Raw genomic sequence first — 144,179 nt, 5'->3', positions numbered from 1 at the left:
CGCTATTGTTCTCCATGTGAATCTTCGATGACTCGTGAGATGAACATGACGTAAGCCAGCATTACGTGGCGATGGATCTATCGCTTATTGTCTAAATAGTGACACACTTTTGTATGTAGCGCTGATACGCCCAAGGTTGTCAAATTTGGTCACAGTGACACGCGCAGGAGTAAAAAGTTGAAACATCATTAAGACAAAACCTCACTAATATCTCTGAGTGCAAAGATAAATCACAAGTTTAGTTTTTATATTTGAAGAAATGATTGTTTATTAATCAACTTTGCGAGCATATATGATGGTAATGCTCTGAAATTTTAATTCAGGCTCATATTCAAATTAATTCACGATATCAACTCAAAGTAATATTGTAGAATCGTTGATACTTTATATACCTTATATTCTAGCGCGAATTAATTCCTGTAATTAATAAAGTAATTTTGAGCAGAAAGAATGCATGAATAGGCGTCGCGCAGGTCTGGCGCAGAAACACCGGCGTTTTAGCATTTTAAGCTTAAAAGTTCTTGATACTGAACTTAAATAGTAGACTTGAGAAGCAGGCAAAGTTTAGGCCAAGGCATTCGCATGCAAATAGCCTCGCTAGCCTCCTCAGGAAATAGGAGCATTGGCCAAGACTCAGGCTGGTGCTGGTAGGCTCCGTGTCACGCTAACGATCCCAAGGCTGACTTGTGTTCAGCCTGCTGAACAAGCGGACGGATATTAGAATAAAATATTAGTTTTCAGAGCATGACTGGATGTTAGGCTGGAAATATGGAGACAAGTTGTTTTGAGTTGAGAGAGTCTGTTGAAGAAGCGGACTGATATTAGAATAAAATATAATTTTTCCGAGCATGACTGGATGTTAGGCTGGAAATATTGGAAAAATGAAGCATGACTGGAAAATCAAAACAAGTTGTTTTGAGTTGAGAGAGTTAAGGATAAAGCTATCGATAATTTATTACTTGAATAAGATTTCAATGAATAAATAATGGTGTTGCCATTTAACTTAGGAAATATATAGATAAATAGGGAATCGAAAAAAGTTACACGCGTATGCAGGATCAACAAGACCTCATTTTTTTATGACATGTCACTACGATTACTCACTAATATCGGGAGTGCTTTAATAACAATGCGGCACAGAAACAATTTTAGACATTTTTGAAAAGATTTTAACGCGCTGTGGCTTCCTTCCCTTATGGTCCTGTTGTTATAAATACTGTGTCTGCGCGTAGCGAATATTGTTGAGTAGCATTTATTTCTGCATTACAGATATTCATGTGTTTCTGTTTAATGATATTCCTGCATAGCCAATATTTCTGTCAAGTGAATATTTCTGTACAGCGGGTATTCATGTTTTTAGCGCATTTTCTCATTTATGGAAAAAGTGCGCTATCGTGCTCGCCATATGTCCGTCTGTCCGTCTGTCTGTCCGTCCGTGACCTCAAGTTTTCGTCGACGAGAAAATGCGATCTCTGTCACTCACTGCAGTGAGTACTGAGTTATAATTTTTGTGTAATGAATATTCCTGCGTAGGAAATATTTCTGCGTCATGGATATTTCTGTTCAGCAGATATTCATGCTTCTTTGTAGAGGATACTCCTGCGTAGCAAATATTTCTGCGCAGCAGACATCCAGATTTGTCTGTGTAGTGGATATTCCTGCCTAGCGCAAATTCCTGCGTAGCAGATATTCCTATGTTCGCGTACTGGATATTCCTGCGTAAGAAATATTTCTGTGTTATGAATATTTATGAAATTATTGAGAATATTTGCCGGCAGCGAAGTTTTCAGTGCAGCGAACAATAATTCTATTAAACTAGTTTCTGCGTGGCGGCATTTTTTATGACGAGATTCCTGTGTAGCGGATTTAATTCAGCAGCGTATATTTCTATATAAAGAGTATTTCTATATGTTGCCAATATATCTGGCCTGCATGGACGAGGGATAAAAATCATTAGACTTGGGCCACTTGCTCGGCCACTCGAAACGATCGCTGCCACTCGCACGTCACTCGTGGACTTATCGCAAGTTCACGCAATCAACGGCAAATCCCGAGGCAAACTCGCTCACGATTTACCGCAGCAGAGACGATCATGAGACGAAGATTGTCGAGAGTGTATCGTTCATACCCAACCCAACGCATAGGTGGTCTTTGTACGGTTATTGGTCGGCCAACGATGATACGCCGATGATTCTTCGCTATGAAAGGAGCGTATGTTACAAAGCTGCACAGTGCTGCTGCAGGCACTTCACTCAGGCTGGTATGTGGCGGCGAGGGGAGAGTGAACGACCCTTGAATTCAAGTGAGGGAACGCCGAGTTCGATAAAAAATTTAACGTTGGTATGAAATAAATATAACTGAGCCATCTTTAATAACCATGCTGTTTTAAGATAATCATCTTGATAATGTAATTCACTAGAGACATTTTCTGGTTCAGGTCAATTTGGAATCGAAAAATGCGAAAATCACATAGTGTCTTAATCAAAAAACAGGAAATTTCATACGCAAAAAAAACTTGAAGCAGATCGCCCTCGAGGGCGTCACTCACAACTGCCCTCGAGCTTCCCTCGCGCGTGGCGTCGAGTAAAATTGTGGGAAAATCTACCGTCCGTGACGGGCGCGCGCCGCCATTGTCGTGGTGGCAGGACGGTGGAGTATTTAAGAAAAATTACATCCAAGCATCTCTGTATCTGTCAGTATCTCTGAACATTTTCCACATTGAAGGTATCCACAACATATATTGTGCTTCTGAACATATTTTTCCAGCTTAATTTATAGTTCGTATCTTTTTGGACGCACCTGAACATCAGATGAATCCCAAATGTTACGATATTGTTAGTCTAGCGTGCATGGATGCTTGACGTTGTAAACAAACAACGATTTTATTAAATAAATAATTAAATATACGAATCTCTGTGATGCATTACTCAGCAATGCGTATCACAGTAATGTCGCGTGCAGAAAATTGAGTGAGGTTTCGTCCTAATAGCGATGCACCTATTGCTTTCACTTGGGTTATCCTGACTGCGCCATTGGTTCGTTGCAACATTAACTAGAAATGATGCAATTGTGAGGTTTATTTAACGTCCATATACTATATTAGCCGGCACATATATGTCATTTTGTTATGATTGCTTGCTGAATGGTACGTTAGGATTTTTATATATGCTGCTATAACTTGAGGACCTACAGACCAGTTCTGAATGAGAGGCTGCAAGCTTTTGTGTCCGACATTCAAGCTTCGAGTTCACCATGATTTTCAACGCAATTGCCAACGCGCTGGATCGATAAAACCTGTTCATTTATATAAACCCGAGTTGTTTTCTTTGTAATATCTGTATTCAATGAATTTATCTCAAGCTGTTGTTTGATGACTGGTGTTTTGGCATTTTAGGCATTTGCGCTTCAGTTGATTGACAATTTATTTACTTGATTATTTATCTGTATTGCTTACAGTTTCCTCCGATAATTAATTATTATCAGCAAATAATACATCGAAGAGTTGTACTTCGAGAGTTGCCACTCATACTCCGCGGTAAAATAACTCAATTGAGGAGAACACATTCATGGTCACATCAACCTCGCCTAAATTACGAACATAATAATACAAGTGGTCTTAAAATCTCCGTTATTGTGACCATCAAAAAAGCAATATCGCGGGTGCGGCAGCCAGCGATCCCAACTCTAATGGACTTCCGAAACCAAACGCTAATCGGAACTGCGCTTTGAGCCGCTAACTTGTGAACGCCGGTCCATTTCTGCGCGCATAATGGACCGTTTAAAATTATTGCCTTCATAAAAGCCTTTCCATCGATCGCTGGAATTGCAGAAGTGTACGAATTTTCGGATTACGGCTTGAAGTTTACAGACTTTTTTAGCGCCGGATTGTACGGCCATCTTATTCATGAACTTATAGTTATTATATTCCTGGATATTTATTATATTCACGAAAGGTTATAATATTCTTGCATAAAAAGATTGATAAACATTAAATTTAAAGTAAATTATCTTTCAGATAATACCTTATCTAAACTTGCTCGGTAGTTGTTAGATTTTATATCATATAATTCATTCAATCACTCATTCCTCTAACGAAAAATCAAGTTGCCTTGAGATTCATCCAAAGAGCTCCGGGGAAATCTGCTCAATGTGGGCATTGCAACGCGTGGGAATTCAGCCGGCTGTGTGAACAAGATGGTCCCGAATGGATCTGAAAACGATGTCGTTGTGAAGATATCTAAGCCTTGCCTAGACACGAGCTTACACTTTCTCTGAGCAGCTTGTGTGGTAGAGACACGCTTGTCGAGTGCAGTTTCTGCAACTTACGGTGAAATTACCCAAATAAAACTCACAATGTTAGCATTGAAAGTTGGAACTTGAACGTGGTGAGGTGCATAAACGTTTAAATTTGTTCAAAATCACTTCCAATATGCGAAGCTGTGGAGACAGGCTTTGTGTCTGAGAATCTAAATTTCGATCCACCATGATTGGGATTTTAATTTAGAATAATTTAAAGCATTCTTTCATTAGTATTTTAAATGATGATGTACTTCTTAATACTTCTTTCGCATTTACTTAAATTTTAATACTTTGGCGATTGCAGGCACTCTAGCAAAACAAAGTTTCTACGATTTCTTCAGGGTACAGAAGTTCTAGGTAATAAACAGTAGATTCAATATTTAATAAACTTTAATTTCGCAAACAGATATGATATATATTATTAATCCAAACTTTCGGTCGTAACCAAATTTCTTTCGACAATTAAAAATGTACTGGAAATTTTTCTTTTAAAATAAAAATATAAAAATTGTTTGAAAAAAAATCCTGACAATTTTCCATTCAATTCTGAAAATAAAGCGGTGAAAATATAAGTGAAACCCTTTAGGCAGTGAGAATATTCTTCAAACACGGCGATGTAAACTCACCACTCATGACCGTTTCTGCTCCTTTGAAGAGGTCGACACGTCGTTTCTCGCAGTCAAACAACAAACACCAGCGACGGTGTTTGTCACTCGTTAGTGCAAATGATGTCAATTGAGACGATCTGCATGGCGCTGTTCTAAGAACCGAGAGTTAGACCGGCCCTGGCTTCTGAATTCTAGGTTCCAAATATTTGCTGCTGAATAATTTCACTGCCTTTAATATTAGTATATTTTTGTTAAACACAAAGATCGACACGTGGCATGAAGCTTAAGACCAAAGTTCAAAACTGTTGGCATTTTTGATTATAACAATAATACAATAATGATCGATATTGATATAATATGCTCTGGTATTATAAAAATAATATATTGATATATATGTATATATAATCTTATCAATATTATTAATCATGATATTTTCATAGCATAACTACTCTTTTTATATCTGAATTGCGGATACTTTAATTGAAACGAAGAAGCGTTCAATGGAACTGGACTTGAAAGCCACGGCCTACAAAGTGTAGGAAACCAGGAGCTGAATTATTCAGCCCTGGACTGGACAAATGTCAAGCACTCTATTTCCATCGCTAAAGCGCCCTCGGGGGTTAGGTCCAGCTGAGGGCGAGGGTAAAGATATACGAGGGAAAAAGAAGATAGAATACAAATTTCGATGACAGAAATGAGGGAAGAGGCTGTGAAAACTTTGGATAGAAAAATGAAAGAGATCAGCGAAAACGTCCGATTAAAGAGGAGATGGAAGGCAATTGGTGATAGAAGCCTTGTACATAGGAATTTGATAACGCCACGTGGAAGAAGTGGTGATTTACGAACTTGATGATCTTGATGGAAGATGAGTAGGTAGATTCTTGATGGAAGGCGACGAAAATTACATCGACTGAGTGGGAGGTTGAAGGCTACTCGAGGAACATACCGTGCGAAAGATGAGGTGGAATGCTCCTTGAGCAGATGCTTGAACAGATTCCGGGTGGAATAAGATGGGAAGATGGTGCCATGTGGAAGAGTTTGAAGGATCTGGTTGGAAGTGGAGTTAAAAGATTCCGGGTAGACGAGGTTTTGGAAGGCTCCGGATACAAGAGGTGTTGGAAGAGGAGGTGGAAGGCTCCGGGTAGAAATGTTCAGGAAGCCGCCGGGTGGAAGAGGGATGTGGAAGGTTCCGGTGTAAGTTGAGGTCATGTAGACCAAGATGTGCCGGGAATTGCAGTCAGGAAGGAAACGCGTCCTCGGGGAGCCCTTGCGCGCGCGCATCGCCTGCTCAAATGGGCTTCCCTTTACGTAAAAAACTCACGTCCTTCACCGAAACGGAAAAGAAATTTCCCTCTAGCCTGGACCTGGGACTCGGAACTGTGACTCCTAAAGCTTTGCATACTTGAGGAAGAGAGGCAAGTTTAGTGCAGCGGTTGACGAGCGAGGCGTCTTCTGACATGTGGTCGAGTACGACATTCATGAGAGCTAAACGCTGCCTTAAACACGAAATAAAAAGAAACACTAAAAACGCAGGAAACTCGAAAAAACTGGTACATGTTATGAAACATATTAGTAACACAATTGAAATGTGAATTAATTAAATTCAACTGAGAAACTGCTACAGTAATTGTAGGGGCCAATAACACGCAAACGCAGCAAAGAACGAAACAGAGTAAATACGATATACTGTGCACAGAAAGAGGGAAATACAGCAAGAAACGCAAAAAAAGATTCGGGTCAGTATCATAACACTGACAGATTTATGAGTAGCATATATGAAACTACAAGCAAAAAAATCAAACAACAGGAGCAGAGTCCATGCACTTTCTCACAATAAGAAGCCAGTATGTCGAACTCTTTTTAAAATTTTGCAAATTTGTATATCGCCGAACACTCAGAGTGTCTTGGCCGACACTCGCGATGCTGGTGGAGCCCGATTATTCAGTAGTGGCAAGCTACGGACTTGCCGGTGAACATCGCGTTTGTCGGGACTGTGGGTGTTTGAAGAAGAAGCTTCCAATACAACCGGCAAACAAGCGGAATATTGGCAAAATGCTTCCGCAAACACAGGGATGCTACCGAACGTGCAATGTTTGCTGCGGATTAGAAGAGATGACTGGTTTTGAGTGTTTTGTTCCTCGCAGTCTTGAATTGTGGCACATATTGTTGCAATAATTCTTTATAGTATGGAATATTGGTTAAAAATTGAGTCACAGTCTCTGTATTTTGATGGTTCTGAGAAAAAGTACACAAAATGTAAGGGAACACAAATTTTTGCACAAGCTATACCTGACATTTGTTCATTTCATTAATTAATGTTTGGTATTTTACTCTTTCAAGAATTGTTTGTACGTTCGTTCATGATTAATAATTGCCATTCTTTCATTTGAACCCAGATTTTTATTGAAATTAAACATCACTGAAATTTGCATTCATCTTGCGCTAGTATAATATTAAATTCCTCCCTGATTTATGGGAAATTAAAAGGTCAGATTCTAAGTTTGTTGGCGTTCCCCCAAACCTCTGCTTGTTTATTTATGGAAAAATTCTCGTCTTGGATAGGAAACGGAGACGTTTGCTAACATAGACATATGGGCTGCGACAGTCCAAGGAAATTTGGGCAAAAAATAAAGGTGTTTATGTATTTTTGTGTCCTGAAAGGAATAGGGAATGAAGAGTTGTTTGCATAAACTGTTTACAGAAGCGAGTAGGTTTCCATATGCAGCTTGGAGGAAAGACTAACGCAGCTGAAATAGTGAATTTGCGGATTGAAATTACGGTAAATGATGTTGAAAAGAAATTCGCTGCAGGATATATCTCTTGTAGAAGTTGAAAGAAATTATGACTCTATAGTTATCGCTGGAATGTGACAAAATTTATTAAAGAAGACGTTGCTGCGGTCGGAACATGCCTGTAAAAAATCCCGGTCTTATCACTGGTCAATGATAGGCTGGTGCTTAGACATGGCTACAATAAACGGTTGAATTGTAATACGGTTTAAGTTATAAATAAGGGAACATAAATGTATAAAAAAATTTCTTTGTTCCGGTGAATTAAATTCTAACAGAACGACAGACTCATCGTTCATTGAATAATCCTCAAACCCTTTCAAGGACTTCTCGCTGGATTACATAGGCTTTGCTATAGAATATCTCGGAGGGTTCATCACCCACCCTCCTTTGATATCCAATTTCAATGAGAGTTCGGCGGTAATCTGGGTGAAGATTAGCTTCCTTATCCACCCTTTCCATCGGTGAATACGACCCTGTCTCTCGCACCTGAGTTCCCACGTGACCCATCTCCGCCCCATCCTTCATATACAAACTTTATTATACCCTTCAGCGCGCTCGCCGATTCGGCAACTGCCGCGACCGTTTAGCAAAGGAACTGTTAAGACAACGTTTTCATGGCGCTCCGTACACACGGGCTTGTTTACGTAACTTATATTAATTCAAACGGAATAGCTTTGTTTGAATACATTCTGCAAGAAACGTACGTTGAACGTTTTCATGAACTTTATTACCACGAAACAATTGCGAATGTGTTTATTTTTATCTGGTATGCGTATGAACCATGAATGTTCGATACATACATGAGTAAATTAAAAAAAAATTTACGCAAATACAAATATTCGAGGTTTTATATAAAATAAAATATCATTATGAATGAAGAATTAACATTTTAATGCACCTGCATTTCGCAAATGATACCAATTTGTTCAGTAGGCATATGTATACGAATATAATAAGCATTCAATTAATCGGCAACATCAATCAAACTTATTATAGCTTTCACTTAAGGCATTGGAGCCAGAAATACATTTCTATAAATGAAATTCTGCTCACAGGCCAACAAATAAACTTGAGTAAAAAGCTTCTGATGGCGCGACAAGCTTCTTTTATCGTCGTCAATTTGTCCTTTGCTGACGTTTTAGCTTTTCTTTTGTTCGAGTTTCGAGGAGTAGCGCTTTATTCCAGCCACGTTTGAATTTCCCTCTCTCCCCTCGCAGGAACTTCTCGAGTTACCCTCAGAAAGATTTTAGTCGGTCATGTGTGGAGCGCGAGGGCACTTATCTTCCTTCATAGTCGTCAAACCTGCCTGGAAGAAGGTCTGGAATTGTGCGTTAGAACAGGACTGGGGATATTTTAGTCTTGGAAAGGTAGAATTGCGAAGCGGGGGATACAATAACTGGAATGAAGTATTAAATTTGCAGAAATACCTAATTTACACATTGGCGATTGAGTACGATAACTTGCTGGAAAATTTTTGCTGGAAAACACCAAAACTTTGGTGCTGAAGAGCAACACCAAAGCATAGCTACTACCGTGTATTTTCTTCAACTTGATCCACATGGAAATACAATGCTTCCTCGAATTGAAGGAAAATTTAAGGTTTTATAAAAAAGCAATACAAAAAAGCAATACAAAAAAGCAATACTTGAGGTTTTATAAAAAAGCAATACAAATGAAAATGAAATATTATGAAAGACACCTGCCAATAATTTTCCAAATATGTTCAACTCGTTTTTCAGGGCAGCAAATGTATTATTTTATATTCATTCAATGCATGCAGTTTATGTATGCAGCAAAAATTGCAACTTCACAACAATGAATAACTAAGTAACAAAAAAAACTCCGGAAAGGCATTCAACAATAAATCCTCTATAAGTCTGGCTTAACTTCAGTCATAACTAGCAGGGAATTCATCCTGGTCTCCAATAATTGAAGGCAGATTAATTTAGAATTTCCTTTATCCATTAAATGGCCACCCATAATTCATTTGTTTTTCCTATATGATACTCATCTCCATATATAAATTCTTTCTGATATTCATCTATATTAAAATTCTATTTCTACCTCGTTTAATAATTCTACCTCATAATTCTAAAATTCTACCTCATTTATCTTTAACTTATCTCTGATACTCATCTTTACAAATATTCTATATTATTATTGTCACTGAATAAATCCTATATGATACAAATTAACCTTCATCATACTGATTGGCCCGAACAAACAGGCCAATAACGGCCGCCATGACGACGCCCATTCACTGACGGTTGGATGATGGATCTGCTCAGATGTGCAGGTTTATTATTGGAGAGCCACGCGGTTGTGTCCTGCGATCCTCAATGATGGATCGCGCCGTCCAGAAAAGACACCAACGTGTCTCCAAAACAAACACTAGTGGATTTATTAGCCGCTCTGCTGGTGCGTCTCGTTGCTGGTGCTTGCACTAATGTTTGTCGGCTGGTAGGTACACCAAGTATGGGAATTTTTCGGACCCAGTGTGTGAATTTTTCGGAAAAAGTAGGTGAATTTTTCGGACCTAGTGTGGGAATTTTTCGGGCTGAGTTTCTGAATTTTTTCGGACCCAGTGTGTGAATTTTTCGGACCAAGTTTGTGAATTTCTCGGACCGTATGTGAGAATTTTTCGGACCCTGTGTGTGAATTTTTGGGACCAAGTGTTTGAATTTTCCGAACCTAGTGTGTGAATTTTTCGGACCCAGCCTGTGGATTTTTTAATTTCTCACCGATAATTCACGTTAACAAGGCCTACTCAAAACATACTGGTGTTAGGTACGCAATGGAAATTTCAGGTATCAGTTGGTGTATGGAAACTCAATTAGGAGGTCAGGCGTGTGGAGCCTAGTTGAAAAGTGGTAGTTTGTTTTCTGGGAGATTGTCGATTGACCACCACTGTCAAAACGATTGAAAAGTTGACGAGGGACCGATGGCGAAATTATAATCCTGAGTTAACTTTACTCTATGAAATTTTTTGAAGTTGACTAATTGTCGGATCACTCATTTGTGTGGGTAAAATTTATTGAACGATTTAATCAAAAAAAATAAAATCTAAAATCACCGACGGATAGTGAAAAATTGTGACGGATTGTGAAAATTCCTTACACAAGTCTTAGGAAGCTGTTCACTACCTTCTATTTTGTTTCAGGTGAAAAGCTTCTTAGGCTCAAATCCTGTCATTTTTCACATTGTTGTAATAATTAAAATGCCGTTGAATACTAATAATTAATATTTAGCGAATTTTCTAAAGACTGGATTTTTTATAAAAAACTTGAAAACCTGATGATACTGAAGCGTATACGTATACCGAATTTTACACCCATTTAAGGCTTTTTCGTTCAGTGCACTCAATTCTAAACCTTTTCTTCTTGGACATATTCTTTTAGAGGAATATTTTCCTCATAATTTCTATCCCCAATTTCCAGAAAATTTTGTGTGAGAATTTTTCCTCGTGCAGAGAGCAATTGAAGCTCCTTCACCCAGCGCCAACTTTGCATTAAAGTGCAGGTAATATCAGGCCTTATCTCGGTCCATCGATCCCTGCTAACTTCATGATAACGGATGGGAGATGAGCTTTTAATGCGGCTTAGCCTATCTTTATAAGCATTGTAATATGAAGAAAACAATCCAGAAAATTAAGTTCAGCTGATATGGACGTTTTAAATATCATTCACGCTAATTGAACTTGATAAATGCCGATCAAGTTTAGGTGAAGAATCAAAATCCTTCTAATCATTTAATTTTAAACCAAAAATAAATTTCAAGTGCAAATCACTTAAACTACTTTAGCACTATAAATTTTTCTAGATATGAATTGTGATTTGCTAATATAACTGTTGGTATCACTTTCATTTTTAATGTGACCAATTACTGTTATCGTATTTTGCGCCAGCCAAAGGTGGTCGTTTGCCTCGCTAAATTTCAACGTAAGAAAAAGTTAGCTCTTGTTTGCCATTATGCAAATTCTTTTGGGTGCTGAAGGCGATGCTGGACGGCCACTTAAAACTTTCAGCGCTAAGGAATTAACGTTCAGCCGATGACGCTGGAACTGCGCATCTGTTTTGCGCCTAACATGACGCAACGAGCGCAACCATGCAGCCCAGTTTTGTGCGCAGCCCTGCAGCCCAGTTTTGTGTGCAGCCCTGCAGCCCAGTTTTGTGTGCAGCCCTGCAGCCCAGTTTTGTGTGCAGCCCTACAGCCCAGTTTTGTGTGCAGACCTACAGCCTAGCCACTTAATATGTTGCATGGAACCCCCTGCTGTGAGAATTTAATTAAAAGCGATGTTCTCCATAAATGCAACAATAATCAACTATGATTATTCTTAATTGATGTTGAGGTTCACGATGTTGCCAGCAAGCGAGGATATTGTCACTGTTCCCATTGTTTTTTTTTACTGAACCATTTTGCTATTATCTTAATAATATAGTTAGCTGTCACTAATGATGTTGCACTCAGTGACTCGCAAACATACGTGAAGCTGTCAACGTTTAGGTGAACACAAAGAAACATTGTAGTTTAATTAATCATTATTTATCGGTACCATTTATACCATTATTCTCAATTACCATGGAATTTCAACGTAACAAAGTTGAAACTTAGTTTGCACAATCAATTCTGACAAGGGTTCTCGTTACTGAACTAAGAGAAGCTGCCAGGCTCTCGAGACGATTGCTGCTGCATGGAAGAGCAACTGACGCAATCAATCTGCGGCTTTGATTGGATTGCTGGATAAATTTGTGGATTGTTGCCGGTCTGGCTAATTGTGGACCCGCCAATCAGACCAGAAGCGAGACCTCGTGGAGAATTCCAGACTTTAGCTGGAGTGGAAATCCCAGCTACAAAGACGAATTTCGAAATACCGAACATTACGTAGACAGTAAATCACAAGAACTTGGGTAGCGTTGTGATGATTATCATTTATAATCATTATTATTACCAAAACGTTAGAAATAAAGTGAATATGAACTTATTCATCGTCATCGTAAAATGATTGCATTAGCAATCACAAGAGTATTTAGTACATTAGAGAATTTAGAAACTATAAATTCTCCAAATTACATTGGAGAATTTAATGTAATTTTGTGCATTAGTACATTAGAGTATGTACATCAGAATACTCTAATGTACATTTAGTACATTAGAGTATTTTGGGAACTTCGAAAAGCAAACTCCAAATACATTGTGAATCAGATGGAAAAAGTTCTTTTTATCATCAAAGACAACGGTGTGAAAACATCAGAAATAATTAAAATATTTTCCAGCTTCATTGAATTTTTTAATAGACATGTCTGCTCGCTTTATTTTAAACTGGCAAAATGAACCCACAACTTTGAGCCCATACATGTTTGTTTACAATCAAAAACATGTTTATTAATCTTTATTAGCAGGTTTGTTCACTCAAATTGAGTTGATACATGTATATATACGCGTCTACTCGCAGAAAGGACTACTTACCTCCACTTAGATTTTAGAGTCTCTTGCCGACCCCCCCTTTTAAATTCTATAGCCTCTTGCTCCATGCNCTAGAGCCTCTCGCCCCCAACTTCCTATCAGCTTCTAGAGCCTCTCGCCCCCAACTTCCTCTCATCTTCTAGAGCCTCTCGCCCCCAACTTGCTCTCATCTTTTAGAGCCTCTCGCCCCCAACTTGCTCTCAGCTTCTAGAGCCTCTCGCCCCCAACTTGCTCTCAGCTTCTAGAGCCTCTCGTCCCCAACTTGCTCTCATCTTCTAGAGCCTCTCGGCCCCAACTTGCTCTCATCTTCCAGAACCTCTCGCCCCCAACTTCCTCTCAGCTTCTAGAGCCTCTCGCCCCAACTTCCTCTCATCTTCTAGAACCTCTCGCCCCAATCTCCTCTCATCTTCTAGAACCTTTCGCCCCAACCTCCTCTCAGCTCCTAGAGCCTCTCGCCCCCACCTTCCTTTCATCTTCTAGAGCCTCTCGCTCCCAACTTCCTTTCATCTTCTAGAACCTCTCGCCCCAACTTCCTCTCAGCTTCTAGAGCGCTTCCCCCCCACTCTTTCCCAGGGGTTCGCTGGGAACGCGACACCGCCGGGGCCTTAATTGGTTATCGAGAAGGCCTGTCGGGACATTTCATCAGAAAATGATCGGAGACTGAACTATTTTAGTGGAAAATTGAGACCAAGATACCCCAACACACTGATTGGGCGGCGGCATTCCTGCTCTCAAGTTTGAGATTTCAAAGGAAATTTTGGTTCACGGAAAGAAAATTTGATTGTAAATCAATGAGATAACAAGTTTTGTTGTTATTTTAGTCGTCGGCAAATGGTATATAAGTTAATGTTAAGCGTTACCTCTAGTGTTATTTATAACGTTATGTTTGTCAAAGTTTAGTTGTAAAATTTACAAGAATTTAATGTGCCTGAAAAAATTCTGACAGGACAACGTAATTAATCAAAAACATAACCTTATGATAAATTCATATGCATTCAATTTGATTCTCACATCAACAAAAACAAATTATAAATCCAGAAGATCAACATGACTCATCAATTCTGGAATGCGCATGTGTAACAAAGACGCGCAATAACGCCTGCGCATCCAGGAGTTTACAACCCTTCTGAAGAGCACTTAGAGCTTTAACTTTTATGTAGGAACTTAAAGGGTCCTGTAGATCACTTCATATATAGCGTGTAGCTGTGCACCTGCTGCCAGACCACCCATCATACCCTTATATGGGTACAGGTAACCTGCACGTACCTGTGCTACACTCATTTAAATGAGTGAGAATTTGTTCAAATAGCAACGCACTTTGTGCTCTGGTGTGGGTCATTCTGGCTGAGTTTGAACTAAAAAAAATATAACTCAGTACTCGCTGCAGTGAGTGACAGAGAGCGCATTTTCTCGTGGACGAAAACGTGAAGTCACGAACGGACAGACGGACGGACGGACGGACGGACAGACGGACGGACGGACGGACGGACATGGCGAGCACAATAGTGCATTTATTCCATAAATGAGAAAATGCGCTAAAAAGGGCGTATCAGTGCTGCATGAAGAAAGTGTTTCACTATTTAGACAATATGGCTAAAAATACTATATTTTTAGCGCATTTTCTCATTTATGGAAAAAATGCTCTATTGTTTTATTACTTGATTGCGATTTTAGATTAACAATGTGTGTTTACTGAACGAGAAGATCCTGTTTTTTTTATTTATAAGTTTACAAATAAATCATTTCAGGATAAAAAAAATATCGAGTCATAATTTGTCATATTATTTTGCGTGTCATCTACAGATTGCGGAATAGTTTTGTTAATACCTTACCTAAAGATTAAAATAATTTAATAAGGCATCTTATGAATAATTTAAATAAGTATATGGAACAATAGAAAGTAAATACGTAGAGGTTAACTCCAATCATGTATGTTAGGCTACTCTGAAATGTAGACCCACGATTTTCTTTTATTAGAACAGCATTTAGTTTTATTGTTTCAGCAAGAATAAGTCTATCACCTGGAGGTGCTAAAATTTAGAAAAATAATTAATTAAATAAAATCAAGTTTCACTGTTTTGATTTGCAAGATTGTCTGTTGTTAGCGAATATGATCATAGAATTATGTACGTCAACGCCATGCTTATTCTTGGATATTTCACTAAAATCTTTGTGAAAAATAATTTTTTACAGATTTTAAAATGGTAACGAAAAAGCTATTGTTGGGATCAGAGCGCAATCATGAACACGAACATCAATGAATTTTTTCATCATTTTTCAACAACTGAAAAATGTACATGTACATGTCTCTTTAATGGTTGGCCGACCACTTGAAAATGTTATGGCGATTCACAAATATATCATGATTTTTATTAGCGATTCATGATGTTAACAGCGTGACCTAAACGGCAAGTTTTTTAGGTCAATTAAGCAGGTGAGCTCTTAAGGAGGTCTTAATGAGAACTTTAACGTTCCCGGCTAATGAGGGGGAGCTTTAAAGAGACATTTGTTGAATTTACGATGGCTCTAAAGTCATTTAGTGACGATCATTCATGCAGCAAGATTAGCGTTCATAAATTACTGTTCTATCACACAGACACTTACGAGTGATTGGATGCCGAATAAAATTTAATAAAATGGGAAAGTTGATCAGAAATTGGTATTCATGAATGGCGTGTTGGTCCCATCAAGTAGGTTTTTAGTTTATAATTAATCTTATTTAACAATTTTAGTTCCCCCGAGAAGCATTGAAGATTAATTTATTATTTATAATAGAATATGATTATTGTTGGGATTTTTAAGTATCGTATTTCTGTGTATTTTTTAGGCATCCATCAGAATTGTCATTTGTTCAATAATTGTACGAAATTTTATTATAATAAACGTCGTGCCCAAATTGTGTCATATTGTACAAAGAATTAATAATAATAATTATTGTCATGTTGCAACATAAACAAGAGAAGGTTGAACCAGAGCTTCTGTATGGAACATAGCTGTGTTTCTACACAAATCAACAATGGATAAGCAATATTCAACTTACATGCTCATCACGCATCAACACGTCATCCCAACTCAGCTCATGACTCACCACCTCGTCCACCGTCACTCAGCGTCACAGGTTAAGTTTTGTCCTCGAGGTGACAGCGTCCATTAAGGATTGTGTTTGTGCGTGAGGCCTGGAAATTATCACTCGATTTATGTCGCGTTAATGGCACTTAATTGCAGCATAGACACGCATGCGATAATGGCGCTTTCATTTGTGAACACATTTTTTTCTCGCGCTGGTGACTAGATTGAATTGAAAAAAAAAATTCACTCCGTGTGACCTGGTGATGGTGGGACCAGGGCTCTTCCAATCTACCTGGTGAATATCTTAGGAGAAACATCGGCGGCCAATGAATGGCCGATAGCAGGAACATCGGTGGCCAATGAATGGCTAATAGCAGGACCATCGGTGGCCAATGAATAGCCGATGGCAAGAACATCGGTGGCCAGTGAATGGCCGATGGCAGGAAAATCGGTGGCCAGTGAATGGCCGATAGGAGCAACATCGGTGACCAATGAATGGCCGATGGCAGGAACATCGGTGGCCAATGAATTGCCGATGGCAGGACCATCGGTGGCCAATGAATGGCCGATAGCAGGAGCATCGGCGGCCAATGAATGGCCGATGGCAGGACCATCGGTGGCCAATGAACGGCTGATAGTACGAACATCGGTGGCCAATGATCATGAATGGCCGATGGCAGGAACATCGGTGGCCAGTGAATGGCCGATAGCAGGAACATCGGTGGCCAATGAATGCCGATGGCAAGAACATCGGTGGCCAATGAATGGCTATTGCAAAATTTATTTTAATAATTCATTTGATTGAAATAGAAAGATTTCTCAAATAGTCCTGCCTTGACAATAAATTGTCATGAATTGCAACAAATTTTTTTTCGCATATTATTCTACTATATTTAAACACACAATATAATTTAAATGAAAACAGATATAAACTAGCATCGACGAAATTATGAGAAACTTCATCACGGTCAAAAACTGCAATCACGACTTCATAATACGCGAGGTCCTAAACTTCCTCTCGTTCATGTTGCTCAGTCAATTAAGTCATTGGAAGAATCTACATTTGCATAATGGTTCGTTATTAAGACGTTAATTAGAGGTCAGCAACACTGCTGGTCAACAACGTAACCCACGACCAGCGCTGCGTCAACTTGCGTATCTTGTCTCTACGCAATCATGTTTCGTGTCCGTAACATTAAGACCAATTAGCAGCTAAAATTTGTAGTTGAGAAGTTGTCGAATAATATGAATAAAGGGTCTCATTTTTTCTCAATATAAGCTTTTGCTATCAATCTTATTTCTTTGATATGATTTAAATAAATGCATTCGTTGATTACGTTCAGTTATAAAGATAATGTAAGCATATACTAAAAACAGATCCATGATAAAAGGCGTAAATGTTAATATTCAGGCTGTCGGTTGCATTAATCAATGGTTAGGAAAATATTTATATCTCTGCCGCTACTTTTCCAGTTCACTTATTACATCGTTAGTAAATAATATTAAATCTGATAAGATTTCAGTAAAATTTTGTGTTTATAATTTAATCTGTATATCTTGCATGTGTTAAAAACCGAAATATTGTATGAACATTTGCCGCCTGTGTTTTTTATTAGACTAAAGATCCATCGCTGTGCAAGGATATTGAGGTTTCACTTAATGCGAAAAGTTTCTTGCATCTCTGTACGCAACCGATAAATAAAAATAAAAAGCTAACTTTTTACAAACAAATCGTTGAAAATCTCAAAGACAATCTACATCCAAACGCTTAATATTCCATTTAAAGAAATTCTCAATTAATTTTTTGGTGACCGAGGGCAACATACATTCTAATTAAAGGTTTATCATAACGACTAGAGCCGAATCTCGAATCCGGCGTCATAGAAACCTGAGCGAAGTTCTTCCAAAACGTCTATCAAGCGAATGTTTCATTTGTTTCTTTTAATCCAAAGTCTCTTCGCCAGCTCACGCCTCGGATTGTCGTGACGAGCTCCGGCAAAACAAGCGTCCAAGAGGCAGCTTATGATTAGGAATGTACGAATTAAAGCTCAGTTTATGATTAGGAATGAAGGAATTAAAGCTCACTCTATTATAAGGTATGCGGGAATTAAAGCTCGAGTGTGGGCGGTGCTACGAACGCTCCCTGACGTGAGCATCAAACGCACGACTCGATTTTCGATTTACGCATTTAAGCTTCACTGTCGTGCCAAGCAAATAAAATTTGTTAATTTTCAAAAAGTGTTGAATAGTCACCGAAATATGGTGAAGTTTTAAATCATAATTTTTCTTTATATGTTTATTAATCGAATCTTATTGAATCAACATGAATGTATTCTTGCAATAACTGTGCAGAATTCGAAAGATTGGTAAGGAGATATGTTTTATATTGTGCTATATATTGAAGTGTATATAGGAGAAGAATTAGGATTCCAAAACTTGTTCCTACAGAATAAAATGCAAAGTATCTTAGGAGATAAATTATGAAAAAAATTTGCGAATTATCCGAAAAATAAATGTGAATGAATCAGAATTGACCATAAATAAAAAATAAAGAGTGTTGAAAATCCAGAATTGGCCATAAATGCTGCAAATGAAAATAATTCCATAACTTCTTGCCTTTTTATATTAATTTTATGTCAATTCCCGACTTGAACTTCAAGTCTCCATAATTGCGAATGAGATTAAAGTTAGTCATTAAGTTTTCTTCACATAAAATTTTCAATTTTATGCGATTAAATTAGATTTCAGCTTTTTACAATTACATAACTCTAAAAAATCTTCCGGCTGGAATCACTTGTACCGTTTTAAAAATTGGAAAATCTCCCACTGGCATCAAATTTTTTTATGGAATCTCTAGAGTACATTCGAAAACTTGAAATCTTCAGAGTTTACATGCTAATAAATTAGTGATCTTCCTTAGCGTTAATATCACGAAAATCTCAGCTATATATCACAGTTGTAATTTACTGCAAATATAAGCTCTAATCCTCAGAGTTAACATACTGCAGATCTCAGCTACATCAGTTAGCGTCTGTATGCCGATTATTTCAGCCCAATTCCTTATTGCGCTAACATAAACCAGAAATCATCTCTATTCTTCACCGATATTTCACCACCGCAAATCTCAGCTCTTTTGCTCAGCGCCATCATGACCAAGATTTTTGCTCCATCCCTTTTAAAATATCACAAATGTCAGCTCCATTCCTCAACGTTAGAGTGCTGCAGATCTCAGCGCAATTCCTCAGCATTACTAAGTTGCTGATTTCAGCTCCAACTCTCAGCAATATTATCGCCGTTTTTTCGGCGGCCGTCACAGCGGCTCGGGTTTCCTGAAGGCGCGGTATAAGAGCGGCAATTACGAGGGTGGGTGGCACGTTCAACAAGAATTTATGTCTTTGTTTCTGGGGAGCGGGGCGGAGTTTTTCACTGCGATGCTCAATGTGATTGCGAAAGCTTGGTACGTTTTTATTCGCTATGGAGAACTGGAACCCTTGTCGTTGTGGCTGCGAACTTATGAAGGATCAAATACCACAGAGAGAGAGTTGAGTAAGATATGTAGGAGATGGGGTTCAATGGATGGTTTTGTCGGTGAATAGTGGGATAGTGAAGTCAGATGTTTTTGAAATGCCGTGTGATGAGGAAATGCAGTGTCTATTGAATTTAAAAATTGCGCAATGAACGTACGTGCTAAGCAGGACAAAGCCCGCCCCATATTAGGGTTTTCAAAATTTTATCCTTTGCAGTCAAGTTTCTGGAATGCTCCCATTAAACTCTTACTTGCCCTTCTCTCATAATAAACGCACAACATATTACAATTTTCCTATTCTGTTTTTTTTTTCGCTAAATTCCGGTAATTTCCCGTTAAACTCTCATTCGTTTTTTCATAATAAGCAGACCTTAAATTAGGGTTTTCAAAACTGTATTATTTTATAACAGTTTACAGAAGTATTTCAATAAACTCTCAATCGCCTTCCCCTCCTAACAAATCAACCACACTCTACGGCTTACAAGTCATTATTATTATATTTTTCACCAGTCTACGGAAATTTGCCAGTAAACTCTCACTGACTTTCCCCTCATAATAAATCGAACAAAATCTGTTCATCTGCGCGTTTCGTACGGCGTTTGTTCAGATATTCGGCAATGGCATCACAGATTCGCACGCGATGGTCGCGCGCTCGGTCGCTCGGCGTGAGACGAAGGCTCTGTTTGCTCGGCGTATCTCGCGGCGATCGCGGCGCGGGAAGTAAGTTACGTAACAATCGAGTGTCAATGAGTCATGTTACCTCAATACTCTGTGAATACCAACGGATGTAGTGTGAATACCCATTTATACAGTGTGAATACCCAGGGATGTAGTGTGAATACCCATAATATAGTGTGAATACCAACAGATGTAGTATGAATACTAATAATACAGTGTGAATACCAACGGATGTAGTGTGAATACTAATAATATAGTGTGAATACCAACAGATGCAGTGTGAATACTCATTCATACAGTGTGAATACCCATTTATACAGTATGAATACCACTTTATACAGTGTGAATACCCATTCAAACAGTGTGAATACCCATTTATACAATGTGAATACCACTTTATGCAGTGTGAATACCCATTTATACAGTGCGAATACCATTTATACAGTGTAAATACCCATTCATACAGTGTGAATATCCATTTATACGGTGTGAATACCACTTTATACAGTGTAAATACCCATTCATACAGTGTGAATACTCCTATATAAAATGTGAATATCTATTAACACAGGGTGAACATACACGTTTAATGACTGAATGCCCATGCAAAAAAGCATGAATTTATGAAATGCGTATACCGACAAATAAAGTGAGAATACATTGGCGTGNACAAGAGCCCATTTATACGTACATTCGTTTCTGGATTTGACCTGCAAAGTTTGAAAAGTTGTATTTCTTTGAAGACGGAATTCTTATCATTACCTCTTTATTCATAGGAAGACATAATCTTCATTGCAAGGAGAAGAAAATCTTAATTTTTTAAGGAGAATAATATATATACCTAGACAGGAACAATATTTTTCCTAGGGTGGAAAAATGTCAGCCGCTATACAGCCGCCTCAGTTTCTAATTAAAGGATCGCGGAAAAATAATTAGATCGCGGAAATAATATTCATTGCAAGGAGAAGAAAATATTAATTTTTAAGGAGAATAATATTTATACATAGGCAGGAACAATATTTTTCCTAGGGTGGAAAAAGGTCGGCCGCTATACAACCGCCTGAGTTTCTATAATTAAAGGATCTCGGAAATAAAGAAACGCTCGCAGGGTGCCAGCAAATTTACTACAACGAAGCTGTCGTTGGGAAGGCGCTTACTGGAATACAGAACAAACATGAAAGACATTTACTCCGTCGCCATGCCTGCTAAAACATCACAAACTTAGCAAATATTCAATAAGTGATAAAATAAAACAATATTGCGGTAAAAAAATACTAGAAATGCGGTAATATTTTGCGTTACGGTTAACAAAGCACACATAAATGTACAAATTAATATGACTTGAATTGATTAATACTAACTATTGAAATAAGTTTTATATGACAGATTTATCATCGCTGATGCTCAATTTAATAATTTGCCCTAAAAATTCAGAACATTGAGCAACTTAGTAATTTTTTGATAATTACAAAATTTAGAAGTTTTTAGTAATAAATTAAATTCGTCAGCATAAATTCACCCAATAATTCAGGCTTCACGTCAATAATCAAGTCAGCCATTAAAATGCCATAACTTCATTAAATTAGCCATAAATAATTTCATTTGTTGAGCCAGCCATAGAGTGAAGTAAGCCATTCGGCCCGCCATAAGATCAGCCATTGACCCAGCCACAAATTCAGCCATGAAGCCAGCCAATAAGCCAGCCATGAAGCCAGCCAATAAGCCAGCCATGAAGCCAGCCAATAAGCCAGCCATCAAGCCAGCCATCAAGCCAGCCATCAAGCAAGGCAATAAGCCTACCAAAAATTCAACTCTCGGAAAAATAAGTGAGACGTTGTCCAAATAAATGCGAGTCTTTCTGACTCAATTAGACCCCATAAAAGAGCCTATTAGAGAAACGTCCGTTCTCTGCTTCTGTTCTAAGTAAGATAGTGGGTCACTACTTGGGCAATACGAGACACTTATTTTCCTGAGTAAACACTATTAATTCCGTCATCAAGCCAGCCAAAAGACAGTCATTAATTGTATTACATTATGATTACTTATTTTGATTTTGTAAATTGAATAACATTTTGCCGAGGACCGGCAGAGGCAAAAGACGATGTAAATGACGATGAGAATAATGATCTATCATACACGACTGAGTGAAAGACTTAAAAATGATACATGATTTACCAAATACAAATCATATCTACAATTGAAAATCATCTTCTACATCATCATTATTGTATACGGAACATAGTATCAAAATTCATTATCACCACACAATTAACGAAACGAGTACAAACTAATTTTTACACAATTGAAATAACTTTTTCATGACAACCGCAGACAATTTTTCTTCAATTTTACATAACAGGAGAACAACTGCTAACAAGAGAACAGAGGCAGAAAACATATACAGTTCTTCTTTTTAGATACGATGCGATTTGCTACTAATTTTGTCCGTCTTATTTATGACTCAAATTATTTCCATTGTTGTAATTCAGGAATATATATTTACGCAAAATTTAATTTTAAAAATTAAATTTTCCGAAATTAGGCTGAATCTGATAGAATGCCGTCTGAGATGGATATAATAGAGTATATACATGAAAAAATAATAATACAAAATCCTTCACAAATATACGCGTGACTAAGTAATTTGTATACCACTATGACTTTTATTTAATTATTTCATTCAACTTAAGTTTAATTCAAGAATAACCCCGGATTTGCCTTAATCTACTCATGATATGGGTTATTTTAAAGTACCGATTGATATGTCTTGGATTGATTTTCCTTTTCCATTTTGGAGGAAAATGTTTATGAAATCTTTGAACGTATGAATTTGATTTAATACATTTTATATGAACATGGAAATTAATTATTGATCAGAAAATTTGCGCTTTAGAATCACTGCAGGTTCATTAGAGCGTCCAAATTTATCGATCATGATGGCACGCTGTGGAAAATTATAAATAGAATTATATTAAAAAAAGGCCATCTTATATTACATTAAAATGAAGACATTCAATGGAAAGACCTGATTTGGAAAGACTTTTCGGAATCAACAAATATTTTTCGTAAATGAAAATTCATTTTTAACAGAATAATTTAATGATAACCTCATCATTGATTCGCTGAAAAAAATGCGGCCAATGGACATGCATTGGGTCATCGGTAATATAATAAAAAAAATTTACAAGACAACCAGGTTCGTAAATCTTTGACTCCAATTAGCTAACGTCGATTCTTTGGAATGAAGAATCGCAGGAAAATGGCTGCTAAAATTTCTCATGATGTGAACTTCATTTAAACTGCATATTATTAATTAGTTTATGAACACATAAATAACTTTTCTTCTGCCCAAGAGGGACATTCGGTTGTTTCCGTCAACAATATTCCTGTTGAAACTGAAAATTCCTTGAAATTTTCTGGGCATTAAAATCGCCTAACTCATCTCGTTATTAAAGACGACAAATAAATACTCGAAATATGGACTTTCAGAACCTCAAGATTCAGAACATGTGTGAGAACGACCCAAAATATGTAAAGTTATTAGTACATAAGGTAATTTATTCATTAATTGATTCATGTCTTTGTTCAAAGCTGTCGCCAGCAAACGACCTAGCATTGTGTATTGCACTAGCTCCTTCTTGAACATAATTTTAACTTTCTAATACATTTGTTATTGAGAAAAAACTATTTGGGATTACAAATAAACGCAATGTTTCCGATGCCTACGGTTATAGTAAAACTGCACAATTTGGACAACTATTTTAAGCTTATTTTACAACCATGAGCCTGTTTAGGTCAAGTGGAACGTGGATAAGATTACTCACTGAGCGCCAGATTCATTCACTGTATTTAAATCAAGTATATCGGTCATTTAATTGACGCCTACATGACAGGATAAGATATGAATTCGTCGTTACCGGATGTCAGTTACATATCCTAACTGTAGAACGAATGTCTTATCTGGCAGATAGAATGTAATTTTTTGCAAGGTCTCTTTTTAAATACAATCTCCTCAATACATTAGTCAAGGTTACAATGCATCTGAAAAAAACTCACGTACGCGTACAGATCACAATGGGGATTGCTGAATATATATTTGATATACCACAATAAATGACATAAGTGATGCAAAATTGATACACGAATAATAATGAGTGGCGTGCTTGCTCACCATGCATGCTATTTCTATGTCAATTAGGGAGCGTTACTATATGTTTTAGTCCTATTATTGAGCATATCAGAGTATTTCGCTAGAAGCAGGGATGCGCTATTTTTTTGCTCGGTATTATAGGCCTTGGTCAAGTTTCTAACTGAAGCACCAAAGGGTCCGTAAAAAACGACGTGCAAGGCAATATATTTTTTACATTGAACAAGATAAGGTACGACTTTTATTGTAGGAAGAATATTGTATTAATTTTAATGTAGGAAAAATGACTCTCGCAAAATGTAAGCTATCGCTGACATGGGATTATTGGAAGTTAATTATCTGCACTTACCGGAGGCAATGTGACCTCAGGGTGGCTGCTACTGCAAACAAAATAAACCCCTGATGCCAAATTTGGGATGCTAAACACCCGTCGCCAAATTTGGGATGCTAAACAGCCGTCGCCAAATTTGGGATGCTAAACACCCGTCGCCAAACTTGGGATGCTAAATACCTGATGCCAAACTTGGGATGTTAAACAGCTGCCGCCAAACTTGGGATGCTATATAAACACCCGTCGCCAAACTTGGGATGCTAAACACCCGATGCCAAACTTGGGATGCTAAACACCCGATGCCAAACTTGGGATGCTAAACACCCGATGCCAAACTTGGGATGCTAAATACCTGATGCCAAACTTGGGATGTTAAACAGCTGCCGCCAAACTTGGGATGTTAAACAGCTGCCGCCAAACTTGGGATGCTGAATTCCCGCCGCCAAACATGGCATGCTAAACAGCCGCCGGCAAACTTGGGATGCTGAACCCCAACGCCAAACATGTGACGTCAAACACCCGATGCCAAACATGGGATGCTAAACAGCCGCCGCCAAATCTGGGATGCTAAATACCTGATGACATACTTGGGATGTTAAACAGCTGCCGCCAAACATGTGTAGTCAAACACCGGACGCCAAACATGGGATGTCAAACATAGTATACCAATCGCACTTGCCAGTTCACAGCGTCAATATCATACCAAATCAAATAAGAAGACACGACCATCAAGGCGCATCTAGGTAATTATCTTTATTAATGCGACCAATGATAGTTCAATTTCTTGAATATAAATTTGGTGTTGTGGCAACTTTATGACATTACACTAATAATTGATATCCGGTAAATCAGGAGAGAGATGATGAGATTGGGATAATTGTCTTCAAGTTTCATGAAATTTAATCTTCTAAAAATTCTCAAGTTATGATTGCGTGAAAATTTTAATCTTGTCATGATATGAGCACCGCAGGGACTAATTTAGATTCAAGAACTCCGTGAAACGTCCTGCCTTTATGCGTGATTTACTGAATGTTGATATCACGACCTTGCGCATCGCTGAGTCTAAAATTTACAAATGTATTCAAGACCCTGCATGACTGAATACATTCACAACACAAAACATTATACACATGTAAGGGTATCCACAGTGTAATATAAATTATTAGCTATGCTACAGTTTCCTAGCCAAAAGCTCATGCAAGTTCAGCAATATACGAGCAATTCTCGCCCAAAGTTCGATCTAAACTTCGGGTCACAGTGAGGCATAGATTTGGATTATCAAGATTAACTTTTCCTCGATTATCCAGCTCCTCGATTAGCCAGCGAAGATCAGGACCAAAATTTACCAGCAAAAATTATATAATTAAATCAGAGATGCCACTAATACCGTATATATTTGATCCAAGTATATTTACTCGAGGTACGAAAAACTTGATTGTCTTCCCAACATTATTGAGATCAGAAGTTAAAAAGTTACTTATTTACATGTTCACAGAGCACACATCGAATTACCTTGCACTTGCCGTATTGTTCAAGGGCATCCATAAAATTACACGCTCACAGAAACATTCTAAATAAAAATCCTAATGAAAGGACAGAACAGAAAATATTAAATAAATTTCAACGTACGTTGGAAAGCAAGCACAAATTATTTAACAAAAAATGCATTCTAATGCATGCATAAAGCTTAATCGAATACTTAAATTTTGTAAAATTGCTTGTCAAAACAGGCGCAGAAAATAATATTTTTACTTTCACGATAATGAAGCCAAGCAAGCCTCACTTGGCTTTCAAATGAACCTCGTAAAACGAGCAGCTCGCGGCCAGCGCCTAATATATTCACAAGCGGTTTAATTTAGTCGAAATAGTCGACAGAATAGCCCATATTTTTACGCTTCAGGAACATATGTATCTCCCAGAAAGGCGGTCTGAGCCTGTCAACAGCGCCCCAACATGAGGTCAACATTTGGTACATCTCTCTGCCATAGACGCTAGGCTGCGGCAACAGTGTCGGCTGACCGTCCACGTGACACGTCTGGCAGATGCGCTCCACGGCCGCTCTGTCGTTGAGCTCTTCCAGGGGCCGTTGACGACACATTGTGAATATTTCCCAAAGGGTTACACCGAACGACCAGACGTCCGTTTTAACTGTGTACAAAGAATGAATGAGCGATTCGGGAGCCATCCATCGCACGGGTAGCAGCGACCGTCCCTCTATACTGCAATAATCGTCAGCGTATATCGATCTGCAAAGCGCCACGTCGGATATTTTGATTGCAAGACCGGGGTCAACAAGGCAATTTCTCGCTGCCAGGTCGCGATGAACGATACTTTTTGATTCTAAATATTTCATGCCAGCTGCCACTTGAGCGGCCATGTGCAATAAAGCCCCACGGGATAAGTGCTTGACTTCATCTAAGTCCACATCTGGTGGCAGGATATCGATATCGCTGGTCACGTGACGCCGCAGAAATTGATAAAGGTCACCGTACTCTGAGAACTGAATCACCATCACAGGGCCTTCACTCTCAGCTATAACTCCCGCTAAGCGAGCAATATTATCATCGTGCAACTGACTCAAAATTTGTATCTCTTTCATGAACTTATCTTTTGTGATGTCGCATGATTTGGGCTTGAGTTTCTTCATTACGTGAATGCCGTTGGTGTAATTCAACTGTTGTCGACTTGCAGACTTACTAGGTTCGAGTTCGCAAAGCTGCGCGTATCCGAAATTACTTTCACCGATAACATGCAGCAGTTTTATCTGACGAGAGAAGAGCTCAACCACAGCAGGATCTTCTTTGTGCACATTTGATTCTGGCAGAGCGCAGTACGCGGAGCCGATAACGCCTTGGACGTCCGTTGGAGGGGGAGCATGTGATGGTTCTTCGGGGGGTGGAGGAATAGGTGGTGGAGGGATGTTCATGATGGCGTTCATGAAAGGATATTGTGGTACTGGTGAGAATCTGCACAAATCCCGACCTCTGGATGACGTAAGGGTTACGTCTGGCACCGCGTAATCCAGAGAGTCTTCGGTGTCAGGGCCCATGTCGAGAGGCTCTTCGTACGCGATCGTGCCACGCCCAATGCTGTAGAAACCTTGACCGTTCATTGGTCCTTTGTACGGTTCTTGGTACATTGCTGCGGTCTCATCAGAGATTTCCAAGTCACCATAATACCTGCTCTTGTTGTGTGCAAAGTCACTCACGATGGACCCATTACTGAGGGTGATCGGCCCTTCGCTCACCTCAAGCACGATCTTCCTCTCAGCAGCAGAGTCACCACATTGTTGTGCCTTAGCCCCTTTCTTCAGATCTTTGTTCCTGTAATACATAATCACGAGGAACACCGGCACCGTCCCAAAGATGACTCCCAAGGTGGCAATGCAACCGATCAGAAGCTTCGAGTTTTGGTAGTTTGGCTTCTTGGGGGACTCGGTGGGAGGCTCAGGCTGTTCGATGATGGAGGCTTTCTCTTGGAAGTTGGGGTGGTCGGACGGTGCCATGTCTTGAGGAGCGATGGTTTCAAAAGCTGGAGCAGGCGTGAGCTCGCAACGGCATGGCACTGAAACCGGAGTAATGAATCTTCATGTTAATAATAAGTTTCACTAAATTTTTTTGAACGACCCTTTCCTAACCCATAAATATTTTCATCACACATTCTATATTATAAAACTATAGGCAAACACATTAGATATGATTTCCTTGGGAAATGGGCGTTACAATTTGATAATTTAAAATTTACAAATAAAATCCGGGTTGTTTCACTTCGATAACGAGAATGTTAATGCCATTCTTTTGTTTTGTTAGTACTTATTAGCATATTTACTTTGCTGGAAGTAAAATAGCTTTGAGCTCACCAGAATCAAAAGTGACCTCAGAGATCAAGATCCACTTGTGCGCGAAGTAGAGCTCGAGTTTGATGCGTTGAGCGACGACGCGGTTCAGTTTGACGGTCACAGGCCGCGCGTTCTCGAAGATCCTGTCCGCTTCTGGTACAAACTCTTCCACGCGCTCGTACGTCTCGTTGTCCGTACTCACGTACACGTCCGCGCGTGAGAAAATCTAAACGGATAAATCACAAGAAAAACATGAATAAAATTCAACCCGAAAATAAATTTCATTGCACATGTAAAAAAATTAGAAGTCATCCAGAGAGAAAATCGAAACAGACAAGGCACAAAGAAAAACATTAATAAAATTCGGCCCCCAAAAAAATCTAATTGCATATGTCAAAAAAAAAAAGAATTAGAAGTCAGCCTAAGAGGAAATCTAAACGGACATGTCACAAGAGAAGAGAATTAAACATCGATCTTCGATAAAACGTAAAATGATAAGTCACAAGAAACGGAAAATAAAGGATAAATATCTTCAGAGTAGCCGTAAGAAATTTATGTAAAATATAGTGTCGAGTATAAAGCGAGAATTTAATTCTGAAATTAACATTGCAAATTGTAGGTGAAGGAAAAACGATGAATCACCGCGAAATTTAGAGTAGTTAGGAAAAAGTTACTATACAAATTAAGTATTACATACGATAACCTAATTGAGAAAGCCATTTAATATTCTTTTCACTTGTTTAAATGAAACCGTATACAAACTAAAAATCTCATTTGCCCGTCAAGTCTACAAGTGAAACTAAATAACACGATCTGCCTCATAATAGTGCCGAAAAAAATCTTCAGACCGAGACAACTTGGAATTTTTATCGTTCAATTGAATCAACTGTCAAGTAAAACAGGAAACATCCGATGCAATGGAATAATAATGTACAACGTTTACTTTTAAATTTCAAACAATAATTTTCCTTTGCGGGAAAAACTTGATTAAAGCAACTTCTACTTGAGCAAATGCCGCACCCACCTGAACTTGTTTCGAGAGGAGGTTGCTCGTGTAGATGTGGATTGCTGAGAAGTTTCTTAGCTGATCGAACTCGAAATTAATTTCGATGAATTCGACGTCAGGCCTGGAGTCATTCTTCCAGCCAACCCACTCGTAACCTGAGCATTCAAGAGAAAAAACTTATGTCCCTCATTCCGAACTCAGATTTACGAATGAGGGCACTTAAAATCCTCATTCCGAACTCAGAATTAGGAATGAGGGCACTTAGAACCTTTATTCCGAACTCAGATTTACGAATGAGGACACTTAAAACCCTCGTTCAGAACTCAGATTTAGGAATGAGGGCACTTAGAACCTTTATTCGGAACTCATATTTAATAATGAGGGCACTTGAAACATTCGTTCGGAAGTCAGATTTACGAATGAGGGCACTGAAAACCCTCATCCGTAACTCTCATTCTCAAACGAGGGAACTCATAACCATCGTTTGGAGCTCACATTTCAGAAAGAGGGAACTCATTACCCCCATTCACAAACATTTCAGAACTAGAGAACTCTTAACCCTCATTCGGAAATTATTCTCCAGTTCTAGGAAACTCAAAACTTTCATTCGGAACTCACATACTAAGACGAGGGAAGTCAAACCCGTCATTCAGAAGTCTTATTCCAGATTGGGACAACTCATAATTCTCAGTCGGAAATCTCATTTCCGAATCAGTGAACTCAGAGTTCCCACTTTCGGAACTCAGAGTTCCGAATGAGGGAAGTCATATCCATCATTCAGAACACATATTCCAGAAGAGGGAAATCATACACCAAATGCAATTATGTAAATATAAACGCGTTCATTTATTACTCACATTTTGAAACAAAATATGTGGTCCAGTCATGAAAAATAATCTGAAGTAACTTATTCATTTTCCCGTTTGTATTCATGGTATTCTATATTTGTAAGAGATTGATATTACACTACATAGTAGGCAATCATTCTTTTCATTCTGAACAGTGTTAAAAATACGAGCAGTGGATACGCTGAAAAGTATTTAAAAAATTAATGCGGTCATTAGAGTTACAGAAACTTTTTTATTCTTTATTTTTTATTTCTTGAGTTCAGACAAAAATTAAGAGGGAGATTGCCGAAAAAAATGAATCGATCATATGAGGTTATTTATGGATGGATATTCAGATTACAGTAGTCAAAAGAAGGTTAAAATATCATACACACCATTCCCAGGAAATCACTGGTACGCATCTCAAACATATTAAAACAACCATCAATATTAATCTTTCGTATCAACCATCATCATCTGTTTTCATCGTCAACCTACCAAAATCGAGTAATTATTTCGTTGTATGTATACAAGAATAACCGATGTAACTCGCTATTAACTCGCCTGGATAACTCTATTCTCATAGAAAACAATTAAATAAAATATATTTATTTTTAGATTATAAAAACCTTGCTAACGGATCTTATTAAAAATTATAAGCTTGTGCTACCCATCTGCTATTCAAGGATATTATGTATGATAATATTCCAGTGCAATTTTACACACAAAAATACATCTCGGAAAATACAGTGTGCAGAATGAATCATATGTATATAATTAAAACATTAGCTTAGTATGTGTGCTGTGAGTGCAATACAACAACTTACCCATTAGCGATCTGACGGCACAAAATAATGAACAAAGTCCATTAACTCATTCCACTTCTACTTAATGATGATGGATCCTGAACTAATTAGCAGCACCTCATGCAAGCGTTCGTTGCAAGCGTTTGAGTGGGAGTGGTGAGTGTTTAGTATAGTATAGTATAGTATAGTATAGTATAGTATAGTATAGTATAGTATAGTATAGTATAGTATAGTATAGTAAAACATAAAATAGTATAATATAGTATTCATAAGTTATTAAATGTTTCCAGAGAGCGGAAAATTGATATTTGTTAACATTTTCCAAAACGACTTCTGGAGCGCAAAAGTTCCTAATATTTTACAAGGTCTTGTCCTGAAAAATTTTATAGTTCCGTATTTCGTAGTCCGATTATGTGGCAGGTGATTAAATTGAGGTTATTGTTGGAATTAGTATGATTACTTTAAAACTTCGCCATATGAAATTAAAAAAAATATCGAAATATTCATTGACGAAAATTTTCAGAACTATTGAATATTATAAAAATATTCGTGCTTACAAAGCCGTCCTGAAACCCACTCACTCTACTCACGGCAAAGAAAGTCCACTTTAAGACCACTCACTTTTCTCACGGCACAGCAAGTCCACTTTAAGACCACTCACTCTTCTCACGGCACAGCACGTCCACTTTAAGACCACTCACTCTTCTCACGGCACAGCACGTCCACTTTAAGACCACTCACTCTTCTCACGGCNATACCGGTACATGTTCCCTGATACCGGTACATGTTCCCTGATACCGGTACATGTTCCCTGATACCGGTACATGTTCCCTGATACCGGTACATGTTCCCTGATACCGGTACATGTTCCCTGATACCGGTACATGTTCCCTGATACCGGTACATGTTCCCTGATACCGGTACATGTTCCCTGATACCGGTACATGTTCCCTGATACCGGTACATGTTCCCTGATACCGGTACATGTTCCCTGATACCGGTACATGTTCCCTGATACCGGTACATGTTCCCTGATACCGGTACATGTTCCCTGATACCGGTACATGTTCCCTGATACCGGTACATGTTCCCTGATACCGGTACATGTTCCCTGATACCGGTACATGTTCCCTGATACCGGTACATGTTCCCTGATACCGGTACATGTTCCCTGATACCGGTACATGTTCCCTGATACCGGTACATGTTCCCTGATACCGGTACATGTTCCCTGATACCGGTACATGTTCCCTGATACCGGTACATGTTCCCTGATACCGGTACATGTTCCCTGATACCGGTACATGTTCCCTGATACCGGTACATGTTCCCTGATACCGGTACATGTTCCCTGATACCGGTACATCTGTCTCTTATACACATCTAGATGTGTATAAGAGACAGCCCTTGTCACGTCCCCCCAAGTCCACCCTGAAGTTGGTGTGGCCAGTCTCCCCGTCGGTGAGCTGTCCAAGTCCCCCGGTGAGACGGTCGCCGCGCCGGGCGCCGTCGTACGTCAGGTCGCGCAGGCTGTCGTCGCTGCCGCGCATCTCGCCGTCCTCCATACTGTACGACAACAGCCCGTCTGCCGGGGCGAAAAAAAGTCGACGTGTTGATATAAATAATCATAAAATATTTGCATTAAATGAAGTTCGACGTAATTTTACACTGATCTCATTAATAAAAAAATGCTAAATGCCAAGTCAGCATTAGAGAGAGGAAACAAAAAAAAGTATTAGTAGTTCACTTATCTCACTCGTTGCGCGAATTACGTATAACAACCAATGAGTTATCTAATTTTCCACACGAGTTGAAATAAATTTTTTACTCATTTCCTTCAAATTTTGTATATACATAATTATATCTATACACTGGCAGATTATATTGATATAATTATTCACCTTATATTTTTATATCATGTACTTATATTTGATTATATTAAATAATTATCCACTATAATTATATCTATACAATGGTCGAGATATCGCTATATACATCCATATGGCAGAAATTTCTCTGTATTACCCCAGTAACAGAATCAATATAATTACAGGTATTGCATTCTATTTAACAATATTCTAATTTCACTCGAGCATCTACTGTTTTGAATCCAGCAGCACCAAATTAGGTAAACAATTCAGCGCTCAGAACTTGTTATGCTTAATTAAATTCCCCCTCCTAACTACTCATGAATTTTCATAAGATTCATGAATCATTCATGAGCTGAACACAATATTTGAGGGCAATCAGAACTCATTAAATACGCCCGTCAAGTGAGGGGAGCTAAATACGCGAGTCAGGCGAGGGGAAACCTTCCCTCGCTGCGAAATGTCAAACTTTCTCGACATTCCACTTAAGACTTTAATGCACAGTGAATTATTACGCACTTAATGAACGATATCAAGATTATTCCACCCTATTTCACTCATGCTTTGTTAGTGATTTTTTTTATTATATATAAAAAATCGACAAAAATTCTACCCTATTTAACACAAAATTTATTAATGTAATTTATTGCATTATACCTAGAGCGACATTAAAATTTTTCCACGATATTTCAATTTTTTCAATAAACATTTTGTTTTGTTTCGAGGTGTGTGCTTGAAATTTCTTGCTACGCTGGCCATAACGTTACAGTTGAAATATTTACTGCCTCNGTTGCTTCATATGATAATAAAATAGTAACAATGAAATAATGTAATAATAACAAATATAATAAAATATTATAGTTGCTTCATATGATAATGAAATAATAATATGAATATAATATAGTAATAATGAAAATAATAAAATATTATAGTTGTTTTAAATATAGTTGTCGTTTAAAAAATGATAACTTTTTATACAAATATAATAATAATTGTTCTAGAAATATATAGATATTTTTAATTAAAATTAATTTAATTAAAAATAGATATGAATATAATTAAATATTATAGTTATTTCAACTATAATTGTCGTTTTAAAAATTAATAACATTTAATATGAATATTATAATAGTTGTTTTAGAATATATAGATATTTTTATTTAGAATTAATTTAATTAAAAATAGATATGAAAATAATTAAATATTTGAGTTGTCTCATATATAACTGTCGTTTAAAAAGTTAATCACATTAATACAAATATTTAATAGTTTTTTAGAAATATATGAATATTTTATTATTACTAACGCGTCTCTACCATCTCACCTGGTTACCACGTCCATCCTTGTATGTAACCCAGTGGTCCATACCAGGCCTGTAGTACTGTAACTTGTACTTCTCAGCGTACTCTCGCCCCTGGCCGTTACCAAACCGACCCTGCACCTCCACCTTGGTCACCACGTGTACCTTCACCAGGTTCACCTCCAGGTACTCAAGCCCTTCGTCGTATATCATGGCCCGGGGGCACCATGCCCCGCCCCCCACCTCGATGTGGGCCCTGTAGGGGCACAAGAAACAAATTATCCGTCTTGTGATTGGTATTTTTAATTATATTTTCGAAAAATATGAAGGTATGAGATATAATATAATTAAAACACTATAATACCTAATATTTTCAAGGTATGAGGTAGCAACACGCTGGCATAGAAGTGATAACCAAAGTAGTAATACTACCTGGCGTAGTAATACTACCTGGCGTAGTAATACTACATGGCGTAGCAATACTATCAGGCGTAGTAATACTACCTGGCGCAGTAATACTACCTGGCGTAGTAATACTACCTGGCGTAGTAATACTACCTGGCGTAGTAATACTACCCGGCGTAGTAATACTACCTGGCGTAGTAATACTACCTGGCGTAGTAATACTACCTGGCGTAGTAATACTACCCGGCGTAGTAATACTACCTGGCGTAGAAGTAGTACCTGGCGTAGAAGGCGTTGACGGCAGCGTCGTAGAAGGAGGACGCGGTGATGTGGTGGTCGGGGATGGACTTGTCCGCCATGCCCAGGGCGCTGTCGCATCGCTCTGTCGGGGAATTGTTTATGGGGAATTAATTCGAATACTAAACTAGATTATTTCCCTGTAAGTTAAATTAGATTCATGAGTTCATATCTTAAATTTGATTATTTCCCCACAAATTAGTAAATATTAATGTGTTAGATTAAGCTAGATTTTTTTCCCTGTAAATTAAAATAGATTAATGAGTTCTAGTCCTAAATTAGATTATTTCCCTGCAAATTAGATTAGATTCATGAGTTTAAGTCCTAAATTGGATTATTTCCCTGTAAATTATATTAGATTCATGAGTTCATATCACAAATAGATTATTTCTCTGCAAATTAGATTAAATTCATGAGTTTAAGTCCCAAATTGGATTATTTCACTGTAAATTAGATTAGATTATTGAGTTCATATCATAAATTACATTATTTCCCTGCAAATTAGATTAGATTAATGGTTCCAATCCTAAATTAGATTATTTCCCAGCAAATTAGATCAGATTAAAGAGTTCTGGTCGGGGATGGACTTGTCCGCCATGCCCAGGGCGCTGTCGCAGCGCTCTGTCGGGGAATTGTTTACGGGGAATTAATTCAGATACTAAACTAGATTATTTCCCTGCAAATTATATTAAATTCATGAGTTCATATCGTAAATTACATTATTTTCCTACAAATTAGATCAAATTAATGAGTTCAAGTCCTAAATTAGATGATTCCCTGCAAATTAGATTAGATTCATGAGTTTAAGTCCTATATTGGATTATTTCAATGCAAATTAGATTGCATTCATGAGTTCATATCATAAATTACATTATTTTCCTACAAATTAGATTAGATTAATGAGTTCAAGTCCTAAATTGGATTATTTCCCACAAATTAGTAAATATTAATGTGTTAAATTAAGCTAGATTTTTTTCCCTGCAAATTAAATTAGAATAATGAGTTCTAGTCCTAAACTAGATTATTTCCCTGCAAATTAGATTAGATTAATGGTTCCAATCCTAAATTAGATTATTTCCCAGCAAATTAGATCAGATTAAAGAGTTCAAATTCTGTTCAGAGTTCAAGCCCTGATTTCGATTAATTACGGGTCGTAAGTCTGTTTAATTACATAACCACGACCTGCCTGATGATGTTATGGAGATATAACAGGAGCGTGACACAGCAATATCGGCGACAACAATAACAGAGCTTCATGAAGAACAAACATAAGAGCCCAGCATTAACAACAATAATAACGTAACAGCATCAAAAACAACAATAATACACCAGTATATACAGAATAGAAATAGCATACCAGTATCATCATAAAAAATCGCCAGCATAACTAAACAACAAAAAATATAACTCAGTACTCACTGCAGTGAGTGACAGAGAGCGCGTTTTTTCGTCGACGAAAACATGAAGTCACGGACGGACAGTCAGACGGACGGAAATGGCGAGCACAATAGTGCATTTTTTCCATAAATGAGAAAATGCGCTAAAAACTGGCTAGTATTAACAACAACAACAACAATAATTAGGAGGCCAACATCAGCAAAACTATCACAACAACGACGGCAACAATATCAACAGCAACAACAACAGCACCAACAACAGCAACAACAACAGCAACAACAATAACAGCAACAACAACAACAGCACCAACAACAGCAACAACAATAACAGCAACAACAATAACAGCAACAACAACAACAGTAACAACAACAGCACCAACAAGAGCAACAACAATAACAGCAACAACAACAGCAACAACAATAACAGCAACAACAACAACAGCACCAACAACAGCAACAACAATAACAGCAACAACAATAACAGCAACAACAACAACAGCACCAACAACAGCACCAACAACAGCAACAACAACAACAGCAACAACAACAACAGCAGGAGCGTCAGAACAAAAGCAGCGTGTCGAGATTCCCTCAGGAAGAGCTTCGTTGTGGCACTTAAACCTTAATGTATATAGAGTAAAACAAGGTGGTGGTGATGCTGGTGATGGTGGTGCTGGTGATGGTGGTGCTGGTGATGGTGGTGCTAGTGATGGTGCTTCTGTTAGTGCTAGTGACTGGGCTGCTGCACTTGCTTTGCTAGTAATGCTTTGCTAGTAACCCACTGTACAAGCAGCCGCTGCTAGTAACGACTACGGATATGCCACAGCTTTCCAAATTTGGACTCGCATAAGGAAGCAATCTCGAATTAGATAAGATAAATGTCCATTTAATGTTGGATTTAAGTTCATGTTTTTATACATTATTGTGAGTAATATTTTTGTGGTATGTGATGCAGCAGTTGTCGGAGTCGTGCAATGTACAGATTTATTTTTATATAACTTTCTTTGTGCTTGAACGTATTTTTTCTAGTAAAAAAAACTACCTCATTAACAATTCACATTATTTTTTTCTCTCATTAAAGTGCTGCACCCATAGGAAGTTAATTTGAATAGCGTGTTCATTGAAAATAGTTTTTAGTGTCACTTGCAAACGATTGCCCGTCACACTTAATTGCCAATCAGAGGACAATCAATTTTAGAAATGACCGATCACCGGACGTTGCTATGCCATGTATATATACCATACATCCATACATCAGACCATACATCATATTTCTTATCTCTTAACGTTTCCGTAATTATTATTAATTACGGATTAATATAATTATTATTATTAATTATATTTCCGTAATTATTTCCGTATTGGAGAATCCGGAAATAAGTCTACACATAAATATTTCTAAATGCGTTTAAAGTGAATTTGAGTGAAATTTCGGCCAGATGAATCTGATGAATTAATGAATATGATGAATAATTCCATGAATTATTTAATTTCCTCGATTATGAGCTAATAGCGTTTTGGAAAATGAAACTTTTTTACAGATGTAAAGTGAGCTTGAAACCTGCTTCGATTTTGTCACACTTATCTGATTTAATAAAATGTTAAAGCGTTTAGTAGTTTATCAGGAACGCTGTTTCAGAAATACTGTATTGTTATGGAAGAGTATAGATTTATATGAATTGATTATTATAATATTATGCTGCAACGATTTTAATATTTTACGTTTAGAGTTTTACGTTCGTCTGTTCAGATTTTCATTATTTCAGGGGGTTATTCATTTCACCTTCATTCATTATTTCAGGGGGTTATTCAGTTCACCTTCATTCATTATTTCAGGGGGTTATTCATTTCACCTTCATTCATTATTTCAGGGGGTTAATCATTTCACCTTCATTCATTATTTCACGGGGTTATTCATTTCACCTTCATTCATTATTTCAGGTGGTTATTCATTTCATCTTATAGAGACGATCTGGTGCGGGCCACAATACTGCACAACGGAATCGTATATACCCGTTCTGTGGAATATATGTGTAGTGCCGAACTCGCGGAATTGCCGATTCTATGGTATTGGCAGCCACTTCGCCCTATCTGTAGAATCAGCATTTCTATACTATATAAATCTACGGTTAGGTCTGTCAGCCAAGTTTTTTTTCAATATTAAATATAAATGAGCTTGAATGAACTTGACCTGTCCTTTTCTAACTCTGTCTGTCAACTTATGTTCCAACTCTAACTCTAACGTCCGATTTTCTGAATCAGTAACGAAATGCTGGTTCTACAGATTCGTCAAACTGGCTGCCGATTCCATAGAATCGGCTATTTCGCGATTTCGGCACGACATATGCATGAAAAGCCATCGTGCTTTTCCAATCGAACTGAGCTAGTATGACAGTGCGTGTCACAAAGAGAAGTAGTTCCCCAGCATTATCAGAAGCGCTGTGTCAAAGGTGCAGGATCAGGGAATCTATACCTGAAGAACCGTATGAATAGTTCTGTATCAGGAGTACCGCATCAGAATTACTATATCAGGAGTAGTGTTTCAAAAGTTCTGTATTATACTCACCGTATTAGCGGTACGTTATTGAATGCACAGTATTAAAGTTACTATGTTCAAAGTATTAGATTTTGATGCAATTTGACTGGATCACTGTAACGGGAGTACTGTATCAAATAGACTGTATTATATGTACTGTATCAAATATACTGTATTATATGCACTGTATCAAATATACTGTATTATATGTACTGTGTCAAATATACTGTATTATATGTACTGTATCAAATATACTGTATTATATGTACTGTATCAAAGTTACTGCATCAGATGCACTGCATCAGAGATACAGAATGAGCTGCTGGCGTCACAAAGAAGCTTTGTGGCGGCGCAAGCAAGACTCGAACCTTTGTATTTATAAGAGGGCGCGTCGGGAGAGAAACATAAACGCCATCTAGAATATGCAGCGGTAGCTTAGGAATATGTTGAGTGTAGCTTAGGAATATGTTGAGTGTAGCTTAGGAATATGTTGAGTGTTGCTTAGGAATATGTTGAGTGTTGCTTAGGAATATGTTGAGCGTTGCTGGTGAATATGTTGAGTGTTGCTTAGAAGTATGTTGAGTGTAGCTTAGGAATATGTTGAGTGTAGCTTAGGAATATGTTGAGTGTAGCTTAGGAATATGTTTAGTGTAGCTTAGGAATATGTTGAGTGTTGCTTTGGAATATGTTGAGTGTTGCTTAGGAATACGTTGAGAGTTGCTTAGGAATATGTTGAGTGTAGCTTAGGAATATGCAGCGCATTGCTAAAGAATATGAAGCTTGTGAAATGTGAATACGTATCGCATTGTTTTGGAACAAATTGCGCGTTACTTAGGAACATGTTACTTAGGAATATATAGCGTGTAGCGCTACCCTTGAGCTAATAAATATGTAGCGCGTTGCTCAAGNGGAATGTGCAGCGTGTGTCTTAGGAATGTGAAGCGTGTGGCTTAGGAATGTGCAGCGTGTGGCTTAGGAATGTGCAGCGTGTAGCTTAGGAATGTGCAGCGTATAACTTAGGAATTTGCAGCGTATAACTTAGGAATGTGCAGCGTGTCTCTCAGGAATGTGCGGCGTGTAACTTAGGAATGCGCAGCATGTGGCTTAGGAATGTGCAGCGTTTGGCTTAGGAATGTGCAGCGTTTGGTTTAGGAATGTGCAGCGTATGGCTTAGGAATGTGCGGCGTGTAACTTAAGAATGCGCAGCGTGTGGCTTAGGAATGTGCAGCGTTTGGCTTAAGAATTTGCAGCGTATAACTTAGGAATGTGCAGCGTGTAACTTAGGAATGTGCAACGTAAGGCTAGCAATGTACAGCGTATGTCTTAGGAATGTGCAGCGTTTGGCTTAGGAATGTGCAGCGTTTGGCTTAGGAATGTGAGACGCGTTGCCTAAGGGGACAATATCTGTAATTTAGATTGTGACAGGTTTAGTTTACACGCGAGTAATGCCGAAATAAGTAGACCTACTCGCGGCTGCGCCGCAATTTCATAAAAAAAAATTCAACGAAAAATGGATTATTCCAAAGCCAACAAAGATCAGAGTGCACGAGCAATCACTTCTATGAAGACTTTTTCAGAAAATTCATCATTATTAATATTATTATAGGTTATCAGAAAAAATATATTATATTGAGTAAGCAAATATATAATAAAATTGTACTCACTTAAATTGATGGCTGTCACAGACTGGCACATGACAAACAGAAGCAAACAGATGAGCATCACATGTAGCGGCGGTTGCCAACGATCCTTTTTGGAGAAATTTGTCCACGAATGCAAATTTTGAATTCCCATGATCTCCCTGGAATTTCCTGGAATCGGACGTCTTGGTTCCGGTAGACAGGAATGTGACAGAACTTCTAGACAGGAATCACCGTCCTGAATTGACGGGTGTCTAGAGGGAATTTCGTGCATCGGAGAAATCGCGAATTTCTCGTTGGATGAAAAGTCGTGGCGGCATATGGAGCAAGAAATCTAGTTATGTTGCACCATTTTATTTTATTTTATTCCATTATTATTCAATAACGAGGCAAGGCCGACGTTTAGTCCATTTTCTGGAAAATTCTCATTCACACAAAATTGTTTCCCACAATAAATGTGGAAAGAAATTTAATGTTCCTCAAGCTTTTCTATTGCAATAAATCACGTTAAAATTCATCTCAATTATAATCCAAAAGAAATAAATTATATTATTATACCAGAACACATTTTAATTTTGTTCTCACTTCACTGATGTTTACATTAGGGCGATGTATCATATCACTTTCGTATTTTCATTTGATTTTCAAATCACTAAGTTCCACGAAAAAAAAATAAAAATTTCAGTACAACTGCAAATATGTTCAATCTGTTCAAAATCTATTAAATTTCTCAAAATTTCACGTGAACACGTTTATTAATGAAAAATTTTTTTTCCTGAAATCGAAAAAACATTATTAATTGATAATAAATATTGAAACAACTCGAAATAAGGCACAATTCTAACGAAGTAATAAAACCTGGAAGTCGAACACTATACACCCAAAACATAAACCTTTTTCAAAAGACCATAAACACACTTTGAAATTATTAATTGGCTGAAATATATTTATAAATATAAAATGCGATAGCAGGTAAAATGCAAATCACTTACGCAGTGCATATAAAAAACCTGACCCGAGCCAGAAGTACTCTTTTAAAAAGACCCAAGTTTGTCTTGAAAAGCCCACTTGAAAGTCCATTTGCAAGCGCCATCGCCCAGAAACCGAAGCAATTTCCCGTAACTTGCGAGTCGCAGCCTTTATTCAAATGGACTTCGTACTCGGTGACCCCACATTAGCCTCTGACTCAGGCCTCTCTTAGTCTTCGTATGTACGGGAAAACTAATCTAACTTGAATTGAATAAACAAATAACTAAGATTAGAAAAACCACTACCAGAAATGGAATAAATCACAACTAAAAATATTTCAAGTCTTGAATGGAAGAGTTCCCCTAAATTTACTGTTTTGAAAGAAAAATCCATTTGATAGGCCAAAAAAATTGAATATAAGTAGAAATTTAGTTTCAACTTATACTGTGAAATTAATCAGTCTCAAAATTTCCATTGAAAAAATAATGAACTGAAATATTGCCACTGAACACCACAGCCTCACTGAAAAAAACTGCAGTATGAAATTTCAGAGCATATTGCAAGAAATTTACGATATGAAACGACAGTATGAAATTTAAGAGCATATTGCAAGAGATTTACGATATGAAACGACAATATGAAATTTGAGAGCATATTGCAAGAGATTTACGATATGAAACGAAATATGAAATTTAAGAGCATATTGCAAGAAATTTACGATATGAAACGACAATATGAAATTTGAGAGCAAATGTTACCCACGACCACACCCTCGGTTACGGGCGCAGGTATGACGAGGGCACCGCAATTACGGACGTAACTGCCGTGTAAAAACTGAGGGCATTTGGCCCTCAGGTTCTCTGGACCCGAGCTAACTGAGGGGCAGTAAAAGTTAATAGTTAGGCAAAAATTGTATTAAATAGTCTTAATTAACAGTCTAGGGATCAGACCTATTCATTAAGATGTTTATCTAAGTTGAAAGAAATATATGAAGCGGAGTATTAAAAAATAGTTAACCATTGGATAAAGGGTTCTTTTTGTATGCTAGCTCGAAGTGCAAGATGAAGGACGGTATTTCTGATTTGAAAGTATATCAGCGAAAGATATCCTCTGATGAGGGCATTGAGGAAAGGTACATGAAAATTAATGCATACTTAAAATTCTCATTTAAAAAACGTCATTAACACATGAATGCAGACCCGGTAGCCTTTGATTGGCCGCCAATAAGACGCACATAATATTTTAACTCGGAAATTGAAGCAATGAATGATTGGCCCTACGGCTTTGCCAATCACTTAATCGAAAGGCGCAAATTAGCGGCAAACTTAAAACTTATTACGGTGATCGCTTTTGTGTCCGTTATGACAACTGCAGTTTGATTTACTGATGTTTGGACTTACAATTTCGAATTTTTTGCTGAATATTCGGACGCACGCATCTATGTATTGATGCATCTTCTTTATGGGCTGAAATGTGATGAAGTCCCGGTGTAGTTGAAAGGACTGTCTATATTGTCCAGAATTTTACATTAAATAGAAGCATGTTAAGTAACCAGCTTCCCTTCTTAAATCTCACAGCCGCGTTATCGGCGGCCGATCCTCAGAAATACACGGGCCGGCTATCCACCGACTAATGTTTTTAAAATATTAATATATTTTTATTTGGGACAGACGTCACTCGGAAAACCTTGGCAAAAAAAGAAGGCGAAGGAGATTTTCACCGAATAAAATTTATTAAATATCATAGAAAGGAATAATTTTCGTTTAATGTCACATGGTGTTAAGCTATACTGCTTATTGCCATGAAACTGCGAAATGATTTTTGTCTTGCATGTGCCCAGACACGATCAAAATATCCTCGTGCAATAAAAATCAATATCAACATGGAATTTAAAATCACAGTATATTCCAATTGCATGAAAATATCCCACTTGTAAATCCATCTGAAATACGTTTAAGTATTGTTCAACAAATATATTCAAATATTCTTTAATTCAACACAAGATGTAAAGAAAGTTTCAGAATGCGAGAGCCTCTGCCTTCATCGAAAGCCAATCTGCCTAATGATCTTGAAATGGCCGGCACATCCACCATTCCAACGAGAAGTCCATGAATAATTGAAGAGATCCCAATTATCATAACTAGAGAGACTGAAACTCTGAAATAGAACCTGCACTGAAACTCTGAAATAGAACCTGCACTGAAACTCTGAAATAGAACCTACACTGAAACTCTGAAATAGAACCTGCACTGAAACTCTGAAATAGAACCTGCACTGAAACTCTGAAATAGAACCTGCACTGAAACTCTGAAATAGAACCTACGATGTGAGGCATCGCAGGTTCTATTTCAGAGTAAGTCGCCATGTACACAAAGAAAGCTGACATGAAAAGCAACACGATACAAATACAGTAACTTAATCATAACAAAAGTTAACTTCTTCATAATGAGAAAAAAAAGTAGATGAAACGAACAAGATCATTAGATTGAAATAACGTACAGAGACAAAATAATTGTGACCTAATGAGAATAAGTGTTTGAAAAACAAAATGTCCGTGGAAATTGAAGAAAAAAAAAATTAAAATTTACCCGGTACATTTCTCCTATAATTAACATACTGTCTTATAAAATTTTAATGTCTTTTATGATTTAAATGTCTTTCAAAATAAAATCTGTTTATTTGTTATCAGGGAACGATATATTTGAGTGTAGTTGTTTTGCAGCCGTTACCGCCGTGCCCATGCAAAATAATAATAAAAGCCGCATTAAAAATATGAACAAGTTTTTAGGGGTTAAATAGCTGGCTAGGAATTTTGCAACGAATCAAAAGTTTGAATTATTTATTCAAAATATATGGAATGGTCTTGATGGTTCTAGTTCAGGAGAAATAAATGTGATAGTTACCGCGAACAATTGCCTATTATAATTCTATTAAATCAAATCACAAACCGAGCGTGTTTGATTGTTCCTAGTTCACTGGAAGGATTTTGTAGAATAATCTGGAAAAAAAGTTTGGTGTTAGAAAATTGTGAATTAGAGGATAGTTAAACAGTAGTTAACTGTAGATATAAGATGCTTGTTTGATGTTATTTAATTTTAGATATGAGGATAGTTGGATTGTAGTGAACTGTAGATAAAAGGATATTTGAATGGCGGTAGTCAAAGGTTTTTCTTCCACCAAAAAGATGTTTAAACCGAGCTCATCGGATCCAAAGATTCAGCGCGAGGCCAGGGAAGTGAAAATTTTCAAGCTGCCGGTTCACTTCCGATACACGGGATAGAGGCAAGGGTCATCGGGAACGAGCTATGCAATGGGAAGCAGTATACGAGATTTGTCTTTATCATATTTTATGTGTATCGTTAAGACAAAATTTATTTCGTTATCTTCAAATTATTATGGTTAGCTCCGAGTTTCTATCGTTAGCTCCAAATTTATATCGTTATCTACAAATTAATATCGTTAACTTCAAATTTATATTGTTAACTCCAAATTAATATCGTTAACTCCAAATTAATATCGTTAGCTCCAAATTAATATCGTTAGCTCCAAGTTTACGTCGCTAGCTCTAAGTTTCAACAATGTGAGCAACAATTCCGTTGCTCATGCCATAAAACAACTTCATCAGGGGTGTGCATGAAGGGAAATTCTCAATAACAATAAATTAATTTAATGAAAAATCTATACTATTTATAAATCTACTGCAACAATGGACGGTGTTGACGAATTCGTCGAACTTGTAAAAAATATAACTCAGTTTTCACTGCAGCGAGTGACAGAGAGCGCATTTCTCGTCGACGAAAACATGAAGTGACGGACGGACGGACGGACGGACAGACAGATGGACATGGCGAGCACAATAGTGAATTTTTTTCCATAAATGAGAAAATGCGCTAAAAACAGCATACACGTCAAAAACTAAAAATTTATTCTTAAGATCGTATCTGAAATAGTAAAAATGATGTCATTCTTGAAAAAATACAACAAAATTGAGCCAATGAATCCTAAGAAAGCAGAGTTTGATAAAAAGCGCAAAAAATTCAATAAACACCCGCTCATGAAACAGGATATTGACACTCAAAATAGCCAAACATCGAACACTCTTTTGAAAAATTAATAAACATTGGCCAACGCCACATCACTCAAGCCAAGAAGAAGATGGAGAGGAGAAAGCTCCTGCAGAAGAACAGTAAAATAGAGGAAAGTAGAAAGAAAGTAGCGTGGAAAGTAGATTGAGTTGAAAAAGAGTATATATATACCGTATAAAGTAAGTACCGTGTAAATAAAGTAGCGTAGAAGAAAGTACCGTAGAAAGTAAGTAACGTTTAAAGAAAGTAGAGTGGAAGCAAAATAGGATTCGTCAAGCCATGCAACGGGGAAATATTTTTCAGAGTCGAGGAAGACATTCTTCGGCCGATGCCGAAGAATGATGGTTGAAGAGAGGGTTCATTTTGCACGACATGCAATCCGCGGGTTAGACTTTACCCATCAAAATTTTTTGGCCTATCACACCCAATTTCCCGTCAATTCTTTTATTAACCTGGGAAATCTGATCGGAAACGTCGCTTCATTTGATTTTCCTATCGGCAAATGGTGTTTTTATTAATGCAGTAATTTTAAATTTCTGATGAGTTAGATTTCAGATATTGCGTATTGCAATCATTTACTGGAGAAGGTAATCGCTACGTTCCTAATACTGAGCTTAATTATTTACTTATTCTCCCTCAAGGAAATTTCAGATACTCAAGCAGTCTACTTCACCGTTAAATAGTGATATTTTTTGGTAATTTTAGGTATTAATAAAGATAACAAGACAACATGGTGAGTAAGCGTTTTGACGGATCACTTGACCTAGCCTCCAAAAAGGGGTTATTTATAAGCTAGCTCATTAAAATTAACGCAATTTGGCATTTATCATAATTATCAATCCATTTCATTTGCCATTTTTTTGACAAGTTCTTCTGGCATCTATTCGAAGCGACTCAAAACTTTTTCATTTACTATAAAAAAGGTTCGTCTATTAGATAACATAAATTCTTTTATTATTATACCTTTCTTTGAACTTAATACATGTCGGTACTTTAAAAATAGGTGAATTAAGTCTTTACTGCCCCAAATGAAGTAAAATTAAGCCAGGGCAAGAAGTGTGGATACACGCGTCGCATAACTTACGACAGCCGTAAGGGCGCTGCCTTTGATTTACGACCTTCCTCAAGGGGAAGCGGCAGCGCAACACCCAAAATAATGCCAAGTGCCTCATGTCGTGGGGCTTCTTCCTCAGACTCCTTACGACCATCGTAGCACTACGACCATAGTAGCACTACGACCATCGTAGCAATACGACCATCGTAGCACTACGACCATCGTAGCTCTACGACCATCGTAGCACTACGACCATCGTAGCACCTACGACCATTGCAGCACTACGACCATCGTAGCACTACGACCATCGTAGCACTACGACCATATCGTAGCACCTACGACCATCGTAGCACTACGACCATCGTAGCATTACGACCATCGTAGCATTACGACCATCGTAGCACCTACGACCATCGTAGCATTACGACTATCGTAGCACCTACGACCATCGTAGCACCACGACCATCGTAGCATTACGACCATCGTAGTATTACGACCATCGTAGCACCTACGACCATCGTAGCATTACGACCATCGTAGCACTACGACCATTGTTAGAAATATCCGTATTCCTCGAATCGTCCAAGTTGACGATTCTTTTTCTTAGTCTTAGATAGGAAGAGACCTGTAAATAGTAGAGATTCGAACTTGAGCCAGTGACAACCACTGAATTGTTGCTCCGTCAGGAGTTCATGATTTATTAGGCCATTCCTTGCTAATATCTTATTTTTCGTTGGAGTGATCACTCTTAGTTTTCGTTATGTTTATTTTTTGCATTTAACTGCATGTTCGAACTTCTTTGTTTAGAAGGCTAGACTCCGAATGCGTTTGGGCTTGGCCTTCAACTTAAATTAGTCTATTGGCCTGTGGCTTTTGAATTTCGTATAACGATTAAACTATGCAATAAATTTTCCTTAACTGAGAGGAAGGACGAAGTTCTTCCTTAATCTTTACTGTAATTGCGTCGGAGTCTGCCTTTCTCTTACTAAAGAATTTCCCTTTATATGGCCACTTAAAATGCCTCTTAGAATTTCAGCTTGAAGCCAAAGATTTTAAGGTGGGTTTAGCGATTTGAGATAAAAGTTATACTGAGAAATAATTGAGCTCTAATTATAAAATTTCATATTTACTGGATTTAAAGCGGTAGCATTCTATTTTTTAGAATAACTGCAACTCCTGATGGGCCGGTCCGACTTCTTCTGCTACACGGAAGAATCTCCTCAATCTTTATTCATTTACCTGTTTATTGAGGTGTGTGCTTGATTCAAATTGAAGCATTGTTAGTTTGCCTTTGCGCCTTTGTTGACACCTTTGTTCGAATATTAATCACTGTTACATAGCTTGCGTTCTATCGTTTCGTTCATTTCTTTTACAGTTATGTTGGGCTTCGATTTCGTCCGTTGGGACAAATGTTTCATAAGCTCAAGCTGTTGTTTTCTATGAGAATGTCGTCTGTGACAGGCGCCAAACTGCTTCGAGCGGCGACGTTTTCGAAATAAAGTCATTCGTGTGAATTGCCTTTTGTATTAAGCCTAACACCATCGTAGCACTACGACCATCGTAGCACTACGACCATTATAGCATTATAGCAATATGACCATCGTACAAATACGACCATCGTAGCTTTTTAGACTCGGTTCTAAACTGCACGGTGACTGACTTATTCTGACTCAAAACTGGGGATGTAAGAAGAAAATTACATCCAAAAAATTACCCCAAGAAGTTTTATAGCGCCTAAAAATGATATAAAAATAATCCAGGGGAACCGTAAAAACGAGTATATAATTATTAATTTTGTCTCACGTATTAATGATACCATTAATATAGAAGAGGTGGGCCTCTTGTAAGGGCATCTTAAGGTAAAGAAAGAGTAAGGGAAGTCCTTAATCTGATATCTCCTTTGAATCAAATATACAATTTGAAAAGTATTCAGAAAAAATTATCTGATAAGTTGGTGTTTCTTGTACTTCTCAGTCATCTTTGTATTTTTCTTATATTCTATATTTAGTTCTCGTTTTAACATCGAATATTCCAAAAATTACGACGATTCCGCCAATCAATCTGCGTAACACATAAGAAGGCCACAAAAACTGATATATTATGAATGGTCTTTGTTAATATACATTTAACGTACATTCACAACACCAGGGTTACAGCGGCACGGTTGTAGCAATAGAGTTGCAGCGGAGCGGTTGGATCACAAAGGTTGCAACGGGTGGAGTTTCAGCGTGAGGGGTTGCTGCGAGTGAGGTGGCAGCGCTGGAGGTGGAAACTGTGGGGTTAAAGTAATTGGGGTTGCAGCGGTGGGGTTGCAGCGGTGGGGTTGCAGCGGTGGGGTTGCAGCGGTGGTTGAGGTGTTGTAATTTAGGTTTTAACGGCGCTGGGCAAAGGAAGACGCTCGCCGAGGCGCTGTAATGACGGCCATATAAGGCGGCCCAGCTCTGTACGACTGGGCGTCGACACAGTGCCCAGCTGCTGGACTGCGTGCTGGGCTGCGTGCTGGGCTGCGTGCTGGGCTGCATGCTGGACTGCGTGCTGGGCTGCGTGCTGGACTGCGTGCTGGGCTGCATGCTGAACTGCGTNTATCTGTCTCTTATACACATCTAGATGTGTATAAGAGACAGGTGTACACCGTCCTGTGTTTTCATTAATTATAATACGAACCCCAATTACCAAAAGTCTATCCAGCGTGGCAGTGAAAACAAGCATTGTTCTCTTGCTTAATTGGACGCACAATCGCAGACCTGGGGAGTGCGTTCACTGCACGCACCAGCAACACCAATCAAGCACCACACGCACCAGCAACACTAAGCAAGCACCACACGCAGCAGCAACACAAAAAACGCGCTAATCAAATTAAGCAAGCACCAAATTTTGATGCGAATTTGTGAATCTTTTGCATGAACATTAATCGTACAAGAAGCCATTTCATTTTCTAGTGCGCGTTTATCCGCAAATTAACCAACGAACTGCGATAAATTACTATCTAATTCAAAGTCATATTATCGAAAAGAATCCAAATAAGTTCATGAAGAGCATAGATGAGAATAGGTTGAATTTCAGAGTGTATTGCACAACGATATTGTAAAATTGCAGAGCGTATAAATAATGTTAGAACAAGGACTACTACACACAGGACATGCATAGCCTATGTCCAGCCTCTGCTAGCAGAGGCGATCGCCTACACTATGAAAATGCTGTTGTTTTAGTTGTGGTCTGTTGACCTAATTTAGATGTTTTAGGTGTGCTAATTATCGTTATAACGCCAGTATAATATCATACAGAGGCGCTTCAATTGAAGAAATAATATATTTTATCAAATGAGGTCTCCTTATCTGGTCAAGTCGTAAGAAGCTCTTCTCGCGCCCCTGATTACGTCCGTCACGCCTCACGCTGAGCTGTCACACACAACCAACCTGCCACGCAAACTCTTCACTTTCACGCACAAAATTTTCTAGATCATAGATATTAAAATAATTAGGTCATATTATATAAATCCTTCAATAAGAATGATATTTTATTGCAATCGTAGAACTTACGGTCATCGTAACTGTTTCTGTAACGGGTAATTCGAACTTATCACGTTTTATAGGGTAAAATGAAACCTATAGATAAAAAATTCTACCCAAATGACGCCACAAAAAACTTCATGTAAATGAATAATCATAATACGTGCCTCAAAATACCGTGCTGTTACGTTAACATACACGGCTCATGGTTAGAATGATTGATGTACGTGTATGGTAATAAAGCAAGGTTATTGTCATTTTGTACTGATTAAATAGATTTAATACGCTAGTTCATAATTCACGAGGAAATATGCAAAATTAATTAAGCAAGATCTAATTAATTTCGCATTAATTAATTACTGAAGTTAATTAAGCTCTTTGTAATTCGGATCGTGACGGGGAAGGGTGCATAGATAAATTTGAAATAAATGTATAAAATGGCGTCCTACTTAATTCCTTTCCCAAATCGATTAGTCGAACAAATATGTAGGCTCAGACAGCGAAAAATCTGCTGCATGCCGTAGTGAAAGTATATGGAAGTATTTTAATAGAGAAAAAAGCTTTGCAAGATTGAAGTCCATACGAGCGTCAATACGAATATCCACAAATAATCACGTGTCTCGAAGAACTCAATGATTTGAAGGATAAACTCACACACGACTATCGACAAACAAGTGTCTAGAATAGCTCTATTGTCACCACGTGACATTGAATGTAATCCTACACATTTAAAAAATACAAAAAGCTTCAACAAGACATCGTTGCCTCACCTACCGTTGCCAGACTAGCGTTTTCTGGCACAATTCAACGGTTTGGGCCTTTTTTTTCGCTTTGCGTTTGCAAGCAATAATACGATGTATAATATACGATGGCCTTGAACACATTGTATTTTTCGATGCATTAAAAACAATTGAATTGTTGACACTTAAATTCCATGTCAAATAAAAACAACTCAAATTGTGCCAGTTTGGCCTTTTTTGGCAGCGGATTTGGCCGTTTTCTCGTGCCATCATCTGGCAACCCTGGCCCTCACCCCTTCCCTCAGCCCATGGATGCCCTCGTGCCGGCAGCGCCCCTCGTGTGGTTTGTATACTGCGAACCGTCGCTTGGGGAAGATAAATGTCAGTTCCCCTTGAGTGCAATGAGGATTGAGAGGCGTCTTCCCCAAGCTGCTGGCTTGGGGCTAAAGGTCTACTGATCCCCAGGCATCCCCACGAAGCGTGCCACACACACAGTGAAGGGATGACCAAGCATATCCTCTTCTAATTAACCCGTCAAATGTGTCCTTTGTCACGACAAAATAATTTATTCTGCCAATACATTATTTGTAAATCCGTTACTGCAGGTGACATATATTAACTGAAATTTTAAATCAGGGATGGACTAAACTTTTCTTCTACATGAAATGAGTCTCTTGATCCGATAAGTTTACTTAGATGATAATGGAATCATGTAAATTTTGTTGAAGCAATTCTAAAGTAAAACGAAAGAGAAAAGGATGATGTTCATAATTTGAATGTTGAGAGAAATTAAAACAATTGACAGTGAAAATAATGTATGACTCCTTTTCCTCTTGTTAACGGTGAAAATGGAACCGAAAAATCGCCTGCCTGATTTTGAAGCTCAAATTTAAACACAAACAACGCATTTATAAACAAACGTCATAATTTCTTCATAACCGACGTCTTAAAACAACACCGGAAATTCGGTGAACAAAGCAGAGAAATTACAGGCATTAATGTAATGACCGAAGGAAAAAAAACCTGAAATTAAACGTATGGACGAAATCTGGCGTCGGATTTTTCAGGAGTATTTGAATGGGGAAAGGCTATCGGGTTACAAGCCGGACGTGTTTCAATAGAACGCAATACAAAGACGTCGCGTCTCGAGGGCCATCTCAGGCCCCTATAAGGCGGCCTCAATGTTTACCAAAGTCCCCAGTGTGGCTGCGGCCGCCGATAAGGGGGGAGGTGTGCGCTTGTGATCAACATCAGGCAACATTTTTTTAATCCTTCTACTCGAAGGCTTCGTAAATTTGTTTTGGTATAATACATTAATGCAGGTTCTGCGGAGTTTTGTTATATCAGCATATGTTTTATCGATGAGTTTAAGCAATTTGGACTTTCATGTTTTGATCATTGCTAACCAAACAATCTTTAAATCCTTCTACTATATAGAAAGCTTCGTAAATTTGTTTGGGTATAATGCATTAATGTAGGTTCTATGGAGTTTTGTTATTTCTACGTATAATTAGCGACGAGTTTAAGCGACTTGTACTTTCATATATTGATCATTGCTAACCAAACGATCTTTAATCGCATTTCGGCTTATTAGGTATAACAATTATTCAGAAGCTCATAGGTTCTGCCATACCGCTCACTTAAAAATATGTGATTTTCTGCAAGTTCTGTTTACCCATAACGACAGCCGACTAAAATTAATTTTGAACACATATTTGCACGGGATAAACAGCTTGTTAATAGATGAATTTATATATTCATATATATTCAATTCATATATTCATATATATTCAATTCATATATTCATATATATTCATATATATTCAATTCATATTTTCATTCAGTGAACGCACGTTATGACTAACAAACTTTATAAAATTTTTAAACGATTTAAACAAAAAGATTTTAATGCATGACACTCAGCAAATATTGGAAGCAAAAAGTTATCTCTCAAAAAAAAAATAGGATCCATGAATGAAAAATTCCACGTCAGGACGGAAAAGATCAATGAATGAAATATTCGTAGCTTGAGGAACAATCTCACGTTATAAAACTCAGCGAATTTTTTCTCGAAAACCACGACCATGTTTTGATTGAGAAAAAGCCGGACCATCGAGTGGGATCAACTGGGAAGGATGTGGGAGCGTGAGAACATTGATGGGAAGTCAGCACATGTCCCGAGGCTCCCACAACATGACTGGGAAAACACAGCCCATGATTTAGGTCCTGGCAGTTCATCTCGATTTTTTCGTCTTGACTTTTTCCTGCAATTCAGTGCAGCAAACACCGCGTGTCTGGGAGCAGACGCTCGTGCTTCATTCATGTCTGCTAGTGACACTAGGTGCTTACCAGTGACACAAGGTGCCTGCTAGTGACACTAGGTTACTACTAGTGACGCTAGGTGCCTACTAGGGACACTAGGTGCCTGCTAGTGACACTAGGTGTCTACTAGTGACACTAGGTGACTAATAGTGACACTAGGTGTCTACTAGTGACACTAGGTGCCTACTAGTGACACTAGGTGCCCACTAGTGACACTTGCAAGTGTAGAGTGTAGTCAGAAGTGTTAACAAAGTGGAGATAACCCTACAGCGTGTAGAAGTAAGTGTAGAGTGTTGTCAGAAGTGTTAACAAGCTGGAGATAACCCTAACGCGTGTAGAAGTGTTAACAGGGTGGAGATAACCCTACAGCGTGTAGAAGTAAGTGTAGAGTGTTGTCAGAAGTGTTAACAAGGTGGAGATGACCCTACAGCGTGTAGAAGTAAGTGTAGAGTGTTGTCAGAAGTGTTAACAAGCTGGAGATAACCCTAACGCGTGTAGAAGTGTTAACAAGGTGGAGATAACCTTACAGCGTGTAGAAGTAAATGTAGAGTGTAGTGTGGTCGTGGTCCCCGCTGTGCAGCGGACAGGACAAGACGGAGGAGCGGAGGCTCTCCACGCGTGCTCCACCCAAAACATGGAGTCATTTAAACGAAAATAAACATGAAAATATGCATGAGTTTGCCATGTACATGAGAGCTCAACACGGAAAATGACCACCAAAATAAACATGCGTGCTAGCAGGACATGCGAGTCTTAAAAATGGATGATTTACATGAAGGGTATACACGGAAGCGTGATTTTACAAGCCAAAGCCTCGAGTTAATCGGTTAGCGGATCAAAATACTCAGCTGATCAGGTCCTGGTTAATGCTTTTCCTATATTAAACAGCCCTTCACCCAATAACAAACGCACTTCATCCAATATCAAATATAAAAATCCAATACCCAGCGTAATTTATCAATACCGTTTGCCCCTATCGTAATACATTTGATTGGGAAATGTATTGTTTACAAATATTAAACAATACTCATCGTTCGATGCGAGTGCTGAGATTTCAGGGTTTTACATCTAGCAAATCAAAAAGAATTGAGCAGAGTCACATAATTGAAAATTCCTGACTATAGAGATCTTCCTTAGCAGCTCCTAAAAGCGTCGCGGCAGCACAGGTTCTGCAACATCCAATTAAATTTTTCCCATCGTTAAAAGGGAGACCCAAACCTTCTCATCATGTCCATCATCCCTCACCTTGGGTGCAATTGGTGCGTGAAACTCGTCCAATTTTAGACTCAAGTATGAGTTAAAAGTTAAGTCAGGGTTATAGATGGCCAACCATGAATAATGTGATGGCCGACCATACGCCTACCAAGATTTAGAGGTGCGGTGGAGCAGGCTTGTCATCATCAGTCACAAGCTGGCGTGTAACAAACCTGTAGTTTCCAACAAGTGTTTGTATAATACGCCCGTGCTATGTATACGCTTCATGGTAGCGACGCATGGCGTGTGAGGTGCTATCACATAGCATGTGGGGAGTTGTTTTAGGGTGTGAGAGACACTCGCACATGACGTGTGAGGAGTTCTCGTACGCATGGCGTGTGAGGTGCTATCACATAGCGTGTGAGTTGTTTTAGGGTGTGAGAGACGCTCGCACATGACGTGTGAGGTGTTCTCACATGGTGTAAGAAGGGCTCTTTAATTCAAGACGAGTGAGGTGTTCTCACATGGTGTGAGAGGCGCTCGCACATGACGTGTGAGGTGTTCTCATATGGTGTGAGAAGAGTTCTTTCAAGGCGTTTGAGGTGATCAATTATGGCGTGTGAGATATCCTATGCTATGACGAGTGAAGCACTCAAGGAAGATTTCCTAATTTTTTATCAATTCCATACAAAATCTACTTGTTAAAAGTTGCATATTTTTCTTATGAGATGAATATTCTTGTTATAGCAAGTCATGAACCATGGGTGTACGCAGCCCTACGTCGTGCGTCCATGCGATGTACCAACTTAAATTGAACGTCCTTCTCAGGAACCGCGTCCTCCTACACGTCCATAAGTCTTAAGCAGCGCGCCACGCCTGAATTACATGCGCTCTTAGCACCTGTCCGAAGATCCCAGATCTTGGAACCTGATCGTTTATTTTTTGCGGTGCAGAAGCAGCGGACTTTGCCGCTCTGGGCTTAGGTTTGGAAACACCCAACGCGAGGTTGGAAACACCCGACGCGAGGCTACCCTAATAAAAATCTAGAGTCGCCTGGGCTTCTGGTAATCCAAATCAGAAGCTGCCGCGTCTAAAAATTTTCACTGGGTATATGACTTAAAATAAAATGAAAGTAGGTAATATTATGAGTACATTGAAGCGAAAAAATAATATAGAATATATTACATGGGAGTAATGGTGTTTTGATGGATAATTTTACTTGTGATTGGTAAAAAATGATCGGAAATGAGTATTAAGATTGTATAATGAGTTGGCGATATTTTGTACGGTGCCAGTCATGGCTATAACTGAGCCATCTAAGTGCAAACGCTGCGTTGAAAAAACTACCTCAGTGAAGTAAGAAATATATAATTACGTGTGATTTACGGTATTCTATTTGAACATTTTGCAAAGGAGCTGACGAATATAAAATAGTGTAACGATATTTTCTAGTAGTTAACAAAACAATTCAGACTCACACGATCAACTTTGCGGTCTGCGGAATCGTTGGCACGACAAGCTTGCCCTCCTGCACGTCGACCGCACTCGTACGAATTAATTAAATGTTGACTGGCAAATGCGTTCGGAAAATCCTGAGTTTCGTGAACAAGTTGGAAGAATTAAGGTTTTATTAAATAATTATTTTTACTGCACCAATGATGACCATACTTTTTATATTGATGAAACCAATTTGAAGCGCAAATGAATAAATAATAATGCTCTAAATATATGGTACAAAATACTAATGCTACAAATATATGTTATACATAACATATTCATATTTAACGCAAACTTTTAGATAATCAAGTTTTGAATATATAATCTTAGGATCTTCGAAGCTATAGAAGATGTCGTAAAATGTTCAAAAGTTATATTATTTTTCACTCAAACTAAAACACCATGCAGACGCAATCGAAGGCATGGCGGGAATTGGTTTTAATGGTTTTTATGATGGTTTTTAATAGTTTAATTTTGTTACAAAATTATACCCGAGTTACCCAGCTATTGTATTGAAGCAGACTGCACTCAATTCAAGGCTATAAGGCTTGTAAAAATAGCGACTGAATAATCGACGAGTGGCGGCTGATGAATGCGCTCATACATGGAACGCATGCACGGCAGCGGGCACAGTTTTGTGTGTGGTAGTGGGTAAAACAGTGGGTGTTACAGTGGGAACAACAGGGAACGCCATACTGGGTACAATAGTGAGTGTTGCAGTAAGTTAAAGATCTGGTATAAAACCTACCGAAGTGGGTAAAACAGTAGGTAAAACAGTGGGCTAAACAGCGGGTAAAACAGCGGGTGCAACAGCTACCGAAGTGGGTAAAATAGTGGGCGTTGCAGTGGACACAACAGCTAGCGGGCGCGGTAGTGGGCACAACAGTGGGCATAACATTAGGCGTTGCAGTGGGCACAACAGTGGGCACTACGCCATACTGGGTACAATAGTGAATGTTGCAGTAAGTTAAAGATCTGGTATAAAACCTACCGAAGTGGGTAAAACAGTAGGTAAAACAGTGGGCAAAACAGTGGGCAAAGCAGCGGGTAAAACAGCTACCTAAGTGGGTAAAATAGTGGGCGTTGCAGTGGGTACAACAGTGGGCATAACATTAGGCGTTGCAGCGGGCACAACAGTGGGCACGGCAGTGGGCACGGCAGTGGGTACAACAGTGGGAACGGCAGTGGGCACAACAGTGGGCGCGGCAGTGGGCACAACAGCAGTCAATTAGAAGGGTTTGGTGGCGCCCAATTCTTCGTGTGCAGATCGAGTGTTGCGATATCGAAATGCAAGCTCTGTCTGGTTAGAGAACTTGTTTGAGATTCAAACCCTAAAGATTTTGCTGAGCTTTAAGCGAACAACACAAAATCTGCAGGCTAAAATCTAGTTTAAGCAAGTTTGGCAAAAAAAGTATCTGAAATTTTAAGTGAGTTAGAAAATGTAGGCGACATTTATATGCTGCCCTGAAAAAGTTTTTGAACAAGTTGAACAGTTTTGAACAGTTTTTGAAAAGCCCTGAACAAAACTTTGGTTGTCGATGTGAAGAAATTACGTATAAAAGTGTTCTTGAAACAGACTCCATGAAAAAAGTGTAGCCTGTGTAGGTTTTAATTAATAAAAGGCACGCGCGTACGCTCGGGAGAATGAAGATTTTTAATTATTTGCCTAAGAACCTCAATCGCATTTCCAAAAAAAAATGCTACCGAACAACTGGCAACAAACACGACCATTAAAGCCACATCCAGACAAACTCACTTGTGATCATTAATTGGGGGACTAACTTCCAACGTAAATCTAATGAACATTATTATCATAGGTGGAATATTCATTTTAGAACCAACTATCAACGGAGAACCAGCGATCAACTCAGAACTTTCGACCACCTTACGAGTTCCCACCGAATAAGCTACCAACGAAAATTAACCTCCCTGTTGGAGTCAATTTGCTCAAAACCTATTATTAAGTTGATCGTAGATGACAATCTAAAGTCTGAATTTGTTGTCAATGCTTGGATGCTTCATATAGCATATTTGGGATACTAGAAAATTGTTTAAAATGTCACAAATTGCGATAAACATTCCATCGCATCCCAATCACTAGCAAAATTACGACCACCGCGTGTTTTTAGCGCATTTTCTCATTTATGGAAAAAATGCCCTATTGTGCTCGTTATGTCCGCCCGTCTTTCTGCCTGTCCGTCTGTCCGTGTCCGTCATTTTCTCGTCCTCGACGAGAAAATGCGCTCACTGTCACTCACTGCAGTGAGTACTGAGTTAAATTTTTTTAGTATTGAGTCGTGAACTCGTCATCGGAAGGTGTATTTACGATGTCGGGAATATCGCCCAATATCAGGCTACGAGTTTTAGGAGTTCGGGCGCGTCCAGATATGCCACCGAGATACGACTTACTCAGGTGAGAACTTAAACATTTCTGCACTCACATTACTCAGGTAAAAACCTCCACAACGTCTGCACCTTGAACTAAACACAGACAAAATTGTTGACGTGTTAGATAATGCATTGATATCATTGCAATTGCTAATCAGTTATATGGATACGAATTATGAAGATGCCCATGCATGTCAAAGTGATTTTAAGCTTGCGTAGAAAAATAAATTGGTAGAATTAAATTTAATGCATGATCTTCGGACATTTACAGTAATAAGATAAATTTCTTGTTTTGTTTTACAGAATTTTTATTCGCATTTCCCATATCAATCTATTATATTTTCCCCTGAATTAGAAGCATTGACATCGCCATGAAGTTCAATAAATTAGAGCCGAATTTTCGCTGGCCGACCTTTGTTCGTGTAATGGCCACCGATCAGCCGACCAAGAAGCAACAAAGGCGGAGGCTAGCTCAATGGTTATCTTAACATTGCTAGCACTACCAACTGCTTGGCAATCTCACGAGCACTACAACAATCATGACCAGACATCACGAGCAATGAATTACTAGCAAAGTTACGACCACCGCGTGTTTTTAGCGCATTTTCTCATTTATGGAAAAAATGCCCTATTGTGCTCGTTATGTCCGCCCGTCTTTCTGTCTGTCCATCTGTCCGTGTCCGTCATTTTCTCGTCGTCGACGAGAAAATGCGCTCTTTGTCACTCACTGCAGTGAGTACTGAGTTAAATTTTTTTTAGTATTGAGTCGTGAAATTGCATTTACTATGTCAGGAATATCGTCCAATATCAGGCTACGAGTTTTAAGAGTTGGGGTGCGTCCAGATATGCCACCGAGATACGGCTTACTCAGGCGAGAACTTAAACATTTCTGCACTCACATTACTCAGGTAAGAACCTCCACAACGTCTGCACCCCGAACTAAATACAGACAAAATTGTTGAAGTGTTAGATAATGCATTCATATCATCGCAATTGCTAATCAGTTATATGGATACGAATTATGAAGATGCCATGTCAGAGTGATTTTAAGCTTGCGTAGAAATATGAATTGGTAGTGATTACATGTAATGCATGATCTTCTAATATTTACATTAAAAAAGATATATTTCTCGTTTTGTTTTACAAAATTTTAAGTAAAAATCACTTTAACCCGATTCAACGCATTTCCCACACCAATCTATTATATTTTCCACTGAATTAGAAGCATTGACATCGCCATGAAGTTCAATAAACTTTAGATGAATTTTCACTGGCCGACCTTTGTTCGTGTAATGGCCACCGATTAGCCGACCAAGAAGCACCGATAAGGCGGAGGCAGCTATGGGTTATCTTAACATTGCTAGCACTACCAACTGCTTGGCAATCTCACGAGCACTACAACAATCATGACCAGACATCACGAGCAATGAATCTAGTTTTTAAGAAGGAATAACGCAGATAAAGAAGGTTAAGAAGTTTTTAAGAAGGAATAACGCAGATAAAACTATCTCGAGAGCAGTTCTCGTACATGCTAGAGTTTAGAAACAAGCGTTGTAAGGGGAAACTCGCTCAATTAGAACACTACACTCATGGAAATGAGTGAAACTTTGTCTAAATTGATGCACAGTGGCAAGTGGGTGCTGAATTCGGCATTAAACCGGAATGTGAGGTTGAAAAAGGCATATCTTGGATACACAAGTGAGTAGAAAAATGTTATGAAGCATTCATCAAAATAAAGGCACAATTGTCTCTAAATTACCATTAAAGTGGTAAATTTTAGACATGCAGGATAAAATCATGATGAAATTGCGAAAAAAATTTCAAACACGCTAAGAACGCACTGCGATCATGAGAATAATGATGGTGAGGCTCCCCCATCACCCTCTCAAAAATGGAATTAGGCTAATATTGAGAAAAACATTTCATTTATTGAACCATTTTCAATATGAAATATTATTCAAGAATGCACTCATCCAAACTTTCAAAGTTGATTCGTCATAGAAGGAAGTGCAATATTTCTTTATAAGCCAAGCCCCTGAAGTGAACCAAAAGTTGAAGTTATTCAATGTTTCGCATCCATTACAGTGGTCGTAGTTATAATTTAATGCGTGTAAATACACACATATTATCTTTAGAGAGATATTACATGCAGTTAAATAACGTAGTATTCTATTCATATATACGCGTACTATGCCAGGAATAACTATCTTAGAATTATGAAAGCGTTAATCCATTACAAAGATCATAAATAAATTCGTAACAACTAGTTAATGAATCCAACTATGTCCATGAACTAACTTAACATAAGAAAAATTATCTAATCAAGAACTTCTAGATATCAAAGGACCGGTTTTCATTTCAGTAACATTTCGAGCTCTGATCAGACTTGCAATTTATGCAAATGCGAATTTTTCACAAACTTATTTGTCTTGAAGAAGCTATAAATTTCAAGGTTAATCAAATAGTTTACAAGGCGAGCAACTAAAATCTCAACAATACCACATTCCTTGGCATGTGCCATATGGCGATGCCATTTTTTTTAAGGCCACAAGAAACTTGAATGTCAATTTTTTTCGCCAGTTACCATTTAAAATGCCCATGAAACTAGGACCAAAACTATCGTCATCAGCTTACACCTAAGATTCAGCATTCAACACGTACTCAAGTATCGGTGCTCAACGCTTGAATATCAGTGTTCAACACGTGAGTGTCAGTTTCAACGCATGAATATCAGTGTTCAACACATGAGTGTCGGTGTTCAACACATGCGTGTCATTGTTCACCAGATGAGTATTAGTTTTCAACACATGAGTATTAGTGTTCAACAAACGAGTATTGGTATTGAACAGATGAGTATCATTGTCCGCTAGGATTTTTTTTCTATAAATTCTTACAAACGCTTAATGTAGACAATTATATACATACACACAAATTTTCTGTATACAAATATATACATACATCGAAATTCATCATACCAGTACCAGCATTAAATAATACAGGACACAAAGCTTACCAAACACAGGCTCGTCTCTTCACACAAGAAATACACCACTAGCTGGATNAAAATAGAGCGTAAGTACTTACGTTCACTTAGCGAGTTTTGAAAGTAAGGCCCCAGGTTCAGTGAGAAGAAATACAGACTCAATTGTTCCGATATTTGAAGTCTGTATCCACGTGTCGATGAATATCTCAAAATTCATTAGTTTTGGAAAGTGAAATCATATGAATGCCTTAGAATAATCATCACTGGTCAATATAAAGTGCGAAAATATAAATTTGAAGAATAATTGTGAATAACTGTGGCTTTTGAATAACCGTGAAACTAGAAGTATAGAGTGTAAGTCAACTGCTCATACCCTTAGTATGTGATAGTTAACAATGACGTATAATGTCACTAATTAATGCATATTAATCGATAACAATGCCCGAATTATTAACAGAACACAGGCTGTTGAGCAAGACTCAGGTATTGAAACGCATTTAATATCAACTTTAAATAATATACGTTTAAAAATTACTTTTCAAAGACAACGCTTCTAAAAAATCCAGTGTCTACAATGTTACACATGTACCTGGATTTCTAAATTTATTTTCGATTATTGAAGAAATTATTTTATCATTTTATTAATATATGAAAAGAGTTCAATTTTCAAAATTATTTATTCTGTCAATTGATTCATGCAGTGTCTCCGACTTTACATAAGTGTTCAAAATTTCAGATAAATCGGACAGGTAGAAGCGTGTTAAATATTGATCATAAGATTTGTAGCAGACAAAATTTTTTTAATATTGGAAAAAAAATTATTTTTTAAAATTATTTATTCTGTCAATTGATTCGTGCATTGTCTCCAACTTTACACAAGTGTGCAAATTTTCAGATTGATTGGAGAGGTAGAAGTGTATAATGATATCGATTATAAGATTTGTAGCAGACAGACAAACAAATAAACAAGAAGTGAAGTTAAAGAGAAGTGTTGTAAAATAACGTTTAAACATACAACAGGTACAATTCACTATTGTCTTTATAATATAATTACAATGTATTTCCATCAGTGAGTTGTATACAATACTCCTAACTTACATATATCAGTAAAGTCTGTTATGTTGACGATGCTTCATATTAGTGAAGCGTCTAGTGCCGAGGACATTCAGCGCAGCCCTTTATTAATAACGTACCGATGAATTTCAATTATTTTTCTACATAGTTTTCCACCGACATTTTAAGGCCTTTTATGTCGTCGCTGTATGTGAAGAATAATACCATTATATATGTTATCATTCTTCTTTCGTTTTCAAAACAAATTAATATGAGAATACACTAAATAAAAATTGCGAGACAATTAAACGTAACCGATTGGCGATATTGTGGATATATAGTTATTTTCATGGTAACAATATTTTTCCAGCAAATGGGAGTAATTTCGAGTAAACTATACAAATTTTTATAACTTTGTGTCCATAGAGGCATCTCTCAGCAAGGCATGTGAACTAAAAACAATACTTCAAAGTTCAACTTTTTCCTTTACTGGCGCTCCTTTTGCGAAAAGAATGCCTGGAGCGCTCGCAATGCTAATCAAATTTCTGAACTACGCGACCAAAGGACTTACCCGTCACTTCTTTTTAGCTCTTTTGTAAGTTAGTTACTAGCATCCGAGCGCCAAGTTTACTTATTTTTGGTAGCTTTATCGATGGCCGCTAAACGGCACAACGTTTTTGAAACGGAAAGAATAAAGCTCAATGAAAATAACCTGGAGTCTGACGTTGAGATATTTGAAATAAGGCGAGTCTACTGAAATGAACCGAATGTACGTTTTGATCAGACATAAATATTATTAACCTGTAGTTCATACTTTATTCTACCTGACTCGATGGTTGCTGTGGAACCATTGTCCTTCTGCGCAAGATTTAAACTATATGAAATGGGCTAAATGCGCGTTTTGCCAGCATTTTTTAAAATGAATCATGAAAAGTTTCTTCCTTCATTTTGGGCACCTTGGGTACCAGGGTGGCATGCAGTGAGCAGTGCGGGATTCGGGGTGCAGGGTTGGTGGCAGTGGATTCGGGGTATGAAATTTAGAGCGATGGATTAGGGGCACAAAATTTAGAACGCAGGATTTGGGGCAATAAATTTAGAACGTAGGATTCGGGGCACTGTATTCGAGGCGCAGTATTTGGGGCAGTAAATTTGAAGAACGGGATTAGGAGCAGTGGATTCGGGGAGCGGGATTTAGGGCACTGGATAAGGAGCACGGATTTGGAGTGCTGTATTTGGAACACGTGGTTCACGTCGTCTTGCGGTGCCCCGACACGCAGCTTGCACTCCCCGAGGCTTGTATATCGCATGCATAGCCGCCCTGCAATTCTGTTTGCTAACTTTGCACCGCCGCAGCAAGTTCTGAATATTGCATGACTACGCCATTGAACTTTTGCGCTCAAGATGCATTAGGTAATCAACCTTTCCGGCCAGGATAATGAAATGAGGGCATAGTTCAGTTTCGATCATGTTTTAGGTAGGAATCTTTAGTTTAAAACCATAATGCGGTTTGCCCAGTGGGTTTAAAACATCTCATTCATTCATGAGTATCTAACTTTTGAAGTTGCAAAAAAATTACTTCGACTTCAATTTATTGCACGCAGGGAAAATTGGAGCGTCACTTTTATGTTTTTATATATTTCAAATTTTTTGGGAAAGGTTTTTTTTTTACACCATTAACCCTAAGCCTAATCTAACAAAGTTGGTCTCGGAATTACGTACATCTTCTTTGTGTCCCACAATTCACATAAACTGATTAACGAAAATATAGTGTGACGCGATTTTGGTCCCAAAATTACCTCTCGTCCCAGAATTAAATAAAAATCGCCCCGCTATTGACTGGCTAAAATATGTATATAATATAAAGTGCAAATTCCTATTAGTGAAGTATACAATTATGTGTACAAATACGGAATGAATTATAATGCGTAAGCAATTCATGACAAAGAAGCAACAGAATGACCACAAGATCAAAATTAAGCAAACTTAAAAATCTCTCTTTATCGACTATACGAAATAACCGATCAGAAGCGACCTTGATTGATCATAAAATGGACCATTGATTGATAGATGGAGGCGACCTCAGTAGATCATAAGATGAACTCGATTGATCTGTAGAGATGACCTTGAACATCCATAACAGGTGACCTATATTGTTCATTAGAGATGACCATTAGATCATTAGAATGTATCAGACAATTAGATCTTCATGTGTCTTCATTAAGAACTCGTCACTGACATGGATGAACGATATCCGTCGTTGACAGTTGAAACCTTTGCCACATGCTACAGTTACTTCCTAAACAGTTTCAAACATCCTAGCAGTTAATCCACAGCTTTTACGCAGCTGATACACACGGTCAGCTCCCGCCGCTAAAAATAATGATAAAATTTAAACCGTAAAGCTAGATGATGATTTATCCATCACCGGCCTCGAAAAGCTAAGATTAAGTGGCACTGAACAACAGAAGCCTGTCGTTTACTAGCGCCCATTGAACACAATATGTTCATTTATGCAGCGAAGCAATGAGGCAGCCGCTGCCTGATCGCTACCTGCCACGCCGATAGCCATGCAAATGCGCCTCTAAATGCACTGATATTCTAATTTGCTTATCGCACTTGAGATCGACCTGGCCATCACTCATGGAGATACGGCGCACCGACTTCTCACTCTGCTGCAAATTACAGCTTTGTTTAAACGCCTGATGAAACTTTGGCCACCCTTAAAGCCGCCGAATATTCTTGACGAGGGTATCAGGTTACGTTCAGACTCGTATTAGTGTTGGCCAACCGTCGAATTTTAGTGACGAAGGTAAGTAAAGGGTAATTTATAGCTCGGGTGTAAAACGCATCGAGCAAAATAATTGCACTAAATCCAGTCAAAACACCATGTCAGAGATCGTAAAAATAGCACTTGCAAACTTTTCAGCAAATAACAATTTCCTTACATTCAACACCAATTTAACGTTGAAAATTCTGTTCAATACGCGAGACCGGCCCATGATTGCTAACAATTATACCTATTCACGAGGCGCTTGCCCATTTCCTTCTTTTAAAATAATGAAAATCGCACATTTCTACCCATTATTTCAAAAATCGGCCCATGAAACAATCTTTAAATTAATAATACTTATCATAGGTAACATAAGAGCGACACAGCGAGGCTACGCACGCAAGAATGACGCCACAAGAGGAGCGAGCGTGTCGCCGCATCGGCGCTCACAATTAGACTCGGGCTCCGCAACTCGACGCTCATCAAGTGCAGGTGCAAACGACCTCCGTACACATCCATTCAGAAGCCCACGCGTTCTACACAAAGCGCTTCCTGTACGAAAAGCTGAATCGCCGCCGAGGCTGGGAATTTTCTGCGGGAAAACTTGAGCTGGATCGTCGCCGAGACTGGAAATTTTCTGCGGGAAAACTTGAGCTGAATCGTCGCCGTCGGTCAGCCTGTGGACTGCCGCTCCTGTGCGGCGGTCAGCCTGTGGACTGCCGCTCCTGTGCGGCGGTCAGCCTGTGGACTGCCGCTCCTGTGCGACGGTCAGCCTGTGGACTGCCAATTATTTATACAGGCTGCCCGCAGACTGCCGGTCTCATGTAGCGGTCAGTCGACAGAAGGACGCTATATAGAGCGGCGCTATAACATAACTTAACAATGCTAGACTCATGCGTGACGGATAATACATTTAATTCATTCAGTAGAGATGAACTGTCGTCCCCGAACAACGACCACTTAGTGGACTGTGGTCTTGAGAAGAGAACAGTGTCGAGCCTGCTTAAAAAAATGAGTGGGTCAATGTCGAAATAGCGATGAATTTTTTGCCGATTTATTGCTCATCCTTGGCTTGTTTCGCCTCGTAAAGTGGCTTATCAGCGCTTCGTCCGCTCTCCACTCGTACAGTGGGTAAGAAAGTGTATCACTATTTCGACAATTTGACCGGTTTACTTTTCCGAGTATACGCTATCAAACTGTATGCATCACGCAGAACCTTGGTAGAATTAGATTTACAATGGAGCAGGAGACATGATAAACTATATATAAAGAAGGTATTGAAGGCATGACGCTTAATGAAAGAAAAACGAAACATATTTAAAGACGGAACATGCAAGAAAGTATATAGGTGAAATGCGAAGGCTAGATGCCAGACTAAGACAACTTACGAACAATAAAAAAAAAAGAAAATTCCCCATATCTTCAATGAAAACGTGAATTTCATTTTCTTCTAAATTCTTTCTGAAGTTGAGATTTTAGCAGACTAATGATATCTGAAATTGCGAACACATGCGACAATTAAGCGGTAAGGGGGGAGTTACACGCGTGTTCTGGACCACGTGGCGGGACACTTGGAGCCGTCGGGTTGTACAGCTGCTGAACTTATACAGCCAATTGGGAAAATAATATTAATCAATTATTAATCCTAAATAATTAATATTAATTAATATTAAGTTTTAGATAAACATTAATAATTAAGTACCAGAATTCTCATGAATTGGTGAAGCTGAATTAATATAATAGTCTGAGGTTTGATGTCAAGTTTGTATACAGCAAACCGACGCTCACTTAGCATTTATTCGACGAAACGAGTGTAACTCGACAAACGGTCCCGCATTCTAAAAAATTAACGCGTTCGTTACCACGCGTCACTCTAATTTGTTACCAAACGATGATTTGTCTTCATGTTTGCAAGCTCCGTCAATTCCTACGCTGGAAAGAGCAATTATTGAGCTTGATGAAGCCTTCCCTTTATATGATNCACGACTCGTTGTTTGATGGCACGACTCGTTGTTTGATAGCACGACTCGTTGTTTGATGTCACGACTTGTTGTTTGCTGGCACGACTCGTTGTTTGATGGCACGACTCGATGTTTGATGGCACGACTCGTTGTTTGATGACACGACTCGTTGTTTGATAGCACTACTCGTCGTTTGATGGCACTACTCGAGGTTTGATGGCACGGCTTAACGTTTGATGGCACGACTCGATGTTTGATGGCACGACTCGTCGTTTGATGGCACGACTCGATGTTTGATAGCGCGACTCGTCGTTTGATGGCACGGCTCGATGTTTGATGGCACGACTCGATGTTTGATGGCACGACTCGATGTTTGATGGCACCGCTCGACGATTGATGACGCGGCTGTATAACATGTGCTCCTTTTGATGAAGAGATGTTGTTCAGCGCTGCGACATCCTCCTGCTCTGAGTAAGCCCTCCGATATCGATCCCACTGCTCATATTTTAATTACAGCTCCTTGATGTGCCTTCAATGTTATTCTTATGAGCATTGATGATTATGATACGCTAATATAAATTATTAGCGGCGCACTGCGGCTATTTTAAGTGGCGTGCTGATAGCAACTCGGCTCCTATTTACCATTCCTGTCAGTTTGAAAGTTAATTTTTTTGATGGAAATATAACTTATGAAAGGGTTCCTTAAATTACATGTTCTTATATTGTTACAAATATTCTAGTGATTAAAGAAACGTACGCGACAGGATTCAATTCTATGAATAGTGGTGCTGTTTTTCAAGCTCGATCCAGTCGAGTAACTTGAGTAGTTCCAACCTGTCAGATAAATATAAAGGGAAAATCCTGTTTCAATTTTAAGATCCAATATGATAACTGCACTACCTCCTTTATTACTTCTCCTGAATATTCAAGATAAATGCATTTGCCCCCTTTATTACTTCTCCTGAATATTCAGCCCCGGACTACGCAAATAGAACGGCACTGATAAGCGCTCAAAATGTTTAAAGAGGAAATGTTGACGATAGCCTCAGCTGCAAAAAGCTAGCATTATTTCAAGATCTCAGATGCCCTCAAAATTGATAATTGGACAAAAAACGTACATTAATACTTTTTATATGATTTAAGACGACATGCTTTGTGTAGCTTTATACAAAGCATTGCTGTAAATCTGAACAGAAAATACATTATACACTCACATAATATACATTATAGCGGAATTATTTTCATAGTGAAGAGAACGGTGGATATTTAAGTATATTGCACCTCTTACCTGTTGCGCAATGTAACAATTAAATAGAATTATAGTACAAAATTTTGAAGAGCCATCGATGCATCACTTTAATAAGTTTGAGAACTTTAAATTCACGATTCAATACAAAATATGTAACAAGTTTCACTGACATGCATCTCCACCATTAGCCCTGTTTCTTTTTTGCCACAAATAACAATTTATTTGTAGGTTTACATAAAATGCCCGAACTTCACACAGTCGCCGCTCATCGCTTCAGAGCAAACATATCGCACCCTCACTCGCTAAGTTCCCCGGAGCTACTAAGTCCGCTGCCAGCCGGTAGTGTACGCCGAGCAGAAAACCCGGAGTTAAGGGGAGACTACTGCAGACAGGCTGAACGCTGGAGGGGAGACTCATTTAATCGCAACTGACGGTTCCAATTCAATACTTAGAATAGAATAGAATAGAATAGAAGAGTCGGCACTGAAGAAATAGGCTTATGCATGGCCTGTTGCCTAGAATAGAATAGAATAGAAGAGTCGGCACAGAAGAAATAGGCTTATGCATGGCCTGTTGCCGATTCTTGTACTTTTTGTTACTTGATTCCACAAGGGATCCGACCTTATGAACCGGATCTTTCCATAACTGAGTAAAGTACCTTATAGGTACATGAAGAAAGGTTTGCTTATGTGCTTGTACACGAGGAAAGTAGAGACGGCCAGTGCCACTACTCAAATAACTAACTGCGACAAAGCATAATTTTATAGACCTCGTGTAAAGGATTACTGTATCCATCCTACCAGTAGCGCCTGAACACGAGGCCAATAACAGTGTAAATACGTAGTGGCGGGTAGTAATGGGAAGTTGTACTGGTCGCCACATTGGCCCTGTGCAGACTGTGTATTTACTTCAAACTGATAATTGCAACTTGAATTTTAGGCATCTGTAGAACTTACGTAGAAGTAGAATAGCATTCATTGAAACAACGAGGTGTTTGAAGTAGATTAGCATTCATTGCAACAACGAGGTGTTTGTAGTACATTAGCATTCACTGGAACAACGAGGTGTTTGAAGTAGATTAGCATTCACTGGAACAACGAGGTGTTTGAAGTAGATTAGCATTCATTGCAACAACGAGGTGTTTGAAGTACATTAGCATTCATGGGAACAATGAGGTGTTTGAAGTACATAAGCATTCATTGGAACAACGACGTGTTTGAAGTAGATTATAGCAATGTTTGGAAAAACGAGGTTTGTGACTTTTAATACTGAGCCGTGAATTTATGCAAGGAATTATCTAATTAAAGAGGTAATATGGGGCGGAGCAGAAGAAACTTACGGGCCTAATACTTCGGTATTAATGAATTAAAACTTTAAATAATGAATACAATTCTACTAATTTTGTCGTCAATACTTTCAGTAAGCTTTGATTGGGTCCTTCGATAGCTCACTAGGAATGTTCCTCGCCTTTAATTAAATGAGTGCCATCGTAGCGACGTTCCATACGGTCTCCAATTCACTATACCTAATTGAAATCATCGGCATCTCATTGGCAGCCAGCCAATGTTCGACTACTATATATCCTCTCTGTTAGATAAGGATACGAGTTTGTTTGGAATGAACCAAGCACGTGCACGTGTTTGAAGAAAAAAAATATTTCCGGGACTGCATCAACGGACCTTTGAAGGTTCGCTTTGAAGTGATTAGTGTGTTTACAGTCCCTACTGCGACCGGGTGCCTATATTCGAGCCCACTTCTTGTTTACTTTGAACTTCCTCCGATTTCTGTTGATATTTTTAAAGCGCTTGTCTCATTTTCCATGATGATAAATGTATAATGAATATCATTATGTCTTCTGTATGATGAAATTCTGTATTTTCAATGAAATAAAAAAGAAGTTATTTATTTATCAATTCCCAGCGCGTTATCTATGAAACCCTATTAACTGTAGGTATCTTTAAATTTAATCAATATGATGTGTGATGAAACGTTTACAACAATTCCAATTTATTATCGATAAGTTGAAAAAATTATAAATGTTTATTCTGAAATTTGATTCTAGACCAATGCTTTTAAACGAAACCATATATTTCGTATTGGATGTTTTCGTGAATTTAATAATCGTTATATACCTAATTTATTTTAGGGTCTTCAACCGTCGCTGTTTCGTCACAAAAAGAACGTCTCATAGAAAAAACGAACAAGAAGATTGTTAATAAAAAGCATGCTCTGGTCTTCAATCAAACTTGCATAAGAGAAAATCTTCTGCCTAACTACACCAATATATATATATATATATATATGGAGATAAAGAAAACTTCCGCATATAACACAATTATTACATGGCGAAACTTTACTTTGATTTCAATTCACTTGTATTATTTTTTAGCTAATATTTAATATTAGATAAATAATTATCAAAGGGCAACAAAATTCAACCGTTATTGAAATGCAGCGAAAATCTCCATATATTATTGCTTGTTGGTTAGTATTACAATAGAAATGAAATGAATGAAATAGGACAAATGAAATTTGTTGTCATTAACATTTTATATCACTAATTTAAATATGTAAGATTTTATGAATGCAAATTATTCTAAATAGTATGACCACCACGAAACAAATAATAGCTTCGTAAATAATATCAAGGTAATATATAATATATGATCAAGTAATTATTATCAATATAATAAATAATATCAATATCAAATAATATCAAGATAAAGAAAGGATCAACGGACTAACTCCTCGAGTTTCGGTACGTAAGATAGGTTATTTATATCCGTCAGACGCTTAACAAATTTTTGATAAATTAAAAAATATATATCTATAAACAGCAGTGATATCTTATGCTTCGAATTCGAAGTGCCCCGAAGTGGAATTTCAGTCCGAAAACTAAATTCAATTTCACTACACATTTCAACAAGCTTCATTTAAACCTTTCACATTTTTCCTTTCATGGCAATTTCCGTTGTTCTCGTGGAATACGCATTTCCTCTATACGCATCAACATACGCTAGAACAATACGCATCAATTGTTCTAGCAAACAATTTCGTATCAAGTTTAATAGGCAAAAATCCCGGGATCCTGACTTCTTTAACGCCGATACAGCAAGCTTTGTAAGAAAACTTTAGACGAATCCCAAGTTTGGCTGCGGCTTTTGGTTCAGCTCGAAACTTGTAAGCTGTAATTCAGCGCAAGCTTCAGTTTGAGCTAAGTTAGAGAGATGCAAATTGCAATTACACAAGCCACCTCAAATTCTGTTTTGATGAAGGAACAAACTTTGAAGTAAAATCGCATTAGATCTTTTTGTAAATTTTTGAGCCCTGATTTGCTTATTTATTTGTAACTTTCAGTTATTATTTACCTTGATTCTAACTTTTAATTATTATTTATATAAACTACCGCACAATTGCTTTAGATTTAGAATAACCTAATTTATATAGCCTTCGGTTTCAAGTTCGAGATGAGATTGATTGTTAAATTCCTTCGTTTTGTTCATCGCGTCCGTAAACTATTAAATAAAATGAACAATGAGCTACATCATCCTTCCACAAAATGAAGCAAGCCCTCCATTCGCATGGGAATTCCCTCCATTCCTTATCACTTTCCCTTCATTCGCATGGAAATTCCCTCCATTCCTTATCACTTTCCCTCCATTCGCATGGGAATTCCCTCCATTCCTTTCCATTTTTCCTCCATTCGCATGGGAATTCCCTCCATTCCTTCCATTTTCCCTCCAATCACATGGGACAAATTTCGGCTAAAATCTAGTAATTGTTCAACAGGACCTCGCACTCCTCGCACAACTGAAAGAAATTGAATTTATTCAGTTCCTCCCCTCGTGGCCGCAATCACGTTAAAGAGGATTGCTACTTTTGATCTTTTAGCAGCCCCTCAAATGGAACAATATTGGAAGAACTCCCTTTGAGATTATCTAGCGTTGGAAATGATTCGTTGCCTTTGTACTTTAAAAACCTGTAAGATTTGTTATGGATGAACATTTCTTCACTGCATTACGAATAACATATTTTACTGTTAATAATCATTATAGTGACGCTGAGTAGATAAGAAGTAGATACGTTCGTGTACCGGAAATAAAATTCCAACATTTACCCCATTATCTGCAGCTATCTTTAGCGTAGCTCACTTTACCCTAGATATCTTGAGCATGCCTAACATTACCCCAAATATCTTGAGCATGGCTCACTTCCGCGGCCGAGATAAGCAAGCAAATACGTTCCCTTGATAGCGACGTAGAACCACAGCTGTCAGCAGTTTGCCTTTGGGATGCATTTGTTTGCTCAAGGTTCGTTAATCTTAAAAGGCAATCAAGTAAGTGCATAGCCCGACAATGTTAACGTAACATTATAATGCGGTGAATTAAGAATACTGACTGCTGTTTGTTCGAGACAAACTATTGTCTGGGTTGAGAGATTTAATCTCATTTAATAGAATTTTTCTAACCAGAGAGAAGCGCAACAATTAATTTTCTGTAATCAATATTGATTTCAAGGGATAAAATATTCTTTAAGTTGTATAAGGGAAGAGAAAGAACCCGTGTCATCTCAGCAGTTTATTTGTGACTATCCAAAAAACGGACAGTTTCCGAAAAAATAATACTGGCACACTAAAGCATTCGTATTAGCATATAGATAATAATATACCTAGGTCTTAGAAATTACATATACTAATTTCCTTGCGCAAATTTCCAATGTCCTAAAACAGAAGCAAAGTTAAATTAAAAGTCAGTATGTTAGCGAAAATATTTCTCGACACAATTAAATGATAATCAAAATAGTCCATATATGACATACTGGTTACTTGTAGGGGCCTTAAATGACAATACAATTACATTGAAAATATGAGATTGAGATTGAAAAACGTAGAATTTGGTAGTTTTAATTATTATCAATTTATAGTTAATTTAGTTGACAGAAATTTTATATGAAAATAATTTCAAACTTATTTTATTCAAAGCCGAGTTGAAAAACTCAGCAAAATCAATACAAATTTCTGCAAAAAAGGCATTACATATAATTCGGAAGGACCTTCGTCTGAGAATTTTTTCGAAGTCAGTACTTACTTTTTCACCGTGGTGTAAAAATATCTATACTTATGGCTCCCTATATAGGCATATGCAATATTTTTTTATACATGCATGCCAATCGCTGCAGGAAAACATTTGCGTAGAAAATGTAGCACTAGCCGGAGGCTTGACAAGACAGTTACGCAAAACAAGTTTTGAGGCCTGACTCTAACCGAATTCCCAGCAAGAAAAATGACCTGCAACTTTCGTAAAACTCCACGGCAGCTTTGAAAACGTTTTCAGTCGAGCCAAGGCACTACATGAGTTAGAAAAGTTTATCTCGAAAAATTGATATGTAACTATTTAGTTCATGCCTCTTGACCTTCTGAAAAATTATTTGCTCTTGTTTTTATTATGCCAAAGAAGTACTAATTATTCCGCTGCTCAGAAGCATAAATTTCAGAGAATAGATTCGATTTAACTCTTATCTGAATCCAGTAATTTATCATTCCTTTCCAGAATTAATATCTATATACATTTTCATCCATTAAGTTCACATCTATTCACTATAAAAATTCACAGTTTAATCGAGAAATCTGTGTTTTTTATAAAATTATATTTAAGTTTATTACCGGAATACACGTGAATCCAATCAAATGAATACTTTAAACCAAAAGAAATGTATGCGATAACACGCAACATTTCAGTCATTCATAGCACGTTAAAAGCGACGCACCTCAATAATATAGATCAATTAAAAGAATGATGTAAATCAGTGTTTTTAATGATCTAATTCAAGATAGAAGCGAGTGCTTGGCCAGCTTCTCGCTTAGATTAATTGAAATTCGTTCTTTAATTTTGAAAGAAAAACTTAAGCAATAATTAATGTGGGTCACAATTACAAACATTTATGAAAACTATACGACACTCATAGTAAGCATGTTCATCATCCAAATGCTTTTAAGAAACTCGACTGATCACAAAACAATTCTCCAAAAAATTACTGAGCAGCAATTCAACGACAATTCATTCATCCATTTCACAACCTAAACGTGATATCACTCATGAATACTAACTATTAAATACAGAGAGATATTTACACATGACAATAACACTAATCAGTCTGAGCTCTTAAACACGACGGTAGACATCCCATCTTGCGTTTCTTCTTTTTCTGTATTTTTCTCCCGGAAACTTTTCGAGAACTTTCTCTGTTGTCTTCTTCACAATCACTTTCTGATTTTCTCGAATCTTCTCCCAGGTTCTGACTTTTAACATTTGCTTCTAATGTGGCTGAGTCAGACGGCATCATTCCATCGTGTTCGTTTGCTGTATGTGCGCAACTCTCAATTCGATCAGCTATGATATTTCCCGTAGGATTAATCAGACTATTTCTAGCTGTATTTAAAGTGCATTCAGAAACGTTATGCTCTTCGTCACTTTCTTCATGCAAGCTACGACTAATAATGACTCCGGAAGATTCTACAGTTAGCAACTCTTTCTCGTTGGTGGAGTCACTAGATTCTCCTTTCTCATTAACAGAGTTACTCAAGTCTTCTTTCACGTCATCACAGACGCTAGTTTCCTGAACATTTTCGTCATCTTCTAGAAGTTTCGATGAATTATTTGACGTGATGGATTGACTGTCAACACTTGAGCTTGATTTCGATTTTTGGGGCTTACGAAAACTGGGCCTGGAAGTTCGAATCTTTAGCATGACTTTTTTCATTCTGTGGTCACATTCATCAGCAGAAGGACTCACCTCGGCTTCCGTACTGTCGCCTAAGTCTTCCGTTCTTGTCGTATTCCCAGCTTCTTGCAATGATGCTTCTTTTTGAAGCTGAGCTTCTTTCAACTTTTCCTGCCTGCTCCACTCAGGGTCAAGTTCTGATTCGTCGCTTTCCAGAAATCTCTTGAATTCATCTAGAGTGCGGGAAAAATTGTCAAATGCTTTCCGCGCTTGCTCCATATCGCCGTCCCATTTGAATAAGGAGTCAAAATCAACTTTGGGCACGAATACGCCAGGACTGACGACATGGTCAGGCTTTTGGGTCCCGACAGAGGATTCGCATCTTGAAGATCTGAGAAGACTTGAGGCAATGTCATGGCAAAGCTCTGGGTTGGCCGCAGTGTTCACTAATTCACGTTGTGAGCTTCCACTGAAATCGTTCTTAGCCTTAGCCGCAATTTCGTGTTGCATCAAACTCATCGTCGACTCTTCTACGTGATAATTTTCGGTCTTCTCTGTCTTGGTTTCGGCTTTACTCAAACACGTCCCCATTATGAAGATACTTTTAGATATTCAATGTTTCGTAATTTCGAGTTCGTTCACCTAATACTTCATTCACTGCGTACTTGGAAGCACCGATTTAAATTTCTGAAAGTTTGATTGTAACAACTCTAGTCACCAAATTAGACTATATTTTTGAAATTAAATCACGCGTCTAAGTCACTTTAAGTGAGAAGATATCACACTATTTGAGAAAGAGTAACTTGATGTAAACTTGACCGGCAGGGTACATGCAGATATGCTTACTCAACGAGACTTTCTTGATAACTGAGCTCAAGTCGTTCACTAACTATGGTGGTCAGCTTTAACAACAAAGACTTTTAGGCCGAATCGTATGTTGGGCCGTGACGAAATCAAACGCACCGATCTGTAGGCCTTACATCTTCGTCTTCAAAAATACGTTCATCTTATTGAGGCTAGCTGTCTGGCTCCAGTGTCCATTCTGTTTCATTAGTGTACATTGTACAAGATGAATTTTTTTCTCATTTATGATAGAAAATTGTAAATGCTGAATAATTCTGTAACATGGATTTGAGAAAATTTCGTAGAATGTTTTACGAACACAAATACGCTTTGCCAGCAGACTAAGAATTTGATAACCAACAAATTATCAGTAATTCCTAATAAAAGCTCACTGGTGGAATGGTATCAGAAGCGGAATAGTTTTTCAACCGGACCTTTTAAGGGCTACGAGCAATGAACTTTTTCATGTTTTGGAAATTTTACAAAACTTTTAGCGATATTTCTCTTCCATGGACTTCATCCATAGCAAATATGTCAGCCTTATTTTGGGTGGTCGGAATTAGCATACAGAAGTGATTAGAAATTCACAGAGTGATAACAATATGTGCGAGACACCAAATATTTCAGCTTGTGTATTTACTTCGGAAAAAGAAACTAGCGTCCAGTGAGAGTCGGCTATCTGTAGGCCATTGATATGGACGATACGGTACATTTAATCAAGGAGGTAACACCCGTTTAACACTCACGCAAGAATATTACAGTATTACAGTACAGTAATATACTGTGTACTGTACAGTATACAGTATGCAGTTTTTATTGCTCTTAAATTCATGTAAAGATGCTTTTAAAATACATTACTGGATATGGCAGATACGCAAAATGGATATCCTGTGGCATACCCTGTACGGGATATGGCAGAAACGCAAAACGTTACATTTAAAAAAAAAGTGCTATATGATTATATTTTTAGAATGGTTTGATGAAATCTAGAAACCGCTTCAAACAAACGATTTCCAATCTCTTTATCATCACGTTTCATCTCGAGCGCTCGTTTTTAACCTATGGCTGGGAGAATCTTAGGCCGCTGAAAACAAATGGTTTACATTTTTTCTTTGGCTTTTTTTACTTTGGTTCCTACAAGTGAGGCCGCGTTTAGGTTTGCCCATAATAAGTATTAAAATTTGGATATCTAGATTATAGTTTCATCCGGAATATAATATTGTAAAAGGAAGCTTTTTAATAATGTTAAATTACTAGAGTACGCTGAACGGTTATTTATCAGTTGTTGACGGCACAACTAAAAATATTTTACTCACAACATTATACAAATTCAGAGTAATGAATCGTCAGTTTTCATATTGAATTACTGCGCTGCTCTCGCAGTAGAAATTTTATAGCAGAAACAAATTCAAATTTATTCAGCAAAGAAATCCTTAGCAACATTAATAACAATAATAAATATGAATATTTATTGACGACAAAGTTTTTATTCATTCTGCATGGATTAACTTACATCTGGACAAACTTTCTATACATGTTATGAAATAATTTTTCCCTATTGTCAATTGAGCATCCTAAAATGGTGTATTTCTTCATATATGAATGTTTATTGACGACAAAGTTTTTATTCTTTCTGCATGGATTAACTTACATCTGGATAAACTTTCGATATATGTTATGAAATAATTTTTCCCTATTGTCAATTGAGCATCCTAAAATGGCGTATTTCTTTCTCAGTTCACTATAAGGTACTTGCATGCATGAATGAAGGCTCCATATCAGCAAATTCAAATTACCGATGCCTCTGGTAAGTATAACGAGAATATTACGTGCGTTGTTATTGCTCCTACAATTGCACAAATGCGAGGTCCTAACGTCATATTTACGACTCGTATCATCGATCATTGCCCAGCCTGCCCGGAGAGTCATTCAGTAATGGACGCCCGAGGTCGCGTTGGCAACCTACTTTCCTTCGCTACTGTTTTTTCCTCCACTGCAAATATATACGGGAAAATAACATATATATCAGTTCCATCAATTTCTTTGATTATCGAATTATTACGGCCACAGGTACGTCGTAGGTATACATGCATATAAAACATGTAGCTCAAAGGAACATCATACATGTGTCGTATGTACGTCTTAGATACGTTATAGGTACGTTATAGCCATTACGTTATATAGTTACGTCTTATTTATGCTAGCGATTGTTCGTTATACGGACTGCCCATAAATGACACTTGCTCGACGCCTGTAAAGATAAAATGGTATTCAAATATTCTTGTTACACGAACAAATACCTGAATTATTAGAACATATTACGGGGTCAATGCTTCTTAAAAGTAGTTGAAACATGAGACTAGGTTATTGGTAGCGTTTCTGCATTGAAGTGGTCAAGTAATACTTGTCGTATGCTACAAAGTGCAATGGTTCCAATCAATTACAGCTGGGATCCCATCCTGTGTGGAAAATTGCAATAGAAGACTAGCTCCTACAATACTTACACTACGATGTTTTCACGTGATAATTTCGCAAATCCCTCACTCTCAATAATTATTTATTTTTCCACCAGGTGTTATCACTCAAATAACTGTCATTTTAAGCAAATGTGATTAAAATTACGTCATAAATAGATTTTGCACTACATATGGAAATTTATTGTAGCAATTAAGTTAAGTAAACTCTGTCAGCTTGAACTGAGAATTTGCTAACCTAAAACATACTTCCTTTGTTAGAATAGCGCAGCAGCGACGCAGTTATTAGCGCGTGTCGGCCAAAACACAACTTATCATGTAAGACCGAGCCGCAGGGTCGCTCTCCGGATCACCATCACGTAAGACGGGGCCCAGGGTCGCTTTAGATCCTTAGGCGTAAACGAGTTTAACAATTCAGAGTTGGGTACGTGATTACTATGAACATAATGCAAATTTTGATTCTTCCATAATTACCGACGAAACTAACAGCACAGTTTTCAACTCACGTGGGCTGATCGAGGCTGATTCGCTCCCATGAAGCAAGGCATAGCGCGTGAATTCGTACATGTCCGTCATAACAATCATTCTGATTCCATCACAACAATCATTCTGATTCCATCTTAACAATCATTCTGATTCCGTCATAACAAGCATTCTGATTCCGTCAGAACAAGCATTCTGATTCCGTCATAAGAATCACTCTGATTCCGTCATAAGAATCACTCTGATTCCGTTATAACAATCATTCTGATTCCGTCACAACAATCATTCTGATTCCATCACAACAATCATTCTGATTCCGCCACAACAATCATTCTGATTCCGTCACAACAGTCATAACAATCATTCTGATTCCATCATAACAATCATTCTTATTCTTCTCACTAGCTCCATTACTTTCCGGCTTTTGAGTCAGTTATGAATTAATAAATATTTCTAAAAAATTTTATTTTCCAATACCGTTTTAAACGAACCTAGACGCCATCATCGTAAATATTATTGTACACGCTTTGGTCTTCTGAATCCATCAAAATTGGCAAATAAGTGTTGTTGCAACTTAAATTTAAAATTGTTTTAAAATATATGCACATTTGAGCCTGTTTAATCAAAGTTAGATTTGGTATAAACAAACTATTCGCCTGCCTAAATATAAATACTCAAGTATGCTGGTTATTTCACATTTTGTTATAAGCAATTAAAAAGTGTAAAGACTCACTAAAAATTTACATCCCACTGAGTGGAGTTTCGAGGGCATGGAGGCGTGTCTGTGTGTTATAGGCCATAGGATTTTTTATGGCCTTCATGTGCCATAAACTGGGATAATTCCGCACTTATGGGCCGTATCCTAGATCCTAAAAAATATCTAGCAGGATGCAGCGGCCAATATAATGGCCATTGACTTTCAGCGTATGTATTTCTCTGGTATAGTGAGAGGATGGCTTTGGGTTTTGGGATTTAGCTAAAATCATTGTGGATGTTGAAAACGAGGTAATTATTGAATTTATTTCAACGAAAAGATATCTTGGTATACTTGAACGATACATATTATTTTAATGGTTGGAGTTTAAACACTATTTAACTTGACAATTAAGCTTACAGTTGAGCTCAGTCGTAAATTCATCTTACAAAAATATGTTAGTCAGTATGATCTGAAAACACATTTGATTCAAGTGATACTTTCGAAAATACCCAAGTGACAAAAATACTCCCAAAAAATTGGCGCAATAAAACTAATTTAATTGCATAGCGAAAAGATGAATTATAATTTATTTTAACTGATGCAGGATTCACTAGTACATTAGAGTAAGAACACAATAATGTATGAACAAATAATTTAGAATACAGACATGGAGTTTCCTCATATTTTAATCCGGATTTTTTTATTTTGCTCTTAACACGGCATTCTCTTGAGCCGACATGACAGCTCCTCTACCCTAACAAAATTTAGAGTCGCCCCAGCTTCTAGTAATCCAAATCAGAAGCTGCCGCGTCTGTAAATTTTCACTGGGTAGTAGATTCTGCTGAAACCCTGCCCCATGTGACACTTTTTACGGTGATTCTGACTCATGTGTCGTGAGTTTTAAGATGAGTGACGCACGAGTAACTTTTTTTTTCGTGAACACCTTACGCATCGTGCAGCTTCTTATACATTCATCATTTCATTAGTTGGATGCTCTTCACTGAGAATTTGTCGGTCTTGTAATAAGTTTTGAATTTCGTTCCAATTAATTGAGCGTGAACTTGTGTTTACCTGATTCACTGAATCTTTTAACAAACTGTGGCATTTTCATTCGATGAGTCCGTAGAACAAATGTTCCGTGATGAATAATGACTATTTTTCTTCATTTCTAAGGTATTTACTTCAGATTGGCAGAATGGTTCAACTATAATAATTGTTAACATAACTAGGCATACTTCCCGTGCTTTATAAAAAAGCATAGATATAATACAAATCACTTGCAAAAATATACCCGAATTTTGTGCCTGCGTAGAAGTAATATTATTTTGGTTATTATGAAAATATTAGGGTCTCCTATTTTTATGACCGAGTTTAATACTTAATAACCTTTTAATTTGCTTCCAAATTGTAACATTTGTGCCCGAAAACTTAAGTTTGAAATCAGGTCTCGTGAATAACAAGTATAAAACGAATTAGCACGAAATAAATTTCTGAGTAATAAATTAAAAGTAGACCAATATAGTCTTCACTGTCTATCCATATGTTATTTGTATTGTGAACAAAGTCTTATGAACAAATGAATAAGTTTCATGTGGAACATATTCCCCTGTTTCCAGTTGAACAAATAACTATGAATGGTTATAAAATAATAAAGTATCAATCAGCATGAATTAAGTACTATTTAAATTAATACGAACTCGAAATTATGTGTTTATTTATTCGTTTTATTCCATGTATATACTTTTTCAACCATAAATTTCCGAACAATTGTCTTGAGTTGAGGAATTTCAATGTGTTCAAAATACGGCGCTATAAATTTTTTCGATGATCACAAATTGAAACATACATATCTTCCAAATTATAGGGTGATTTCTTAATGATCATAGACAGAAACATAAAGCTTTCATTATAGTAGATTGTTTACATGGCACTTTACTAAAAGGTTTACTTGACACTTGTAGTAGATTTGTCTAAAATCTGCATAATAATCATTGATATTGCCTCTGACATGTCTCTAAAATCGTTTTTGAGGGCCAAAAAAGCAACTTTTTAATCACACAGGAGCTTGTTTTATCTATCGTTGTCATTGGTAACCACTCTAGCATGACCGCCGATGCAAAGTGTCATCAACAGCCAGGGTAGGCTTTCGTCATTTCTCTCATTATAACTATAACTCATAAATTCATCCGGGACCGAAAAAACTGCTCGCCTCTCACGCCCCACAGGCAACTTATGGGAACGACTCGTAGCTGAAAAACACTTGACGACATTCGACAATACTCGTTAAAAGAGTCCCAATAATTTTGTTTTTCACAAGTATTTGTTAAAATATACCAATCAATTCGTAAAAACTCAACGACATGCATGAATGTCATAGCAAGTTAGACTGATAAGGCTAGACGGCTGTCTTAAACAGCCCTATTTCTTCAACGCCGAAGAGGCTATGCTATGCTGGACGCGAAGTTTGAAGTCTCATTAAAATAAGAACTGTCATAATTTGACGCCTGCATGGGATGACTGCATTGAAGTTTGAAAACCCCCGAAAATAAAAGGAGCTAAAATGTAGTGAAATGCAGAACTATAAGACCTGAATGTGGTGACGGGAACCCAACAAATCCGTTAAACTTTTTTTTTGTATGAGAGAACGGGGGCGCATGCCGGAAGCCAGCTGTGCCATACTTCACACTTAGCTCATATTCCTTTCCATAGGTAATAACGCTGGAGTGCATAACGGCCTTGAAGTCAAGTGCTCAAAAGTCAAAGCCATAGCGCCGGATGTCCACAGCCACAAAATAAGCTTGCCAAAGGTAAACATGGCGATACTGCATCTGGCCTAACCTATATGAGCTGCAACCTTTCTTCACCCAAAACAAACCTGAGCAGACCTAACCCAACCTCATTGACTGTAGAAGTTAGAAAGGCGGTCCAAGTGTGCTGGTAGAGCCAGTCATTGGCTGCAAGAAGGTTGTGAGTCGGGACAGCGTAAAAAGGTTAGGCCAGAGTAGGTACAGCCGGGTTGGGAACTGCCTGTTTATGAGCGAGCATGCCTAAGCATTGGCTGAAGACCTACGGCGCTATTATCCTCCGGCAGTGTGTCGCTTGTCTGGATTACGGAGTTCAAGCGTAGTCTGCGGCTTCTAGTTCTGAGGCTGAGTAAAGTTAATGCATGGTGAAGCTAGGCGTTTGCTCCAGAGCTTATTTAGGAGTAAAATTTGTGGCCTACGGCTGCGCCCCCAGAGAACGGCATTGAAGAGGACTCGCGGATCTCGTGTAAAGATTTTGCGCGAGTTCACTGATTTACAATGTAGCTTAAGATCTAAGCAATGTTATAGTTATTAGAACAAAAATCTTACTGACTCATTAGCTATATCATTTAGACTGAAAAAGTACAGGAAGAAGATTTAGTACTAGATTTTCTCCCGTAAAAGTTATTAGCCAAGCTTTAAATTAAAGTAACACATTCAGTTATTTATTTATCAAATTTGCATGGGTCTTATTATGAGCTGCACTCCGTCAAGAAAGTGTGCAAAATTTTGCTTCTTATTTAAATTTCAACTGAGTAATAATTTGCAGTTCTTGTTTTGACATCTGATCTATTTTCATCAGTATACCATAGGATTCTTTTTCTCACGAAATCTTGACGAAGAAAACCAGGCTCTGTTCCAATTTAAAAGGTCAACTAATTTATAATGTCTTCGAACGGAAAATCCGATTCGAGCGAGTCACGTACATCGTACAACACTCATTTCTGAATTAAATTTATTTGAAAGTGGCCTGCATTAAAAAGTAAATGAAGATGTAATTTAAATTACCTAATCACCATAGAGGTGGAAGGTCTCAATTATTCATCACCCACAAGGGGCGGAAGGTCTCAGATGTCCAGCCCGCTGAAGCCGGCTCGAAAGAAGCAGCGTTAGCATCTCAAAGAGACGAAGTGACAAGGAGGGACAGGTTAAAAGCAACAGAAACCAAGACACTCGAACAAGAGGTCGCTTACACGGGACGTCGGCCGCCCGCACGAGAGAGACAGAGAAGGGAAATGTAAGGAATCCTACCTACATAATAACTTAACCCCACAACTGAGACCTGCATTCAGACACCGCGAGCTCAGCTGTGGGGCGCTCAGGAACAATCGTTAAGGTTCTTAGAAACTTATCTCTACCGTAGCTCAAAAGATGCTCGACAAAGTCGACATCTTTTATATGCAACACGCTATATTATAGAAGTGTGCTAGCGCTGATGATTTCGAGACGCTGTCGATTACGTAAAGGTCAAACCTCACACAAGGAAGATGTGGATCATGTCGATTGAACGTTAATTCCTGTTAGAAAACTATGTTATTCAATATGTCGGACATTCGAACTTTATGAAAAAAGTCACGGATACATTACAGATATATTGCGGTTATTTAATACTGTAAACTTAACTTACAGGAACACCATACATAAACCAGAACTGACACGCATTAAAACTATCTACATTTTACTGCAGACTCGAATGTAATGCTTTCTGTCAAAATTGAAGACTGTATTAGGCCATGATTGAACTAACTATAAAAGGTTGACCCACGAGAAGTTCCGTCTTTCAGATCAGTTTTCTTGTTACGTCACGTTGATCAAAAAACGTAAACAAACCCGTCATTCCCATGACGGATTGGTTTACTGGTTTGATCGCATTTCGGTGGTTGGTTAATGCCCGTGACGTCACTGAGATCAGCGACGTCACGGGCGAACAACGAACTACATCCGCAAAAATGGGCTTCTGATGGGTCAACCTTATATTAGTTCAACCATGGTATTAGGCAGCTCGAAGCCAAGCCCTATAATGTAAAAAAAAACACAGTTGAACAAGCGTTTCATTAATTTATCTGCGTAAAAGATACGAAGTTGAAACTTGTAGAAAATTTGTTTTTATTTCTATCTTTAGCGTCAGGTTTACCACACAGGTAGGTTGCGTTAAAAATGTAACTAACGAGAGCAAAAGTGATGCTTCGCAAAACAACGAAAGAAGAAAAAAATGGGGAAAAACATAGCATCTGTCAAATCCGTTTAGAGATCAAGTGGTCTAACAGTTACAGTAGTTGTTTTTGCTCCATCTCAACGGACACTTAAGCAACACTGAGGAAAACACGAATAAAGTGGGATATTTAAAAGTATTCCAAGACCCTGAAAAAGATTATACTGTTCTCTAATATTGGAGAAATGAGACTATAAAGTGTAACATTTGCTCAAAGCTACAAAGAGTTTTTCTGTGAAGTAGTGTGATCATGTGATGCATTATTGACCTATCTCGTGCATTATTGACCTATCTCGTGCATTATTGACCTATCTCGTGCATTACTGAATGGGTAGCATCAGTGATTACATGATTAAACTACAGCAGAGCAATTCTAACTTTGGGCCAATGTTACACTTGAAGGCAAATCTTGCCACAGCTGATGCTAGCAAGTTTATTGTCAAACAAAGACTTTATCGCATGATTATAAATGTCCAATATTTTATATAAATTTCAATCTCAAACTTAACATACTGCTCAAGCCTGTTCATTATTAGAACTTAGCAGGGGATAGTAAAATTAAGAAAGGCTCAACATAGCAGTGATCGAAACTTATTTAAAATCTAGGACTTACATGGAAACAAAACCCATTTTGAGTCACAATTTTTCGACGCAATATAGGATTAGCCCATTAGCTTGTCTAACAAGAAGCTCAGAACGGAATGTACAAATATTGCATAATATACTCATGAAGTGAACAATCATTAATATATAAATATGAGTTATAGGACCCTCTAAGATGGCAAGAGTCTGCATAGCAGCGCGTCGGCCTCGCTGGGTACGTTTGCGGCATCAACGACGCCCTCAGACAAAATTGATGACAATTGCCGCCGCACGTCGTTCAAGAGCTGCACAAACGCAATAATAAACATTAACATAATATTAAAAGCAAAACAAAAATGTTGATACAAATGTTGATACTTTTTTGTTATTATCTTTCTAGGTGTCAGTGAACGGCAAATTCTATACAAGGAAACAAAAGGCAGTTGGCAACTAATGTAGAATGCCAAAAAAAAAAAAAGACACAGAACATAATATACCTATGTACATTTGTAAAAGAACTGGTTTCAGAAAAATTCACCTTACATCACTCGAACCAGCATTTATATATACTTCATTGTTTTAAAAACTGACCTTTATCTCATCTGCTCTATGGTCTTGGATGAAGCGCAGATTATCCCTCAAGGAAGAGCAGGCAGATTTCGAGTCCTCCGAAAGAATATCATTTAGAACCTGGAAATTTTATCAATGATTATTCAGGAGAAATGCAAGCCATAAAAATATTTTTTCCTCTGCATTTCATAAAAATGTAATCAGAGAGCAAACTAAAAATAACAAACTTTTCTATGAAAATAGCATAAAATGTTGAAAGGAACAACTTGGTCATCACAGGTAAGTTGGGTAAAAAATGTTGAATATTCATAGTAAATTAAGCAACAAGGACTATTAGGTAACTCAAATGAAATTTATCACTTCATTTATTATCATCAATACAGAATTATTACAGAATTTTTTATGAAAGAATTGACTAACCTGTTCCTGCTGAACTAGCACTTTCTCGCCCACCTCCAACTCTGCCTTGAGGGAAGCCTGAACGTAAAGCTCCTGTACAAACAATCACGTCAATTCTAACTGCACATTTATTAGGCTTCATTATAAGATATCAGTATTCATCAACAGGTGAGATTATTTTCATGCTGAATACCGTATGCGTACAACATCACCAGTAGGAGCTCATCAAATCTTTTGTCCCACAAAATCATAGTAGCTAGTTATATTTTTAATGGAATGAGCAGCAAGTTAGGCTCCAAGCTCCACAAGTGGCCAGAGATCCTGAATTGAGAATAAGCCTGAACAATATGTTACAAAATAAAATGTAACCATATAGATATTTTATTGAACTGATTCAATCAATCTACCGGTAGAAACAATCAAAGTTTTTAAATCTTCTGTAATTCTACAGGTAGAAAACCCTCCCCCAACCACAAAAAACACAGTCAGACTAAATGGGAAAGATGATTTGCAATTGAGCTGTGGTCAACAACTCACATTGCTGTACTGGGTGTGCAAGTCGGCAATTTTATTCTTCATTGCTTCCACCTGAGAAGGGTCGGCCGGCTCACTTTGCAGAGCATCGCATGGAAGTAGTAGGTGGTTGGGCAAACGCAGCACCTCATCCAGCAGGTGACGCTATCAAAATGTCAGTATCAGCTATGCGCAAAACTTAGCGTGTACAGTTATAGTTGAAAACTTCCAAAATTAAACATGGAAATTTATTTTGTTTTAGTGCTAAAAATCAGTGAATGCAAAGTTAAATAGAACAGAATTGCCCTTTCATCTGCTTTTCACTAAATAAATTGAAAAACTACCTATGGTATACAAACTTAAGATGGAGTATTAATTAAAATGCAAAAAAAAAACACTTTAGAGTGATAATTGGAAATATCAAATTTTTACAACTTACTTGTAGTTTTCCAAGAGTTTTTTCTGTGTTCTTGTTTATAACACTCTTGAATTTTTCCATCCCTTTACTCAGGTCTGCTTTGCTTAGGATGTTCTCAGGTATCTGTAAAATAATATCGGTATCTATTTAAATTAAACAACTTTTAGAATTATTTTAAGCTAAAATATCTTTGCAAACAGAAATTATAGGTTCATTGCACAATGAAGGAGAATGAAATTTTTTCTTGTTTGCCACTATGATAGAATCAAATAAATAAAGCAAAAATTAAACTGGGCAAATGAATAATTATGAAATGAATTAAAATCATATTAATGTTCCATACAAGAAAAGTGGTAATAACACATTAGCTGTTACCTGAGAAAGGCTTTCCTCCAAGTCATCAATGGCATCAGCAATTTTTTCTTCAATCATCAGTACCACTGCACATTAAGGAAGTTTTACTTGTAAAACAGAAAACCAGGTCAATTTTTCTAACATAAAAACCTAAAACAGAATTGAAAGTTATAATACACTGAATAATCATAAAATACCTAGGTACCCATAAACCAATTAAAGTTAAGAAATATCAGTTTTTTTATTTCTTAATAGTAGGAATTACTGCCAATGTAGCAAGAAGCTTTTGATTTAAAAATTAATATTAATTATATTTATAGCTTGTAATACCTACACCTCAAGGATAATCATGAAAAATTTCTCATAATCCAAGCAAATTCTTTCAGAAAATTTGAGATGATATTGCAATAATGAGATAAGTTTGGAGTCTGAATAGATGAAACACACAAAAATATATTTTAAGTTAGGTATAACTTGAAATAAATTTACAAGAGTGACATGCTTACAACTCTTAAAAAATTTGAATGGAAAATTGTCATATGAACACACTATAAATGGCCCTTGCACAACAATAAACTTATAAATTTCATACTATTTGACAGAACCATGAAATTTAAACATACCCAGTAATTGCAGAAAAAACTAAAAACACAAATTTTAACTTTACACACTTTAATAAATAACATTATTCATCTTTATAAATAAATGTGTTTTGAAAGTTGAAAAATGTTTGACTACCAGTAGGTATGTCAAAAATATCAACTTACTTCCTTGCACAGATGATGAGGGAAGGAAGCCATAGAATTGTGTTTCATATTCTTCATTTGGGAGCAGGGCCACAGCATTGGAAGCTTGAGGGGATGTCATGATTAAAATTTCAGCTTAGATCTTAATTTTAAGATAATATAACTTAGGTTGTTTTTTGCACTTTTAGCATAGATACGTATGGTTAATTAATAACTACCTACTTCTCCTGGACAAAATATAAAAGATGGTTAATAATGTGGGTACCAGTTTACATTCCAGTTGGCTACTTGGAGGCTACATACTTATTCTACGTAAACCAGCTGGTGAATAAGTGTCAGAAGGAAAGCCACAACCAAGTTTGCAGATTGGATTGAGTTAGGGATATCAAACTGTAACTAAAGAGGGCAATTGGAAACTAAAGCTTAGCCGCTTAGAGAAAAAGAAGTGGAAGGCCGCGTGGCGCTAATAATAAATTTAGTGTGACGGCTTAGGGTGTTGCACACTTGGTCTGACTTAGACAGCACAGCACATATGTTAAACATCACCTTGACTGAGTGTAAGATTTGTAAGAAAAAAATTGTTCTTTTTAACATTAAAGATTGAATGTTTTTAATATGAAAGAAATCCCTACATCTTCAGTACCGTAAAATGGGGTAACTTTGACCACTTTTTCTTTCAAAATGATGCCATTTTTTTTACTAGATAAGTTAAACTTATATTGAAACATGCAAAATACAGGTCTATACTCTAGCTTCACTCACCATAAATTGCTTTCTCCTGCCTCTCATAGTTTTGATGTAATTTCAAAAAAGTGATGGTCTTTGTTACCCCAGCTCTTGAGGTTTCTTTGACTGGGTAGTAAAATCAATTTTATTTTTTGGTAAAATAACTCCAAATAACTCCAGGTTTTGGTGCATTGTAGTAGAACTCTTCTAGTTACATATGCAAATGACAAATTTGTGGGAAGTGTCATAATTTGCTAATTGGGGGCACCGCCCCCCAATGGGCAAAATGTAACCACCTAATGGCAGCCGTGATGGGGTAACATTGACCGGCTTGGAAATTAAGTTAAAATTACCATATATAAGACTCTGTAGAGTCTGAAACACAAAGAAAAAAACATTAATAGGTGTACGTATCAAACATAAAATATGTTATATAGGTACCTATGGTAATTTTAACTTAATTTCCAAGCCGGTCAATGTTACCCTGTCACGGCTGCCATTAGGTGGTCAAAGTTCCCCCATTGGGGCCACACTCAGGAAGATGTATATAAACGGGGAAATTTCTCGCGTAAATCAATCTAATTATATTTTTTTCGCGCAGACGTTTGTGCAAATCACGGTCATCGATTCCGCGCCGCGCAGCACTTGGCGCGGGCCGCGGAGCCGTATGACAAAGTTCTGATTTAGACACAGTTTTCATCTGAATGGAATGGCAACATCGTCTGTAGATGATTTCAAGTAACGCTGAACCAGCATTGCCAGATGGTATATTTCTATACCAGATTTCACAAATCTGGTATTTTCAAAAGGTGTCTGGTATGAATATTTCAGATCTGGTATATATGCCTAAATCTGGTATTTTTCTGGTATATTCTGACTTACTGCAATTGCCGCGCGTCCATATTTAAACTATTTTAGCTTTCTAAAAGTACGGCGCTGTCGGCGCACGGCGCATTTTTTTTACCGGCATAGTACGGCGCACCGCGCAGGTCGTTAAAATGACAATATAAATTCCCGCGCACCTGGCACATCTTCCTGACCATGGCATTGGGGGGCAGCGCCCCCCATTTGCAAACTATGAAACTTTCCTAAAATTTGCCATTTGCATATGTAACTAGAAGAGTTCTACTACAATGCATCAAAACCTGGAGTTATTTTACCAAAAAATAAAAAAATTGGAGGGGGTACTCCAACAGGCTTTAAATAAAAGCTCTTTTTTTGTGGGTCACATTATTGATTATTTAACCTATTAGTATTAGATATGCAAACTTTTCAAATCTTTCTATTGTGTTACGTAACCTCAGTATTAGGTCTTTGATGGCCATTGACAAAATTTTTCTATGTCAAATAGTTTTTGAGTTTTAGGAGTTTTTGTTAAAAAAACGAAAAGTGGTCAAAGTTACCCCGCCGGTCAAAGTAACCCCATTTTACGGTAGTAAAATTGAGCCTTCACTCAATTGGCAACTGGCAACTAAAATGCCATTAAGCACCAGCATTTGCCAAACAAAGTCTGGACTCTGGACCAATCACTGAGATGTATGCTTTAATTGTGTACCTATGTACATACTACCTATATCATTTTGCTCCCAGCCTCCCCCTGACCCAGAGGGAGTCAGGGAGCAAAACAAAGCAGCAAAACTGAAACTTGCCATATAGGTACTATGACCGGGTGTCAATTTAAGCAGTTAAATCTGCTTTGCAGCATGAGATCATTGAGATGTGATAATACTTTAGATTAAGTGCATCCAATTTTAATTGATGATCCAAAAAAGGGTGTTTTTTTATTTTAATTATATGTTTTTTGGGGAGTAGATTAAGAATATGAAATCCGTTTTTGGCGGTCGGCATCGGAAATTTTCAATGGAAGTTGGAACCTGTTCCTAACTGGACCTAACATGCGAGGATTTCGTTGATTGGCTAGGTTTTTCCGGCCGCCAGATGGACTCCAAAGTCCAAACATAGAAGGTGTCTGTTGTCTGTCAAAGGATGATAAATTTTGGAACAGAACTATGCTATCTGAAACGGTGAAACCTAACCTCAGATGCGGTGAACATAAAATTATGTAATTTAACAATGCCCGGAACTCGGAAGTTAGATTCAATCGGTATTATTGCAGATTAACTACATCCAAAAAAAAAGGGTGTTTTTTTTTTTGAATTATATGTTTTTTGGGGTGTAGATTACGAATCTGAAATCCATTTTTGGCGGTCGGCATCGGAAAACCGATTTTTTTCGCGACTTACTAACATGGGGGTTACCGTAAAATGGGGTAACTTAGACCGGCGGGGGAACTTAGACCACTTTTCGTTTTTTTAACAAAAACCCCCACAACTNTTTTGGCCGATTTCGCAGATTTTAGGCATTTTTAGCGCGATTTTTGGGTGCGAAAAAAATCGGTTTTCCGATGCCGACCGCCAAAAATGGATTTCAGATTCGTAATCTACACCCCAAAAAACATATAATTCAAAAAAAAACACCCTTTTTTTTGGATGTAGTTAATCTGCAATAATACCGATTCAATCTGTGGCCTGGTGGTGCACGGCAGATTCTATGCTAGGCCAGACTCCAGTGGAAGACAAAGCCCAGTGGTTCATGCTTCATGGCTCATTGGTTGATGTCCGGAGGACCGGAGATATCCAAGGCATTCGATTAAGGGCTTATTTGTTATTGGTGGTGCATGGCTGCACTCCCAGCCTCCCACGTCCCACCGTCACTAATAAAGACAGTCCCACGCTCAGCAAGCACTTAAGATCTGGAAACCTTTCACTTGCTGTCTTGCTCCAGTCAGTCCAGTGGTGTGAACTGTGAAACTCTAGAAAGTAAGTTGGACATGCTAAATGAGCACCGAATGCTAATTTGCCAGCCGCCCAGGCCGGCAGGCCCTGGAGCTGCAGAAGCTGAGAAGCAGAACGCCAGCAGCCAGAGTCCAGAGTCCAGACTGCCCGAGCAATTGAACAACAATCGCCACTGCTCGTGTTCGTCAACTCTGATTTCGAATTATACCCAAATGAATTGCAGAAATGAAGTTATCCGCAGCTGTGGATGACTGGATATGGCGTTTCAATTTCTGACTAATATTTAGAAAATTTCCGCATTCATCATCTCATTATATCATCATGGAAAAATTTTTTTGCTTGAAAATCTGATTTGTATGTTTTCGATAATTTTCTGATTGCAAAATGGTGTAAAATGAAATAAATGAGTTCCTCAATTCCTAACAGTTTAAAATTGATTGTTTCTTAATTAGGGAAGAGATAGGATCAACATATGGATTTGAATTAAATAAAAAAACACATATATACTTTGCAGAATACATTTGCACAGCTCTTACGAAAGCTATTTCTAAATCTAGTTCAACATTTGGACAATTTTCTAACCGTTCTTCCGAATTAATGAACTTCGATACACTGTGAAGCACTTTTGCATAGTTCTACACTTATAAATAACCTATAACTTTTTTAATCTCCATGTCCTTGTTTAATGACTACGAACTTTTTTTAATTTACAACGCTCGGTCGTGTGTGACACTAGTTTTGTATTAGGCCCACATATAATTTTAAATGGTAAGGATAGACAATAGAAAGATTTACCGCACAAGCAACACTGGGTCAACATTTCAGCGAAGTCGCTAAAAAGATTAATTGCTAAAGATTTGTGATTGCGGTCCTTTTTATAACCACTCTGTCCAATAATATTCAGCTGTCTCACGTAGGATTTTACATGAGTTTTGGTCCACCACGATATGATTTTCAAACGCCGGCAACGTGCGTTCTCAGAAGTTTTTTTCTTAGCCCGCTCACTACCAAATGAAATAATAACACGGTAACTATTTGAGTTGAAATCAATCATCATGTAATAAATTGTAGTCACTTTTCTATTGTGAATAAATCTGATTCAGAAATTTGGGACTAGCCAGATTCAGAGACAAATTTAAATTTATCTGAACCATCTGAATATTGGGTATTTAGCAATGAAATTAAATTACTACTAAAATTGCAATAATACGTACAGCTAAGAAATATCGATGCTCTGTGAATGCGACTTGACAAAATTGCTGACAAATCGGTAAATTGTCTGATAATCATATTATTTATTTAAAAGGACAATGTTATCGATATACTGAAGGATGGTTGCAGCACGTTTGTCCTACGATGCTTACGCAATTAGCTTGTAATTAGTCACTCTGTTCACTGCCGTTTCTTAACAACGTATGACAACTTGAGCTCAAGGTTTCTCGTGAATCTGCAAACACGCGTCAGGCAGCATGAGTTACCTGCTCGTTGGCATAGTGAGAGTCATCAACAAAGTGTGGCTCACCCAACACCGCGGCATCGGTCGCCCCACCACATGCAAGATCAATGCACACGTAAACATTGACCTTTATCCTCATTTTCTTTAGTTTTTTTTAAATAAGTAGTCACCTATCCATCCAACGCTGTATGTATAAATACTCGTATATTATATAAGTATCGTTACAGATACTAAACAACTATCCGTGACATTTCTTGTTGTGATCGTGAAACGTGACTGTTCGTAAAATATTGGAAGGTTGTCCGAAGAATAACGAGAGCTTAGGTGTCACGGCCGCGATGGTCGAGTTTCGTGAGTTCTGAAATCCGGTATTGGTTAGTAGCGCTCTACACTCACCAGGCGCAGCAATTGGTGGTACACTCTTCACATTTGCCTTAAGAGAATCCGAGGCCCAGCGGATGTCGTATCTATATTTTTCCTGGCACTTAATTAGTTGCGTAGCAGTTGAAATTTTTGGGCGAGGTGGAAAAAATATATTGGTATATTTTATGGTAGAAGTGTTATTTTTCACATCAGAAAATGCAAACTCAGCTATGAAATAGTGTACATTGGTCGATCGGAAAGTCCCGGTATTAAAGTTTTCATCGGGTGCCGTATCGAGTGGAGTCTGTTGTAGCAACTGCTGCTTGTCGTGAAGAACTGTTTTATATGCCGCACTCGCCAGTTTCCGACCGACCTTCTAATTCTTGTTTTATCGTGAAAAATAAAATATATAGCGATCAGCTTGGAAATATTTCTTCTATCTACACCCATCTGAAACGAATTCATTTAATGGAGTATTTCAAAATATACGATGTTGAGTGTGAACTTCAAAGCCCCACCTCTGTATTTAACTAAATTCTATACGACCTTTACCTCTAAAAAGCCAATTCAATAATGACCTCAATATTTGCGAGCTGGCCCTGAAAATGATATTCTTATATTGCCCTGAAAATAATATTCTTATACTGGCCCTGAAAATAATATTTACAAATCCAATAACATTTCGTAAGTTCATTCACATCTCTTCTTCTTAGCTACAATGATTTAGATGCAAGGAGTGTTAATCACATGCGAAGATATTGTTCCGCACTTATATGTCTTAAAACCTTTTTTATATTTATGCAAGGTTATTTATCATCAACATTTTCCTGTCTGTTGGAATTATTCATGCACTGAGATAATCATCAAGTTGAGTTCTGTGTTAATTACCCGTTTAATATTCTCAGTTAATTCTTATCTGTGCGTACTCGAGTGCTATTTTTTCCAGCCACGTCCAGTCCGTCGATCTTCTTTCTTCTAGGGAAAACTTGAAGGCAAAGCTTTTTCAAGTTCCTTAACCTTGACTGCACGAAAGTTTCGGCTCTCGTCGGCTCATAATGCGAGAAGTTAAGACCCACAAATTGCGTCGAAGGAAAGCGTCTTTTTTTACCTAGAGTTGCATCTCGGCCTTGACGCGTCTTCATTAGTGTGTATTTGGAGCAACTTGTAAACAGTCTTCTGGAAAAACATACAAATTTTTTTCAGAGTCGCGTATATTCTTCATGCCAATTAAAAGTTGAAAGTTCTAGTTTGAAATTTCGTGATTCATTTTTTTTCTGCAAAATGTTATTTATTTTATTTTTTTCATGCAGGTACAATTAATAGGGGATTCAAATTTGTACCAGTGAGAGAGATGAGGATATTTTAAAATTTACTTGCATAGAAATTGAGAGATTTAAAGCGCACTAACGGTTACTAGAGGAGACTTTAATTTACACTAGCGAAGACATGGGGAAATTTAAGCACGCATTGCAAAGACATGAAGAGATTAAGACAAACATCACCTCCAAGCTCTGTCATCAATATTTAGCCTCAACCAACGTTGATGACGAGTTATGTTTGGGATAATTAATTCAATATATTTGGACACCTCCAAGCTTCGACATCAATATTGAGCCCCACCCTAGGAAGATGACGAGTTGTGTTTGGGGTAATTAATTCAACTTATTTGGACACCTCTAAGCTTTGACATCAATATTTAGCCTCACCCAGCGTCGATGACTATTTGTGTTTGGGGTAATTAATGCATCACATTTGGCCACCTCCAAGCTCTGGCATCAATATTTAGCCTCACCTAACATTAATGACGAGTTGTGTTAGGGGTAATTAATTCAACACATTTGGCCACCTCTAAGCTCTGGCATCAATATTTAGCCTCACCTAACATTAATGACGAGTTGTGTTAGGGGTAATTAAATAAACATATATGGCCACCTCCAAGTTCTGGCATCAATATATTGTCTCACCCAAGGCTTGTTGATGATTAGTTGGGTTGAGGTTAAGCGATGCGGCATCACCATCGTAACTCAGGCTCACAAACCTGCGATCGATTTGCTGTCTGATCTCAAGGCTTCTCTCCCTCCAACAAAAAATCCTCAATTTTCTAAGAAATTGAGGGCGAAAATTTAATGCAAATGAGGTTTTTTGTTGGCCTGTATGCCAGTTTCTCACAATCACGTTCTTTTTCAGATCCATTTTGGTGAAAATGTGTCGAAGTTTTTACTGTACAGTAGGATATATGGTATAATTTTAGGGATATTTGTAAATTTAGCAGTTGTTGAAGTTTTATGCATCACTTCGAAATGAAATTATATTTGAGCTTAACTGATAATTACTCCAATGACATGAACGACCTAAACAGTGTACATTTGTAAACGGGAAAACGAAAAGTCGTTTTCATCAACATTTTTCTAATACTTTTGCAATCGTGACCGCAATTTATTGGATGACAAGTTACCATGCCTGCGGAAGCAGTAAAAGTCATCGTGAGATGTCGGCCCATGAACAAGCGAGAGATCGACCTCAAATGCAAGGTAAGACGCAAGCGCTTATCATTAATACCTTATCTATCCTCCATGCAAAGGCCAGAATGTGTATTAAAAACCTACAAAAGTTACCAAGCATAGTGCAGCAAACGTGAGCGGCGAAAAGGCCTCTACGAAAACTCAATCGTTTTCAAGTCAAGTTTATATCTTCACTTTAGTTTAGCTTGAAAATTAGTTGAGGTGTGATACATTTGGTGTGATACATTAAAAATCTGATTTTCAAATTTAAGTTTTATTTCCACACCTATGATTAGTAGTGGTATATACATGTACCTGTAGGAGCTTAAAACGTATTCTAACTATCATGCAGAATCATCGGATCCTTTGTGAAAAAAATCAGAATTCCTAACGGACGTGCAGAAAAACAGGAAGAATAACGTAGGGTTTGATCTTAACAACATTAAAAGCGGTCTTTGGATGGGATGCAGTACTAGATATGAACTTTACGAGCCCATGCTCATACCTGATGAGAACAAATGTCACGAGATTGCTTGAAAATGTAAAGAATACTGTTCTTCTTTTAGTTTATAGTTTGTCTTCATCTGAATAGCATTTTCTAGATTCAGGTAAGTTCTATTTTATTTTGGATCAATTGCTGCGTACGTCACATTCCTTCTATGAATGTGTTGCGTGGTATTTGCTAGTAGCGTCTGCTCGTTCACAGGCCGGTGGCCAAAGGTCACGTCTAAATACTTGATATGGACTCCCTGGTGTTCTTCGAACCGAACATTGAACTCAATACTTTTCCGCAGTGTTAATCCTGATACACTGCTTTCACTATACACTGTTCAGTGACCCGCAGTGTTAATGCTGACACACAGTGTTAATCCTGACACACAGTGTTCGTTATATGCAGTGTTAATGCTGATACAAAGTGTTAGTTATGTGCAGTGTTAATGCTGACACACAGTGTTCGTTATATGCAGTGTTATATATAATGCTGACACACAGTGTTCGTTATATGCAGTGTTAATCCTGATACACTGTGTTCACTACACACTGTTCACTGACCCGCAGGGTTAATCCTTATACACAGTGTTCGTTATCTTTGTTTGACCAGCTCGAAATATGCGGCCGTCTCGCACCAATCAGTTTTCCTCAGTGTGTTGAAACACGATAATCATCTCGCTAAGACCAAACTGTAAATTCTTTAGATTTCTAATGAAATGTAATGAATAATTCAATGTGTTTTTTAATGGCATAGCAAACTGTTTCCTTTGAACTAGGACAATACAAAACATGACTGGCTGAGTTGTCACGGCACGACGTCTTATTTTTAGTGCACGGCATAATTCCATTTAATAACATGATGCCTCATCCCCCATGCACGGCACGATGCCTCATCCACCATGCACGGCACGATGCCTCATCCACCATGCACGACACGATGCCTCATCCCCCATTACGATGCCTCATCCACCATGCACGGCACGATGCCACATCCACCATGCACGGCACGATGCCTCATCCACCATGCACGGCACGATGCCTCATCCACCTTGCACGACATGATGCCTCATCCACCATGCACGGCACGATGCCTCATCCACCATGCACGACATGATGCCTCATCCACCATGCACGACACGATGCCTCATCCTCCATGCACGGTACGATGCCTCATCCACCATGCACGACACGATGCCTCATCCACCATGCACGGCACGATGCCTCATCCTCCATGCACGGTACGATGCCTCATCCACCATGCACGGCACGATGCATCATCCACCATGCACGGCACGATGCCTCATCCGCCATGCACGGCACGATGCCTCATCCTTCATCTCCATGTAAGCCGATGTAAATTGTGCACGGTAATTGCAACGCGGACCAAATATTGCGTTGACTACGAATACAATAATTCTAATGTAGAGTTTATAAAATGTAAAGAATTTATCTTCTTATATTCACTTGTAAATCATTTGGTGAGCATATAAAGGCTTGGCGAACTTGATTGTGTTAACCTGTTGTATTTCATCCGAGCTCTTTTCGTATTTGTGCGGCAAATGTAGTGAAAAGCGTGATATAAATCAAAAATTTTTTGAAAAATAGCAATTGAATCCATGAAATAAATGTGGGGGATCCCATAAGGCTAATTAAAGTACAACTATATATCGGATCGGTTGGTTTCGAAACCGCTACAATTTAACTTCGAAACGCTACAACTTAGGACCGGGATTTAACACGAATTGCAGAGGATAGTGTTCAAAGTGTATTTTGTTAAGTATGGAGGTTGCACCTGTAGAATGAACGAACGGCTATAATACTAATTGCATAATACATATCGAGATGAATAAATTAAGTACATTATATAAGTTAATATAACAAATTAGATCAATATAATAGGATCTATTTAATGTCTTACCCCAAACATAGGCGAAGCAGGCTGTTATGATACTACGGATAACTGAATCGACGAAGAAACAAAATGTCAATCTATAAGAAGCTAGGATGGTTTACGAAAAAGATAAATATTCTAGAAAATTAATAAAACGGATAACAGAGATAAATTGTGTCCCTACGCAACCATTATCTTTTACCGTATTTATTTTTCAACTAAAACCCCTAAACATTACACATACATTCGCAAACATGGAATTCAAATACTGAATTTTCTGAATATTTAAATACTGTATTTTTGAAGTATTTTGGGTACTGTATTTTTACATAATATCGGCATCGATAATGAGAACAATCATAATGCGTGTGAATGTAATCGCATTTTATGCATCAGTTCACGCATGGACGCTATAGCTGCTTTAACCGGTTGAATTATTGAAGGCAGTGACACGGTTGCATGAGAATCGAAGACTCAGGTTTGTCCCAGTGCGACCTAAATGTCTTTAATAATATTGAAGTACGCTAGGGTACTAAGACATGCATCAAGGATGGATGAAAAGTGTACGCATGTTAAATAATTTGTTATTGGACGGTTTGAATGTTAACGGGTTGACACAACATGCCAACGAAATATCATTGCAGTTGCTCAAATTAAAATTCACGTGAATAGTTTTCAATAACTTAACAAAACTCGGGATATAAAAAGTTAACATTCTATTCTCGGGGAGAATTACATAATTCACTCGCTTGAGTCTCTATACATTCTTAAATTCAGGTGCCCATTCGCTTGAGCAATATCATCATCGAATAAATAAAGGATTGGGGAATGATTCAAATCCACACTCAATACTTGTTTCTTCTGTTGACGGTAGCTGACTTGAGGCTTGAATTTCAAGAACTCCCGTAAATATGATCTCCCAAATAATTAAGCATGACAAATAAATAACGCGAGTGCGATTTTTCTGTAAAGCTCTTGGCTCGTGTGACATCCCACAATGTATGATAGAGGAGCAATAAATTACTTGATGTCTGAAAAATAAACCGAGATCTCCAAGCTTGTGACGCGAACGTCCGGCTGCTCCATCCATAGTTTAACGCGTCTCCAACTTTTCTGAAGGAGTTAATTTTTACGAAATCAACAGCCCTCAATATGGATGAATATTAATATTATATATACTATTTAACATCCGCCCTACTAATTGATTATTCACATTATTCATGGCTCTTGATGGGCCTTGTCAACCTAACAATATTTATGACCGAATTATCGTCTATATACATTTGCCATCACATACACTATAACCACCATTATTTCTTTGGAGGATGAACCATTCTGAAACGTTCACGGCTGGAAATCTTCATTATTAATGAACGAGACGAGCTCAGCACACAGCTATTGATCGGATACCCGACCTCCAACGATCTGGTGCTGAAATGGTGATGGCAGCTGTGCTGCCATCACGGCAGGTGTGCTGCCATCACGGCAGGTGTGCTGCCATCACGGCAGATGTGCAGTTATTTTTCCACCCTGTGTTTTGAGAGTTTTTTTATACCAGGCTATAACTCTTAGCTTATGAGAGTTACTCCGATTTTCCTTAGGCATTAACTTTAATTAATTAAAGGCATTAATTAGTCATTGAACTTTCTGTAAGAACATGGACGTTGTTTTGCTACCCGTATGTCAACGCATAATTTTGAATAATTTGATTCCTAATAATTTATTTTCGAAATTAAAAAGCAAGAGGGTCGGGCAAATGGGATAGATGTATGATAAACATTCCAACTTTCTGCGTACATTTAAATCCTGCGCCCTCATGCGATTTGAAGCTGAACTTTCCGTCTTCAATTATTGATAGAAATAACCCCGTTTGAATCAAAAGGGTATATTATTTATGAGAACCACTAACCCAGTCACTTATCATTAAGTTTGACCTCAATTTGCCGTCTTGGTGGACCATTAGTAAATAATTAAAAGTTCTCAATTGCACTAGTGTCCTTCAATCACATAGAGTTTTCTTGAGTCCATCATAGTTGTTTGACTAGCGCTAGGTACAAGGTTTATAGTCAGGTTCGTTCGCCCTAGATTGCGTTGTATGAAGAGGAATGACGGCAAAATTGTCCTTGAAACCTGTAATTCATGCGAATTTTTAATGGGTCATTTCATTATTTCATATTTTCATTTCGCCATAGACAGAAATATTTAAATTTACGCCGCTAATAAAAACTTATCATAATCGTTTATTATAGATTTAAATACGAAAATTTATATGGAATAATTAATTTTGTACATTTTTCCCTGAATCCTAATAAAATAACGATAAAATGGTAAAAGTTTTGTGATAAAGTAGCAGCCTAAAAATGCGCAGCGAAACCTTGACTCTTGCATCGATTGTGCCTAGCGTTGCCTGGAGACGCTACTAGCTCACTGGAGCCCTATGCTCGAAAGTTCTTATGGTGCTCGTAAGTTCTAGGCCGATCTCCGGTCCGTTAGTTCACTGGAGCCCTATGCTCGAAAGTTCTTATGGTGATCGTAAGTTCTAGGCCGATCTCCGGTCCGTTAGTTCACTGGAGCCCTATGCTCGAAAGTTCTTATGGTGATCGTAAGTTCTAGGCCGATCTCCGGTCCGTTAGTTCACTGGAGCCCTATGCTCGAAAGTTCTTATGGTGATCGTAAGTTCTAGGCCGATCTCCGGTCCGTTAGTTCACTGGAGCCCTATGCTCGAAAGTTCTTATGGTGATCGTAAGTTCTAGGCTGATCTCCAGTCCGTTAGATCACTGGGTCCCTATATTCGAAAGTTTTTATGCTGATCGTAAGTTCTAGGCCGATCTCTACACCGCTAGTTCGCTTGTGATTCGATTAATCTTCTGGTATGATTGTTCGAGTTGAAATTTCTTGTGATTGGATGGCTTCTTTTAACCCATGAACGATATTTAGCTGGCTTAGTTTAATCCCAAGATAGCGATTGGTTGTTCTTGTTCAAACTCTTTATTGGCTGGCTTAGTTTTTACTTTAGATTATCGATAAGAAGACTTAGCATTAGCGTTAAGTTGTGATTTGCTGTCCAATTAGCCTTAACCCCTAAATTACGATTGGCGAGCAAAATCCGGCCATTCCTATAGACTGAAAAATGAACTTGAAAGAGCTTCACTAGTAGAAATTTGTTATGAAACACTAGTGACAATTTGTTATGAATGTATGAGAAACATTCGTGGGGCATGTAATCAGGTAAATTTATTTTACATGTAATTAGCTACAGTACAGAGAGTATTGTAACAAGCTGCATGTCACAGGAAAACTCTTAATATTGGAGCACAATGACGAATCGTTATATAGTTCTAGGCCGATCTCCAGTCCATTAGATCACTGGGGCCCTATACACGGAAGTTCTTATGTGGTGCTCGTAAGTTCTAGGCCGATCTCCAGTCCGTTAGATCACTGGGGCCCAATATTCGAAAGTACTTATGGTGCTCGTAAGTTCTAGGCCGATCTCTACTCCGCTAGTTTCGCTTTTGATCCGATTAATGTGCTGGTATGATTATTTTTTATATTTTTTGTGATTAGATGCCTTATTCCAACCCCCCGAACGATATTTTGCTGGTAATTAGCTAAATCCCAAGACAGTGATTGGTTGTTCGTTTTCAAACTCTTTATTGACTGGCTTAGCTAAATCCCAAGACAGTGATTGGTTGTTCGTTTTCACACTCTTTATTGGCTGGCTTAGTTAAATCCCAAGACAGTGATTGGTTCTTCTTGTTCAAACTCTTTGTTGGTTGGCTAAATTTTTACTTTAGATTACCTATAAAAAGACTTAGCATTAGCGTTATATTGTGATCGGCTGTTTTAGTCTAAACCTCTAAATTGCGATTGGCGAGCAAAGTTCAGCCATTCCATGTAGATTGAAAAATTAATTTGAAAGAACTTCAATAGCAAACATTTGTTATGAGTGATGTAGCTTCATGTATGAGATACACTCGTGGGACACGTAATCAGGTAAATTGATTTTACATGTAATTAGCTACAGTCAAGAGAGTAATGTAATAAGCTGCATGTCACTGGAAAACTCTTAATATTGGAGCACAATGACGAATCGTTATAGAAACGTTGTCTTTATTAACTAGGTTTGAATTACGTTACCTCACTTTATTGAATACCCTTTGTATTGCCAGAAGCTTTTTCACTGATATGCGAATTAATTCCTATAATTGTCTGTAAATAGGAATATTCCGCTAGGTGTAGGTGAATTTTCCATTTTAGCTAAATACACATGTAGAATACATCGCATATCCTCCATACACAAAAAAATCACGCACTGAAAAACACACAACTCGGCCATATATGCACAACTCGGCCATATATGCATCAAATCAAATGACATAAAAATACACGCACATAAAACTCTAAACAAACATTCATAAAGACACCATCGATCGCTCACCGAAAATAAAAATAAAATTATCGCTCGTCCAACACACGCGCCCGCAAATGAGAGAGTAAATACAGTTTCACAGGTGAAATAAATAATACAGTTTCATAAAACAGTTAATACAATACAGTACAGGTAATAATACACAGTAAATACAGTTTCACTCGCGTTACGAACGTGGTCGTGAGTTACTTACATCGTCCACTGTACCTGCGCGTTATGAACGTGGTACACATTACGTAATTACGTGCGCGTTACGATCGTGTACCACATTACTTCCCATGCATGTATGTTAACCTAGAATTTATTCTTAAAAAGTCCCACCACGTCCCCCGGTTTGTTTATAAGGCTGAGTTATCATGCCTTTGCTAATCGGCACTCATCTTACCATCGTTTCGTACCTAATATCATCCCTTACCATGCACAAAAATTCAAATTTTAGCATTCAACTGAAAATATTGACTCGGACAATATTTATTTAATTATTGCTCACGTAACTTGATTGAATTGAATCAAACTGTAACTTCATTTGCTGCTCTTCACATTTGTATGATAAAATTTTAATTATTTCTATGCTAACCCGCGCAAAGGTTACGTGCGTCACGTGCATAGTCCACATTACGTACGTTGCGTACACGGGCCACATTACGTGCGTTGCGTACATGGTCCACATTACGTACGTTACGTACACGGGCCACATTGCATGCGTTGCCTACATGGTCCACATTACGTACGTTACGTACACGGGCCACATTGCATGCGTTGCGCACGTGGCCCACATAACGTACGTTACGTAAACGGGCCACATTGCATGCATTGCGTACATGGTCCACATTACGTACGTTACGTACACGGGCCACATTGCATGCATTGCGTACATGGTCCATATTACGTACGTTACGTACACGGGCCACATTGCATGCGTTGCGTACATGGTCCACATAACGTACGTTACGTACACGGGCCACATTGCATGCGTTGTGTACGTGGCCCATATAACGTGCTCCGAGGTCGTGACGCCACAAATCGATGTGCATTTGCCAATCAAAGTGAATTTGTCATGAGCCGACGGCATGGAGTGTAAGCAAACAAGAAGCCATTGTAAGAAGTGCACCAGCGACATAACTGCATTATTGGTCGATAAAATTCTGCGTCTGCAACACAATTGCATCCTGTGGACCGTAACATTTTGGTCGATTATCCTGACTGTTTAATCGTTGGTTTATGATCCATACTTTTTAATTTAGATCTATTATATAGACTGTTTTATCGTGGGTGGATAAAACTGAAGTGAATTTGTTGCTTGATTATTAGCATTGTTTTATCGCGGCTCGTTTATACAAAATTTTATCGTGGATTGATTATACAGACTGTTAAATCATTGGTCAATCATCCTGACATTAACATCGTGGGGGCCATATTCGTGACAGTAACATCATGAGGCCATCATCGTGACAGTAACATCGTGAGTCATCGTCGTGACAGTAACATCGTGAGGCCATCATCGTGACAGTAACATCATGAGGCCATCATCGTGACAGTAACATCGTGAAGCCATCATCGTGACAGTAACATCGTGAAGCCATCATCGTGACAGTAACATCGTGAGGCCATCATCGTGACAGTAACATCGTGAGGCCATCATCGTGACAGTAACATCGCGAGTCATCGTCGTGACAGTAACATCGTGAGGCCATTATCGTGACAGTAACATCGTGAGTCATCGTCGTGACAGTAACATCATGAGGCCATCATCGTGACAGTAACATCGTGAGTCATCGTCGTGACAGTAACATCGTGAGGCCATCAACGTGACAGTAACATCATGAGGCCATCATCGTGACAGTAACATCGTGAGGCCAGCATCGTGACAGTATGTATGGGCGGTGTATAGGCGGTGTATGAGCGGTGTTGGGCGGTGTACCGGCGGTGTATGGGCGGTAGATGTGGACTGTATGAGAGTGCCGTGTGATGGGAGAGTATGTTGCGTGTAATACAGCTAGGGGTATGTGTAGTGTTTGTGAGAAACAAAAGACATGCGTGAACGTTAAGACTGACTGGCATGCGGATGTGTATATAAAATATTTCATGTATTCGTGAGATTGACGTGCGATAGCATTGATAGTCAATGAGAGCGACATGCATGAGTATTTAATTACTTAACTGAGTTAATAATTCCATTATTTAGGACCATCCCAGTGGTTGCTGCCAATAAGGAGTAAATGGTAGATATTAACGGTATAAGTGACACAGAGGAAGTATATTTTGAATTTTCTTGCATGAATCCCATGTATATTTGTCAAATTTCGTGTGTTTGAAAGTATGAGTGTTTGAAGTCTGGCACCGAAAATAAATATTGGCTGATCGTGCCTTTATCCACGTTTCTTATGGTAAGGGGCTATTACTTGGGAACTTTTTTGAATGCTGTAATCATGTGCTATTGGGATACAGAGGTTAAGGTGAGATTAGAAACTAAAATTTCAAATTTAGGTCTACATCTAGTGCTTTCTCTAAAAAATCTGAAATTTTGGTAAATTTATATTCTATTTGAAAGTAACAAGTTAACGTTTTCTAAAATTTCAAAATTTGACGTGAATGAGGGTTCCGTGCAAAATTTTGGTTTGAACAGATTTTCCATCAATTACGGTACTTCAGTTTCAAAATAGTATACTAAATTTTTAAGGACGTCAGAATATTCAATGACGCGGTTCTCAAACTGCATGCATTATATATCTCGGTCAACGCCGATCTTAGCAGCTAGTATGCAATAGGATATGAATGGTTTTCCCACAATAGTTACGATTAAATTTGAGATCTTGTTACAACATTTCTCTTTAACTTCACTTCTTGATTGTTTGTCTGTCTGCTCCAAATTTTATAATCGATATTTGACACATTTCTGCCTGTCCAATTGATCCGAAATTTTACACACTTGCGTAAAGTCGGAGACAATGCATGAATCAGTTGACAGAATAAATAATTTCGAAAATGTCATTTTTTTATATATTAAAAACTGAAAAATTAATTTGTCTTAATATTCGGAAATAAAATTAGAAATTCATTTTACATGTGTAACATTGGAGACACTTGATTCTTTCGAAGTGTTGCCTTTAAAAAAGTAATTTAAGCGTATATTATTGATCTCAATCATGCCACATCAGTGGCCATGTGACATAATTAATATCACTGAAATACTCAACTCAAAAATTTTAACGAGTTTTGGGGCTGCTTGGTGGATTCAGCCTTCGGGAACTGAATAGACTACTGGAGCTGATCTGGCTATCAAAAGACACCAGGACTGATCTGGATCTAAATAGCCACTAATAATGATCTGGATTTGAGTACCCACCTGGAGCTGAATAGCCACCTGTAGTTGAATAGCCAGCCACTTGGAGCTGAATAGCCGACCATCTAGAGCTGAATAGCCCTTTGGAGCTGAATATATACTCTCATAGTGCTGAATAGCCACCTGTAGCTGAATTGCCAGCCACCAGGAGCTGAATATACGTATAATCTCATAGTGCTGAATAGTGACCTGGAGCTGAACAGCCAGCCACCTGGAGCTTAATAGTCAGCCAGCTAGAGCTGAATGGCCAGAGCTGAATAGTCTCCTGGTGCTGAATAGAAATATATTTGCGCTAGAGAACCTGCATGGGTAGTATAAGCCAAAAAGCTGGCGTGACGAACTGAGGCTTAAGCTCCTACACTTCCTTTATAGCGCATAGAGCATAAAGCATAAAATCTGCGGTTATTGCTGCCAGGATTTCAGTATCTTTTCCATGGAAATCATTTTTTCTTTCGGCGCTGATCTTTACTTATATAGAAAAGAGAAAATCTTTGAAAATTATCAGATAAAATAAAACTCTACTGAATAATTGTGAATATAATGTTTACTGAGCGCTACAGAGAAGCTTAACTGAGGGGCTGCACGGCATGGCGAATGCATCTAATCATGAAGATGATGCAAGTAATAGTGATATTTTCTGTTTATTTTCGTGGTATTCTTAATGATACTTTTTTGTAGTGGTATCATTATGATACTTTAGTGTCGTAGTATCATTGCGATACTTAATTGTCGTGGTATCATTTAAGATACTTAATTGTCGTGATGCTCAAAGAGGTATTTTATTGTCATGGTATCTTTAGTGCAACTTTATTGTCGTGATATTCAAAGTGATACTATATTGTCGTGGTGTTCCTGATAATGATTTATTACTGTACCGTTGATAATGATGCTTTCTATTGTGATGTACGTGATTATGCTTCATATCCGAGATGGTCCTAATGATGCTCTATAGCCATAGTATGGTAGTGTATAGTGATACCTTACGGTTGTGGACGGTTGTGGTGGTGTAGGGGGTCATAACGATGGTTTAGAATTTGTATTGTGAGAATGATGAAATTTTAACTAAAAGGTTTGATAATATTTCGTGAGGACAGTGAATGCGCGCTGTGGTGTGATGATAGTTATGTGCTGTGGTGGGATTATTGTGTGTTGTGGTATGAATGTTGTGTGTTGTATGTGATGATATTTACGTGTTGCTGCACTTCCATCGCAAAATTTCATCACTCACCAAGACAGTGTAAAAAAATTCTCAACTGCCTTCCTAAATTTCCGAGAGGTCTCACTCGAATTGAAGGTCGTCCTCAAGCGGACTCTAATTAATTCGAGGACTCTTCAGGACTCTCGAGGAGACTCTTTAAATAAAAGAAATGCATATTTTAATTTCTGAGACTCCAATCTCTACTGGGCTTCTGTTTGCAGTAAATACAAGATAAAAATTCGTAAATGTAACCGAGAAACTACTCACAGAAGTCGAATCTGCAATGCGGGTTTATAATATTCGCATATAAAATGTATATACTTTATGATATGTTTTAAAATATGTTGAGGAAAATACATAATTTATATAATTTAGTATTAGCATTTTAAGAATATTTTGCAAGTAAATAGTTTATATTTGCACTTGTTTACCAGGAAGAGTTTCAGAAGGTATTGCTGAATGCCAGAGTTGAAAGCGCTGTCTTTCGGTACTAAATAAAATAGTGCTGTGTGATATATTCAGTATTATGGCCTCTATAGAATAACTTAGAATAACTAATCAATTGAATTTCCTTACGACGAATGTGTTACTTGAAACATTTTAGACCGAATATGGTAATTATTTACTCATCCCATGCTTAATGAGATACTTCGATCATGGCAAACCTAATATAGCGCTCGAATTATCTCGTGCTTAAGGAGATACTTGGATCATCGCTAACCTGATATGGCACTCGAATTATCTCGTGCTTAATGAGATAATGGGATCATCGCTAACCTGAAATGGCACTCGAATTATCTCGTGCTTAATGAGATAATGGGTGAAAAATATTTCATTCTGGTAGCTGGTAACAAAAACTAAATTGAGATATTTTTCTATTACAGATCGTGGTACAGATGGAGCAGGGCATTATATGCCACCTCACATCACCAGAGGGCCACAACAACTCCTCTGATCCACCCAAGAGCTTCACATTTGACGGCGCGTACCACATCGACTCCACCACAGAGAGCATTTACAACGATGTGGGCTTCCCCATTGTTGAGGTGAGTGCAGTGTTGAAGGTAATATTAATAATATAAATATAATATAACTAATATGTGTAATTATAAATATAATATATAGTATAAATAATATAATTAATATAATATCAATAGTAATATTTATTAATAAAAATGAGTAATGATAATTAATACAAATGCAATAATATAATTGGCACCAACTATGAGGTTTTACTGCTATTTCGGTTCTAAATCTCGTCATCTTCGTTGATTGCAGACACCTTTGCTTCTTAATGATATGGTTCAGTGTCATGTAAGGACTATACAAAGCTAATTTAAACCTCAGCTTTAATCCTTTCATATTAAAATGAAGCTTGACTCGTAAGACATAAAAGAGCTTTATACTTTGCTTCCCCCCTTCGCGAGCAACATTTTTAATCTGCAACATTGTGATGACAAATTAAGCGGCATTTAAAGTATTGAGATTTTTGCCGCAGCTATAAATTCAAATAGTGAACAATGCACTGAAAATCATATAAAACTTTAATTATCAAACCAACTCGAAGAAAGAAGGCAATCTTAATGTTTCCTGCAGCCATGACAATTAATATTAATTTTTATGTAAACTATAGCGCACAAATTTCAATGCACCCATTCATAATCTCGGCTTGCATTGATTAGTTTTCTCTAATAGTCGTTGTCGCAAAATCAAAAGGGGAATATAATGATTACAATATTTATATAATGCACTCGCTACAGGGATCGATGGAAGTTAGATTCGAATATTTAAACACTATTTATGAATTGAAGCAAAACTTTTCTTGACATATTACGTCACAATTTGATGCATTATTGTTTTTAAAATCATGGATAGCATGCAGTCGTCAATCGTGCTGTTCCCATATTAGCATAGACTGTTCCTTAACACGAAACATATTGAAATAATCTTAGCGTGGAATATATTTAAATTAATCCTATCGCCAAACATAAAAAAATTAACCGTGTCTAGAAATAAATGGAATCAATCTTATCGTTAACCATCTAAAAAGTAATCTTATCAGCAAACATCTTGATATAAATGATACCTTGCAATATAAAACAACAATAATTATTCTCCCTTTCTAGAAACGTTCACAAGCAAATCTCATCGCATAACATCTATAACAACTGATCTCTTCGTGGAAAATCTAGAAAGTATTCATTTCTTTTCTGAAGAGAAAAACAATGAATTTCTTTTCTGGAGTATTCATTTCTTTTCGAAGAGATTCAGATCTGAATCTCTTCGTGTTTAATCTCGACATTAACATTTTCGTGGAATATTCTAAAATGCATCAAGTAAAAAAACATCTATATAGTTTATCTTACTCCGAAATATCTAGAGCATCTCAATGTTTTGCGCAGGCAACTAGAAATTAATATTATCCCAAACGTATAAAAATTAATCTCATTACGGAACATCAAGGAACGAATCGCAGAATGTCATGAAAAATAAGTGGCAGTGTATGCCACATTGTAGGAATAGGTTACTGGGCGAATATGTCAGCTGTTTTTGATTGAAATTTGTGCCTTGCTCTATAATCAAAATGTCAATTGTATGTCATGGATGAGAAGTATAGTTGAATAATTGATATCATCTAGAAGATGCTATATAGATCTCGTCTACATTGAGGTCATCTCATTATAAGCTAGGATAGATTTCTAGAAGTAATTCAGTTTATCTTACCTTGACTTCTAAAAAATAAATGCATTTTTCCGAACTAAAAATATAATTTCATTTCTTCGTTTTTTTTTCGCAAATATAGATTTTTAGTTTTTTGTTACAACCTATGCCTGCACCCAGGATGGATATAGTAACGCTGACACTGAAATAAAAGCTTAAGGTTATTTTGGTATTGGATATGCTATTCTTGAAATCGAGTTAAAATAATATAAAATTACCGCTGTTACAATTTTCTCAATGCCCTTGGAAAATGTTATTTTTTTGTCTTAGAGCTGCTAAAAAAATTATAAATCCGTTTAATACCGATCCGTCATGCTGTGAACATTGATCGTCATGCTGTGAACATTGATCGACATGCGGCGAATCATTCAAGTCATTCTGGGACGCATGGTTGTCATGCTATGCATATCGTGCTATAAATCATGATAGATAATTATGCTGCTCCCCATGATTGTATTTTATGCTATTAGTTTTATGCTATTAGACTGCATTGCCATGCTGTTAGTCGTGACTGCATTGCCATGCTGTGACTCATGGCCATCATATGGCTACCATGTGGCTGCCATCATATGGCTACCATGTGGCTGCCATGTGGCCATCATGTGGCCAACATGTGGCCGTCATGAGGCCGCCATGTGGCAGTCATGTGTCCGCCAAGTAGCCGTCATGTGGCCGCCATGTGGCCGTCCTATGGCCGCCATGAGGCCGCCATGTGGCCGTCATGTGGCCGCCATGTGGCCGCCGTGTGACTGACATGTGACCGTCATGTGGCCGTCATGTGGCCGTCATGTGGCCGTCATGTGGCCGTCATGAGGCCATGCAGCTGAAAGGTGCCCAATGAGCCAGTGTTCGATCACGCACAGAATGTAGGGCAAGGCTGGTCACGAAGCTCAAGCCGGCGGCACTGAAGCGAAGTCTCGCAGGCATCGCGCACTCGCTGCTCTGGGCCGTGGCACTGCGAGTGCCATGCCACTATACAGCTATTCATGATGATTCGATCATTCATAAAAAATCGCAGAATGGCAATTTCTGTGAAATTGTTATCGGAAAAGTGTACACAAAAATGTAAAACACAACAAAACTTCATTCTTATGTGCACAGAATGAATTTTTTATCTAAATTTTGGTGGAGATTAAACAATAACATTTGAAATTTTACGTGCGCCTATATTTTTCAGTGGATTTTTAGTGCAAGTCCATGATAAATTGAAATGGCCCAGGAAAGCTTGAATGGAAATTTATTGGACAAAGAAGCGTAATGACAATTAACCGAATTATCGGATCAATAATGAATATTCACAAGTGCCATTGTATTAACTATGTTAGTAATTCAGTTTATTTTTAATGCAATCCCTAATTTTTTTCTGCTGCATCCGGCCAACGCTAGATTCAAAACCTCATCGACTTAAGATTTTTTACATCATGTCAGTTACGTCCTGCTATTGTTAGTGAGGCAACAATATTAGTAACACCTACAACGGAAAAAAATACTTAAAAATCTGAATGATTAATGTATACAACCAAATTAATTTCCGAATCAATGCAAGCTTTATCCCGTCACTCGGCCTCCAGACTCACGAAACCAAACAATTAACCTTGACCGGCTTGCCTCGGTTTGTGCAGGTTGTCAACCGGACGACAACCGCAACAATGCCTTGCCTTGCCACCCAAGATTAATTCAAGACAAGATTTCTTAGATTAATGATGCATTGAAGACTTTTTGTCTGGAAATTGATGTCGGAAAATTATTCCTAGATTCAACGATCGAACCTCGACATTTTTGTTGCACTTCTCGATAACTTATCATCTGTCGACTTATGTAAAATTTAACAAGTAATTGTTCTTCCACGCAACAATTAATTTCCAGGCACGCTGACCTCAAACCTGACATTCCTTGTTCTCCACGTTCACGGTCACCGACATGCAGTGCACTACATCGCTGAAACGCAGTGAATGAAACTGTAATATATTGGAATTAACTACATAATGCTATACAAAGCGTTACTGTGCACAGCATCGCTGCGATGGAGTGGATTTTACCAATGTGATGCATTGCAATTCATTACCGTAATGCAGTGCACGGCATCAAGGCGATGCAGTGCACCGCTTTAAGGCAATGCATTGCATGGCTTTGCTGCCATGCAGTGCACGGCATCAGGGCGATGCAGTGCACGACATCGCGGCTAATTCAAATCAATTAAATGGACGCGTTACGATTAAACTATTCATATGAACTCAGGAGATTATAAATGAAAGACGATTGATATGAATTTATTAATACTTATACGATATTATTGTATTGCTGAATGAAATTGCACTGCTTTTTTTAATCTCTAAAGCTTGCAGGAATTTCCAAGCAGTCACGCAAAATAACTTAATAAGGGAATTCGCAGTCATCAGCAAATATCAAAATTTATCCTGCATGAATTTCAATCTCAATTTCCGTGAATGGCCTCAGTTCGTTCAGACTCGGTGACCTTGCCTGTAGTGTCCTGACACCTAATACCGTCCTGTAGTGTCCTGACACCTAATATCGTCCTGCAGTGTCCTGACACCTAATATCGTCCTGTAGTGTCCTGACACCTAATATCGTCCTGTAGTGTACTGACACCTAATATCGTCCTTGTAGATTACTTGAATGTCACCTAGCGTCATTCTAGTGCGGGATTTGAATACTTTATTAAAGACAAGACATCGTCTTATGTCTTCATAACCGTAAATCTGGAAGCGTAATTTAAACCGTGCGCCGTAAGAACAAAGGGCTTTGTGACGTGACGTACAGCGTCGACATTGAGTTAGTTAGTTCCTTTGATACACAGTATTGCTTGTATATTTATAGGTGCTACACTTTTATTGAACTGCTTTTATTGGATCAAGGTTTGTAAGAGAAAAACCTTCGTAGAAATATTTAATATGCGGCAAATCAGCCTATTGATAGTGATAAAATACATTAAAATCGAATTTGCTTTACATCTCTAAATTGCAAAAAGAAATTAACTCACGAAGGTCAGAATGAGATTATTCAATGTATTCAGAATCTTCAGTTCCCGGTTTTCATCCATAATCAATATTTATCGTATTCATAATACTGAATACGCATGAACACATAATACAAGTGAACATACATAATACAAGACAAGAGTCCGTTCACTGAATACATAATACAAGTGAACGGATTTAGTTCAGAATAAAGGCTGCAAAATTGCCATCATCATTGAAGCTGCAAACACCAGCAGCATCAGCAGTACTAGCAGCATCAAGCAATCAGCAGCAATACCAGCATATACTGTATATAGCACCTGCGCTATAAGTACAATAGGCAGAAGCACCAGCATTACCAGCAGCATCTTTGGTAGCACTAATAACACCATCAGCGGCATTTGTAGCACCATCAACAGCATAAGTTGCACCATCAACAGCATCAGCAGCGCCATCAGCAGCACCATCAGCAGCATTAACAGTGCCATCAGCAGCACCATCGGCAGCACCAACAGTGCCATCAGCAGCAACATCAGCAGCATCAGCAGCACCATCAGCAGCACCAACAGTGCCAACAGCAGCAACATCGGCAGCACCATCAGCAGCACCAGCAGCGCCATCAGCAGGACCATCAGCAACATCATCAGCAGAACCAACAGTACCAGCAGCATCACCAGCAGCATCACCAGCAGCAACATCATCTGCAGTACCATCAGTAGCATCATCAGCGCCATCATCATCAGCAGTTGCGTGCTCGCTCTTATCTTCCTCACAGCAACATTGTTGACTTACTCCCCTTAACTCGCTACCCTCATGACACGACCCTCATGATTACAGCCCTCGCCTCTCACCCCTCAACAAATACAACTCACCCTCGACGCAGTTCAAAGTTGCTTCATCAATTAGACTCTTTAGTGGCTTCCTTTGTTGCGATGGAAGATTTGAGTTTTTACAGCAGAGTCAGTAAGTTTTTGGGGGTGGAAAATAATGTTCAAACTTTCAAAATGTCCGAAATGTCCTAAAATACTAATGTGCCAAAATTTAACATAGTTATAAATATTCATTTGATTATATAATTACACTCGTTTGATTCGCAGAAAATGATCAAGCAAGAGTTAAACACTATTATTTTATAGTCTTGATGTTGGGTTGAATATTTTAATGCGTCAATCTTTATTTACACTTCATATTTTGAGACTCTCAAATTTTATTCATGAATGAAACATAAATTATTGGTAAATCTTGAATACTTCACATCGATTTCCGTACCGACGACATTATTTCTAAATACATAGTAAACAAATAATTTTAATTGCAATAATTTTTTAATCCATATGGGCCAAAATAACGAAGAAAGAGCTAACGTTTGTTTTATTGAAATTGAAGGTTTCCAAAACATTTATTTATGTAATTGAGAGTGCATACATGTGATTGGACTTTATAATGATGATATGAATGATATTTCATAATAGTCATTATCGATTATCAGCAATGATACTTTACTCTTAACTTGTAAGTCATTTACTGTTTACTTGCTGTTTTCTAGTATGTACGCAACATAATTGTCGTATATTCCTAGTATGTTATCATGCTAGCAACATAATTGTGGCACATTCTATGATCATTTCTAATTAATTTTGGCTCCATGCTGAAAATTTGTTGCTCATTGACGCGAGGCAGTGGCAGAAAAATACTTTTACTGGTGATTGGTGATTGTTTACTGCTTCTTATCGGTTGTTTGCTACTGATTGGCGACTCATTTCGGCTCATTATTGGTTGCTGATCCTTGTTTTCTCTTGTGTAGATCATTTACCGCTCATTTCAACTCAGTGGCTCCTGTTTTGTTGCTCTGGCATTCATATGCTCACTCACAAGCCGCCGAGATCCCGCTTCTCTGAGAATTTCCATTGCGTCAATTGGAGGAAAATCAACAAGTTATGGGTTGTTTATCCACAGTATTTAATACAAGCAGTATTTATACAAAATCGTCTGATACATCATCAAACAGTTGAAAGAGTTGAAAATTAGTTTTATAACCGTAAATTGACTCCTATATAATCCTACTTTATTTTTCCTACCCTCAACCGCAGAACCTCAAAAATTCTCCCATAAAGCAGCATTTCCTTTTTCATTACTGAAAAATATGTCGGGGAATTACTAATCAATACATAATTTATTAAACGAATAGAGTTTGGATTAATTTTAATAAAATTTTAATCTTTTAATAATAATTTTAATATATTTAATTTTTTTTATTAGTTTGACAATAATAATAGCAAGACTTATTTACATTATCAATTTTTTATTATATTTATTTTACTATTTTATAATTATTATTATTATTATTATCATTATTATTATTATTATATTATTATTATTATTATTACCATTATTTTATGCATATTCTGTTCGGTCGTTGCATTTCAATTAAATTTCAACGCCTTTGTTTGAAGCTTCTCCATCCATTCTAAGGCCCTCTGTTTCCATCCAAGAGTATGAGAGACGGCAAAGATTTTACAGCTTTATTTGGGGAGCTCATAAGAGGGAATCCCTCCATTTCCTCCCTCAAGAGGATATCCAACGTAATCTGGCGAGAAACTCCCTAGATTTATCAACGTCCGCAAGAACTTTCATCGAAAACAAAGGAAAGGCCCATCACTTTTCTCTCGAGTGTGAATCGAAAAAAACTCTGCGATATTAAGGAAAATAATTTTTCGGATCTGCTGACTCAGTTCGTCTGCACGACGAGAAAATAAATGCCCTTGATGAGAAGTTTTTTCTGACATGAAGTTCATATAAATTGTTAGGAGAAGCCATTATGGAAAAAATATACAGTAGTAACTGGATTTTATTAATGGTTTAATTTATTGAATATTTATCATATTAAATGTGAGCAGTTATCTTCTGTTCGATTGTATTATATTAACCTTTAAATCAAGCAAAGACAATAGGATCGCGATCTGCTCTTCAGGCATTTGTCAAATTTTTTTTTTAATTTCTCGCAATTCGTAACGAAAATTTTCATGGACGTCTTTTTAAAGAGAATGAGGATTTCGCATCAGAATTTGCTACTAGTTTACTGAAAATTCGTTTATTATTATTTACTTCTTTTTTATATGCAACAATTTCATTAATTTGTTTATTGAAACTTCTATATTTATAAATCGTGCTGGATATATTCAGCTGAAATTTCATTAATTTGTTTGATGTAATTCTACCATCAACATATATTTTTAGTTCAGTTCTAAACCGATTTCGAATTTTCGCCTGTACATTTAATCAAAACCTCCTCCTTTTAAAATTATTATCGTTGCCGATGCGGCTCCATTGATACATCAGTGACTACTTAGCGTTGTACTCAAAAACTTGTTTTAGTTGCCGCTGTTTAATAAAGTTTTAAAGTTATACACGTAAAATAAATAAATTATACACGTAATGTTCGTCAGAGCGTCTTGGAGGGCTACAACGGAACCGTGTTCGCGTACGGCCAGACTGGATGCGGCAAAAGCTTCAGCATGCAGGGCATCACAGACCCTCCCACCCAAAGGGGCATCATACCCAGGTAGTAAACAGGCGTATTATACATGTGAACTGTATTATTTAATACTATTTATCATGCAGGGCATCACAGATCCTCCCACCCAAAGGGGCATCATACCCAGGTAGTAAACAGGCGTATAATACATGTGAACTGTATTATTTAATACTATTTATCATGCAGGGCATCACAGACCCTCCCACCCAAAGGGGCATCATACCCAGGTAGTAAACAGGCGTATTATACATATGAACTGTAATATTTAATACTATTTATCATGCAGGGCATAACAGACCCTCCAACCAAAAGAGGCATCATATCCAGGTAGAATAGTAAATATGTAAATATGTGGTAATATAAATACATAATACCATGCAATTCAGAGATACCTCCGCATAGAGGAGAATTGACCAATGTTGTGACCATCATCCTAAACATTGCTGCCCGTTATACAACTTATCTTACTTCAGTCATCAGCAAATCTTTTTTTAAATTGAACAATCAATCCTAGATTCTAAGTATTAACAGATATTGACAAAAGCCCAATGTTCTCGGGTGTGTGTTTTTTGCTTTGTCATTAAATTAATGTTTGTTGGTGAGACAAAATGAGGTATAAATTTTTCAACTAGTGATAATTCAAATTTTATGACTAAAAATTTAACGCCACTTTTCTATCAATATTTGCTATTTCATTTTCTGATGATTTCCAACTGGTATTTTCCCCAATTTATGTACAGCATAATAAATTTTTAAAAATAACACTGTTGCTACTATCGATGCTGTTAAAGGTTATCATCCGGTAATTTGGTCACGAGAATTAGAAATAAACGTGCCCATTCCCCCCAAAAACGACATTCACATATATTTTTGACTATTCAATTAGAATTTTCTCTGTTATTGTAATTTTAACGAGGCTAAATTCTTATCTTCTCTATTTTAATAATTCATCCATGTGAAAAATTAAAGCGAAAAAACGATAAAATTATCAATACGATAGAATTCAAATTTTATCGTATTCATTCTACATAAATTATTTTCGCAATTTCTATTTGTTAAGGTTTATGTTTTGTGTTGTTCAGGGCATTCGAGCACATCTTCGAGATGATCCAGACGTCTGCCGACATGAAGTATCTCGTGCTCGCGTCCTACTTAGAAATTTATAACGAGGAAATTCGAGACCTCCTCGGCGACGACGTAAAGAAAAAATTGGACCTCAAGGAGCATCCTGACAAGGGCGTTTACGTTCAAGGTGAGATCTTTTTTATATAATAGTCGATCTTAACTGTACTTGATGTTCCGAAATTACTTTAAATTCCTCAAATGAATAACCATTATTTTGATATCTGATTTAAACATTTTCACTTTAATCTCTATTAGTTTGAGATTTGAATTACAATTTTACTTAGAAAATCAGACCAGCAATCAAATTATTCACTAGAAGGTTTTAGCTACGGTTTAAAATGATTAAAAAATAGGCCGGTAAATTTAAATCGAAGTTCCCTCAAGAGTTTCAATGAAAATAATTTTACTAACCAACAAAATCTATAACTACGGTCTGAATCAATATACATTTAGAGGACGTTATGCTTTATATCAAATTACAAATGCAAATTCCTGGATAAATGTCTGATGAACTTTTATATCTGAACGAACGATATTTGCTATGCACACTCGTGCAATAATTGCTCAGTCTAATCACTTATGTTGTGTACAGCAAGTCGTAAAGTTGTGCTGTAAGATTCATGACGGCACTAGAGCCTTGTTTTGTCGTAGCCAATAAAATCGTTATTTCTTACACGTTGCCAATCCCGCAATATAGGAGCGACTCAGCAACGTGTTATTGACTGCAGTTGCTAAGACTGATATCGATGACACTCGGTTGGTAACGTCGCTACTTTAGCACACATTGGCTGGGTTACAGTGTAAAAAAATCTTCCTCCTGTAAAAGTCGGAATATGTCATCAAAAAATAAATACATTTGGAATTTATTTGTGTTAAAATTATTATTATTTATTTTAATTTATATGTATTTTTATCACTGTATTAAGGACACTTAATCCGATTTGAAAAATCAGAATATCCAATGAGCTAGTGAATAAATTTTTCTAAAGTATTCTATTATATTTAATGAATAACTGATGGATCCAAAATAAGGTTTACAAGCATTCTATTAATAGCATTTAGAATGTAATGGATAATAAGCTCGATATTGAGGTTAGTAATGCGGCGTCTATTCCACGAAGCACTCCAACATAATTAGCAACTGATGAAGCTGTCGTGGGCGATATCGTTAAGACCCTCCGCCCCTCCTCTGCTATTATGCTAATTCATAGCCCAGTGTTTGGGTACAATTAATTTCTGCAAGCCCTTGCATCAACATCATAACAAGCTCTTGCATCAACATCATCACAAGCTCTTGCATCAACATCATCACAAGACATTGCATCAACATCATCACAATTCCTTGCATCAACATCATCACAAGCCCTTGCATCAACATCATCACAAGCCCTTGCATCAGCATCATCACAAGCCCTTGCATCAACATCATCACAAGTCCTTGCATCAACATCATCACAAGTCCTTGCGTCAACATCATCACATGCCCTTGCGTCAACATCATCACAAGCCCTTTCATCAACATCATCACAAGCCCTAGAATCAACATCATCACAAGCCCTTGCATCAACATCATAACAAGTTCTTGCATCAACATCATCACAAGCCCTTGCATCAACATCATCACAAGCCCTTGCATCAACATCATCACAAGCCCAGTGGCTGGATTTAATATCTATGATTCATTAATTTTCTGTAAGATTAGTCTTACTATTTTCTATCACCACAATATGTGTAATTTTCACCGTAAATAAACATTACAAGTCTTCCTTTAATATTATATAGTTTTTACTTATATATTCATTTCTTAAAAAAAACTTTAAAAAAATTCTCTTCAAAAACTTCTTTTCATTTGTTTAAGGCTTCCCATTTGCTACTGCGTCGTAAAGAAACTCATATTCGTGTTGGATTTTATATATATGCATCTGAATTAAATTGATTGAAAATGATTTTAATACATAGTATAAGCATAAATTGACCAATGTCGTTTGTGATTTTTGCTAAGTCTTAAATTCTTTAGCGCTCCACAGTTTCTCCTCCGTCGCTTGATAATCTCTTTTACAGCGAGGCTTCCTCATCAAAGCCTTCATTTTTTCCAGGGCAATGTTTAGTTTCCTTGAACCCTTTAAAAAAATTTATAGTTCCTTAGCTTTTGCTTTCAACGTCGGACTTAATGTTTAATTTTAGCTGATTTTTTCTTGCTCTCATTGCCAGAGTTGAGGATTTTACGTAGAATTCTTCCGTGCTCTGTCCCTCGTTAGGAGAGCAAATTCCAGTTAAATCTTTTCAATTCTTATTAACTTTCCGGAAGAAAAAAATTTAAGGAGCCTTTGGCCATTGAAGTGTCCTGTTAGTTGTTACATATTTTTTAGGAACAAGATTTGAAGTTGGATAACTTGAAAATATATATTATTATATTTATCTGTTTTTTAATTCATTATTGCAGGTAGTTTTTTTCAATTAAGTTAAAGTTATGCATTACAATGAACATTCCATTAGTTTCCAGACAATGCTGCTGATAAATTCCAAAAAAGCTGCAAATTTTTCATTTAATCATAAGTTTCGATAAGAAATAACAAAAATGACAACTTGCTTGGCTGTCACACAAGCATAATATCGAAAAATGACAAATTTAGGATTCAGTGGCTTAATTAGAAATTTTTTCCTACACGTTTATACCCTGAGAAAATTGTTTTGGCGGTTGAAAATTTCTAAATCTTATTTTGATGAAGAGATTGCGTCGGAAATCCAAGCTGCTCCCGAGAGCGAATCTCTTGAGGACTCTTCACGAGGAGACGGATTTTTGTTCCCATTGCGATTGGGAAAAATTATGCAAAAGCAGAAATTCTTCTTCCCATAAATTTGGAATAACTTTTGAGAAGAACAAATTACATTACGACTGTAAGCATAATATTCTATCAGAATATTAACTATTTTGTATTTCAGAAGCGTTCTGAAGATAAATGAGAGCTATTATCATTGCATATTGATTAATGCTCGTACCAATATTTTCCATCTTTCCCTACCGCGCCTCGCTGCCCAGTCTTCAGCCAGCATCCTGTACACAAAATATTAAATAGTCAATTGAAATTTCATTCAAGTCAGTGTGCAATATAGTGCAACATTTAATTAATAAAATCAATTCCTTTTTTTTTTGGAATGGTGAGTGTGGGAGGCCTTTTTTATAAAAAAAAAGATAGTATCTACATTCCAGCAAATTTTACACCATTAAAGCACCAATATTTTCCATCTTTCTCCGCCGCGCCCGCTGTCCAGACCTCAGCCAGCATCCTGTACACAACACGACGGAGTGCGAGCGACTCATGGAGTTAGGCTGGGGCAACCGCTCGACGGGGGCGACGCTCATGAATAAGGATTCTTCTCGCTCACACTCCATCTTCACCATCTGCCTCGAGATGATGAACACTACAGGCGAAAACGACACCATTCGGTCGGGGAAACTCAACCTGGTCGATCTGGCTGGAAGTGAACGGCAGGCCAAAACAGGTCAGTGGTTTTGAATGTTTTATTTCGAGTCTTTTTCTTTTATAAATTATATTTTGCAAGCCAGTTAGTGTTGCATTATTTATATGTCATTAATTTTGCTCAAAAAATTTTTGAGGCAATTTTCCACTGTACGGCATGTAAAAAGAAGCAAGGACTACGATGGTCTCACAAAATTTATTGATGGAAACCTTCCCTTAGAAATTGAAATTTTGTTTCTCTTATTCACGGCCAATAATTATTAAATCGTTTCACTTATCGATTCAGCGACGCTCACGAAGAAATTTGTCGTTTCTTTATTTTTTCTCAAAGTTTTCTAGGTTATTTTAATTTCTCCAAATTAATTATCGAATGTTTTTGGATGAAGCTCGGCAGTTTTCGAGATTTAATTACAAGTCGTTGATGTTTGAAGATATTGACTTGACGGCTCGTAACGAAGTTTTTACTACAAAATCACTAGGGGTGAGTTAATGAAGAAAGTTTTCTACTTTCCGAGGCTCGTGAGGAGTTCTCAAGAGCTGATCTCTGCACTATTATAATCCTTAAAAAAAATCGTCGCCTCGGATCTTCTTTCAATCAATTAATTTTTTCTTCCTTAATCGAAACTTCATTGTAAGAGCCCAAATAATTTTCAGTTGATGAGGTCTATTGTATTTTGACAATCTCTTGATAATTTTAGTTCCATGATGGAACGAAAAATTTGCTCATGAAAACACAAATATAAAGCAGGTGAACACCAGATGAATTTTTACGTGGTTATGAAATTCTTAACTCAAACTTAGTTCAAACGTTGAGATGGTTAATCAACCGTATATTTTCCTGCGTATAATATTTTATTAAAAAAATTCTGCATCGCTTGCCTGTTGATAGGGAATCGGTTGGGACAATAAGCTGTAACTACAATTTTTACGAAGCTACATAAATATAAAATAATCTCCTCCCACAGCCTTTCTATAATCCATGTTTTCGAGTTCCACGCATTTGCGTTTTTTTTCGACTTTTTGGCGCTGGAGTTTCCTAGTCTCGATATCGGTTCTGGTGACCCAGGTCCACTAACCTGATGATTCGATTTCGGAAAGAGGAAGAAGAGTCGAGTGTGTGTTTTTGTGTTTTTTTTTTTTTGAGGGAGAATGGGAACTGAGTCGCAGAAAATTTCAACAATCGTTTGAAAACGTATTGTTTCCTTTGGAATGACAGTAGAATCAGTACTTCTTACCTGCTGATCAATTAAACTCGATAGACATTTTTTTCCGACCGCAGGCAACAGAGATGATCATTTGTTTTATTTTCCTTAATTCAAGATGTGTCTTCTTTAATGAACTTCTCGCCTCTTCCATGTGTTTTATTTTAATTGATATTACCTGGGGTTCAGTGCATTTAATTTCCTTTGCACCCGCATTTCGGTGAGTATTAACGCATTTTAGTATTTTTTTCTCCTTTTGCGCTTTTTGTTAGTGCCGTTCATTATTTCTTTATGCCATTTCCTTCACATATCGTGCAATTTTGAAATGCGTTTCCATTTTCAGGAGCGACTGGTGATCGACTGAAAGAAGCAACCAAAATCAATCTCTCGCTCTCCGCTCTGGGCAACGTCATATCAGCGCTCGTCGACGGCAAGAGTAAACACATTCCGTACAGAGACTCGAAGCTCACCAGACTTTTGCAGGTCAATGAAATTATTTCCTTTCCAACCCGAAGGCATGAATTTTACTTTAATTCAGATTTAAACATACAAAGGCATTCAAACATTTTCAAACCGAATGCATAAATTTTACTTTATTTCTGATTGAAACATACATAGATATTCAAACTCATTCAAACGCACACGCCGTACAAAGACTCGAAGCTCACCAGACTTTTGCAGGTCACTGAAATTATTTCCTTTTCAACCCGAAGGCATGAATTTTACTTTAATTCTGATTGAAATATACAAAGACATTCAAACACACACGCCGTAACGTGACCAGAAGCTTACTAGATTTCTGCAGGCCACTGAAATTATTTTCTATCAATGCAACTTGAAAATGAATTTCAGAAGAATTTCAATTAGAAAAATGTTAAGGGTTAGATCTTCTTTATTAGGTGATTTATTTTTTCTGTAGGGGCTATGCATTTTCTTCTTTATGTTAAAAATTTATTATGGTGGTAATAATTTATTATTATTATTATGTGTTGTAAATGTCTATCTAAATGTACACTCTAGGAAACAGTTGCTCTCTAATTCATTCTTTTTTAATTAAACTATTGAACTTCCATGAATACCTCGTAGTGAATTATATTTTGAAAAATACCACTAATAAATTAAAATCCATCATCCCTAACCCTTAATTACTATTAAATAATATAAATTATTCCACAATTTTGAAACTTCTCATCGGATTCACCAGGACTCGCTTGGTGGCAACACAAAGACTTTGATGGTAGCATGCCTCAGTCCAGCAGACAACAACTACGACGAGACGTTATCCACGCTGCGCTACGCCAACAGAGCCAAGAACATCAAGAACAAACCCAAGATTAACGAGGACCCCAAGGATGCCATGCTCAGGGAGTACCAGGAAGAGATCCAGAAGCTGCGGCAAATGCTGGAGCAGCAGGGACCTGGAGCAGGCTTAGGCATCTCTGGAACTGCAGGAATAAGTAAGTTTGATAGTAAAGGTGGAAGATGGAGCAGGCTTAGGCATCTCTGGAACTGCAGGAATAAGTAAGTTTGTTAGTGAAGGAGAAGGTAATATATTGTTAATCAATTGGCAGCTAGAAAATGTTGCCTAATACGTGTATCTGCTATTCAATGAGGAGGTATTAGATCATTAATTATTCATCGGCACCTAAGAAATGCTAGGCATAGTATAAACAAGTCGATCGTAAAGCAGATAAAAATATATCATTAATCAACTAGCACCTTAGAAATACGGGAAATGGAATAAATTTGATGGCTAAAACGATGGAAATAGATAGTTTATCAAACGGGCCTATGGGGAAAGCTAGACATGATATAAAAAGATCGCTAGCCAAGGAGAATGAAATAGGTCAATTATTCTCAAATGGCGGCACGTAAATTCTATGAGTACAATAAGTAAGTCCGTTGGTCAATCAGAAGAAAGTAGATCATTAACTCGCCAGCAGAAAAAATAAATGACGGACATGGAATATGTCGGTAAAAATTATAAGTGGGCCATAATTCAAAAGGAAAACAGTATATTTTTAGATAAATAATCTGAAAAGTCTTTCGTTCCAGCACCAGTAAAAAAAATCACATGGCAATCAATCTGTTCCTAAATCATCTGAGATATGAGATGATGATCCAAAAAGATGAGCATTAGCAATTTCTGGCCCGAGATCAACATCTTTGGTGGAGGGAGGGAAGGGTGTCCTATATACTGCAATATTTTCAAGCCTCCGGGGGACTTCCATCGTTCATTTCTATCGCGAATCAGCGATGCGCGCGGGCCAAAAGTTCGTCGAGAGGTTCGCTTGGGAAAATTCGAAGGTCTTGCTACGGGAAATTGGATCCTTTTTACGGAAGTTTTGCCTTTGTGCAGACGACCAAGAAAATCCGCTTTGTTGTCAAGGACAGAGAAGAGAGAGATAAAAGTCGCGGCAAAAGGCTAACAATGTGAAGAAACGCTGACGCGCGCCTGAGCCAGAGAATTGCGCTCCATTATTTTCCGAGAAAAGGCGCTAAATTACACGTGGTATTAGAGAAGTGGAATTATTTCCTCGAATGAGCAGACGATCAAAGAAAATTTAATTGACAGAAATGTATTTAATTTCACAGTAAGAAGTCGTTCAAGTCACTCGTCCTGTGACTGAACGTACGATTTAACGTCAAATGTCGAGAATAATCTTAAGAGGTTGCAACTTGGAGACAGTTTTTATCAATTAATCTACATCCTGATGAACGTAAAATTATTTACCCAAGTCATTTTAGTCCTTTGAGTCAAAAATCATTATGCCTTATATTCGAGGCATATCTTAATATTTCTCAATACTCTTAACTCTGCAAAAAAAATACATATCAGAGTTCCCTGTTTAAGGCACAATTAATTCTCTTAACTCAACCAAAATGTAAATTGTATATTAAAGTTCCCTGTTCAGCCACAATTCCCCCCTACAGAACGACAATTTCTATATCAAAGTTCCCTGTTTAGGCACAATTCTCTTAACTCTACAGAGCAACAAATTCTATATCAACGTACCCTGTTTAGGCCACATTTCCTTTCCAGTGGCCGTGGCCGCCCCGCCAGACGAGAAGGCGCTCGAGGAGGAGCGTGAGAAGGTGAGGCTGGAGTACGAGCAGAAGATGCAGGAGTTGAAGAGGGAGAAGGAGGCTGAGGCCAAGAGCAAGCAGGCCATGCAGTCCCAAGTCGATGAGATTAGGAAGAAGTATGAGCGCGAGCTGGCAGCGGTCGCTGAAAAGGCGCGCCTGCAAGTGAGTGTATATCGCGCTTTAAACTTTTTAAATTCGCTAGTCAAGGAGAATGAAATAGATCAATTCTCAACTGGCGGCTCATTAGTAATTTTATTTGTCAGTAGTATTAGTAATAGTATGAATTTACAGGCGCTTTATATAGCTATATAATTCGCATCGGAGGTAGTTTTTAAGTTACATTAATTTTTTCGTGATATAAATACGACTTGATAACTAGTAAACCGTTTATTAATTTTTTTATTCTTTTGTAAAAGTTAAATTTTCTACTTGGTGTATTTGCTGCATAATTGAATGCTTGTTGTTTGGAAGCTGGATTAAATATCCCTTGTTTTGAGAAATTTTTTGGATATTTCGAAAATTTCATTGATATATCAGAAAAGTTTAGTAATATATTTGGATATTTCGAAAATTTCATTGATATATCAGAAAAGTTTAGTAATATATTTTAACTGTATATTAATTGACGTTTACATGAATCAGAGAGAAAATGAAGACAAAGAAGCCATTCTCCAGAAGAACCATCTACTGTTATTATTCTCTCTCTCAAAAGAATATTTTTAAAATATTCTCTTTAGCAGTCTTAAGTTTAATTATTAAAGTACTTAGCATATTCAGAAGCTGTAAACATATTTTGCCCCGGCATTGATGTCATGATATACATTGAACAATATAACCACACTCTGATTTACGAAAAATATACCCTGACTTTTTTCAATGACGCAATTACGAAGCATCAAGACAATAGACATTGCATACAATAACAAGAAGCAATTGACATTGTATCAAGTCATTTGATTCAAAAACACTGACAACTTCAACGGTTATATTTCGCTTACTCTAAGCCCTAAGGCTAATATTGTATAGCAAACTATAAAATTCCACTAATTAAAAATATTTATAACTTTGTGGAATCCTCGTATTTTCATCACATCGTAACTTCGTTGCATCATATTATCTCTGCCACGATTTTGATCACTCATAACATCATTGACATCATTTTGCCTCACATTATCTCCGACACTGTCTTCATCGCGTTGTAACATTATTGCATCACGTTATTCCCGCCATTATTTGATCACCTAGTAACATCACTGCATCACATCATCACTGTACTTACGCTGATCAAAGAGAAACCCCTTCTCGTCTCCAGTAATTCACTCCGTGATAAGTCCACTTTGCTATGACGCCAGCCGCCTCAGCCCAGCCATGTTCTCTGTCCGGTAAAAAAGCGATAGAGGAAAACAATGAATTGTTCCTTGGTGATATTGCCGCGCCTGCGATATCAATAGGCCTATTTTTCTCACATAGCAAGAAGAATTTCTACGGCAACAAGAAGAACAACAGCGGCTGTCACAGCAACAACACAGAGGCAAGAACAAGAGCGGTGTAACTCCAGGAGCAATAGTGGACGGGTATGAGGAGGACTGGGAGACTGACACTGTAGAGGATATAGAGGAAGCTGACAGTGAAGGAAGAGGGAAGAAAGATAAAACTCCCATCACCATCGGGGTCTTGAAAATGTGAGCTTAAAATTGTTTTATTTTTTGAGAGAAATAAAATTGTTTTTCTGTGTTCTATGTATATTGACCGTCAATTGTTAATTATATTGTTTATGACGTACAAATTTATTGTTTGTTACAAGTAAGGAACTAATTTCGGATAATTTAATAACCTATTAGAAATGTGAATTTTCCCGTATGAACACTGAAAAAGTAACAGTGAACAGAGTAGAAGAACATCAAATAATCGCTGTAAAATTTATGCATGATCGCTCATTAATTCATCCTCTGATTATTCATGTGCACCGCACAAAATTCATTGTACACAGCACAGTTTGCATTTGATTAGCAATTAAATCTTAAATTCTTTGTGTGTGCAGGAACACCCAACATAATCAGCTTTCTCAGGAACAGAAGGAAGCTTTGAAAAGGTGAGCCCAAGAATAGAATTTATGAATAATTTATTCACCTAGATATTTCCTTAAAATTCTTTGGTTTATAAGTAAATAATTGCAAATTTCTACCCAATGCTCCAGCAATAGCTTGGATCGCGAGGCAGATCCAGAATAACTTCAAGTCGAGCGTTGCAAGTCCTGGGCAGAAACCTAAGCGTTATCCGAATTTTGTTGGGACCAGGTTTACCGAACGACTGTTGAATTGTCTTAGAATTATTTCACACAAAATCATTGAATCCCATGAACGAGCCTCTGATGCACATTCTCGCCAAGCCAAGTAAGTAAAGCAATGCTTATTGCACGTAAAATATGGTTAATTTGTTAATAAAGAAATTTCTTGCCTGACTATTTACAGACTACGGGAGATCCAGGAGAAAATGGTGGGCGGTGAACGGAAAGAAGATAAAGAACTTAAAGCCAAACGACAGAAACGCAAGAAATACATGGAAAAACGTATGAAGATTTTAAGCCAGGCTTTGAATCATGTTGATGACGAGGACGGAATAATGATTAAGGTCTACGATGATATACACGAGGAGCTTAGGGTTAAAACTGAGCTGGCTAAGAAACAGAAGCAGAAGGTGAGTAGAATTAGTTAAATGAAGTAAGAGTTACTTTAAAAATGAGTGAAGACCTCTTTTGAGTGATTAAAAAAGAAAAAGTTGGTGTAGAAGGTGGATGATGACCATTTTAACGCTAAAAAAATAAACTCTCGTTCCACAAACGTTCCGAAAATTTCCATTGAGACGGAGTGTTTCTAATCAAAATTAATTAATTCCTATGTTTCATAAATGACTGCCTTAAATATTTATCCTGATCATGAGTTAATTTTCACTTCGCTATTCTCATTATTATAAATGAACAATTGCACACACTAATAAGTGTCATGTCGTAAACGCTATTTCAATAAAACAGTTCGAATAAAAAGTGATCAAAGCCTGCAGTATTTAATTTGAATTATTTCATATAATTAATATAATTATAATAATATTTCATTCTCACCCTCAGATCAAAACTTTAGAGGCGGAAATCGAGGACATCACCAGCGAGTTCCAGAACGAACGCACCGACTATCTGGAGACCATACGCAGGCTGGATATATTTATTAAGTCGTTCATGTTTATGGCATTTAATTAGCCTGAATTGTCAAACTAAAGCTTATTGTGGATATTAAAATGCAATGTAAATCGCCGATCATAAATTGAAATATTCAACGTAATATACACAGTAATTTAATTTGTTCCATGATGGCATTAATGTGTGTGCCACGGGTTTCAATCGTATAGGACTGGAATAGCTCAAAGAAACAAACTAAATCGAATCAGTCACGATGCTACTATTTGCTGGAAATTTTTGATATACAAAATAAAAATTAATTTTTCTAATAATGATGGGAAAAATACAAGTATTCAACTACAGCGTTTCTGATCTTTCTCGAGTCGGCAGATGCATCTAAAAATCATGTCTCATCAGAACTGAATAGTTTACAGTTCCTTCGTACATTTTTATATAAGCAGATTTATGAAGAAGACTATTGATCTTTTATTTTTCTATATTTTTTATAATTGCTTCTGAAACTAGTCCAAATTATATAAGAATTTTCCAGCCTGTTCCCTGTCAAGGGATATCTTAAATGTTATTATTCAACAACACTCAACAACATTATTATTCTCAAAGGTGCAACCGACAATCAGAAGAGACTGCAACTACAGCACATTGGACGCCATCAAGAAAGAAGCCATATGGGACGACGAGTATCAGAGATGGAAACTGCCAGACCTTGCAATAGTTAAAACTAAACTACCACCGGCCGGTGAGTACACATTCATATTCTTGTCTAATAACGTAGAAGATTATTCTATATTTTTTTCTTTACTATTCGGATTCATACGCCTTGTTCAACAGTAGTTCGATTAGAAATTTAATCCAACCTTTTGTAGTCGTTGATATAATCTTGGAAACTATTCTTGATCTTGCCTCTTTATTCAAGTAAAGAGTTGCCAGTTGCCTGTTCAGATAACGGTGAGGTGGTTGTGTAGTTTAGATTACTTATTAATCAAGTATAGAACTGATATAAAAATAACTCAATTGTATATCATATTAATTACCAAAATACTACATTTTGGAGTCTTGATTTACTCGCATAGCATGACTATTTTCATCAAAACTCGGTACCTTCGGCAGACTAATAATTTGAGATACGTGTTATGAAATTCATGGTCATTATAATAATTAAATTTCACAATAATTATTAAATTTATTATTATGATTATTCGTAACATGACGCAGATAAGTACAAAAGTTTACATCTTAATGATCACCTCCCATGAATGTATCATGCAAATCATTATTCTCATCTAAATCATTCGCAACAAGACCTGTCTCTTATACACATCTAGATGTGTATAAGAGACAGCATTAGTCAACCATTTACCATTTCCACGTTTTGCTTTCANACGAGGCTCTGGAACACAATCGAGGTTTTGAAATACAAACGAGGTCTTGGAACACAAACGAGGCTCTGGAACACAATCGAGGTTTTGAAATACAAACGAGGTTCAGGAACACAAACGATGTTCAGGAACACAAACGAGGTTCTGGAACACAAACGAGGCTCTGGAACACAATCGAGGTTTTGAAATACAAACGAGGTTCAGGAACACAAACGATGTTCCGGAACACAAACGAGGTTCTGGAACACAAACGAGGTTCAGTAACACAAACGAGGTTCTTGAACACAAACGACGTTCTGAAACACAAACGAGGGTTCTGGAACACAAACGACGTTCAGGAACACAAACGAGGGTTCTGAAAACGAGGTTCTGGAACACAAACGAGGTTCTGGAACACAAACGAGGCTCTGGAACACAAACGAGGGTTTTGTTTCGTTTCAATTTGTGGCGACATCGCTTGCCTCGAGGGAATTGCCGCCTTCAAGTCGAGGTTCAGTTCTGTCGCCCGTGTTGCCGTTGCCTCGCATCTGCATTTCTAATTCAGCCTTGTCGTCGAATTCGTTCGAAAGCTTACGTGGTCCAATACTTGCATCGAACATGATTCATGAAACTTGGTTCGATTTCACCATTATTATTTGAAAAAATATAAATACGCTTAAATTAATGGATTAATTTAAACTCCGATAGTTATCGAGAGTTCGTTTTCGACTAAAATTACAGACAGAGATTAAAATTACGAGCATATTTGATATGTATAGAAATATTTTTTCTTTGTCCTCAAGGGAAAAATAATATTGACATAAAATCTGATTTTTGTCAGTATTCGATGCAACTGAAGTATTTCGCCATCACGCGTGGCCATTACACACTTTAGTGTTATTATTATGGTAATTTAATCGTCGCACTTTTCAGTTGAAGTAGAATATCGAAATTGTTGATTAAGTACCAATTTTGAAATTTAAATGATAAGTTTCGAAATAGATCTCACCTTGCGCATGGTGTCCGGAGTGTTGTGAGTTAACCATTCCAAAGCGAGTGTAAACGAGTGGGGTTTAGAGGATCACTCATTGTCATTTGTTTATTCCAAAGGATTCCTATCCTCATGTTCTAAAAATGTTATAGGGGAAAATGAATTGACAATGCCAATTGCGCGATCCTTGGAACTGATGTATCACATGGAAATTCAAGCAAAAAAAAAATTATAATAACATTTAGTTAAAGGTTTATTTGGCTGCAGGTTTCATGCATGCTGTTTTTTCTTCGCGAAAAAATTCCTTTTATGAATGAAATGGACAAGCATTTCTAATTAAATAAATTGTAGAGTTACGTTTTCAGTAACTCTTATTCACCTATGTTGCTCTTTTCCTGGAAATAAATTGCAATGTTATCTCAAGTCTTATCTTAAATGTAGGCCGCGAAATGGGTACCTGTCTGAAGCGCAAGGAAATCAAAAACTACTTATCATAACTGCATTCTACTGTAATGTGAAGGCGATAGTAATACACTTGAATTGTTCATATGAACTAAAACATTCTCAAGAGGTGAAAATCTACACACTTATATTTACCTAAACTAACCTACTCTACTAGTGTCTCCGCCCTGCTCGAGTGGGTAATTTTAGAGCCAATTTTCCCAGGGAAGAGTTTCGCACGAGCACAAAATCCAAATCGATAGGGTATCAATCTGCCATTGAATATTATCGATAATTAGTATTGATATTCAGACATAAATCGTTGATCGGTTTACCGATAAATCAAGTTTAAGGCATCAGGAATAAACGATTCCGCCTCAGCGTCAAAATTAATACTTCAATGTTGCAACCGTACTCCTAGTGCTCATTTTCGCGTGTATGCGCTATCCGGTCTTACTATTGCACTTGCTTGATCTCTAAAATTATTCTCTTTCAAATCTCTAACACCGCAACAATGTCATTGTCTTAAAGATCAAAATATTTTATAATATATACCTACATCTTTTAAATCTATTCACTGACTGGTGCTTAAAACCTTATTAATGAAAGGGAAAACTGTCACTGCATGAATGAAAGCATGTTTTTGACTGTTTGTGCAGTATAGAAAGTAATTAATATAACATACCTGCATGTTTAACAATTTTTATCAATTTTAAACTTATTTTCTCGAAGGATCAAACAAATTTCAGCGACGAGTGGCAGAGAACATTTCTCTAGTCATATTTCCTCCACAAGGGAAAATTGTCGTTGATAAAAACCTTCATTACTAATAAATGTTTTTGAAACAACATTTAATCAACACTATTTCAATGTCAGACGCCTAGTGGTGATCTCCCGCTTACCTTCTCTTTGTAAAATCGAACGGTTCTCAGCCGTAGGCCACAAGAAAAGATTCTCATCTTCTTGACAATTTTGAATTGTCATCAATGCAAAAGCACTGACCTGTTCTGTTACAATGAGCGTGAGAGTGTTACGATTATTACAATTTAATCGCTGTCTGTTTATTAAATAAAATTATGGGAAACTATAAAGAACGTGTTGTTGCACGATCGAAATTTTAACGAACCAACTCAATGCCATGTTCCTCTCAAATTTTGTTCTAGTTCTAGCCAGTCTAAGAAATTCATTCGATTTCTAAAACAGCAATATATTGAGGAATTATCATGTGGGGTTTCTAAAGAATTCAAAATACTTATGCCTAAAATTAATTTTATATATTCTAATACGGGATAACGTTTTTTCGTCTAATTAGACTAATTACCCTTAACGATTCAACGTTTAAAAAAGTTTACCGTCTTCGTTTGCATAGCAGGATGTAAGCAAAGTTGTGTGCTAATATAGTTGAAAATTTAAGGCATTTAACGATTTTTCATTTTCATTGGTTTGAGAGAAAGTTAATTGAGTGAAACTTATTAAAACTTTTCGAGTGCACGCCACTTACAATATTTAATTCAGGTATTCACTTAGATTTTGATCGTATTATTGTTCATAGGAGTGGAACGCCCAAAGTTACTTGATGCATTTTGAAAACTTGCCTTAAATCGAATACCAAAGAAGGGACTCTTGAAAAAGATTCTGCGTCTAAATGCCTGAAAGTTTTTCTTCGGATTGTTATATGTCAACAATGAATTATGTTTGTGATGTTTGGACAATGTCTTTTGTTTACAATTAGAAGAATGAGGGAAGGTTCCCCCTGGATGAAAGACTGTTAAGGGCTATCATATTGATTAGTTGTCTTCACTTTGCAAAATTACGTACAGTATTCATTAAAGTACCAGTTATTGAATAATTTTTCTAGAATTAAAATAATAGCATAAGGGTAGTTTGATCATCTCTATGTTTTAAACACTTTCCATGCCCGATTCAAGGTAACATATTAAGTTGTGCGTAGGTAGTCCTGTAACATGGTATATCTGAAGATATTGAAGTGCATTCGTTGTACATAGTCCTACCTAAAATTAAAGCTGCGTAACTGAGATGAATTAAACTCAAAGTCTTCGTATTTCTCCTTAATTCAAACAATTACTCCCATTTGCATAATTTATGCTAGAAATTGTTGCCAGTTGATGGGAATTTGCATAGTAACAATTATAGTTGAAAGGCAAAAAGTTGTGTTCGTTTTGTAGATCAACTTTGAAAAAGAAAAATGTAAAATTCTACGTACTTTGCTCCGAACATTCACTTTACTGCACAATGAGCTCGTGGTGGTAGAAGTGATGTAAAGCAGTCTATATTCTCTTAAAGTGATTGAACATTATCAGGTATGGTATGTATGCCTTTCAAAATCTATAGTTTCAAGTTACCACGGCGTATAAAACTTTTTGCATCTAAGAACAAAATGGTTTAACTTTATGTTTCCATAAATTAGTCCTTTCTACAATTATTTCTAGGTTTATTTATATAATTATGCAATTTTTTATGATTCTATTAGAACTACAAATGCATCTAATTTCATGTGTGCTTCTTCATAATGAACCAGCATGCGTCCTTTGGCTTTTGCTCTCTGCACGCTATCTCTATCCATTGTCATGCTCATATTCACCTCATAAATTTTTCATTGATTTTGTCAAGGCTGATATTTAGTATAGGCTTTTTCATGCGCTAATAATCTAAGTTTGGCTTTTTCAAATGAATCTATTCATCTCCTACATTCAATTTGGCATAATTTTTTAATTCATAATATTTTTTGGAATAGTCTTCGAATTTCCGAAATTTTCGGAATCATTTTTTAAATAATGCAGCACTGCTATTCATTTGCATCTACTTCACGGAACTTGGATACAAAATTCTTGAAATTTATAATTTCATCAGCTTCCTTATTTAACGTTTCGAAAATTTATTGTTGCAGAGCACTTTTGTTGCCTGTATTGGTGAAAAATCAAATAAAAATATTTTTAATATGAATAATTTCACATATATCGTGTATTTGCTTGAAGATAAATTGCCGAATAATTTAACACAACAATTAACACAACAATAATTTAATGTGCAACAATTTCACCTACTTAATTGTTAAAATAAGTCTATAACATTGTCATTAGTTTTTTAGGAGGAATCGCATGCAAATATAAGACTGGAACTAAGTTAATATTATAATATTATCGATCGCCATAATCTTGATCCAGGAGGACTTTTTGTTATTTTTTCAGTGATTTTTATATTCGTTGTAGTCTAATGTACTAACGTGGTGATTTTTCCAAGGTAAGGTAATGATTATAAAAACGATCTCAATCAGCTAAACAGTCATCCCAGCAATTGCACACGGTCTATTAGGTTATTTTATCTCAACGGTGTTATCTCTATCTTTTTAATCTTTATGAAAATACATGCTTCAGTAATCCAAACTTATTTCAAGAAAAATTATTCTTCAACATTAACATTTTAACTCCGGAGATGTTCACACATTTTAACCCCAGGCTGACGCTCGCTATTTTGAGGTGCACTTTATAAAACATCAACGATAGTGATTTATTACGATTGTACTTTTTAAAAAGCATTTTCACAAATAAATTGCTTGAAAATTTTTATTTATATACTTATTGATATTTATTACAGCACAAGACGAGTATGAATGAAATTTCAGTCAATTAAATTTATTAGATTAGATTTAAACCATCTCGATGATTCACTTCTTCTTCATAATAAAAGCATCCGTAATTTAGTGATCGGAGAATTTATCAAACATTCGTTTACCGAAATTTATGGATGGCTTTAATGACGCCCTAGTAGTTCATTAGTATTTCTTATTTATTTGCAATTATTTACTTGATGTTCTCGTTGAATTTATTCCAGTGAATTATTGCTCTCTCTATCTACATAACATAGACTCAATTTGATAAGCCTTCATCCTTCTCCGACTGCCTAATAATTCCTTTTTCGATCACCACTGCCTCGATGTTATTCTGTCAATAACCACTTCTAGTCGTCGACATGCTTGCCACTGCTTACCCCCAATCCGTATGGAGTGAGGCTCCAAGGTTTGTATGCTCCAAGAATCGGAACCCTGACTGTTCCCTCTGGCAGGTCTGAATGGCTCCATGACTCAGAACCCTGACTGTTCCCTCTGGCAGGTCTGAATGGCTCCATGACTCAGAACCCTGACTGTTCCCTCTGGCAGGTCAGAACATCTCCATGATTCTGAACCCCGACTGCTCTTTCTGACAGTTTTGAATGGCTCCATGACTCTGAATCCCGACTGCTCCCTTTGAGGATCTTTACAGCTGCATGACTCTGAACTCCGACTGTTCCTTCTGGCAGGTCTGAACGGCTCCATGACTCTGAACCCCGACTACTTAACAAGCATCTCAAACAGTAGAAACAAGCCAAAGAATCATCGATCCAATGGAATGGTCTACTCCAACCGGTCGCCGGAAGAGCCAGATAGTGGCACAGGTTCAGCAACTTATTCCGGCTACAACTCGGGAATTAATAGCGTCAATAACAGTTTCAATAGAGGCTATGATGATGGGGTTGACAGTCTTGGTAGTTCTTTGATAAGCAACTCCAAGAACCTTGGACCATCGGACGTCGTTCAGCGAGGAGGAAGGCATCCGTCCCAGACAGCCCCTGCGAGGCTCGGCATGTGGGAGGACGAAAACGCCGAGGACAAATTTTTGAAGGTGATGAGCGTGCGCTGCTGATAATGTTGTGCACAAATTGCGAAATCCGATGTAGCTTCATCATGTAGAAATAAAGTGATCTATTCTGAACCAAGTGAATTTTATTATTGGAGGTTTCATAGGTTTTGCTTCTGTATTAATATCTTTTATTTATCAACGAAAATTAGCAGAAAAGTCAACATCGGAATTTTTTCGGTCGATATGATTCAAATCACTTTTAAATAAATATTCCTATGGGAAATGAAAACTGGAATAATTGAATGCTAAAAATTGGAACGCTTTATGGAAATCAGTCTATGAATGCTTTGGTTTAAGTGAAGGTAAGCTGCTCAATTATTAATTACTATTGATTATTTATAATCCTTGCAAATTGGGAGTTGCGTAATTTCTTTATGCATGTTTTCCAGCTTGACACGTATTAGCATAACATATTTATTTTTTGCGCATGGATTGCCTGAATTTCTCCATCTTTTATTTTCTCACTACTTTTGAACTTTTGGTACTAGCATGTATTTTTTTCGGTACCCTCTGATATTTCTTCTCTTGTCACTTCTTTGTGTGAATTTGATATTTTTTTGTCGCAGTATTATGTTATATATATTTATGCAAACATATTTATATTCTCATATATCGCTGTAAAAGATATATTTACCTGCCTAACCATGCGCTGGAAGCTTAAGTTTCTTCACGCTTAATGGCTTTCAGTAACTCAATTTAGAACTGAAATCTGTTTCCCTTATCTGAGGGAAATGCATGAGAATTTACGGAACGAAAGAATTGCGAAGATATTATACACGCGATTAAAAATTCAGATTCATTAGTAAATTGCAGTATTTATTTTATTTCAATTTAAACCGTTTTCCAGTGATTTCACAAATTATCTAATTTGAGGAGTAAATTAATTATTATATTTTGATTCAATTGGTTCTCATTGACTATCGTCATCGGCCGCAACACAACTTATTTATTCGCGATGGAGCTTTTGACTTGAAATTTCAATCGAGACCCGCTCGCTTTTGCCGCAATTTTGCTCATTATTATGCACACCCAAGCCGCCACATGACACTTTGAACACGCATTTCTATCACTAAATTTCTCAAAAAATCATAAATAAATGAAGTTCAATTAAAATGAAAATTACTAGTTTAATTGGCTGGTGGCAGGGGAAATTAATTAGTAAACTCGGTGGAGTCGTTGGTGAGAAGTAATTAAAAATGACCCAGATAAGAATTTTTAGTATAAAATCTTAGGACTTGTAAACAAAAGTTAGACGGCGGGAACGAAATTAACATTTCAAACAATTCTCATCGATGACATCTGCGCCTGTCATTGATGGATTAAAAATATGTTCCTTGTTTACTTTCCAAACTTTTGAACGCAGAAGCTCAACTTCCAATATGAATCGAACTTATTGCATTACTTAAAGCGAATATGTTCGGGAATTAATTATAAAACTTAAAGAACTGAATATTATGACTGATATCATTTATTATCAAAGACAAGGAAATATGAATGTGATATCATAGACTGAGATGAATAGATTCTAACCGATTAAAATTAATATTTATAATTTAGATGCAGAAAAATGTTCCATTTTACTGAATAGCCTTGCCATAATTCTATCAACTATCACAATTCGAATATTACTATTAGATTTGCATTAATAAGTCACTACTTGCATAAAATAATATTTGCAAATAACCTTTCCATTTATTACTCGCACGATACATCTAATTTAGGCTCCCAGGCACGAAAACACGACTTCTGCTACAAATATTCATTGCTAACGACCGCCTGTTAGATTTGTTGACAGCGCGAGCTGACATCCGGGCAGCCTTTGATGTTTTCTTCATATTAGTCACTATCGCGACGCGTTTCAATATATTACCTCTGTTGTGATCATGATATTATATTTTTATCATGCATCAGTATTAAATTTAATTGCAATGCGTATAATTTTCACGAATTTACTCAATATTGCTATGCGTGTGATGATGACATTATATCCCCTTGAATTCAATACTTTTGATTGTGATGTTAAAATTGGAATAACAAATTTGAAACTGTTTGAATACGACAAAGATGTTATTGCTGATAATTTGATACTCTTTCGAGTGTATTGACAGGATTGATACACGTGTGATTAAGTTGTATCAGGTAAAACAGTGCTCGTATTTTTATTATTCAAGTCATAATGCTGGACAATTCTCACCTATTCGCTGCTATATTGCCGTTTTAAGAATCCGATTAAGTTTTTGTGGTGATCGCATGCAATTATTGCTGTTATTACACATTCTGCAAATGATTTAAGAGCATCTTACCTTATTTCGAAAATTACGTTGCATGAAATAGCGCCATTTTCATGACACTGCGATAGAGCGTCATTATTAATTCGCCCTCGGAAATTCTAAATTATTCCCAGATCCCTTGACAATTTTTAATGCTTCAGTTATTGACAATTTTTAATTTGTCGTCAGATGACAAAAGTATCGTTGATGAACATTATTAGGCAGTGTCCACGATGGTAAAAAAAGGCTTAATGAATTTACCATGTGAATTTTGTACGGAATGGGCAATTTCAGCAGAATTGGTCCACCTAATAATTGAGCACTTTTATTCTTCGAATTATTGTATCAATAATTCAGGCTTAAATTAACTCACCTAAAACAAAATGTTGAATTAAGCAATAAATCAAAATTTAGACAAAAACTGCCTTGTAATGCAATTTAAATCCTCTAATTTGATTTATTTCCTATATCTAGAAAAATAAAAGTCATGATCTCATCCAATTCAGTTGTTGTTGCCATAGTTGCCTGGTATCCGTTGCCGGATATCTAAATATCCTGTGGATATTGTCGTTTGGAGCACCAAGGCGCACCTGTGCAGAGATAACCTTCGTACTAATGGCCAATTTGAGACCAATGTGTACCCTCGCAAATTGTCTCTAATGACCCGACACAGAATGCAAAATTGCTGTTACGTTGCAGATATGTTCCGTCGTCGAGCAGTTAGTCGAGATGCACTTCCTTATCGGTAAAAAATTGCCATGTTTGGGAGCAGCAAATATTCTCGCGAAAACATCATTGAAATCTCTACTAATTTCAAACAATTTATAGCATGACTAGCAGCAAGTGCATTCAATTTCATTTAGTTAATTTAACTTCCTTCTGTTTATGTGTGAGTGAATCAGGTACTTTGGATTTGTGTTGAACTTCAATGTGTTATTTATACGTTCAGTTTCTAAAGTTTGCGGTATCTGAAGTATATTGCTGAAACTGTTTTTCACTGAACAATTTCTATACAAGGAATGCTTGTTATACGAGTAAATTGTCAGAGAAAGACATTCATCGCAACATTCTTAACAATTTCTATTCAAAGAATGACTGGTTATACATTGTCCAAGAAAGACATTCATCGCAACATTCTTAGGACAACAATTATGGCTTGCATGAATGTATCTGTCGATTTATTCAAGCCTCGATCCAATTATAATCACGACCGGCTTCCGAAAGTATCATTTTTCAAATCAGAACAAACTACAAAAATAATACAAACGATAACAAGCAGGTTCACAGGGAACCAAAAACAACGAATTCAAAACATTTGAAAGCGTTTTCTGCATCGCAAAGGCTTGCAAGGAACACAACGCGCTCATCAGTTTAATTGCTGCGCCGTAACTTGAATCTCGGGCGTGTTTTGAAAGCCGTTAGTCAAGCCGTTCATTTATAGCGGATATTTATGGGTATTTTTAAAGGCTGCTAATTCTGCGATCAAAGCCTTTAATTAATCGTCATGAACGCCGTCCAGCATGATGAGCGTCCGGTTAAGTGAGATGAATGCACTTCTGCGCGAGAATATGATGCTTTAGTTGGGCTGCAAGACAATATACGAGAATTAGTATAGTGTAATACTGTATAGTATAGTATAGTATAGTATAGTATAGTATAGTATAGTATAGTATAGTATAGTATAGTATAGTATAGTATAGTATAGCACAATATAATACAACAAGTGGCGATTTTAATTTTGCAATATAGAGGTGATGTGTAAGAAGCGCGCTAATATATTGATGATCAGAGTATCTCAAACATATCTCAACGAAAATATGTGAAATATATTCTTTATGTAAGTTCATACTCATATATATTGTATCAGAAATTTCTGTAAAACAGAAATTAAACTCTATAGTGGAGCATCGTTAAGGAACGTACATCCTTTTCCAACCAGTTTCATTTGTGACAAAAGCAACCAGTTTCTTGGCACAAGCCCCCATTGTTCTCAGAAGTTCTCGAGAGAATTAGAAAAAGAATCGGATTTTTTGAGCAGAAACTTGGGCTTTTTATCCTTGTCGTAATTAGTTCAGTTTAAACATTCCGAGAGAATTGAAAGATGCAAACGCCTCTCCAGAGGAATGGAAGATTCTCGTACTGAAACATTTGGTTGCTGGAGCACGCGTCATTCCAATAAAAATGCATAATATATTCAGACTCTATGAATATATTCAGACTCTGAATGTAAATCGTATTCAGAATATCTATGTTTAACGTCGATCATTTTGATCGTTTGCTAATTTTTACGAATCTCTGGGAACAGTTGTGAATTTAACTAAAATTTTGATTATTCAATTAAATGACAGCAAGAAAATTAGATAATAAAATATTCAACAGTTGAAATCGCAAGGTATTAACTATCTTTCGAGGCAATTAGATATTCATAAGGTTTTATTTAATTAAAATAGAAGCCATATCACATTCTTATTAGTGGCACGCAATTCACCTTCTACTATACTCTACTAATTTACTATTTGTAGACCTTTCTTTAAACTTTTCTAGGTATTTCCTGAATAACCTTAAATGTAGGGACTCTTTATCAAGTTTGATATGAAATAATACAATCTCATTTCATATCATGCGTTGCAAATGTAAATGCTTGAAGCCGTCGTGATTGTAAAGATGTTTCTTAATTGCAAACGACGACCCTATTGATCACAAAACCGCCCAAACATTGTAGCTGTAATATTTTATATTACATAGTAACTGATAAATAACTATAATAACTGTAGAATATCGTAATTTAAAAGGGGCAATAAACATAAAACGGTTACGGAGCTTATTCACATTGATAAATTTGACACATCAAATGTTAAATTAAATAAATTTGACACATCAAATTTTTTTAATTGGATGTCAAAAACATCCAATTAAAAATGCCTATTATCTCACGCCCTAAAATTTCTCTTCATTCTCTCTCATCTTGCTTTATGCTAGGAGCATTATCCTTTTGTCAATAAATTGACTCACCATGCACTTACCATCATCATCCTCCCTGATATTTGTCGCTCATAAATTCACGAGTCCATTTATCATCGCTCATCTGCAACACGTTCATCATCCTCAATTTTTTGCATCATCTTTCAGTTCCCTCAATGGCCGCCTGTTTCAGCTCTGGACAAGCTAGGCCTGCAGAGGAAAAATAATAATGTAACCAGCTTGCCTGACAATTCAAAACTTGAATAATGCTTTGAGTTATTTTTTTGGAACCAAAATAGCGTGAAAGAAGAAACAGTTATAACCATAGTTGGATAAGATAAAATCTATCAACGCAGTTTTTGCACTGAACTGAAGTTGCTTTTAACCTTTTTTATGTTTTAAATTTGTCAATTTTTTAATTTACTGGATATATATTTCTAGTTTATTATTATAACCAAAAAAGTGATTATAACAAGTGGTTGTGTCCCAAAGAGAATTTTACTCTTCCAACACTAAACTAGATTCTTCTATTTTATTAGTTAATGCAAAATTTGTGTCGTTTCTTTAGAAACTCAAAATAACTGCTTTTAATGAAACTTTCTTCGAAATTTCCCAGTTTTGAAGTCTAATTAATTTGCTGTTTAATTAAACTATTTCCTTTTTCGTTTTTAAGTGTTTCATGTTCTCTAAAAAAGTTAGTTCAACTATTCATTATTTAGGTTATCATCATTATCAAGTTTTCAACCATCTGTTTCGTATCAGTCTCATCGTAATCTATCATAGTTCCATGGGCGTTCACATATCTCCGTTTTAGAGTTCATCTCCTTGATTCGTTTAATACCAGTTTCTCACATCATCAAGCTTGGCGTATTATCCCCTCGACATACAAAAAAGTCTCCTCATTAACACGCAGACAATCACACTCACCAAACTCACCATCAATTATTTTATTCGTCCATTGAAATTCACCATTTCCATCCTTCTTGGCATATTCTCCCCTCGACATACAAACAAGTCGCCTCATTAACACGCAGACAATCACACTCATCAAACTCACCATCAATTAATTTAGTCATCCATTGAACTCCGCCATTTCCATCCTCCTTTGCATATTCTCCTATCGACATACAAACACTTCGCCTCAGACAATTCACACTCACCAAACTCACCATAAATTATTTTAGTCGTCCATTGAACTTCACCATTTCCATCCTTCGCCCAATTTTCATCCCCCACTAATCAACCGCTGAACCGCTTGCTCAACCGCACGGCTGGCAGGGGTTCAACCAGGAGCGCGAGTCCCCATCAAGCCCGCGTTGGGCTCAAGTCCCAGGGGGACGTTGGGGCTTTCCTTAAGCGACGCGTGGACGGGGGACGAAGAACCCCTCCATGGGGGGAGCTCCATGAACCCCTTCATCACGGGGAGTCCGGACGACTCCTCCGAAGACTGCATGGAGGACAAGTGTGATGGATACCTCCAGGTGCTCTACGCTGACCACGCGTTTACCGATGTATTTCAAAATCATTCTGAATATGCGACGGTGAATTAAAAAAATAAATGGGAGGCTAATTCATGCAAGTGCGCGTTTAACCTTTGTATATCAGCCTCAATCGACAGAAGTGACGGTAAATTTCGTTATTTCAAAAGCCTACTTTTGCGTATATGCGCCTTGTCGATTCATTTCAGGCAAACTGAAAATTAGCAACGAGATAGTTGAAAACTGGCAGAAAAATTATTTGTGTGTCTAGCAGTAAAAACTTTAACATGGACCAGCCTAGGTTTTGAGCACATCGTGCAAGTTTTAACGCAAGCTAGAAGAGCCCCATGAGTTTGGTAATTTTCCATTAAAATTAAATTCTTGTCAAAGTTCTTAACATTCATTTCGAAATTTGTGGAAGATTTGAACAATCAAGATTAGAAACTAATGTTCGGCTTCGAAGATAATCGGTTAGCTTGACACCGATGGTAACGGAACTCGAAAGCCTCGTAGACACGTCTACTGAGCAGCAGCAGACACGCGTCTACCGATCGACGATCAATTATAGCTGCCCGATTGATCATTTAAGCAAATAACATGTATTTTCAGCCTGCTTAAAGTCGTTGCAAGCGTATGATGAAATATTTGACCTACTGCAAGAAGCGTCAAGCTTATTACGTATCTATTACGCTATTACGCCCAACTGCAAGTCTTTTCATGCGTAGGTACCACTTTTGTATGCTGCGTGCGGCATTTCAAGTATATATTGGCACATGAAAAGTCGTCTCAAGCGTACCACGTTCATTTTCAGTCTATGAAAAATTTCCAAAGGTAATTTTCACCTTATAGCTTGCGTAACTTTTTGGCAATGCGGCAATTGCAGCTCATAGGTAGTTCAAAATTTTTGAGTGCTGACCCAATGCTTTTTCAACGTGAAGGTCCAGCACTGCATATGTATTCGCAATACGTGCAAAGAATACACTGTTAGAAAAATTACCGTTAACGGTATTACCGGCGTTTCAGTGGCCGGTCGGCACGTGAAAAGAA

General features: G+C 37.4%; 3 protein-coding genes across 4 annotated transcripts; 1 reads left to right on the top strand and 2 right to left on the bottom strand.

Moving 5' to 3' along the window:
* Window positions 1-26,547: 26,547 nt before the first annotated feature.
* On the bottom strand, window positions 26,548-41,210 carry LOC108678522 (discoidin domain-containing receptor tyrosine kinase B). Its single transcript, XM_018166972.2, has 7 exons — window positions 40,858-41,210; window positions 35,243-35,345; window positions 34,591-34,814; window positions 32,796-32,975; window positions 29,776-29,912; window positions 28,773-28,977; window positions 26,548-28,477 (listed from the first exon to the last, which is right to left on the bottom strand). The coding sequence occupies exons 1-7, from the start codon at window positions 41,105-41,107 to the stop codon at window positions 26,769-26,771; spliced, it is 2,808 nt and encodes a 935-aa protein (XP_018022461.2). The 5' UTR covers window positions 41,108-41,210; the 3' UTR covers window positions 26,548-26,768.
* A 43,462-nt stretch (window positions 41,211-84,672) lies between these two features.
* Window positions 84,673-88,651, bottom strand: LOC108678521 (protein MIS12 homolog). 2 transcript variants are annotated; one of them, XR_001931329.2, is made up of 8 exons: window positions 88,444-88,651; window positions 87,698-87,762; window positions 87,344-87,445; window positions 86,929-87,069; window positions 86,413-86,484; window positions 86,014-86,112; window positions 85,149-85,727; window positions 84,673-85,108 (listed from the first exon to the last, which is right to left on the bottom strand). XR_001931329.2 is itself a non-coding variant. In XM_018166971.2 (7 exons), exons 1-7 carry the CDS (start codon window positions 88,541-88,543, stop codon window positions 85,614-85,616), a joined length of 693 nt encoding a protein of 230 aa, XP_018022460.1. In that variant the 5' UTR covers window positions 88,544-88,651; the 3' UTR covers window positions 84,673-85,613. The 2 variants fall into 2 exon arrangements, 1 of the variants encoding a protein (XP_018022460.1); XM_018166971.2 differs by having other exon boundaries at window positions 84,673-85,727.
* A 7,296-nt stretch (window positions 88,652-95,947) lies between these two features.
* LOC108678519 (kinesin-like protein KIF17) lies at window positions 95,948-136,426 on the top strand. Its single transcript, XM_018166969.2, has 14 exons — window positions 95,948-96,293; window positions 108,501-108,662; window positions 116,762-116,877; window positions 117,933-118,102; window positions 121,249-121,479; window positions 123,003-123,142; window positions 123,864-124,116; window positions 125,703-125,908; window positions 127,217-127,428; window positions 127,788-127,838; window positions 128,218-128,443; window positions 128,871-128,958; window positions 129,511-129,675; window positions 136,044-136,426. Exons 1-14 carry the CDS (start codon window positions 96,219-96,221, stop codon window positions 136,424-136,426), a joined length of 2,478 nt encoding a protein of 825 aa, XP_018022458.2. The 5' UTR covers window positions 95,948-96,218.
* The last annotated feature ends 7,753 nt before the right edge of the window (window positions 136,427-144,179 follow it).

Source organism: Hyalella azteca, unplaced genomic scaffold, assembly GCF_000764305.2.
Source record: "Hyalella azteca isolate HAZT.00-mixed unplaced genomic scaffold, Hazt_2.0.2 contig15967, whole genome shotgun sequence".
NCBI classification, from domain to species: Eukaryota; Metazoa; Arthropoda; class Malacostraca; order Amphipoda; family Hyalellidae; genus Hyalella; species Hyalella azteca.
This window is presented reverse-complemented; position numbering and strand designations above follow the sequence as displayed.

Coding starts and splice junctions, on each gene's coding strand:
- LOC108678522 (XM_018166972.2), bottom strand. CDS start 41,107: ATGCACGAAATTCCCTCTAGACACCCGTCAATTCAGGACGGTGATTCC. Junction 34,815..35,242: donor GTCAACGCCTTCTACGCCAG/GTACTACTTCTA, acceptor GTGCCCCTACAG/GGCCCACATCGAGGTGGGGG. Junction 32,976..34,590: donor TACATACAAGGATGGACGTG/GTAACCAGGTGA, acceptor TCGCCCCGGCAG/ACGGGCTGTTGTCGTACAGT.
- LOC108678521 (XM_018166971.2), bottom strand. CDS start 88,543: ATGACATCCCCTCAAGCTTCCAATGCTGTGGCCCTGCTCCCAAATGAA. Junction 87,446..87,697: donor TGGAGGAAAGCCTTTCTCAG/GTAACAGCTAAT, acceptor ATTATTTTACAG/ATACCTGAGAACATCCTAAG. Junction 87,070..87,343: donor AAACTCTTGGAAAACTACAA/GTAAGTTGTAAA, acceptor ACATTTTGATAG/CGTCACCTGCTGGATGAGGT.
- LOC108678519 (XM_018166969.2), top strand. CDS start 96,219: ATGCCTGCGGAAGCAGTAAAAGTCATCGTGAGATGTCGGCCCATGAAC. Junction 123,143..123,863: donor AGCTCACCAGACTTTTGCAG/GTCAATGAAATT, acceptor CGGATTCACCAG/GACTCGCTTGGTGGCAACAC. Junction 127,429..127,787: donor ACCATCGGGGTCTTGAAAAT/GTGAGCTTAAAA, acceptor TTGTGTGTGCAG/GAACACCCAACATAATCAGC.